The sequence below is a fragment of the Festucalex cinctus genome, chromosome 13 (assembly GCF_051991245.1).
Source record: "Festucalex cinctus isolate MCC-2025b chromosome 13, RoL_Fcin_1.0, whole genome shotgun sequence".
Classification (NCBI taxonomy): Eukaryota; Metazoa; Chordata; class Actinopteri; order Syngnathiformes; family Syngnathidae; genus Festucalex; species Festucalex cinctus.
In genome coordinates this window covers 12919870-13044008 of record NC_135423.1, presented here as the reverse complement: position 1 = coordinate 13044008, position 124139 = coordinate 12919870, and the positions used below count along the sequence as shown (strand labels likewise).

At 40.4% G+C, this 124139-nt stretch overlaps 8 protein-coding genes and 1 long non-coding RNA gene across 21 annotated transcripts; 2 read left to right on the top strand and 7 right to left on the bottom strand.

Moving 5' to 3' along the window:
• Positions 1-8571: 8571 nt before the first annotated feature.
• Positions 8572-22790, bottom strand: ercc2 (excision repair cross-complementation group 2). 2 transcript variants are annotated; one of them, XM_077541408.1, is made up of 23 exons: positions 22627-22790; positions 22356-22455; positions 21968-22045; positions 21834-21896; positions 21624-21737; positions 20887-21003; positions 20694-20813; positions 20389-20512; positions 20214-20310; positions 19957-20090; positions 19420-19588; positions 19232-19350; positions 18724-18793; positions 18461-18530; positions 18265-18366; positions 17798-17861; positions 11583-11704; positions 11382-11474; positions 11227-11299; positions 10466-10536; positions 10248-10391; positions 9345-9488; positions 8572-9186 (listed from the first exon to the last, which is right to left on the bottom strand). In XM_077541408.1, exons 1-23 carry the CDS (start codon positions 22629-22631, stop codon positions 9094-9096), a joined length of 2286 nt encoding a protein of 761 aa, XP_077397534.1. In that variant the 5' UTR covers positions 22632-22790; the 3' UTR covers positions 8572-9093. The 2 variants fall into 2 exon arrangements, with proteins under 2 accessions (XP_077397534.1, XP_077397535.1); XM_077541409.1 differs by having other exon boundaries at positions 20694-20810.
• A 697-nt stretch (positions 22791-23487) lies between these two features.
• On the bottom strand, positions 23488-28769 carry LOC144033706 (cdc42 effector protein 2). 2 transcript variants are annotated; one of them, XM_077541990.1, is made up of 2 exons: positions 28605-28769; positions 23488-25878 (listed from the first exon to the last, which is right to left on the bottom strand). In XM_077541990.1, the coding sequence occupies exon 2, from the start codon at positions 25714-25716 to the stop codon at positions 24937-24939; it is 780 nt and encodes a 259-aa protein (XP_077398116.1). In that variant the 5' UTR covers positions 25717-25878; positions 28605-28769; the 3' UTR covers positions 23488-24936. The 2 variants fall into 2 exon arrangements, with proteins under 2 accessions (XP_077398116.1, XP_077398117.1); XM_077541991.1 differs by having other exon boundaries at positions 28609-28769.
• Positions 28770-35933: 7164 nt separating this feature from the next.
• zc3h4 (zinc finger CCCH-type containing 4) lies at positions 35934-48912 on the bottom strand. 3 transcript variants are annotated; one of them, XM_077541980.1, is made up of 14 exons: positions 48561-48912; positions 46120-46423; positions 44470-44577; positions 44198-44396; positions 43107-43252; positions 42960-43038; positions 42738-42871; positions 42080-42193; positions 41878-41989; positions 41687-41796; positions 40918-41375; positions 40226-40440; positions 39095-39292; positions 35934-38415 (listed from the first exon to the last, which is right to left on the bottom strand). In XM_077541980.1, exons 1-14 carry the CDS (start codon positions 48638-48640, stop codon positions 36791-36793), a joined length of 3882 nt encoding a protein of 1293 aa, XP_077398106.1. In that variant the 5' UTR covers positions 48641-48912; the 3' UTR covers positions 35934-36790. The 3 variants fall into 3 exon arrangements, with proteins under 3 accessions (XP_077398106.1, XP_077398107.1, XP_077398108.1); XM_077541981.1 differs by having other exon boundaries at positions 40226-40437; positions 48561-48911; XM_077541982.1 differs by lacking the exon at positions 48561-48912 and adding an exon at positions 47418-48544.
• Positions 48068-53157, top strand: sae1 (SUMO1 activating enzyme subunit 1). Of its 6 annotated transcripts, none has more exons than XM_077541989.1 (11): positions 48068-48166; positions 49673-49745; positions 49882-49991; positions 50111-50222; positions 50874-51047; positions 51264-51409; positions 51516-51618; positions 52161-52266; positions 52391-52535; positions 52613-52682; positions 52931-53157. In XM_077541989.1, exons 3-11 carry the CDS (start codon positions 49891-49893, stop codon positions 53021-53023), a joined length of 1050 nt encoding a protein of 349 aa, XP_077398115.1. In that variant the 5' UTR covers positions 48068-48166; positions 49673-49745; positions 49882-49890; the 3' UTR covers positions 53024-53157. The 6 variants fall into 6 exon arrangements, with proteins under 6 accessions (XP_077398115.1, XP_077398109.1, XP_077398110.1 ...); XM_077541988.1 differs by lacking the exon at positions 48068-48166 and adding an exon at positions 48335-48443; XM_077541985.1 differs by lacking the exon at positions 48068-48166 and adding an exon at positions 48383-48481.
• A 2255-nt stretch (positions 53158-55412) lies between these two features.
• On the bottom strand, positions 55413-74498 carry LOC144033703 (bridge-like lipid transfer protein family member 2). 3 transcript variants are annotated; one of them, XM_077541976.1, is made up of 40 exons: positions 74388-74498; positions 73812-73924; positions 73600-73726; positions 73437-73486; positions 73016-73160; positions 72646-72764; positions 72513-72573; positions 72260-72449; positions 72029-72152; positions 71802-71926; positions 71665-71732; positions 71457-71593; positions 71190-71344; positions 70144-70337; positions 69779-70064; positions 69503-69708; positions 68236-69274; positions 67664-67855; positions 67193-67395; positions 66550-66668; positions 65780-66003; positions 65520-65710; positions 64847-64946; positions 64418-64617; positions 64049-64346; positions 63661-63818; positions 62668-62874; positions 61646-61745; positions 61227-61409; positions 61035-61156; positions 60788-60943; positions 60058-60179; positions 59775-59955; positions 59250-59336; positions 58004-58114; positions 57779-57914; positions 57284-57408; positions 57103-57204; positions 55834-55968; positions 55413-55657 (listed from the first exon to the last, which is right to left on the bottom strand). In XM_077541976.1, exons 2-40 carry the CDS (start codon positions 73880-73882, stop codon positions 55469-55471), a joined length of 6738 nt encoding a protein of 2245 aa, XP_077398102.1. In that variant the 5' UTR covers positions 73883-73924; positions 74388-74498; the 3' UTR covers positions 55413-55468. The 3 variants fall into 3 exon arrangements, with proteins under 3 accessions (XP_077398102.1, XP_077398105.1, XP_077398104.1); XM_077541979.1 differs by having other exon boundaries at positions 71190-71308; XM_077541978.1 differs by having other exon boundaries at positions 74216-74487.
• A 424-nt stretch (positions 74499-74922) lies between these two features.
• Positions 74923-78913, bottom strand: glod4 (glyoxalase domain containing 4). Its single transcript, XM_077541864.1, has 9 exons — positions 78706-78913; positions 78541-78590; positions 78362-78482; positions 78132-78276; positions 77921-78057; positions 77392-77478; positions 76615-76728; positions 75713-75799; positions 74923-75403 (listed from the first exon to the last, which is right to left on the bottom strand). The coding sequence occupies exons 1-9, from the start codon at positions 78787-78789 to the stop codon at positions 75338-75340; spliced, it is 891 nt and encodes a 296-aa protein (XP_077397990.1). The 5' UTR covers positions 78790-78913; the 3' UTR covers positions 74923-75337.
• Positions 78914-79115: 202 nt separating this feature from the next.
• Positions 79116-81359, top strand: mrm3a (mitochondrial rRNA methyltransferase 3a). Its single transcript, XM_077541863.1, has 4 exons — positions 79116-79694; positions 80077-80321; positions 80500-80661; positions 80728-81359. Exons 1-4 carry the CDS (start codon positions 79336-79338, stop codon positions 81303-81305), a joined length of 1344 nt encoding a protein of 447 aa, XP_077397989.1. The 5' UTR covers positions 79116-79335; the 3' UTR covers positions 81306-81359.
• Positions 81360-82081: 722 nt separating this feature from the next.
• On the bottom strand, positions 82082-122981 carry nxn (nucleoredoxin). Its single transcript, XM_077542145.1, has 8 exons — positions 122465-122981; positions 96267-96384; positions 89410-89543; positions 88239-88339; positions 88063-88169; positions 85621-85800; positions 83486-83610; positions 82082-82612 (listed from the first exon to the last, which is right to left on the bottom strand). Exons 1-8 carry the CDS (start codon positions 122771-122773, stop codon positions 82430-82432), a joined length of 1257 nt encoding a protein of 418 aa, XP_077398271.1. The 5' UTR covers positions 122774-122981; the 3' UTR covers positions 82082-82429.
• LOC144033813 (uncharacterized) lies at positions 97153-100911 on the bottom strand. Of its 2 annotated transcripts, XR_013288086.1 has the most exons (4): positions 99558-100911; positions 99274-99457; positions 98221-99173; positions 97153-98183 (listed from the first exon to the last, which is right to left on the bottom strand). It is a non-coding gene; the product is annotated as an uncharacterized LOC144033813 (long non-coding RNA). The 2 variants fall into 2 exon arrangements; XR_013288085.1 differs by having other exon boundaries at positions 97153-99173.
• Positions 122982-124139: the final 1158 nt, after the last annotated feature.

The window sequence follows — 124139 nt, the reverse complement described above, 5'->3', positions numbered from 1 at the left end:
ATTTTTTTAAGCAACCATGGCGTAAGGCGTTTTTTTTTTTTTTTTTAATGACCATGTATAGTAAGGCATTTTTTAACGACCATGTATAGTAAGGCATTTTTTTTAAACGACCATATATAATAAAATAAGGCATTTTTTTAAGCAACCATATATAATAAAATAAGGCATTTTTTTAAGCAACCATGGCGTAAAGCGTTTTTTTTTTAATGACCATGTATAGTAAGGCATTTTTTTTAAACGACCATATATAATAAAATAAGGCATTTTTTTAAGCAACCATGGCGTAAGGCCTTTTTTTTTTTTTTTTTTATGACCATGTATAGTAAGGCATTTTTTAACGACCATGTATAGTAAGGCATTTTTTTAAACGACCATATATAATAAAATAAGGCATTTTTTTAAGCAACCATGGCGTAAGGCCTTTTTTGTTTTTTTTTAATGACCATGTATAGTAAGGCATTTTTTAACGACCATGTATAGTAAGGCATTTTTTTTAAACGACCATATATAATAAAATAAGGCATTTTTTTAAGCAACCATATATAATAAAATAAGGCAATTTTTAAGCAACCATGGCGTAAGGCGTTTTTTTTTTTTTCTTTAATGACCATGTATAGTAAGGCATTTTTTAACGACCATGTATAGTAAGGCATTTTTTTAAACGGCCATATATAATAAAATAAGGCATTTTTTTAAGCAACCATATATAATAAAATAAGGCATTTTTTTAAGCAACCATGGCGTAAGGCGTTTTTTTTTTTTTCTTTAATGACCATGTATAGTAAGGCATTTTTTAACGACCATGTATAGTAAGGCATTTTTTTTAAACGACCATATATAATAAAATAAGGCATTTTTTTTAAGCAACCATGGCGAAAGGCGTTTTTTTTTTTTAATGACCATGTATAGTAAGGCATTTTTTTTAAACGACCATATATAATAAAATAAGGCATTTTTTTAAGCAACCATGGCGTAAGGCCTTTTTTGTTTTTTTTTAATGACCATGTATAGTAAGGCATTTTTTAACGACCATGTATAGTAAGGCATTTTTTTAAACGACCATATATAATAAAATAAGGCATTTTTTTAAGCAACCATATATAATAAAATAGGGCATTTTTTTAAGCAACCATGGCGTAAGGCGTTTTTTTTTTTTAATGACCATGTATAGTAAGGCATTTTTTAACGACCATGTATAGTAAGGCATTTTTTTAAACGACCATATATAATAAAATAAGGCATTTTTTTAAGCAACCATATATAATAAAATAGGGCATTTTTTTAAGCAACCATGGCGTAAGGCGTTTTTTTTTTTCTTTAATGACCATGTATAGTAAGGCATTTTTTAACGACCATATATAATAAAATAAGGCATTTTTTTAAGCAACCATGGCGTAAGGCGTTTTTTTTTTTTTAATGACCATGTATAGTAAGGCATTTTTTAACGACCATGTATAGTAAGGCATTTTTTTAAACGACCATATATAATAAAATAAGGCATTTTTTTAAGCAACCATGGCGTAAGGCGTTTTTTTTTTTTTTTTAATGACCATGTATAGTAAGGCATTTTTTAACGACCATGTATAGTAAGGCATTTTTTTTAAACGACCATATATAATAAAATAAGGCATTTTTTTAAGCAACCATATATATTATATATGGTTGCTTAAAAAAATGCCTTATTTTATTATATATTATATAATAAAATAAGGCATTTTTTTAAGCAACCATGGCGTAAAGCGTTTTTTTTTTAATGACCATGTATAGTAAGGCATTTTTTTTAAACGACCATATATAATAAAATAAGGCATTTTTTTAAGCAACCATGGCGTAAGGCCTTTTTTTTTTTTTTTTTATGACCATGTATAGTAAGGCATTTTTTAACGACCATGTATAGTAAGGCATTTTTTTAAACGACCATATATAATAAAATAAGGCATTTTTTTTTAAGCAACCATGGCGTAAGGCGTTTTTTTTTTTAAATGACCATGTATAGTAAGGCATTTTTTAACGACCATGTATAGTAAGGCATTTTTTTAAACGACCATATATAATAAAATAAGGCATTTTTTTAAGCAACCATGGCGTAAGGCGTTTTTTTTTTTTTTTTTTAATGACCATGTATAGTAAGGCATTTTTTAACGACCATGTATAGTAAGGCATTTTTTTAAAACGACCATATATAATAAAATAAGGCTTTTTTTTTTTTAAGCAACCATGGCGTAAGGCGTTTTTTTTTTTTTTTTTTAATGACCATGTATAGTAAGGCATTTTTTAACGACCATGTATAGTAAGGCATTTTTTTTAAACGACCATATATAATAAAATAAGGCATTTTTTTAAGCAACCATGGCGTAAGGCGTTTTTTTTTTTTTTTTTAATGACCATGTATAGTAAGGCATTTTTTAACGACCATGTATAGTAAGGCATTTTTTTAAACGACCATATATAATAAAATAAGGCATTTTTTTAAGCAACCATATATAATAAAATAAGGCATTTTTTTAAGCAACCATGGCGTAAGGCGTTTTTTTTTTTTTCTTTAATGACCATGTATAGTAAGGCATTTTTTAACGACCATGTATAGTAAGGCATTTTTTTTAAACGACCATATATAATAAAATAAGGCATTTTTTTTAAGCAACCATGGCGAAAGGCGTTTTTTTTTTTTAATGACCATGTATAGTAAGGCATTTTTTTTAAACGACCATATATAATAAAATAAGGCATTTTTTTAAGCAACCATGGCGTAAGGCGTTTTTTTTTTTTTAATGACCATGTATAGTAAGGCATTTTTTAACTACCATGTATAGTAAGGCATTTTTTTAAACGACCATATATAATAAAATAAGGCATTTTTTTAAGCAACCATATATAATAAAATAGGGCATTTTTTTAAGCAACCATGGCGTAAGGCGTTTTTTTTTTTTCTTTAATGACCATGTATAGTAAGGCATTTTTTAACGACCATGTATAGTAAGGCATTTTTTTTAAACGACCATATATAATAAAATAAGGCATTTTTTTAAGCAACCATGGCGTAAGGCGTTTTTTTTTTTTTTAATGACCATGTATAGTAAGGCATTTTTTAACGACCATGTATAGTAAGGCATTTTTTTAAACGACCATATATAATAAAATAAGGCATTTTTTTAAGCAACCATGGCGTAAGGCGTTTTTTTTTTTTTTTTTAATGACCATGTATAGTAAGGCATTTTTTAACGACCATGTATAGTAAGGCATTTTTTTTAAACGACCATATATAATAAAATAAGGCATTTTTTTAAGCAACCATATATAATAAAATAAGGCATTTTTTTAAGCAACCATGGCGTAAAGCGTTTTTTTTTTAATGACCATGTATAGTAAGGCATTTTTTTTAAACGACCATATATAATAAAATAAGGCATTTTTTTAAGCAACCATGGCGTAAGGCCTTTTTTTTTTTTTTTTTATGACCATGTATAGTAAGGCATTTTTTAACGACCATGTATAGTAAGGCATTTTTTTAAACGACCATATATAATAAAATAAGGCATTTTTTTTTAAGCAACCATGGCGTAAGGCGTTTTTTTTTTTAAATGACCATGTATAGTAAGGCATTTTTTAACGACCATGTATAGTAAGGCATTTTTTTAAACGACCATATATAATAAAATAAGGCATTTTTTTAAGCAACCATGGCGTAAGGCGTTTTTTTTTTTTTTTTTAATGACCATGTATAGTAAGGCATTTTTTAACGACCATGTATAGTAAGGCATTTTTTTAAAACGACCATATATAATAAAATAAGGCTTTTTTTTTTTTTTAAGCAACCATGGCGTAAGGCGTTTTTTTTTTTTTTTTTTTAATGACCATGTATAGTAAGGCATTTTTTAACGACCATGTATAGTAAGGCATTTTTTTTAAACGACCATATATAAAAAAATAAGGCATTTTTTAAGCAACCATATATAATAAAATAAGGCATTTTTTTAAGCAACCATGGCGTAAGGCGTTTTTTTTTTTAATGACCATGTATAGTAAGGCATTTTTTTTAAACGACCATATATAATAAAATAAGGCATTTTTTTAAGCAACCATGGCGTAAGGCGTTTTTTTTTTTTTAATGACCATGTATATAGTAAGGCATTTTTTAACGACCATGTATAGTAAGGCATTTTTTTAAACGACCATATATAATAAAATAAGGCATTTTTTTAAGTAACCATATATAATAAAATAAGGCATTTTTTTAAGCAACCATGGCGTAAGGCGTTTTTTTTTTTAATGACCATGTATAGTAAGGCATTTTTTTTAAACGACCATATATAATAAAATAAGGCATTTTTTTAAGCAACCATGGCGTAAGGCGTTTTTTTTTTTTTTTTTAATGACCATGTATAGTAAGGCATTTTTTAACGACCATGTATAGTAAGGCATTTTTTTAAACGACCATATATAATAAAATAAGGCATTTTTTTAAGCAACCATGGCGTAAGGCCTTTTTTGTTTTTTTTTAATGACCATGTATAGTAAGGCATTTTTTAACGACCATGTATATATAGTAAGGCATTTTTTTTAAACGACCATATATAATAAAATAAGGAATTTTTTTAAGCAACCATATATAATAAAATAGGGCATTTTTTTAAGCAACCATGGCGTAAGGCGTTTTTTTTTTTTAATGACCATGTATAGTAAGGCATTTTTTAACGACCATGTATAGTAAGGCATTTTTTTTAAACGACCATATATAATAAAATAAGGCATTTTTTTAAGCAACCATGGCGTAAGGCGTTTTTTTTTTTTTTTTTTAATGACCATGTATAGTAAGGCATTTTTTAACGACCATGTATAGTAAGGCATTTTTTTTAAACGACCATATATAATAAAATAAGGCATTTTTTTAAGCAACCATATATAATAAAATAAGGCATTTTTTTAAGCAACCATGGCGTAAAGCGTTTTTTTTTTAATGACCATGTATAGTAAGGCATTTTTTTAAACGACCATATATAATAAAATAAGGCATTTTTTTAAGCAACCATGGCGTAAGGCCTTTTTTTTTTTTTTTTTTATGACCATGTATAGTAAGGCATTTTTTAACGACCATGTATAGTAAGGCATTTTTTTAAACGACCATATATAATAAAATAAGGCATTTTTTTAAGCAACCATGGCGTAAGGCGTTTTTTTTTTTTTTTTTTAATGACCATGTATAGTAAGGCATTTTTTAACGACCATGTATAGTAAGGCATTTTTTTAAAACGACCATATATAATAAAATAAGGCTTTTTTTTTTTTTTTAAGCAACCATGGCGTAAGGCGTTTTTTTTTTTTTTTTTTAATGACCATGTATAGTAAGGCATTTTTTAACGACCATGTATAGTAAGGCATTTTTTTTAAACGACCATATATAATAAAATAAGGCATTTTTTTAACTAACCATATATAATAAAATAAGGCATTTTTTTAAGCAACCATGGCGTAAGGCGTTTTTTTTTTTAATGACCATGTATAGTAAGGCATTTTTTTTAAACGACCATATATAATAAAATAAGGCATTTTTTTAAGCAACCATGGCGTAAGGCGTTTTTTTTTTTTTTTTTTAATGACCATGTATAGTAAGGCATTTTTTAACGACCATGTATAGTAAGGCATTTTTTTAAACGACCATATATAATAAAATAAGGCATTTTTTTAAGCAACCATGGCGTAAGGCCTTTTTTGTTTTTTTTTAATGACCATGTATAGTAAGGCATTTTTTAACGACCATGTATATATAGTAAGGCATTTTTTTTAAACGACCATATATAATAAAATAAGGAATTTTTTTAAGCAACCATATATAATAAAATAGGGCATTTTTTTAAGCAACCATGGCGTAAGGCGTTTTTTGTTTTTAATGACCATGTATAGTAAGGCATTTTTTAACGACCATGTATAGTAAGGCATTTTTTTTAAACGACCATATATAATAAAATAAGGCATTTTTTTAAGCAACCATGGCGTAAGGCGTTTTTTTTTTTTTTTTTTAATGACCATGTATAGTAAGGCATTTTTTAACGACCATGTATAGTAAGGCATTTTTTTTAAACGACCATATATAATAAAATAAGGCATTTTTTTAAGCAACCATGGCGTAAGGCGTTTTTTTTTTTTAATGACCATGTATATAGTAAGGCATTTTTTAACGACCATGTATAGTAAGGCATTTTTTTAAACGACCATATATAATAAAATAAGGCTTTTTTTTTTTTAAGCAACCATGGCGTAAGGCGTTTTTTTTTTTTTTTTTTAATGACCATGTATAGTAAGGCATTTTTTAACGACCATGTATAGTAAGGCATTTTTTTAAACGACCATATATAATAAAATAAGGCATTTTTTTAAGCAACCATGGCGTAAGGCGTTTTTTTTTTTTTTTTTTATGACCATGTATAGTAAGGCATTTTTTAACGACCATGTATAGTAAGGCATTTTTTTAAACGACCATATATAATAAAATAAGGCATTTTTTTAAGCAACCATGGCGTAAGGCCTTTTTTGTTTTTTTTTAATGACCATGTATAGTAAGGCATTTTTTAACGACCATGTATATATAGTAAGGCATTTTTTTTAAACGACCATATATAATAAAATAAGGAATTTTTTTAAGCAACCATATATAATAAAATAGGGCATTTTTTTAAGCAACCATGGCGTAAGGCGTTTTTTTTTTTTAATGACCATGTATAGTAAGGCATTTTTTAACGACCATGTATAGTAAGGCATTTTTTTTAAACGACCATATATAATAAAATAAGGCATTTTTTTAAGCAACCATGGCGTAAGGCGTTTTTTTTTTTTTTTTTTAATGACCATGTATAGTAAGGCATTTTTTAACGACCATGTATAGTAAGGCATTTTTTTTAAACGACCATATATAATAAAATAAGGCATTTTTTTAAGCAACCATGGCGTAAGGCGTTTTTTTTTTTTAATGACCATGTATATAGTAAGGCATTTTTTAACGACCATGTATAGTAAGGCATTTTTTTAAACGACCATATATAATAAAATAAGGCTTTTTTTTTTTTAAGCAACCATGGCGTAAGGCGTTTTTTTTTTTTTTTTTTAATGACCATGTATAGTAAGGCATTTTTTAACGACCATGTATAGTAAGGCATTTTTTTTAAACAACCATATATAATAAAATAAGGCATTTTTTTAAGCAACCATGGTGTAAGGCGTTTTTTTTTTTTTTAATGACCATGTATAGTAAGGCATTTTTTAACGACCATGTATAGTATAATAAGGCATTTTTTTTAAACGACCATATATAATCAGGCATTTTTTAAAGCGTTATTTTGTAAACGACCATGTACAGTAAGGCATAAAAACCCCCCATCTTTTTTATGACCATGTATAAGGCATTTTTAAAAAGATGACTGACCATGTATCTCTCGTAAGGTGTCTTAAAAAAAATTAAATAAAAAATAAAAAATAAAGACCATGTATAGTATGGCTTTTTTTTTTTAAACGACCATGTATAGTAAGGCGTTTAAAAAAAACAACAAAAAATGACCACGTATACTATACTATACTTAAAAAAAAAAAAAAAAAAAAAAAAAAAAAAAAAAAAAAGCCTTACTATACATGGTCGTTAAAAAACAAAAAAAAACCCGCCTTACTATACATGGTCACTTTTTAAATAAAACACTCCTTACTATATATACATGGTCACTTAAAAAAACAACCATGTATAGTAAGCCATTTTTTTTTTTTTAACGACCATGTATAGTGAGCCATTTTTTTTTAAACAACCATGTATAGTAAGGCTTTTTTTTTTTTTTTAAACAACCATGTATAATAAGGCGTTTTTGTTTTTTTAAAAACAACCATGTATAGTAAGGCATTTAAAAAAAAAAAAAGACAATATATAGTAAGCCGTTTTTTTTGTTTTTTTTTAATGACCATGGCTCATTTTTTGTTGTAAATGAACACGCATAGTAAGGTGTTTGTTTTTTAATGTTTAGTAAGTTAAAACGGCCATTTCTAGTAAAGCTTTTAATTTTTTAAAACAACCATGTATAGTACGTTTTTCCTTTCTTTTTTTTTTTAATAGACCATGCGATTAGCAATTTTATTTTCCTGTTTTCTGACTCACTGAGAAGGACTCTTGCTAAAAACAAAACAAGTCACTTGAATGAAGCACAATTAATGGTGAATGTTTATTGAAGGAGGCACGGTGGATGGCTGGTTAGCATGTTAGGATAGGTTGAGCTCCAGCACCCCCGCAACCCTTGTGAGGAGTAAGCGGTTAAGAAAATGGATAGATGGATGTTTATTGAATATGCAGATGTGCAATTTTAAAATGATGTACTATGCATACTACGAATGGCCACCGGGGCCCCCAATACCTTCTTGCTTGGGGTCCCTGGGGAATGTTGCTACGCCACTCCGTATGAGTTTAACTGTTTGACTTGAACTCTTGAAATGTTTTCAACCATATCTAATGTATTGAGATGCACCTGTATTTTTTTTTAAAAGGGGAGGCAATTAATGAGCATATGGTGGGCCTTTCGTTCAGTAACATGATCCAGTAAGCAAGATGACTGAGAATTTTATTTTTATTTTTTTATCAATAGATGTTTTACAATGACAGCATGTTAAGCTTGCCAACATTCACCTTAACACATAATATAAAATTTACAAAACAGAAGCGTACCTGTAAATATTGATTTACTCCACAACAACCCACGGTTTCAGACTTCCTCCAAGAAAGACAAAACGCCGGTCGTGATTGCACTGAACATCAGGTGGCAGTTACCCAATAATGATAGGGTGGACAGCCGTTTCAGGAACACATGCAAAATGCTCAATATGACTATGAAAATAAGACTATACATGATCAAAATGACTTCTTTGATCAAATAACTGGTGGACAGTAAAACAATGCGGTGTGGGGGACAAGAAAAAAAAATTACATCATTGTACTGACAAGATATTCACAAAATGAATAGTTGGCGTACAAAAAATGTCTGCACAACAGACAGCCTGCAGCGTGACGTGTTGTCACTGTCTTACACTAACAACATGATGACTTATTGGAGTCAACTGGAAGCTCTTTTAGCTCTGATGAGCCATCTGAGCGATCTTCTTCAGCATGTCTTCCGACTGCAGCTGCTCCAGTGTGAGCAGAGACAGACCCAGCTGGTCCTCCTGCGCAACAGGGGGCGACACACAGTGTACAGAATATTTAGTGGCATCTTAAGTCTTGAGTAGGTTCAGTTTATTACATGTTGTTTATTTCTGTTAGCCTGTCTATAGCTAGAGCGTCTAAACGGGAGATCACTGTCGTGTATATGTTTGAGTTGGACCTGTCTGAAGGGCTGAGCCATCTGCCTGAGGAAATGCTTGGAGAGTTGAACCGTCTCGTCCACAGTGAGGTTGAGGCTGCCGTCGTTGATGTGCTCCTGGATCCAGCGAGGAAGCTTCCCGCGTTTGTCTGCTCGGGCGTAACGCTGCCGCACGAACACAAAGGCCATCACAAACGCAAAAACATAAAACAGACGTGCAGTAGTTACTTGTGTCGATTACATATTAGCAACTATTTTCTCCTGGTCACATGACATTTAAAAGGTTACTTGTTGCCAGGCATAATATGTGCCAAAATAGCCAATTGAAACAAATGCACAGTATACATATTCAAAAGAATTTAAATTTTAATTAACTCAATCACTCCGAGCCATTTTCACTGAAGCAACCATCTTCGATCCGGCTGTTTTACTGGATTTTGTCTGATTTTGCAAGGCCCTCAGCATAATGTGTTCTATTATTAAAAAAAAAAAAAGGAACCTACCAAAAGAAAGATTAGTCTCTTCTTTCATCAGGGAAAAAAAGCACATTTCTATCTGTTTCTGTTTTGCAGCAATTAGCAATTAGTGTTTTTTTCTCTGATGGGAGGTCACCTGTGGCTAAGAGAAAGGTGATGTTTCTTTGCGGCAGAACACTGCTCTGCCTTGCCCATCAGGGATAGATAGGCAGAGAAGCAACGTCAAATTCTTATTCATGTTGATGATGAACTACTCTTGTATATTTGTCACTGCATTGCCATCTGCTGAATGTGGTGCGGCACTGCTCAAATTGCCACGAATAAAATTGCCGGAGGGTGACCTCAAAGTCAAACCAATCAGTGCTGTTGATTTGAGGGTTCGAACAGTTATCCAATATTGACAAAAACGGCCCTGATGTCCCAGGACGCAAATAAAACCCCAAATCACCTTGTCCGCAAAAATCATCAATCCATAGTCCGTCTTTCCTCGGATGGCTCGGCCGACGCACTGCGCGGCGTGGCGCATGGCGTCAAAGGTGAGAAAGTCGTTCTCTCGTATCTGGAACTGATCCCGCAGGTACTCCAGACGAGCCTGCGGCACAGCAGACAGCCACGCCGTCAATATCAATCATGTGTCAAAACATATCATAGAAGGATAGGCGTTACCTTGAGGATGCGGCTCTGCGTGTAAACGTACGGAACGCCAAACATGATGACTGCTCGGCCAAAGTGGTGCACTGATCACAAATAAAACAGTTACTGAATCTTTTCCATTCAATCATCATCAATCATTTTGCAAAAATGTAAATAAATTGCCCCCAAATAATATATCTTTTTTTTCTTCACATTTATCATCACATATTTAAAAAAAAAAAAAAAAAGTGACTTCGCATAAGGATAATGTATTAAAAAAATATTTTTTTTCTAAAAGATAAAACAAAATTATAACATTACTTTAAAAAAAATTGAAGTACCGGTATATAACTTTCTGCCCCCCCCCCTCCAAAAAAAAACATTAAAAACATGAATGCTTACTTCAAAAACTCCTTCCCCCTAAGAAATTCCTAACTTATTATCAAAAAATATATATACATAACTTTTGTTACATAGAAAAATCCTTCACAATTTTCATTTTAAAAAAAACTAACAAAAGAGACTTTTTCCACTGCAAAATGTACTTTTTTTGGTCTAAAAAACATATTTCCTAAAAAAAAAAAAAAAAAAAAAAAAAAAAAAAAAAAAAATCTAAATAAATGTAACTATTCTCACAAGATTTTTTCCATCTGAAAAGTTGATGAAAACTTTAATATGACTTTTTCTTTTTTATTACAACTTTTCTCTAAAAAGTCACTTGATGCTCATTCATCAGGAAATTGTTATACTTTGAGCTGAGGCAACACGACGACTTCCCATTTTTTCACATTTACCAAAATCAATCCCTTCTGACACTTTCCCTCGCGCCACCGACAGCAGGATGGCTCCTCTGCCATTCTCGCACGCCTGTAAAACGAATGAGAGAAGAGTGGGGAGAAGTTGAGAGGTGAAACACATTTAACACCTAACCAGGATGTGGATATGTCACCTCTTGGTACTTCTCCAGCGCCATGCTGGTCTCTGCGGCATCCTGGGTCTCGATGAAGATGAGCTTGTTCTTCTGAATGTTTTCCAGAATTCCCTGAAAATACAAAAACAAAAAACAAAAACACACACACACAAACGTGGCCTGTTATTCGCTGCGTGAGTGCAATGCTAACGAGAGCTTGTGAGTGAACGAAGCGCTGACCTGCTCATACCAGGACGCCACGATGTTCTCCATGTAGACATAGCTGGTGAAAAATGCCACAATGCCGTCAGGAACCACAGCAGACATCTCAAGGAGCAGGTTGCCATAGTTACGAATCACAGCTAGAAAAAAACGAATCCATTTGAATTTGTGTTTTTCCTGCAAATGTAATTTGGAGGCAGCAGATGCCTCTTCCTTGTTTGAGGACATCTCTATGACTTAAAACGAAAGTTACAACTGTAACTACGGTTCTATGAGTCCCGGACGACCGCCAGAAGGCGGTGCTTTAAGCACTGAATGTTCCTTTCGCGCATGCGCAGTTCGAGTAATGCATACCAAATTAGTCACCTGTGACCCCTTGGTGACCCTAGAAGGGTATAAGTTCCGGTGTCACCCAAGGTTCGTTTCCTACGGAATCTTCTCGCGTGAACACGAGGATTCCGAGCGACAGGACGCCCTGGCGGTCGTCCGGGACTCATAGAACCGTAGTTACAGTTGTAACTTTCGTTCTATTTCGTCCCTCCCGACCGCCAGAAGGCGGTGCTTTAAGCACTGAATGACTAATACCGGCGTAGTCGCGAGGGATCTCAGACACAAACCTCACTGAGAAGCCCCAGCAGGACCCAAGATCACGCCAAGCGGATGGGGAGAGGCGACATCCACGCTATAAAACCTGGAGAAGGTGCAAGGCGTCGCCCATGAGGCAGCAGCACAGATATCCTCCAGGGAAACACCCCTCAGGGCGGCCCAAGACGTGGCAACGCTCCTGGTGGAGTGACAGCGCACCCCTGACGGCAGGGGGCGGCCAGACAGCAGGTAGGAATGGCGAATGGCATCCCCGACCCAGTGAGACAAGCGTTGCTTGGAGAGAGCGGAGCCCTTGGTAGGACCACCATAACAAACAAAAAGCTGGGCAGACGTACGAATGCCTGCCGTAGCGTCAATGTAACACTGCAAGGCTCTCACCGGACACAAGAGCTCCGGCCTGTCCCCGCCATCAGCAGGAGTGGGTACATAACGTTTAAGCCGTAGAGGTTGGTTAGAACGAGAGCCAGACAACACCTTGGGAATGAAGGCAGTGTTCGGCCACAGAGTGACGCCGGCGCCATCCGGGTGCCATCGCAGGCATTCAGGGCTAACCGATAAAGCGTGTAGGTCGCTGACGCGCTTGGCGGAGGCAACGGCGAGCAAGAGTGCAGTCTTGCGCGACACCCATAGAAGGTCCGCCCCCGCCAGGGGCTCGAAGGGAGGCCTGCACAGGCCGTCCAGCACCAACTGCAGATCCCACGCCGGAACCCGAGGAGCCGGGCGGGGACAAAGACGCAGAACCCCTCTGAGGAACAAGGACACCAGCTCATGGCGCCCCACGGAGCCGCCATCAGCACCAACATGCCGGGCAGAAATAGCTGCCACATACACCTTCAGAGTCGACTGAGACCTGCCCTTATCCAGGAGGGACTGCAAGAAATCCAGGATGGTGGGGATGGAACACGAAACAGGGTCCACCCCGCGTTCTCCGCACCACGTCACAAACAATTTCCACCTGTTGGCATACTGTTGCCGAGTGGACGGTGCCCTCGCATTAAGAATGGTCCGCGTGACAGACTCTGTACAGCCGGTCAGCAGCGGTTGGGGCCCCTCAGTGGCCAAACACATACGCGAAGGTGCCGTGGGTCGGGATGCCAACCCCGACCTCCCTGTTGAGACAACAGGTCCTCCCTGTCGGGGAGACGCCACGGCTCGCCGGAGCACAGTTGACGGAGCAGGGGGAACCACGTCCGGGCCGGCCAGAAGGGGGCCATCAGCAACAGCGTGTGCCCCTCCTGAAGAACTCTCTGAAGCCTCAGCCATATCAGAGGGAGCGGCGGAAAGGCGTAGAGAAGGCACTCCGGCCACGGCTGCGCCAGAGCATCCAGACCCAGAGGGCTGGTGGCCTCGCTCAGGGAAAACCAAAGTGGGCAGTGGGTTGAGTCCTCGGAGGCAAAGAGATCGACCTCCGCCGTGCCGAAGCTGCTCCAAATCATGCGCACCACCTCTGGGTGGAGGCGCCACTCTCCCGGAGGAGGACCCCGACGGGAGAGAGAGTCCGCGAGCTGGTTCCGAACCCCCGGCAGATAGGTGGCCCGTAGACTGGCCAGACGGGGAGCAGCCCACCTGAGAAGGAGCTGGGAGATCTCCAATAGACGGGCGGACCTGACGCCGCCCTGATGGTTTATGTGAAACACGGTCGTGGTGTTGTCCGACCGTATGAGAACATGCCGTCCGCTCAGGTATGGCAAGAAGTGTATGAGTGCCAAGTGCACCGCCCGAAGCTCCAGCACATTGATGTGATCGGCCCTGTCGCGCACAGACCAACTTCCCTGAGCCGTCCTGTGCTGCCAGACAGCACCCCAGCCCGTGAGGCTGGCATCCGTGGTGACTGTTTCGCGGCGGGCCGGGGCCACACCCAGCGGGACGCCGCTCAATAGAAGAGCCCTCTCCCTCCAAGGTGCCAGGGCAAGGAGGCACCGACGGGACACCCTGAGCCTCCGGTGGCGGTGCCACTTGGCGTCCAAGTGGAAGCCGTTCAGCCACCTCTGTAGTGGGCGCAGTGTCAGCAGGCCCAACGGGACCACAGCCGTCATGGACGTCAGCTTGCCCAAAAGCCGCAAGTAGGCGACGTAAGGCAACAGCCTGCCCCCTCGAAAGTGCGCGAGGAGGCGAAGAACATCGTCAACTCGGTGAGGAGACGGGTGGGCTCTCATAACCGTGGTGTCCAACGTCACACCAATGAAGTCCGTCCGCTGAGAGGGGACCAGAGAGGACTTGGGCAAGTTGACCCTGATACCCAACCGGGCCACATGAGACAGGAGATCGGAGGTGTCCCGGATCACCTGAGCCCGCGACGGCGCGCAGAGGAGCCAGTCGTCGAGGTACGGCAGCACCTTCATGCCCACAGACTGCAGGGGCGTCAGAGCAGCCCTCACAAACCGAGTGAAGACCCGCGGAGCGAGGGAGCACCGGTCTTCTTTGGGACAAGGAAGTATGTCGAGTAGAAGCCCCCGGGCTGCGCCAGGGGGTCCACGGCCTCGATCGCGTCCTTGGCCAGGAGGGCGGACAGCTCCTGGTCCAGAGCTGAGGCTTTTGCCGGGTCGGCGATGAGTCACCCTGACCCGACAGGAAGCAGTAGGCCGGCGTCGGAACTGCAGCTCGTACCCGTGGGTCAAGATGGAGACCACCCATGGGTCCGAGGCACGAGCAGGCCAGTAACTGAGCTGCTGGTGGGAAAAATGTCCGACGGCCGGCCCCAAGGCCACAGTCCCTGGCCCTCCGGCCCCTAGGGGCCCGAGAGGGACGGTGGGTGGGGCCTGCAGCCCGTGGTTGCCCTGAAGGCAAGCGGGCGGAGGAGCGAAAGTCCTCGGCGGGCCTCTGCGGGGGTCGCCGGGTGCCATAAGCCTCGGCAGGCCAGTGCTGAGGAAAGCGATGAAAACCAGAGCGTGCCCCAGGCCTACCCTGTTGGGGAGGCAGGGCCCTATTGAGGCTGGAAAGCTGCTTCCTGGTCTCATGAGCCTTAACCGTCCTTTCCAGTGCACCCACAGCGGCAGAACCAAAAAGCTCCCCCGGCTCCACAGGAACACCACGGAGGGCCCTCCTAGAGGCCTCCGACAAGGGGGACTGCGCTAGCCACACCTGGCGGCGCGCCTGCACTAGGAAGGACATGAGTCGGCCGTGTTCCCTAGTCATGAGGGCAAAAGCCTGGAGGGCTGCATCACTGAAGGACACAGCAGCCTCCACGCTGTCCGCTTGCAGAGATGTAGAGAGAGCAAGCATGAGGTGAGCCAAAGAGTTCCCAATGCGACCAGCACGTGCACCAGCTACATAGGCCCGTGTGAGAAGGTCGTCAGTCACACGACATTGGGGTCGAGGACATCGCACAGATGGCCGAAGGGTCCCCTCCGGGGACACAATGAGGGATGCGACAGCTGGCTCCACAGCAGGCATCCGGTCCAAGCCAACACTAGCAGCATCGTGCATCGATGCTAAATCACGGCCATCAGCCGAAGGGCGGGAGAGAGCCCCAGGATCCCTCCAGCAAACATGCAGTTCCCGCAGATAGTCCTCAGATGCGGGGACAGAAAAGGCCGAGGAAGGGCGCCTGCGCCGGAAGAAAGCGCTCTCAGACGCCGATTGAGCCTGTGGAGGCACCTCCAAATGCAGGAGGTCCAAGGCATTGCGCAGGACAGCCCGTATAGAACCATCCCCCGCCTCACTGGACGAACTCTGAGCGGACGCTGGAGAGTTTGGTCCCAAAACCACAGACCCCGGGTCACGGTCGTCGTCATGAAAAAAGGAAGCCGAAGCTGCCAAGGAAATGGCGTCCTCCTCAGGAGGAAGCACTGGCATGGGCGGGGTGGATGGTCGCGGCATGGGCAGGGCAGGTGGTCCCGGCCCCCCCGTAAGTGTGGGAGGGTGACGGTCCTGCAGAAGAGATCTCACCTCTGCCAGTTCAGCCTGAAGGTGCCCAACCTCCGAAGCGAGTCGTCGCTGCGCCACCCTTTTCCTGGGGGGGGGCATGTACAGCAGAGGACACACCGAGACGTTTCCGGCGCCTTGGTTGGGAGGACGACAGATGACCCAGTGGACTGGGGTCACTGACACCAGGACTGCAGGCCCGGCCATCACCGGCACGGTCAGAAACAAGACACCTCGGGCAGCGATCGTCCAGGACATCGGAGGCCTCAAAGAGGATACCACAGTCCACGCAGCAACGGGAGTCCTCCATTGTGAACACAAAGAGGCCCAAACAGCGATGAGCAGGAAGCTGAGGGAAGGGGGCGCAAGCGCCACCTGCACAGCAGACCCACACCGAGCAGCCGACGCGTGGGTCGGGGCAAACAGTAAGCCGGTAAAGCAGCGATAAGCCGAGGGAAGGGGGCGCGAACGCCACCTGCACAGCAGACGCACACCGAGCAGCCGACGGAGGGCGGGGGCAGACAGCCAGTTGTCAATAGTAGCGATAAGCTGAGGGAAGGCGCGCGAACGCCACCTGCGCAGCAGACGTACACCGAGAAGCCGACGGAGGGCCGGGGAAGACAGTTAGTCGTTAACAGTAGCGATAAGCTGAGGGAAGGCGCGCGAACGCCACCTGCGCAGTAGACGCACACGGAGCGGCCGACGGGCGGGAGGGGCAGACAGCAGTCGCGAAAGCGGCGACAAGCTGAGAGAAGGGGCGCGAACGCCACCTGTACAGCTGAAGCCAGGTGCGCACCGCAGGCGGGGCACGCACAAAAGTAAGTAAGACAAACAATCGAGCGAGAAGCGCGACGCCGTAAGCTGGGAGCGGGGACGCTGACGCTGCCCTCACCAGCAAAGGCACAAAAAGAAAAGCAACAACCAAACGGCAACACCGTCGGAGAAAGCGGCGCTAATAAACCGAGAGAAGCGCTAACGCTGCCAAAGCCAGCGGAGGAAAATAGGGTAAACCACGAGCCGTGGTAGCCAGGGCGCTAACGCGAGGCTAGCCACACAAAAAAACTCAAAACACCGCAGTAGACGCGGAAATTAGACGGCAAAGTAGACAAGTAGTCAATAACCTTACCCCACGGGAGGTTAGAATACGCGACCACGTCGGGTCACGAACGAAGGAAAGAAAAACACCGTCGCCGCAGCCTTTGGAGGGCGAACTACGCAGCTCCGACCGATCCGGTCACAAGGCTCCAAGCGGCGCGGTCAAGAGGATAAATACAAATCCCAATTCTTACACTCTTCGAAAATGTGTCGTATGCATACGCCACGCGAGAAGAAAAGAGGAAACGAACCTTGGGTGACACCGGAACTTATACCCTTCTAGGGTCACCAAGGGGTCACAGGTGACTAATTTGGTATGCATTACTCGAACTGCGCATGCGCGAAAGGAACATTCAGTGCTTAAAGCACCGCCTTCTGGCGGTCGGGAGGGACGAAATAGAACCTGTGATGTCATGAAAATCATTATTTAACAAGTCTAATCTGGCATTGGCATAATAATGAAGACATGTTTAGTAAAGTTTTGTTATACTTAATCTAATCAAAGTTGGTTTCTGCATTTTTATTTTGCATTTTAGTACAATATACAATTGAACAAAAAGAGTTTGAGCCTGTGGGATCCGAAAGGTTCTACAACTGCATTCATTTGACCTGAGAAAAACCTTGTATAATTGTTTCCAAAATGTTGGAAATTATTTTTTTCTACACACCGAAATCCTCTCTGGTCTCAAACTTGGAGCTCAGGGCCACCTGGTCATTTCCTCGCCCGACAATCTGGGATAACAGAAAGATGTGATACTTAAACGAGTCGGGATGACAAAAATGACATTGGGGGCCAAAAACGGAGGCCTCAATATAGCTATGATGTCTGCACAAAATCCTACGTTTTTGTCCACAAAACAGGTATATTGTTTACACAAATTACAAATAAATTATATTATTATTATTCCTGGACAGTTGGGACAATCAAGTGCACCTTCTCTAGAAACTGTAGGGTCGTTGACATCACAGATTGCAATATTTTTCAGTGAAGATTCGCAGTATTAGCTTGCTCAAATGTCCAAGTTGTTGATATGAATGATCTTAAACCGACAAATGAGTATTTTGTGCACACGTCACATATTGCACTTCATACTGTAGCTATTCATACTGAGGATTAGAGAGCGCACACACACACCAGCGGGCAGAGACAGGTTCGCGCCAGCGTCATGGTGAAAGACGCCATGGTGACAGGCCGGAAGTCCAGGATGCGAGGATAGATGTCCAGTGGGGACAGCGTCTGGCCGGGATAAACGTAAAGAAGGTAAAGAAGAGACGGTAAAGAAGGGATCCGGCTGGGGAAAACCACAAACGCGAGGTTGGAAAAGACCTACCCCTGACGTGATGATGACCGACTGGAACCTTTGAAAGACGGGTTTGATAGCAATAGACGGGTCCATGCAGCTGAGGAAGGAGCAGACAAGTGAGATCATGTAGTACATTTTAAGACATGACTTTTTTTTCCCAAACAAATATTTTGACACTTCTAGTAAATTTAATTTTGTCCAGTACGGAGAAAAAAAAACTTCCCTAAAATTTAAGACTTTTTTTGTCTAAAATTAAGCTTTTAACTACAAAAAAACAGACTAGAGCCTACCTGAAGTGCAACACGGGATTGGCGATGGTTGGTGTTCTGTCTTCAAAGGGCTCAATGATAATGGTGAAACCTTCGAGGAAAAACGTTTGAAAACTTTAGTAATAAGATGGAGGTGGTTCTGAATCAAAATGGAGGAACTTTGAACTCAAAATGGAGGATTTTTTTTTAACCACAATAAAGGAACTTCTAATACAAAATGCGGGCTGTGAGTTGACTCAAATTTGAGGCTCTTTTGAATAAAAATAACGGACCTTTTTTTTTTTTTTTTAAATCAATTTTCAATTTGTGGATCAAAATTTAAATTCCAAAAAGAGCCTTCATTCTGATTTGTCTATTTGGCCATAATTTGATCCAAATGTTGATCCACTTTTTTTCAAATGTTTGTTGGGTTTTGATTAAAAAATTCCATCCGCTTTGTTTCGTTCCAAACTTTTGTCCATTTTGACTCCAAAATGCCTCCCTGACAGCGAACGTTTAAATCCAAACAGAGGCCCGTGCCTGAGCGCACCCTGACTGTAAGTGCTGACCAACGTTGCAAAGTTGGAAATGAGCGTGATGGCGGAGAAGTCAGCGATGTCTGTGATCTCCAGCGTCCGTAACAGCGACTGCAGACGCTCGGCGCAAAACCTGCAAGATGTCCAATTGTGAGTGAGGTGGCATGTCACGTGAGGAACAAGTGACAACGGCGGCGGCGACCTGAGAGGCTTGCGGTCGATGCAGACTTTGTCAAAGATGTCTTTGAGGAACTGCGGGGCGCTCTCCTGGACTACATGCTGCACTCTCAGGCGGGATTTCAAGTACTCCATGAAGCGCCTCAGGAAGCCCACAAAGTGTTCGGCGGTGCGGATGGTGCCCGGGACGGCCTCTGTCACACACAACCAATCAGTCAATCGGAAAAGTATTCTGATCAGGGCCAAGGTTATTAGAGAGAAACTAACAAGCAAACAAAAATTTAAATTGAAAAAGTATTTTTGTTAATGAAAAACGAAAACTAACTGAAGCATTTGTCACTTAGCTCAGCATGAAATGCTGAATGTTTAATACTAAAAAGAATACAAACTAAATTATAACAAAGCCTTAAAAAAAAAAAAAAAATCTGATAAAAAAATAAACTCGCTCTGAAATCGAATTGAAACTAATTAAATTTAAAAGTCATTATTCAAAAGGAAGTAAAAATGAACTATCATGAAAATTAGGAAACTATTCTAATCCTGGTCAGGGTTGGTCCTTTACCGTTTAGGATCTCGTCGGGCAGCACGGGATTGGCAAGGTAGACGTCCGTCTCCCGCGCCACGTTGGCTTCCTTCAAACCCTCCACCAGGCGCCGATATTCCTCTTTCAGTTTGGCAGCGTCAGTCTCTTTGATCCTGTCAAAGGCAGCGAGCTGATTGCCTCAACTTGTGTCCTCACCTCAATTCCTAAACTGCCTTTCCACCCAGAGCAACTTATAGTTCCTCCTCAAACTGAAGACACATCAGACACGTTCTTACTTGTGTATTGTGTTCTGCAGCGTGTCCACGTTACCCTGGCAACGGTCCAGCGTCCGCCTGGTGATGTTGACGCTCATGGAGTCGATGCAGACGTTATCTGCCGAGGACGGGAAACGCTCCCCGAATCAGGTGAGGAATATCAGCTGTGCGCAGAATTGAGCCAGGTGACACTCACCGATGTTGTGCGCCTCGTCAAAGACCACCACAGACTGCTTGGCCAGCTCCTTGGACACCAGATCTGCTATCTTGGGGTCCAGCAGGTAGTGGTAGCTGTACACCACGATGTTGGCGTGCAGGATCTGACCATAGGAACACAAATATGGACGTTATTGGGATCTCCATCAAGGATTGTCCAGCATTGTTCCTGCCTTCACTGGGTTATGTGTAAAAATCGTCTGTTATAGGACTAATGTGGTTCTTTTCCAAGATCTCAATATAATAAAGCTAGCTCTGCATCATGTTTCCATTTCCTGTTTGTACCGAGTAGCGTGCCAGGTAGTAAGGACACCATCCTTTCCTCCGGCCAAAGTCCTTCAGGTCATCCAGGTTGTAGATGCCAGCAGGAAGCGGCACCTGCCGGCCCACCGCGTCAAACTCCTGCTGGGCATAGCAGAGAGCTTTGGTCAAATCTGGTCAACCAGGAAGTGGAAGTAGCGCGGGGCGGAGGGTTTACCTCGTAGAAGCGACAGGCGGGCTGGTTGGGGTTGCTGTGACGTTGCGCACGAATATATGACGCTGTCAGACTGTGACACTTGCTGTCCACCTCTTTGCCAAAGCGCAGGCTGCTCACCTGCAACAGGAATATAGAAATGATGTGAATCATCTTAAAAATGTATTAAATAGGTTCAAAAAATGATTCATATCATGATTGATCCTTATAAGTCATGACCAACTTGTCACTCACTAATAACATTTTAATTATTTAATGATATTATAATTATGTAGTGAAACTTGAAATTATTAATGGCTTATATTTAACAATTTTATTTACTTAATTTAATTTATAATTATTTAATGACATTTGTATATTTAATGATTTTTAATTATGAAATGTCATTTTGTTTCATGACACTACTGTTTTATTCTTTATTTCAAGCCTTCTAAAAAAATGTTACCTAATCAAGTTATTTATTGCCATTTTTATATATTTTGATTTTAACGACATTTAGATTATTCAACCATGTTTTAATTTATGTGATGACGTTTTAATTGTTGCATATAACTATTTTTTAAATTGCATTTATACATGTGACAATTTCATCTCGAAGGGAAATTCTAGGGCTGCATGTGCAACTAACGATTATTTTAATCTTGATTAATTTGTGAATTAATAATCATTAGTGTGCTTTTTCAAAGGAGTGCCTTCCTCCAGGCTTGAATTAGCTAGCTTTCAAGTGCTTGACAACTCACCTCCGGGTGGATGCAGAGGTTCTTGCGGGAGGAGAGCGCCAGAGCCAGGAAGTTATTTCTCTCGCCTGTCTCCTTGGAATAAAACTCCATCAGCTTCCTCAGCTCCTCCACTACCTAAACGCACACACCATCAAAAAAGTGAGCCAGAAAAGTTATATCTCCTACCGTGTGGGTCCAATTGTCCATGTTGATAGGTCTGACTGGAATCACCTTCTCAATCTCGGGAACTGTTCTGGAGCAGTAGATGAGCTTGGTGACTTCCAGAGGGAACGCCTGAGGAGAAAAAAAGATGAAGTCCACAGGCAAGGAACCAGACCAGAACATAAACGGTGGGCGAAACCCACCCTCTGGTATGCAACAATGAGCGACAACAGCGAGATGGTCTTGCCAGTTCCTGATGGCATCTCCAGGACGCCATGGCCCTGAAAGTACAAGAAGACTGACTGTTTACCTCGTGTATCAAATTAAAACACAACATGTCTGTGCAGGATTAATTTATGCTGTTTCACTAACGTTGTGAGTTACAGGTATCATATTGCATGATCATTTTTTTTTGCAAAAAAAATCCAGGTAATTAAGAAGAGTACACAAACTTTCACTTGCCACTGTGCATTCATTTTAATTACCCCCATTAGTAACTGTTGAGGGTCCGTTGAAAGGCACAAAGGTATACTGTATAAAGCCAAGATATTTTTAGTAAATACTTAGTATATGCTTATGCACTTCTCCCACCTTAGCATCCAGCGTCCTCTTGAGCTCCAACATGTACGAGTACTGTTCAGGATATATGTAATCGTAAGGGAAATACACCAAAAGGCCGTCGATGTTGAGCCTGAAATAATTTGAAAAAAAGCTATCTGTCAATAGTAATATATGTATTTATTCACGCTACCTTCGAGTTAGCAAGCGAAGCTAAAAAACGCGACTAGCTTTTAAGAGCCGGGGGCCGCGTCTACAGGCTTTAAGTAGAACAAGGGTAATGTTAAACACACGGAATACTCACTTCATTGTTTCTAAAAGTCTTCTCTTATCTGAAACTTTATCACTTCATTCATTGACAAGCTTTCAAAACAAGTTTGTTGTGAGGAGAAACCTGCACGCGCAGCTGCCTTCTACTTCTTCTTCCCTTTTTTAATGACGACGAAAATTTGTTCTACTGCCATCTAGTGTATCATGGAAGTACATACAACAACACAGCAGCAACAAAGACAAATCTAAAGTCACATTTAAGTTAATTATAAAATAGTATATTTAATAATAATTATTATTATTTATTGACTGTTAAACGATATTTAAGAATTCCACTTTCTTAAATTAATGTTTCTTGTTGATTTAATGACTTTTTTTTCCACTTCTGTCATGGTGTTAGAAATGTATATTTATCTAGTTTTGGCAGAAAATCATACCTATAACCTAACTTTTTATTATTATTATTATTTTAAGATAGTTATATAGAGTTATGTCTTAACAAAAAAAACATGTAATAATTTGTTTACTGACCAGTGGTGGTCATAGCCAAGACCTCTAAGATCCATAATTATTGGTGGCTCTTAATTATGAAGGGACACCTTGAATTACTTAATAGAATTGCTTACTTAATTGTATTTTTATTAGTTGAATTAAATATTTATTTATTTATTTATGTATGTATTTATTCAAAGCATTTATCTATTTAATGGAATTTCTTATTAATTCAATGCTTTGTAGCATTTTTAATAAGGGTTTCATTTGTTTACCGACCATAGTTACAACTATTATGGTACTGTATATAAAATCCTCACTTTTCAAATAATTTTAAAAAAACAAAAAAACAAAAACATGGTATAAGCCATACTGTGCCTAATACAAATTGAACATACTCTCGTTGATGTGATGAAACAGTCTCGTGTTTCACAATTGGAAGAGTTTTATTGATACGTTCAAAGAAATGTACACAACATGCATGACTTATGAAACAAGAGGCTACTGCAATTACAGTATGTGTCAGTCAACAGTTGGACAAGATGCACAGTTGGAAAAAACGATCTATATATGTAAATGAATTTCCCATTAGCTTCTGAAACACACATCAATATGAAAATACATATTGTTGATGTGAGTGGACAATTTGGAGAACATATACATATAATAAATACTGCAGCAAGTTTTCTTTTTGCAGAGATTTGATGCTATAGCAGGGGATACATTATGTAAAAGTTACTTTTGAATTCTTTGTACATAAATACTTGAGCGCCTGCCGATCCATCAAATGTGCAATTAGCAAACAAGTCAGCAGTAAGCTGACTATTTCTAAAAATATGTCTGTGAGCAATTGTGATGTTACAAGCAACAAAAGCCGCAGTAGAGGGGGTGGTATGAGTAGTGACTCCTTTGCATGAGGTAGGACACCACCTCAAAACAGGTTAATGAATGGTGTGTACACCATTGGGATAGCTTGACATATGTATGCCACAGAGATGTTCATAAAAAATCTGGAAACACGGTTTAAAAAAAAAAAAAAAGTCTCCTATAAAATAGAATGTGTTAGTTAGCTGTGTTTTTCTTTTTTAAATATTTTTACTAGGAGCGTTCACATGAGATAAAATGACACTAATGGGCATTGAAGATGGCTGCTATAAGGCTCTTGAGGACCAGCCTAAGCCTGTCGCCTCCCAGCAATAACACCGGCAAAGTATTCACAGCGTTTTAATGTTTCCATGCTTAGCCTTAATCCAAAACAGAAGAAATTCGTTTTTCCACTCAAAATTCTTCACATACCACTTAATGAAAAAAAGATGTGTGGAAATTTGGGTTAATTTATGAGGGGAAAAAAACGTTTTGGAATAAGGCTTAACATAAAATGTAGAAAATGTAAGTGAAGCATTGTGGATATTTTTCAAATGTGTTGTACAACTCATGTTTTCCAGCTTTGGTTATTTTTATTTTATTTTTAAATAAAAAAAATTGAAGCAAAGATTTCACATTGGGTACTGTGTGAAGAAAATTTGATTTAAAAAAAGATTTAATCCATTTTGTAATTGGACTATAACATAAGTGTAGAAAAAATGTTTTACAGAATTAATCACATTATTTACAGCACTTCACTTTTTCCACATTACTGTAGATCCTTATTTTTAACAAATTATTTTTTATTTCACCCTGTCATTTTAGAGTGTTGTGTGTAAAACTGAGCAATAGTAATAAATGTAATCCATTTTGAATAAGGCTATAACATAAAATGTAAAAACAGTGAAGCGCTGTAAATAGTCTGGAAGTGCTATATCCAAAAAATCCAACATTGACTCTGAAAAAGTCCTTATTGTCCACCTCCGCTTTACAGCTCACATCGGTGGTCCACGTCCTTGTAGCGGTCCATGATCCTCAGGACGTCGTCCAGGATGGAGGGCCCCAGATCCAGGTCCAGGTTCAGGCCCGCCACCGAGTCCGACCGCAGGAAGAGTCCGCACGGCGAATCGCTGCGCAGGTCCTCGTTGCTCAGACCAGCATCCGAGTCCAGACTGAGGCCTCGCCGCTCATCTGGGGGCCCGCAGCCGTCCGACACCGACTCCTCCGATGACCCCTCCGAGAAGGATCCGGACGAGGGGACCAGTCGGCGGAGTGAAGGCGATAGGGAGATGTCTCCACCGCCGTTCTCCAACGGACGCCGCCCCTGCTGCTGGTTGTGGATGACCGCGGGCTGTAGGTGGCGCAGTTTGGCATCATCCAAGTGCAGGCGCGGAGGTTTAGGCGGCGCTTGCTCGTGGGCGATGAAGACGGGCATTGAGACGGTGGTCTTCAACAAGCCAGAGGACGAGTGTTCGTAGTGGAACCCGTTGTACGAGTAGTCCGAGGTGGCGGCCTCGTCCCCGTGCCGTCCGTCCACGCTGTGCGAGCGGGCGTCACCGTTGCGCGCCGGTAACATGTCCATTTTCCCACTCAGGAAGCCCACGTCCCCGAACATGTCCCGCTCGCCATGCGGCCCCACGTGGGCGCTGTGGCGCACGTCGCCCAGCGGGGGGCTGATCATATCGCCAGACAGCACGTCACGCAGTTTGGGCTTCTTGCCTCGTTTGGGTGTGGTGGTCTTAAGGTATATGGGGGTCTTGGCGGGCATCCTGCGCGGCGACTCGCCGCCTCCGCCGAACACCTCAGAACACTCGGGTGTGCTCGGAAGTTGTCGAAGACACCACCACACTGGCGCACAAATGGTCCAGGAAGACGCTTCCACACCCAGGACGGCGCAGAGGGTTCTGGAAACCTCGTCTTCTTCTGGAATCTGAGTAGAGCGAAAATAATATTTTTGAATTAAACAAGTTTACTGAATGTTAGTTAAGGGTGTTTGTATTTAGTCAATAGTATTTGTATTATTTTATTGATTTGTGTAGATTTATATTCGTAGTAATTTTCCTTCAAAAGAAGTCCACCAACAGTTTTCCTCAGTTAGCTAATGTAATCGTGGTTTGGCCAAGTTACAATCAGTCAGTGAGTTTTCAAACAGTGTCGTCATGACGATGGTATGTGAAGCGGCCCTGTGAATGTTCACACTCACACACAGTTTTATCTGTTTTGCGTGTAACAGTCTTAAGAATTGTATTAACTGCATACACAGAACACCACACACACTGTAGAGTCACTGGCCACTTTATTAATTACATAATACGTAAATGCCATATATTGTAGACAATGCTCGTAGGTGTGTGAGCATCCAAGGATTAACTCATTGCATGTGCGAGTTAGGCTTTTTATTTGACTTATTCCAAAAGTAATCAACTAGAGAAAAAAAGAAAGGAAGTGACGTCACATTCAAAGCAGTTCCAGTTTTCTTTTGAGTGTTAAGAAAGTTACATAACACGTTCTTGCATGTGAATTGAACTTCAAGTTACACCAAATTCATCATTAAAGTTAAAACTATTTGTTAACCCGTCATCAATAGTGCTCAACTGCTTAACTTTCAAGAACATTTCAGCTGTTAAAAAAACGCTAAACGTGTCAAGCTTTCTTTCTGAATGTGTTCACAAACAAGCAAGCGTTCCTCCACCTGGTGATGTCATCATTGTGACATCTGGTTCTGCTCTAAGCATCCTTTTTGGCGCCAAGACCAAACATCTACTTCTCCGCAATCCATACACTTTTTTTTTTTTTTTCAGTTGTTGACTCACTTGTCATCCTCTACTTACTAAGATGTGCCCACGTGAAGACATGAAAGGGCCAATTACACAATTTCTGTGCAATTGAAGTCAATATTTTTGTTGCTTGATTTGAAACTGTCTTTACGAAAGCACTTAACCAATTTGTTTATTTTTTAAATTTGTTTGGAAACTTTTTTCTAAACATTATAGAGACATACAGATGTATTGTAGAAAAAAAAGAATGTAAAGAACATAAAATACAATGATTTGCTCAAGTAAAATTACTGTACGTTGCGACATGGCAAAAGTCACAACAACACGGTGTATGTGGTATACTCTTTGTGCTTAAAGAAGCTGTCTACATTCTTGGTAATTTACTGGTTACTTAGTTTCCACCGTTGTTCAAGTTGACTGCCATTAAAGCTTCTCAGTTCAACCTTTCTCCTTTTTGGATCGCTACTCTGTTTTTACAGACTCTCCACTAGCTTCAGAGCTGCTAGCAGCAAATAGCTCTCCAGGATAGTCGCAAAATTTCACCAAAATCAACCGTCCATGCTCGATTAAGGCCAAACAACCAAACTCGCAGTGAACCCAAAATCCATGAATACATCTGTTCAACAGCTTAACTCATCCAATACTGCTGGTTCAGAGGGGAGCACACCACATATGAATTGTACTCGCGCTGGATTGCAGTCACTAATGGGGTGTGCTCTGATAGCAGATAATAGACACTGTCAGCAGACACTAAAAGCACATGGGCACTAAAGTGCAGGTAGAACTACTGCAAAGTTGGTGTTTTTTTTTAACCTCACTCTGAAGCTTGGCCTTAACTTGCATTTTGGCTTGTAACACAAAGCAGGGAAAACAACTCTGACAATAGATCCTAATTTGAAATACTGGTAAGTTGTAAGTTGGGGCACTCATAAGTCAAGGTACAACTGTATATTTCTCCAGTGGCTTGTATGTCAAATTTATTTGACATGTTTAAATATTTCAACAACCAACAGTACACAAGTACAGTAATACATATACTAGGGTTGATCAATTAATTGAATTCAACCAACATCGCAATGTAGTATAAAACCATTTTCAAATCGCAAAGTCTTCAGTGTGAAAAGAAAAACCGGCTTTATTTTATTTATTTAGATACAGTATTCATATAGTGCCCAGATAAATTCAGTGCTGAAGAAATCCATATAACTTTTCATTCATGAAAAGTTGAAGCCACTAAATCGATAAATTTGTTTCCATTGTTGTAATATGATTTATGTTTCAGTCACATTTGTTTTAGTAGAATGCCGTTGTCAGTGACGTCACGAGAATAAATTTACTGCGCTTCTATTTTACGCAAGAGTGACGTCAGCAACAGTCTCTACACCCTCTCAAGTCTCTTGAGTGAGCCGCTCTGAACTGTCACGCGTCTACATTTGAAGCTCTTGTTGGTCTTTCTCTAGTAGCCCCCCCCCCACACACACACACCCCAACACACCCCTTTCTGACATCACCCAGAAGATTTTTATCCCCATCAACATAGAATGTTCAATGTTATAATATGTTAATATTTTTGTTTGGATATTGTATGTTACGCTTCCTTCCTGTTGATATTGTAATACGATACCATGAATGTCTGCATATAACATGTGATTATAATAATAATAATGATAAAAACATCTTCACGTGCGTCCAAATAATGCAACGCAGACATTTGATTTTAGTGGTTTAAAGGGAGATGGATGCGATTCGAACCACCTCAATTCTCGTAAAGGGCGTGTCACATTATGTCCACAGCCCATCTACATGTTTTTGTTAAGTTAATGTATTATATTGATCAGTCTAATTCACTTATTGACTTGTACGTGCGGCTGATATTTACCTACAAAGTGACGCGTGGTTCCAACACCATCCTCTTTTCTTTCATTATTTTCATCCTCTTTTGTTGAAGAAAACGGGCTTCTCGTGGTGGGGACGACGGTATTCACCTTCACGTAAACCTCTTGACGACAGACTGTCGCCTGCCACTCCTCCCGTGGACCAGACAACTAATGTGGACTGTGGCGCGACCAAGAAGTGCAAGGTTAACGCGATGGAGACAAACACATCCTATTAGCTACTTTCAAAATAAAATCGTTCTCTTTTCTTCCCATTGATTACAGCTCTGCTTGGTCAATACGTCTCAATTATATTGAATGACTAATAAACAATATACTGAAAGACTTGTAATAACTCTTAAGAACGTAATTGACCAGGCATTTTTAATTCTTATTCCTTTACTTTGGCGTTTAGTTTGAAGATAACTTGGCTTCCGGTATGACTTCCTCTAAATTGATGAACCATAAAATGCTAATCATTACAAAGCGCTGGCGTGTGGAATAAGAGGATTCGCGCAGGGTTATTTGAACAAATGGGTAAAGGTGCTAAGTGCCGTGGAGGGTTTTACATAACCGCTTTGATCACTATCAGATCTCTTTGTGTGTGAGTGTATGTTAATTGAGCATTTGTGCTTAATTTGATTAGCAACAGGGTATCAGAAAAATCAACACAAAAAGATCCAAATTGGTCCATATCTGAATTATCACTTTGCCATTTGTGATATTTTAATAAACATTTCATTTTTGGAGTTGGAACAACACCCTGAATGTGCACCTTCATCCCGATTTGCATCAAACCCTTAAAAGGTCGACTATACTTTGAATTGTTTTGCGGTTTGAATTGTTTTATATTATTATGGGTGTTCAGCACTTTGAGTTGCATTTTGAATGTATGAAAGGTGCTATATAAATAAAGTTTGATTGATGGATTGATTGATTGATATAGGTATAATAGCTTATATTAATTCTGATCAGTCGTAGCATGGTCATAGCCAGCACATACCTGTAGAAATAAGGCACTCATATTGACATATATCGCATACTATTTCACGCATCAGACTGTACAATGTTGTATTTAATTACTGTTACTTCTCGTTAAATACAATCTAGGTACAATCTGCATTTTGTTGCTTTTCTTTTGTAACGTGTCGATTCAAATCTTAAAAAGATTGCGTGTGCTAATAATATGTAAAAGAACAGTTTACAGTCCCGAAGGACACCTGCAGGGAAAATTAAACCCCTGCTACTTACAAAACACTTGTGTGCTTTGTGCTTGAGTAGCATCTTTTGTGATGAAGCAGCTTCGCAATAACCTCAATGCAGTATCGTGCCACATCACAGCCTCATTACTACTACTGTACCTTCACAAATGTGTAGCATGATAGCATCATAGTAGCATGTCAACAAACAACAGCAAAACATCAATAAACAGTTTTACAACATTGTATCATTAAACATCGCAGTATCCCAACTTCCTGTTGCGTAATCGTAGCACTGATGTAACGTTATGATGTTGAGCTGGTATCATTACACATCATAATAACGTCCCAACATTGTCCGAACACTAATTTTCTCTCCTGAGTGTTGGAAAAGGAACTGGAATGTGCAGGGAAGATAAGCACAAGGTCTCTGCAACATGTGCTTACATCACACAAGCACACACAGGAGCATGACATCACCTAAATAAATCAAGATGCAATCAGAGCGGCCCTCGTTTGGCTTCATGGCAAGGCTCCAGCCTCCCAGGAGTCACCCCATGCTGAGACCCCCACACCGAAACCCCCACCAGCCCAGCCAGGAGGTCCCATGTGAGGTTTACAACAGACAACAGTACTATCAAAAGCGTAACATGGGCAGAACACTTTCTGGAGCCGCTTTCACACTAGCAAATAAAGACAATTTGGTCGTTTGTCCTGTGTGAAAGGTACCGATATAGAATGAGTGACTGATGCTGACCTGTGAATCTGTAAGTTTAGTTCCGACATAGAAACAGTGGCACACTGTTTTAAAAAAATAAATACATAAAAATGGTACATTTTTTTTATTTTTTTTTAAATATTTTTGTCCCCCTTTATTATTATTTAATAACATATCCCTGCTAATTATTCTTCCATTTATGAGTTTATTATTTACAATTTTAATATTAAATTTTTGTTAAGGTGTGAATGTGTGAGTGAATGTGTTGTTTGGGTGGGGAATGGCACTTGCCTTTTGATGTACCTTTGTTTTCATTGACATATTTTTCATATCTCCTCCCTTTGTTTTACCCATCACAAAAATGCAAAATATATTTAAAAAAAATATTCAACAAATATATTTTGGCCTAAAACTGTATTGTAAACATTTTAAATATAAAATATTTACAAATGTAAACTTGTGAGGATAAGCGGTTTGGATGATGGATGGATAGATGGAAATTTAGGAAAGCAGAGCTTAAAATATTTAGTTGTATTAACATTTGATCAAAGTCTTGAACTTTTGAGTTGAAAGAATGCCACCTTTCACATTATCCATTACAGCCAACTTCTTTCCTGAGTCATTTGTCTTGTATGTGACAAAATGCTGCCTGTTGGTCCTTCCACACGGCCCATCAGATACCATTTCACACGCACACCACTTCAAGTATTATTTTGGCAACATTCAGGATGTGCAGGAAGCTAAGAGAACGCAAGGACGGCAAACAGGAAGTGGACCATGTACATGCACGCTCTGTGATGTTGGCGCTGTCAAGTACAACCCCCCCTCCATGCTATTATGTAACAGGTGGAACTTTCCTTGGAGTTCTGAGCGTCCTCCGTTGATTGGATCAGAATATAAACAGTCACAACCTGGACCAGGACCGACATGCAGCTGTGATGTGACATCATAATGAAGAATTCTGGGAATCTATGAGTAAGACGTCCATGTGGATTCACTTTACAGTGATTGGTGTCAGAAGGGGCCCCGAAATGAGACGTTCACTTTGTCAGATAGTCGATCACTAACTGTGACATTCCCAATCAGGAATGAGGAAGCACAAAATAAGAATGACGTCGCCTCAGTTTGGAAAAAGAGCGACATGAATCAGATTTGACACTTTGGAAAAAGCGTCCTTCCGAAGTAGCTCACAGAATGTCATACGTGTGACAGTACGCATGGAAAACATTTAAGTTACTATCCTGCTTGTGAGGTGACTAACATAAAAGCATGATATCACAAATTAAACACACAAGATGGGAAAATAATTCTTGCTCGCTCCCTCTCCGCCGCCCTTCAGGGTCTGATGGTCCCGCCCTTCATCCTTCATTCCCACAATCTGCCCACCCTCCCTCCTGTTCTCGAGGCTCCGGGGTAGTGTGGAGGGTCAGGGCCCTCCAGTGACAAACATTCCAAAATAGACGAGGGGGAGGAAGACACAAGGGTTGCTGGCGGCCAATCGGCTGGCTCTTTAAAGAAGATCAAGTTGTTAATAGTTAAAACGCAAAATTGTTTTAAAGTGTGTTTGGGTTTGGAAATCCTTTGTACAGTAATTGGCAAACAAAGAAATGTCACATGACTCTCTGGAAGTGTGCGTCTGAGACGACAATAACATGTTCCTCGGAAGAGCAGGAGGGGCTAGAATCCCGCGTCAGCGTTTGTCGGGAACATTCCGGGCCGAGGTGGTTTCAAGCTGGTGCTTCACAACAGGAAGCGGAGATGTTGTTCTTGGACTAAAACGCCCAACAGTTGTCTTCATAGTTTATTGCTTGCAAGAAAGAGGCGAGATTACAAGAAGCAAATGAACTAATGCAGTAAACAAGGCCTTGTGACTAGCACAAACACACGCAAACTAAATGGGAAGAGCTGTGAAAAATGAGGCAGTGTGAAAGGGACAACAGTCGGTGATCTTCCTCCAAAGTAAGAGGCAAAGCATGCACGTTTTATTAAGTCCATCCAGTTGTGTGTGAAAAGCAACTGGAAGTCAGTTGATTCTGATAAATTTGTGTATAAAATGGTCAAGTCAGTTTGAAATCACTCATTCTGATTCACTATGATGAAAAGGCAAGAGATCACTAGAAGTTGAAAGAGTATGCATTAAGGCACTTTAAGATGACATATGTTCTGTTTTATAGTTGGTGAACTAATTGCATGTAGCAGTCATTTTTTAAGACTTTAATGACAGTAAATTTTGTAGAGTAAATTTTACTCTAAAAAGACGATTTGGTCCCACTCTAAACCGAATAATAGGGCTGGGAGTCTTTGACTGTCTCACGATTCGATTCGATTACGATTTTTGGGTCTACGATTCGATTCAGAATCGATTTCAAAATTATTTGATTGACAAATGATTTCTGCTTCAATTTACAGATATGCAAATAATTGTCATGATCTACTCCAGTCTGCTTTGCATGACAAAATGACAAATAGAGACATTCAAGTGTCTTTTTTTTGTTTAAACATTTATTAATTTTGTATTGTAAGTGACTTTTTCCACAAAATCAGCATGTCGCCTACAACTGCCCTTCTTCATTTCTAATTTAAATAAAATAGATTTTTGGATATTAATATCGATTCGATTCGATTCATAAATGAGAATCTCGATTCTTTTATGAATCGATTTTTTGGCACACCCCTACCGAATAAAATTTACACTTGGAAGCGAGTAAATTTTACTCAAAGTATTTGTGTGTACGAGAGCATTTACCTATCCCATGAAAAAGAAGAAAAAAATGAAAGATTTGTCACTCAAATATTCTAAGTACATTTTGCAAGGAGAACTTTTGATTAAATTTGACTAGTTTATTTAAAATAAATAAACAAATAATGTTACTTAAGGGTTGAGGAGCAAACCCACACCTTCAGTTTGGGAGACACCCAATCTACTCCCTGAGCCATGCCACTCCTCAGAATCGTCGTACCTCCGAGACCAAAAAATGATATTTTTGGTCTCCTTTTGAATATTAGCAAACAGTAGCAGTGGCATAGCTCAGGTGGTAGCGTGGCAGTCTCCCAAGCTGAAGGTCAGGAGTTCACTCCTCAACCCTTGTGTAACTTTTTTTGTTTTTGTTTAAAATAAACTAGTAAAATGTACTAAAAAATAAATAAATAAAAATAAAATGTACTTAAAATATCTGAGTAATTTTTTTTTTTTTAACTACCAGTAGGTTTATTCTCGTACACTGTAAAAATATTTTGAGTAAAATTTAATCAATTTCAAGTGTAAATTTCACTTTGTTAAGAATGGGACCAAATAGGCTATGTTTAGAGTAATATGTACTCTACAAAATTACTGTGTCGAGGACTCCTGGTCCAAAAACGCTACTAAAACAATAAAAATAGTACAGAGAAGACTTGAAGAGTGACTGACTATCCAAAAAGTGGAATAAGTAAATATGGGCCGGATGCCGCCTGACCTAAAACCTTCCTCCGACTTTAACGGGAAAGCTACAAGCAAGAAGATTTAGCGGAATGACCCATTGAGGAGATGAAAGGGGGGTGGGAATCTATTGTGCAAGCACGGCGCGACAGCGGCGGCATGAGCAAGGACGGCTTGGAGTGATTCATTAGTTTGACTTTCTCAAGAAGTACAAATATGACAAAAGTAGATTTTTCTTTCTTTTGGTGAACAGGTCTGCTCCCTGTGCGGGAACTTTGCAGTGTCCTGATATTTACGACACACAAGGAGACATTAAGAGATTAAGGCCTCCCGCCAGAGAGTCACGTATCTGCTATTTGAAGCCATGGCAGGACGCGAGCCAACACCTAAGTGGCTACTTTTGTTCCCGTGGGTTAATCGAGATTAACTCTACCTTCTCTTTCTCTTTCTTAGTGTCTCATCAAGTTTTATGTAAGGCTAAAGTCACTGACTTGTATATATTGTGTCAAATTGGACATTTCCAAGGCAGTCAGACATTATATGAGGGTGTATTGCCAAAATAATGACATATCCAGAAAGCCTTCGTCAATGGCTTTAATTGATTCCAATGAATATTTTACCTAAGTCAAGGTTAAGTTCGATCATACAGTAAATGAGTAAGCTGAGCAGCTGCCTACTGGATGCGCGTCTGCCAAGATTGGAGATGATTGGGAACATCAACTTTTGCCTAAAATGTATGCTTTGGCTTAGTTCAAGCTGTGAAACCACAGATGCTACAAGGCTTGTGTATATTTACGGATGCGCTATTTTTAATACATTTGTATACATCCCAAAAAATCTTTTGAAAATAAATAAATAAAAATCATTTTGGAGTGCAGTAAGGCTGTCTAAGAAAATGTGAATCGCAGTGAATATTTTCTAGATGCACTGTGTATGTGATTTATTTATTTCTTAAATAATTGAGTATTTAAAAAAGGATTAAAAATATTTTTGCTTCATGTTGTCATTACTTGGTGTTATGTCTTGAATTTATTCCACTCATGAATAAGGAAAAATTTTTGGTAGGGAAAAAAAAAAAAAGTGAAGGCGATATGACTACCTGCCTTGTAAGCTGAATATCAAATGTAGTGCTGCTTTTTACATTTGAGAGCCAGACTCTTGCAAGCTCGCATGACACCATCCCTAAATGGACCGAAAATGGCCACTATTTATACCCCGTCACCTGACTCCCAAGCACAGCGCCCCCGCAAGATCACAGCCAGAGGCGCAGGCATCTTTTGCCGTCATCAAATCTCCAAATCCCAGCCAAAGGTTTAAGAGGATCGCATGTGCTAAAAATATATGTACACAATCACCGCAGGTAGCGGCAGCTAATAAGATTAGCCATCAAAGACAATTACACATCGACCTACAGTAGTGCACGTTCAAGTCCACAATCGGCAAAAATGAATATAGTTGAAAGTGAAACTAATATATATCAATCAGTACAAACTGCATCACATTCCCCTCACCAAGTCAGCAAAGGTTAATTGAGGACTCTAAATTGCCCAAAGGTGCGAATGTGAGTGTGAACGCTTCTTTGTCTAGATGTGCCCCCCTGCCATTGGCTGGCAGCCAGTCCAGGGTGTATCTCATTTCTCTTGCCAAAAGTCTGCTTAGGTTGATTGAATACTCTAAATTTAGCTAGCTACGGCCAGTGAGCGTATGCAGTTTTCCAGAAGGTGGTGTGGAGCAGTGAGAGGAAATCTCTGAGGTGCACTCACCAGTCCCACTGGAGCCGACCAGAATAGGATGGGGCGGGGTTACAGGAAGTGGCGGTGAGGGATCCGAGTGAGAACAGGAAGTGGGCCGCACGCCGTTGGCAAGAACACAGAACCCCCCCAAGGCGCCTGTCGAAAATGATTCCGAATTCAGAATGCAACAATGTACAAGCACACATTAAAAATACATCTCTCTCTATCTCTCTGATGGTCAGATATGAAATGGAGAGTCAGGGAGCTGCGCTGAATCTGGTTGGTGTCTTTATTCAAATACGATTGTGTACAGTTAGAAAAGTCCACCAATCCATTATAATGGACAAGAAACAGCTCAAATGGATCATTGATGTTATTGCAAAGAAACAAAAGCAGATTTACAAAGCCCAACAACAACAACAACAACAACAAAATCGTGTATTGAACAGAACCTAATAAAAAATACATTGTGTTAAATCAACAAACATTAAGTATGTGGAAGTATGTTTTAAGTATAAAAATAAATTAAAAGGAACATTTTGTTTTATTATTATTTTTTTTACAAAAAAGAATCTTGTCTGATGGAGTTGGTCTCAAAACTCATGTCTCTGAAGGTAACTTGAAACAATTGGCGATTAACGGTAAACCATTTGTGATTGTCACGTCGCCAACAAGAACGCCAGAGACGCAACATTCTCTTCCTCAGCAAAAAGGAGGAACAAGACTGGGGGAGAAAGGGAAGAAGGGTCTACCTTAATGAAACTGCAAAGGTGAGAGACATTTAAAACTGAGCCCTCCCTAGGAGGACAGTGCACAGGAAGTAGAAAAATAAATATTCAAAAAATGGAAAACAAAGCTAGTTATGGGACGATGGGCAGTGCTGCTGCTGAGATAATCACAACATAACACAAATCATGAAAATTGGGATGCCATCATTATTCAATGCGTTGGAGGTGAGACAAGTGAGGTAATGAGCGGATGCTAAAACTGTTCTGCCCACACTTCTTATACAACAATTGCTCTGTTTAAAATAGACAATTTACTCTCCCACATCCCAAAAAGTCTTGCGCACTCATGGCGTGTGTCCATGTTGGATCAACAACATGTCAGCAGTCGACTGGCATCACTGGCAGAAGGGCGAGGCGGTTGGATCGAAACCCTTGAAAACGTCCTTGAGTGACCCGTTGTCCTGCTCCGCAGTGGGCTGCTCCCCCTGGGCCGGGCTGCTCCCCCCAAACGGGCTGCTGGTCCCGCCGGGCTTGCCAGCCTGCTTGACCACACCAAAGAGGGTGGACACGGGCAGGTTGTGGACACCGGCAGGCGCCTGTTCCGCTGTTGCTCCAGTAGCGGCTGGACCCCCGGCGGGGGACCCTCCCTGTGCAGCAGAGTTGGGAGAGGGTGAAGGTTTGGGTCGGGGTCTGTTATAGCTGTTGTACCGGTCGGTGCCTTGCTCGGCGCTTTTCTCCGGCTCGGGTTGCTCCAGTGCAGATTTGCGGACAAACAAGGGCTCCTTCGGTTTGGGTTTGCTAGTGGAGGGCTCACTCTGTCGGGACTCGGAGTTAGGGGAGTTGTTCGGGCCGCTGGCTGAACCAGGGCTTCCTGGTTTGTTAGTCCGAGGGTCATACAGACTGATGCTGCTCAGAACATTGGCGCCCCCTGGTGCGCTGGGTGCGGCACTGCGTCCAGTCCCACCAGAGGAAAGTAGCCTTGGATCATAGGGAGCGATGGCGGGTGGCGAGGAGGAGCCCGACGTGGACCCGGCATCGGAAGAGGATTCAGGAGGGGTGGCCGGAGGTTCTGATGGCTGCTTGAGGGCCGACTTCTGCGGCTGGAGGCGGGGGTCCGTGGGACCTTTCCGTACAATGCGGGGGTCGACGGGCTTTTCTGAGGGGGCAGACGGAAGAAGGGGAGGTTGAGCCAACAGCGCGAGAGGGGGAGCAGAGGTGGGCGCCGGCGGAGGGGACGAGGACTGGGAAGGGCTCGAGCTGACTGTCTTTAGGATGCGCGACAGCAGCTCGAAGTCTGGGAGGGTGGAGGATGACGAGGGGGCTGGGGGTTCCGAAGAGGGTGGTGGTGCTGTGGGAGGAGACTGTGAGTGTGGGTGGACGATGCGGGACAGTCGCGGGTCGAGGGAGGGGACCGGAGGAATGCCTGGCGGGAGAGGAAGCAGATCTTGCTTGGGGAGTGGGAGTGGGAGGAGGTCCTCGGGGGACCAGGTGATGGTTTTAGAGAAAGCAGGCACGTTAAGAACGATGTCCTTTTTGATGTGGCTAAACTGCTGCAATTGCAAACGGGGGTCCCGCAGGGCCATTCCCATCAGGGGATCCAGAGGGATCGGGACCGGCTTGTCCCGCAGGACCCGCTCCGTCTCCTCCTCCTCCATTGCCGGCGCAGTGAGAGGGGGCGGTTTGTATATCAGAGGTTGCTCCGCTTTGAGGGCGGCGGGTTGGGGGGTGGCAGGCGTGGCCGAGACGGCAGCCAGTCGGGCTAGCCGCGGATCTGCCGGCGGGCCCGATGAGGGCGCAGGCGGCGCCAGGTCGGGTACAGCGGCTCGGGCCAGACGTGGGTCACGAGCCAGACGCGGGTCGGCAGGGCGAGTCGGAGGGTTGGCGGTCTTCTGGAGGCGAGGGTCACTCGGCGCGTCTGACTTTGGAGGAGCCTGCGTCTCCTGCCGAAGCGTCTTCAGGATGGAAGTCACACTGCCGCCACCCTCCTCATCCTCACTGGAGTACCAGTTGCCAGAATCGCCTGAAAACAAAAGAATCCATGAGACATCCGGAAAGTCGTGGTCTGCAAGGCAATCTGGTCTTACAGTAATATTTATTTCACAAAAATGTATTTTTCCATTTGAATGTATTTTCTTCCCCTTTCACTTATAGAAATCAGCAAATAAAAATGACAAGTGTTGTTCTCTGCGATTGGCTGGCAACCAGTCCAGGGTGTCCCCCGCCTACTTCCCCAGAGCCAGCTGATTTAGGCTCCAGCACCCCCTGCGAGCCTTTGTGAGGAATAAGTGGTCAAGAAAACGGATGGATGGAAGTTGTTTTTCTGTTTTTTTTCTTTCTGGGATTTGCTTATTTACTCCTGACACCAAATAAGCTTTTAAACATTCTTTTCCTCCTGGAAAAGTAATGTCTCTTGCCACAAAAATTTACATAAACAAAATCCTTCACACACTTTTAACTACCAAACCCTCTAAAAAAATCATCTTAAAAACTATACAGAGTCTGACAAATGAACTCAAATTAATTAACCACTAAGCCATGGATATATGTACTGATTTAGGAGGGTTCGCCTATGTCATCCCTCTAATTAACAGCCCTGCGTGTATACCTGAAATCATGGGGATGGACTATAGCTTCCATTTGAACCTGAACAAGATAAATGTTTTAGAACATGGATGGCAAATGTGTTATCAGCGGTTTACCTTCAGCGTCTCTGCTCTTCTCCGTTCCTCCATCAATGTGGCGAGCTCGTTCCTCCTCCTGTTGCTTCTGTTGGATCCTCATGAAGAGGACACGCTGTGCCGGAGGGAGGTCTGAAACGGATATTCCTCCCTGATTTGCTCCGGTGGTGGCGTCCTCCTGGCTGCTTAACTTTCCAGCACCTCCTTGGTAGTTGTCGCCTAGGTGGAGATGTGACATAAGACCTCAGAAAAGGAAGGCTCACTTTTAAGTAGCACTGAGCACTAGGGGTGTTAAAAAAAAATCGATTCGGCGATATATCGCGATACTACATCGCGCGATTCTCGAATCGATTCAATAATAGGCAAAATCGATTTTTTTTTTTTTTTTTTTTTTTAGGATTCACACCTTAAGCATGGAAGAATGTTATATGAACGGAACATTAAGCCTTAATATTTTATTTTAATGCTGTTTAAACATGAAACAGATTACAACCTCTATAAGACTGAAATTTCAGATAAATAAATAATACATTTTCATATAAATCTTACACTCTACAAGCTTACTGATTAGTATTTTCTAAATTTGAATGGAAAAAAATCGCAACAATCGACTTATAAATTCGTATCGGGATTAATCGGTATCGAATCGAATCGTGACCTGTGAATCGTGATACGAATCGAATCGTCAGGTACGAGGCAATTCACACCCCTACTGAGCACCATAGTGCAGTTTGATGAAAGTTAATAATCTAAGAATGGGATGTGATGGTTGGGACTTGTTAAAAAACAATTCAAACTAATAACTTGATTTTAATCACGTCAATGTCATTTGTTTTTTTCTATAAGGGGCAAAATAGATTAAAATGAGGGCTGTGTAAAAATAACAAAATTAGATAACTTGTCTAGTCTTCCACAAAAATGTATGCTTCAAAACACAACTATAATTAAATATATAATCTAAAACCAAATTTGCATCGGCCAAAAGCCAAAACACTGTTTGGGGTCACTTGCGCGGCACAAAGAGAGACGGCAATGGGAAAGGATTAATGATAGATCAATGAATAAATGGGAAAACTGATATGACAACTGATTCTAAAAAGATTTGTTAGTGACAAGCCTAATAAAAATCAGAACTGGTCTGAACATTCTCACCCTCTTCCACCACGCCTTCCATCTTCATTCCCTCTTGATTGAAGAATGTGTTGAAGTAGTTCCCTCCGGCCTGAGGAGGCTGCAAGGCGCCCCCGTGAGGAGGACAGTCGCCAGACGCAAACGTGCCCATGTTCTCCGCGGGGAAGCAGGTCGGGGCAGCCCCCGATGCGCCAGGTGCTGGGGTTGCTGCCTGGTTGTTGCCGGGCGCCTGGCTTCTAGGAAAAGTACTCAATTAGTGAATGAAAAACAATACACAAACTAATTAAGTGGATGTTTCATGTCAAATTGACTTTCTATTGTTTGTAAACAAATAACTGTCTCTCTCGAGTGCCCAATCATCAAAAGTTAAATAAAAGAATCCATTAAATCGTGCATATTTATGAAAACGTGTGTTTACAAACTGAGATGTCCCAATTTGTCTCATTTACATAGCAGCACTCACACCATTTTTCTCTACCCATGACTGGAAGCTATGCGGGCCAAGTTCCAGAGCCACTTTCAAGCAGTCAAAGTAGGTAGGCCAATGGTGGCGTAGTTAGGTCCGAAGGTGCTAACTTTCACCACTAATACTGTAGTTATTTGGACCTTTCCCTGTATCATCTTGAAGTTTACCATACAGCTTCCTCCATTGTGAACCTGCTTACCTACATCATACATCTACTTTGAAATGAAGTGAACTTGTGTGGACTCACTTAACAGCCAGTTTATGAGCCAGCTGTCCAGTTGGCTGCACTTTGATCTCAAACAAAGAGGGGATCTTCTTCCCGCCACCCCCTCCACCGGGCGCGGGGACCATCTGAGGGGGTTGGCCACCGGGGTTTAGGGTTGCTCCTTGGTATGGAGCCCCCTCTGGATTCTGTACAGGAGGACCACCAGCACAGGAATTCGGAGAGGGAACCATCCCGGGAACACCGGGAGGAGGCTTGGTGGCAACGGGCGCCTGGTTTGCGGTGGGGTTGCCCCCAAAGTCACCGGCTGCGGGGCTGAAATCACCCGTCCCGGCGTTGGCTTCGATGGGTGCCGGGCGAGGAGGAGTGGGCAGTAGACCCACTCCAGGTGGGGGTTTAGGTAGAGGGTTGATCCCCTGCTTCTTCAGTTCCTCCACTTCCTTCTCATCCTCCGCCCCGGCCTCTGCGTCCTCAGCCAGCATCTAAACAAACGCACAACAAAATGGAAAATATTAGTACAGTACTGTAGGTCACGATTCTTCTAGTTTTGCAGTAGACTAAATGCCGGAAACGCTTGTGTTCGTGGTTTTATACCAAGTGCCAGTGAACTAAGTTGAAGTGAGTTGAGGAGCTTCATATAACAAAAATAATGCTTTGCTGAGCTCTTGTGGCAACTCTAGGCAATTATATATATTTTTTAGAGAAAGCATCAATTACTCAGATTTCTAAATATTAGTAGGGATTCAATGTAATCTAAAAAGCCAAAATTATTTGGGCACATGAGTGGTCAGACCTTGTTGAGCAGCTCCTGGGTATCATCGTTGAGGTTTTCGTGGGAGAACATGCACTCGTCGCCATTGACACAATTGCCCGTGGTGTGGAACAGCTTGCAAGGGAATTCGCGTGACATCACCGTTAAGGCACTAATGCACAAAACTTAAGATCATGTGATTCTAAACATGTTTAAAAACAGTGAAAGGATATCATGCATGTAAGGGCAGTGGTTGGCTCGAGCACAGTAGCCAGTGATGTAAAACTTGCACAGCTCTTTGTTTTTGGGCAACTCGATGTCGTGGCTAAAGTTGCAGTATTCTTCCTAGGGATCAAAAGAGGAAGTATATAAATAAAACTACACAAATACAAGATTAATAAAAGCTTAGAGTTTAAAGAGCTATTATTGGCTCACCCAGGTGCATCTGTTTTCCATGTAATATTTGCAGATGGCTTTTCCTTTCTTATCCTGGTACTTCTCGTTTTGATTTCTCTTGCTCATTCCTGACACAGCATCACCTCCTCCGTCCTTAAAAAACACAACACAAACAAGAAAAGGACAACACATCAATAGATGTAAGTAAGAACAAGTACTTTAAACCACAAGTAGCAATGAAGGACCCTCACACCTCCATTTTAATGACATAACCTCAAAATGATCAGCAAATTTTAAAGCCACGCCAGAACAATTAAATGCTCTACCACTAGATGGCAGAAGGTACAAAATTATGTATATGCATGAAGTAATTGCCATTCATAGAACCGAAAAGTAATGGGTTTGTGTTCTATCTAAGGGGCCAGACTTCTCACCAAGGAAGCAAATTTGCAACTAAATTAAGGTAAGGTTAATTCAGTATATTAGTACAGCTATTTCAAGATACAGTATATAATTTTTGTGACAATTTTGGGAGTGGACCATGAGTTTTTTCTCAAAGAAAATTCGGTTATGTGCCTTGGCCAGACAAATGTTAGGAAACACCGAAAGACAATTATGCATTGTATTTGTAGAACACTATAGTGTGAAAACGAAGCTGTGGTACATTCATTTGGTACAAGGAGATGGGAAACCATACCCCGTTGTCCATGTCTCCATTGTTGTCGTCATCGTGGCCCATGTCACCTCGTCCTCGTCCCCGGCTCCTCATTTTGCCACCTCTCATCATACCACGCCCTCCTTTACCTCGACCCCTTCCGCGGCCGCCTCTGCCTGGAGTCCAAAACAGAGACATGGGTTCACGGAGGGAAATTATGATTTTTTTTAAAAAATTTTTTAAATACATGAGCAAAGGACATACCTCTTCCTCTGTCTTTGTGCCTTTTGTACTGATAGTCGTCATAGTCATCTTCCCCCATGTTGTCGTAGTTGTCGTCATACTGAAGAAAAAAAAATGAATGCCTTCCATTCATCCAGAGCAAAAGAAACACTGGTCAAAAGCAGTCACCTCCATGTCCTCCCCATAACCATCTCCATCATCATCTGCCATCTTTCCACCTCGTCCTCCTCTTCCTCGGCTGCCTCCGCGTCCTCCCCGCCGCCCGCCCCTCATTCCACCGCGTCCTCTCATGTTCCTCATGCGGCCACGGCCTCCTAGAGAAAGAGAATGAGATTCATTTTTACAGCAAGAATAATGTCTCAGCTCATCAAAATAAAACTGAATCTTCAGCCTTGTTCAACAGCAGATTTGATGCTGATGACATCAAAGAGCCTTCTTCAAAGAATGTCAAATGCTGAAAGTGTTGGGATGTAGATTTTGACTCCCATGCTAAAACATGTTCATTTATCAGCCAACTTGTGTTATGGTGGGTTCAAAAATTCATTGTAAAAATTATAATAAAAAGAACAAAAATGAAGCCAGCAGAAGTTGTATTATTTTAGAAAAATACAGATGCATCTCGATAAATTTTAACATTGTGGAAAACAATCCATTTCAGTAGTTCAATGCAAAAAGAAAAACTCATTAAAATATAATCATTGAACAGATGTTTTCTTATAAATTTGATGATTATAGCTTGTAGCTAACTAACAAATACTTAAAATTAACTATCATAAAAAATATGAATGTTATGTAATAATCTCAATAATGTGTTACGGGGTGGTGTGGATCAGTGGTATGGTGATTGTCTCCCAACCGAGGTTGTGGGTTCGATCCCATGCCATTGTGACCACGTCAAAGTATCCTTGAGCAAGATACTGAACCCCCAATTGCCCCTGATGCTGCACCATCAGTAGGTGAATGGGTAGTCAAAATGTAAAGTGCTTTGAGGGCCTTGTAAGGTGGAAATCAATCAATGAAGTGCAATTTGCCAGTGCCATTTACCGTTCCAAATCAGATAGGAATTGGTCTGCTGAAAAGTATTTTTTCCCATGAGTTTGATGAAGCTTTATGAGTTTTACTTTTTCAAATGAGTAACTCATATAAATCAACTTTTCGACCATATTCTAATTTACGATTGTTTCTAGCACCTAAAACTTATTCCTGTTGACAGTTTGTCATGCAACAAAACAGGAGGTGATGATTATCATCACACCCACCTCGACCTCCGCGTCCACCTTCCTTCGCCTTGCGGTACATGTTAAGCTCCTTGGTGAATTCATCATACTCCTCGCCGCCCATGTCCTGCTCCCCCTCCCCCTCGAAGTTGTCCTCCTCGTAGTCGTCGTAGCCACCGTAGCCCTGCTTGTCCATCTTCATGTAGCCGCCTTTCTTGGAGCCGCCGTAACCACCGTGAGACTGTGGGAGGGATGGGCCGACCATGTGTAGAGACTGGTTGAGGCATTGCATTGTGTGTTGCTCGTTGACTTACAACGGGGGGGTACTGGGGGCTGTACTCTCTGTACTTCCTCTTCTCACTGGGAGAGTAGTCTGAATCATCGCTTAAGTCTGAAAAGTCGTCGTCAGAAGAAGTGTGACGCTGCAGGAGAAAATATTACATAGTTAAAACTGATAATGTGGCTGCCATTTCTTAATTAAAGCCAGCCTAAATCCAATTATGATGTTTCTAAAAATGATCTTGAGCAAATATGCCAACCATATTGTATTTATGAGGCAGTAAGACTAGCTTCCATTATTTCTACTCCTAGTACTCTTCTTTGTATTTTTATTTATTTTTTTGTCAGTCTGGGTGACCTGTGTCCCTCACAGGTCAGCCTTGGTAGGACAGCAGATAGTGATTTGGTACCCAGCCTGCTTTCACGCACACTTGCTTACTATTTGTGGTGCTCATCTACAGCAGTTTATCAACCTTTATTACACTGACCAACATATTTTTTTAAATATAAAATCTTGCTCCACACCACTGAACAAAAAAGGTCACAAAAATTATGCATACTTAAATATTAGTCACATTTTAATTAAATATTCCCATTGTGAGACTAATATTGGTTATCTAAAAAAAGTGGAATAACACAGATTATTGGAAAATAAGATTATTTTGACTTAAAAAGAAAAGTTCAATACCAAGATGAACGAAATGTTATGGCCATATTTTGTGCAATTATAATAGCTAATTTTAATTCATTTATTTTTGTACATGAGATTGCCATGTTCATCCTTAGTTTTCTAATGGGAAAGGCACTTGGAATGTGTAAACGTGTTATGTTTAAAATAGTGCTGTCAAACAATTAATTTTTTTTATCTGATTAATCCCACTTTTTAATTTTGATTAATCACGATTAATCAGCTAAATTTCTTGCGTATTCGCGTAATATAAAATAAATACAAAATACCGTAATATTTTGACATTACCGCATTTTATTATCTGAATGTCATATGCAAACATTTAAATGCATGTACGCAATTGCATGCATGCGTGCATTGCTCAAAACATAACAGCATCATATCAATTGGGTGCAATTCAGCAAATATTAATTAATTAAACGCAAATTACTTTTGTTTTATCTAAAGTCCCGTCGGGGTGTTTTTTAAAGCGAAATTTACCACCGAGCACACCAACTGGAGTCGACCCACTCATTTTGGAACAACGGGTGTAGGAAATGCTGTGCATTCACCTAATCACTGACCTGCACAGCCTTCATTGTAACCATTCGCGGTTACGTTAAAGGCTCAAGTGCGCTCAAAAAAATAGTGCGATTAAGATGCGTTAATACGTGATTAAGGCGACATTTTTCTGTGATTAATTAATCTATTAACGATTTAACTTTGACAGCCCTAGTTTAAAAATATGATCTACATGTTTTCAAAGGTTGTTTTGGAACAATTTATTTTCTTAATTGTTCTTCACTTATGTAAAAGTTGGTCATGACTTGGCGAAAATAGGAAAGTGTGGTTCCAAGGGTGACAACCACTGATCTACAGTATACAACATAATGTAAGAGCAGTAAGAACCCATGACAAATTTTGTCTTGTCCTGTGGGCTCTCTAGCATTTTAACAATGAGTGAAGATGCTATAAAATCCATATATTATTTGTGTACCAGGTTGAGCGTTGTTCTTACTTTGTGCTTTGACTTGCGTTTCTTCTTTGTGCGCCTCTTCTCCCGCTCACGTTCCCTCTCCTTCTTCCTCTTCCTCTTCCGCCGATGCGAGCGCTCCTCGTCCGAATTGCTGCTGGCGTGGCGCTCCCGGCTTCGAGGGGGACGCTCGCCGCCACCACCGGCGTCCCCTGCCGTGCCGCCGTCACCATCGCCTGCTTCCTCGCCCACCTCTGCGCCTCCTCCTCCAGCAGACGCGTTGCCTCCCATCTCCACCTCACCCCCATCATCTTCAAGCTCGCCCTCCTCCAGTTCGCCATCCTCTGGCCTGTGTACACACAAACATAGAAACTTGTTAATTTAATATATTGACTTTTCACTCACTGTGTGTTGTAACACAAATATTCTGCATACAAAATGTCACAAAAAGTATCAATACAGAAATAATGATGATCTTGTCCCAAGTTATGGTACGCACAAAGGAGATACTTGCAAGAAGCCATGGCTTATTCTGTTGTATGAACGGCAAAAAGTGGATTCACATGTTTATTGTACCTTAAACCACTAAATGGGATAACATTTCATTGTTCTGCCTATCACTATACATCACCGGCATAGATAGACGAACAAAGATATATTTGTAATTATAATTTCACGACACTGCTGATGATCTGTCATTACACTAATGTACCACAACACCCGGGCTGGGAAATCACTTACTTGAAATACAGCATTCTATGACTCTAGCACAAGTTTTTCAAGACAAACAAACAAAAAACCCTAATTCAATAGTGGGGAGGGCCTTTTCTTATCAGTTTTGATAGAGACCTCCAAAGTGCAACACATAAACTAAATGTATCAGAAAATATGACAAAACAAATTTTGGATTATATATTATGAGCATTTGTGGGGTCTGGCCAGCAACAACAGCTAGACAGTCAACTTTTCACAGGGAATAAATTATCCCGAAGCTCAAGGATTTTGACTCCATAATGGCAAAAGGTTGACGTGACTCACTGTGGACACTTCCACCTCTCGTGCCCACACGCTAAAGTGCAAACACATCCCAACCAGGTTATTCTCCACCCTGCCAGAAGACTTAATTCAATATGCCAAACACAACTGGACAAAAAGGTTCTGATTGCATATCTGAGGATAAGCAATGACAAAAGAATGCCACATTTCTCTGTCTAATTACCAATCTCAAGTTCATAACTTTCAACAAAGCACAAGTATTTCTCTATGCAAAACACGCCATGCACAATGGTTAAAGAGGCATAATTAATTGGAGAAGGGCCATGATTAAAACGGGGGATACTTACTGTGACAGGCCTTCTTCATATTTTGCACACACAACCATTAAAAAGTCCTCCCGCTAACACTCTGGGGTCACTGGTGGGATTTGTGGGGGCTGGGAATTGTATTTACTAAAACATTCAACCAATTTGCCAACTCGGAACTGTGTGGTTACGTTACAAATTGATTTTTGTGTTTGACCTCTGGGATGCTTTGCAGACATTTTACACACAGCGTTGGTACATACAGTTTTTAAACATGTTAGACAAACAGCACAATCAGAGTGTGGGAAAGAAGAAAAATAGCTATATTTGACAGCCAATGTGTCCTTTCAATAAATGTTAAAGGTGACAACGTAGAAAGAATCCAATCCTGTAAAGAATGTTCGCCGGGTTAAAAGTAAACAATTAGTAGTACTAGTTTGGCAACTGGGACATTTGGTGAATTAAGTTGTTATAGTGTCTCGTTGATATATAATTTACAATAAAACGTTTGTGTCGTGTTAGATTAGTACTAGTAGTGTTAAAGAACTTTGACTATACGTGGGTAACGTTATAATCTCAGTTGTTATTTGACGTTAGGACCGACGAGAAACAACGTGAGGATGTTTATAAAACGAAAAAACAAAGGAAAAAAAAAAAAAAACGCTCTGAGGGTTAGCCGTTAGCTAACGTGGCTAGGCTAGCCGCCGGAATGGGCACACCTTAAATCCGAAAATTTTGTTTTCAACGCGCAAATAACAATGTTACCCACGGACACTTATTTTGAACAATTGGTTAGTTTACGACACTCAAGAAAACGCCTAAGCCACTTGACGTCGGGTTTGCGTTCGTCGAAATGGTCGACGTCCGTGCCAAAGAAAAGTGTTTGGGAGCGTCGGCCTTCTCTTTTTGCTCGTCATATCAGCCCGCGTTGAGCCACTTCACCGTTGAGGTGATATAACGTAATAAAATAAAGGGAAAACGTTATCTCCGACATTATTTTGGCCTCCCAGTTGGCGCCGTCGTGTCAACGCACAAGTCCGTTACCGCTTTACCCGTTTTCCAGAAAAGGCGAGTTTAATCCCTCTTTGACAAAAAGGAAAAAAAAGGTATCCCCGGGCTTTTTGTGTAAAAAAGCAGAGGACAAATAAATAGTTTCATTGAAATATGACTGTAGAATTACTCGACCTTTCGTCAGTCAGGAGACTGTTGTGTTCGTGGTTGGTAGTTGGGGAGTTTGGATGGACAGTCATGCTTTCCACAGCCATTTCCTCTCTCTCTAACCCTTAGCTAACATGGAGGTGCCCAAAAATTCAAACTCTCGACACTGGAAATCTACTGGCTTATGCGTCACTTCACAGGGATCTACTTGGTTTTGGATTTAGTTGAGTTTCAGTTCATAGGCAGTAGGCAATTCTCCATTACAGTTGTAAGAGAAATTTGATGAAATTGAATCCAGACGTTCTCTTTCCGTCCTACTGAAGCGCTGTGAAATGACGACTGATGCAACTAAAATGGCCGACCGTCTTCTTCAGACACAAACTGGGCGGACTTTCAACACCGTGACGTAACTGCCCAACGCTCTTGTCATGCGTCTCACGGACATTACCGAGGCTGTTTCCGCCATCAAAATAAGCCCTCCATTTTGCCTAGTAGACATTTGTTTGGATTGGGTTGCTTATACTAAATGTATTTTTATTTAGTCCTGATTTTTCCGTGGACCACTAGTGCTCCTTGAGAAACGGCACTAGTCTATCAAGGCATCATGTCAGACAGTCAGAGCATCATTGTAGGCAATGCTCCTATTTTGTCGTTACCCAATGCCCATAGGTGATTTTTTTTAAAACGCTTTGTTACAAAAATAAAACGAGTATTTAAGTAGCCGCTTATTATCATAGAGGTGTTTTTGACCCTCCACCAGTGGGTCTCTACCTCTTCCAGATCTTTTCCCCAGGTAGAACACAAGATAGGTATGACACAGGTATGACACAAGATTTCATAGTGGCACGTACCTGAAAATGTTTTTTGTTTTTTTTCCACATCAATGTAGCGCTTATTTTAGCTTCATAGCACTCGAAGACAAAACAAGTGCTGGAGGACTTTCCGCATCATCGCACTGACGAATACAATAATCTGCATTATTTGCACAGCTGTCACTTTCAAATTCATGGTCGTAAGTCAAACATCAGGGCAAAATGCACAATAACTCCTGGTAGTCGCTGAGTCGCCTCAACTTTTAAATGTACTGTACATGCACTGTACACATCTCTATATTTTTTTCTGTGGCGAATTACTTTCAGGGGGAGCCCAGTGTGGAAATAACTTCTTTTTTTTTTGAAGAAGAAGAAAACAAAGAAAAAGCAACGAAAAGATGTGTGTACTCCCCCCCCCCCCCACCCCGTGACGTCATCACCCTGCGGCCATTCAGCGACACCATCTCGGCTTTTGAAACAATTGGCGGTGTAGCTTCGAACGATCACTTAAAGCGTTTTCATTTTTTCCCCCTAAGAAGTCTGACATGATCGATATGATCGAAAAGGAAGATCCGGTCATCACTGAGGAAGAGGCGGCTCAGTACGACCGCCAGATCCGGCTTTGGGGGTTGGATGCCCAGAAGAGGTAGGTTAGCTTGTTATGCTAATGCTATTCGTCCATGAGGATTTCCGTCATTTGTCGCTTTTGCACATTTACATTAATTATTATTGGGTTAATGCAATTAATGTGAAATTTGGTTGCAGACTCCGTGGGTCCCGGGTTCTCCTGGCAGGTTTAGGTGGTCTGGGGGCAGAGGTGGCCAAAAACTTAATCTTAGCTGGAGTGAAAGGACTCACCTTGCTGGATGATGAGAAGGTAAACTACCAGACATAAAAAAAAATATGTCATGGTATTTTCAACACTGACAGTACTGTAATGCGTAAACACAGGACAAGGAAATAATGGTAACTTATGTCCACAGGATGGAGCCTGTTGCAAATTTATGTTGAATGTAGTAAATCTTGTCGTGCAGTCGTCAAAGTTGTAGGCCCAAGTTTTACTCAAAAATGAGGCAGATAAGCATATTTTGTAAGACTAAGTGTATTAGGTAAGTATATTTTGCTTTTTTTGTGATGGCTAAGACGAATGGTGTAATGATGACCATAGAACAGGAAATATACTGCATTATGATAACACAAAATTTAAAATATCAATTTAAATGGATAAATTAATTTCTAACTAGTAGATGGTCAGGAAAAATACACTTAATTGCAGTTCCTATAAAACACAACTAGTTTGAGTAGTTTTACTTTTATTTTTACATTGCTTAATTTATTCCTAGAATTTTATGACAGTTAAGAATGTTTGTCAAAATTTACTAAATAACTGTACAGGTAAAGGTAATACATACAAACTGTGGTGGCGCCGATGATTACTTTTACATACATATCATATGGGATTTTTTGTTTGTTTGTTTGTTTTTTTTGAAAGGAGAAGTGATGATGTTTGAAGTATTTGTCTTACCAGGTGACGGAGGAATCATGTCGCGCTCAGTTCCTGGTCCCGGTGACCGAGCAGGGCCAGAATCGGGCAGAAGCGTCCCTGGACCGCGCTCAGAAACTCAACCCCATGGTGGAGGTGATCACCGACACGGACAGAATCGAAGACAAACCCGACAGTTTCTTCCTGCAGTTCAATGCGGTGAGTGCACGTGAAGTAGTTAGTTGGGTTTACATTAAATACAGTAAGTTTATCGTGGAGGATATGTTCCAAACAACATGTGGTAAGTGAAAGATAGAGGCAATTTATTTATTTAGCTAATTAGGGACCTTGGCAATGTGTCATCATGACTAGAAGAATCGTCTGCATTGTGCTGTTGGAGTCTTAATATTTTTTATTTATTTTTTAAACCCTCAGGTTTGTCTGACATGCTGCCCCAAAGATGTGATGGTGCGTGTGGACCAGCTGTGCATGCAGCACAACATCCTGGTCTTCTGTGGCGATGTCCATGGTTACTACGGTTACATGTTCTGCAACCTTGGACCTGAGCACAACTATGTAGAGTGAGTTTGAATTAACAGTTAAAAACAAACAAACAAACAAACAAAAATAAAACACTCAGTGTCAAGTCACCTCCAGTCTTACTCTAGGCTCCGCTTTGTTGTTCAGGGAGAAACCCAAAGTGGTGAAAAAGTCCTCAGGAGACTCCAATGATGGTCCTGACGCAAAGAAGCTCAAACTGGACCCCAATGAGACCACTATGGTGAAAAAGGTTAGAGCAGATTACCTGTACTTTAAAATAATAATAATAATAAAAAAAAGACCCCTTCCATGTATTGTACAGCATTTTGTTACATAGTCACTAAAATTATTTAGATGACATTTTTGTTAAAAAAAAAATCACATGGTAATTAATCATAGTAAATCCAACAGTATTGATATTTCAAATAAATTTTTATTTTTCTGTAATGTTAATACAGCTGTATTTTGACACTGTAACCTAAATTGTATTTGTAATGACAATGTGACTTGTTTTCAACAGAAAAATATTCTTCCCCTCTAACATTTATTTTTGTCAAACACAAAAATATTCTGCTTATCTTTTCTAACTCTACAACCATCACATTACTTCTATGCTTGTATTTTGTTAAAGTAAAACTGAGAAATCAAATTTTTGTTAGTGAAACCAAAATTTTCGGCTAATCTTCAAAATATGTTTTTGTGTGTTAAACTGTAAAAAGATATTTTTATTTGAAAACGTATCAAATTTATATTAATTCACCAAGTGTGTGATAATGATGTCATTTCACCCAGACGTCCAAGTTCTGCAGGCTGAAGGAGGCTCTTGAGGTGGATTGGACCAGTGACAAGGCCAAAGCCGCCCTCAAGCGCACGCCTGTCGACTACTTCCTGCTTCATGGTATTCATCCTTCCGTGTATTAAGAAGTTACATGAGACATCCGATAACATTTTTTTGTTTCGAAAAGTATGGACCTTCGCTGTATGTTAGACATTTCATTTAAATGACAATCAATGGCTCTTAGTGCTGCTGAAGTTTCGCACGGACAAGGGCCGAGATCCCGACCCACAATGCTTTGCAGAGGACAGCCAGCTGCTGCGTCAGATCCGCCAGGACGTCCTGGAGAGCTTGGCGGTGGGCAGCGACCTACTCAACGACGATTTTATCAGGTACTGTACTCAGCGGTGAGGCAGAGGCCACGTCCTATGTGTTGGGACTTAACCGTGTCCTGGTGTGTCGTCCTCAGTTTCTGCTTCTCAGAGATGTCTCCAGTGTGCGCAGTTGTGGGAGGTGTGCTCGGACAAGAAATTGTTAAGGTAAGCATGTTCACGGACATGACAGTACACACAGGTCTGAGTCTTTAATGCTAAATTAAATAACTGTAACCCTAAATCTACCCTGCAAGCCAAACAAGCCAGTCTCAAACTAGGCCAAACCCTAAGTTTAACAAACCAGAAACTTGAACTAGCTCAAATCCTAAACTAACACTATACACTAAAATAACTCCAAACTAGTCCTAACACTAACCTAGTGAACTCTGTCAAGTGTGTTTCTTGTCGTCCAGGCCCTTTCCCAGAGAGACGCTCCACATCGCAACTTCTTTTTCTTCGACGGCCGCAAAGGAAACGGCATGGTGGACTATTTTGGACCAAACTGAGTGTGCACACAGCTGGCTCTACCATCTATCCATCTCACATCCAATAGCATTTGTTTATTTATGGCATCACCCACCACTATCCTGACTTTTGACATTTTCTTACTTTTGCTAATAAAGAATGCTTCAGAAAAGTATCCTGACATCTCCACATTTACATATTTGTAATTGTATGATTGAATAGGGTATATGACACGGAAGAGGCAAGACTGTTTTTTTTGCACATCAGTTTGTTTCCGGTTCGGTTTGCGACGTGTGGGCTGCATAAACAATAATTGCGTTTCCGACTTTGCCCCTCGGTTGCGTGTTTGCAACCCGGACCGGAAATAAACTGATGTGCAAAATCACGTCCCGCCTCCTCCGTGGCATATACCCCATACATTGCTTGATTGGTTAGTTAGCAGGACCACTGGAAAACTATTTAAACAATTGCCAAGGAGGGTTTAGTTACTTATTATTATTTTTTTTTTAAAACTACAGATACCTGGGGGGGGGGACAGGAACTGGAACTTGGTCTTTTGCTGTCACTCAGTTTCAATTTGTGGTGCGCCGAGCAATAGGCCCCACTGGTCATGATTGATTGATTTCTGTCAAAGTATATGATTGTTGGTTTAAGTCATTGCCGATCATAAAAACGATCACCCGCAGCTTGTAGAACTGGAGGCCAACCTGTGTGGTGTAACATCCCCGACCCCTTTCATTAACACTGCATGTTATAGACCAAACCAGTAACTGAATGGTCGTATGTGCATTTTCTGCACTGAGTTGGAAATAATGTCTGGTTTTTGTTTAATAAAGGGATATAACTTTTGATAGATGCCAATCCACGATCTCTCTCATGGATAATCAGTATCCCATTTGTCAGTATAAAACCCTGACTTGAACGCCCCTATTTCCAATAGTTTTGAAGCGGAGTGAATAAATATAAAGACAAACATCAGAAACCAAGACTTTATTGAATTCACTTTATTATATAAAAGTAAAAAAAAAAAAGTCTGCATCTCAATAAATTACAAAACAGTGAACCCCGCATATTCAATTCAAAAGGGAAACTCGTATACAGTACACATTCATGAAATAATTTCTGCCTCATTTTCTTATCCGTTTTCTACAGCGTTATTAGGGTCATTGGTGAGCTAGAGAGGCGGAGTACACATTAAACTGGTGGCCAGCCAATTCTGGCACAAAAAGAAAACTAACCATTCAAATGGACAATTGAGAGTCTTCAATGAACCTAACCTGCATGATTTTAAAATGTTGGAGGAAGCCAGACTACCTAATGAAAACCCCCACACAGAAAAACTGGAGCCTAGATTAAAAAAACAACCCTCAAAATTCAGAGACAGCTGTGGTAACCACTGTGCTTCCAGCTATAAATATGACAATTACATAAACTATGCGTGTAGTGAATCTGTCAATTATACAAGTTCCACTTTTTGAAATGAAGTAGGGAAATTAAGTTTTTCAGCATATTCTAAATCAGTGATTCCCAACTGCTATGCCACAGCACATCATTGTGGTTTGAATAATGAATTGTGTGCAGTAGGAAGTGATTTGTTCTTCTGCTATTGCCACACATTACCATTAATTTCAGTATACTGTAATCCACTGCTATGATGCAGATTTTTCAATTGAACATACAGTGGCGGCATATTGGTTTCTCTGTAGTGGACAATAGTTGGTGGCGGTAATGAGTCTGAAGGCCAATCGTGTTTTGCGCTTGCATTTGTTAGCCATTCCTAGCTATGTTTGCATAAAGTTAGTTGAATCAAAGGCAAAGTTGTGTAGTTTAAAATAATACACATGCAACTGTCTTTGACAATAAACTTTTAACTGGGAGTACAATTACACATCTTGTAACCAAAGTGGTGCTTGTTGTGAGGTTAGCTGAGTTTAGTTCGCTGCCACCAAACAGCACTTATGTCAAACACTTTGCTCTTAAGTCAATGCAAAAAAACAAAAACAAAAAAAAAGTCCAAATGACAACTTGTATCTCAAGGCACTACAGTATACTGTACATTTTTTTTGTTTGGGGCTGTGACAGATAGTTTTCTTACGTAAAGTGCCTCGGCTCAACGGTTGGGGAAACACTGCTAATTTATTGAGATGCATCCGTTTACATAAAAGAGTCACATATTTTTTTGTGTATCAATGGAATTCTTACAGCAGACGACATCATGTTGCGTGTTCCCGAACCAGCAGGAAACGCTCACAAAGAGTTAACAAGCAATTGTGCTCATTGGCTGAAATGCAGTGGCGATGCTTAGTTAGCGTTTGGTCATATTCATAATCAACAGGCACCCGAGGGCTTTGCTTTTTGCCCACTTCAATGTGAAGATCAGCAGGATCACGTGATACAACATCAAATAAAGAACCCCCCCCCCCCCCCCCTTTTTTTTTTTTAACACCACCTCCCCACCCATTGGCTTCAGCCTTCCTGACGGTGACTCACTTGCGTCGGCTAAAGATGCTCTTTTTGCCAGAGTTCTTGTCGGTGGCGCTGAGTCCAATGAGCAGCCGAGCCTTTTCGTCCTCCTCTTGCTGCTGCAGGCCCGAGTCCGCCTTCCCGTCCAACGTCTTCCCGCGCGGGTCGGAGCCACCGACGGCCGGCTTCAGGCGTAGCTTCTCCTTGATCATCTGAAATGAAGAAAGAAAATCAGAGCGTGTTGAAAAGCTTTTGGAAAACACTAGTAGCACTTGGTGATATGGACTGCAGCGTTTTTTATTTTCCTCAACAAAAGGACTTTGTATGGGCCTGGATCTAGACTGCTCATGATTGTATGCTCTTTTTATTAATTTTGCCGGTGCCGTACTTGTGCAACCAGAGCCTTGCGGCTGTCTCTCTTCACGGCCATGGCGAAGTCCAACCACGTCCAAGTGTTGTTGTGGTACTCCAAGCATGGCAGCACAAGGTTGAGGTCCTTCCAGTCCACGCTGCTTTTTTCTCCCTGAGGAAGATCATCAGTTACATTAACTCACTTAGGCTTTGTTTGGAAGGTTTTTTTTTTTTTTTTTTTATTATAAAGACAGGGAGCCTTAAAGAGACAGTAGCATAAACCATAAACTACTAAGGCTAAGAACCAGGAGTGGGCAATCTGTGAAATTTCCTCGGTTGATCAATTCTTTATTTTAGTAAATAAAGAAACAAACAAGCACACATACACACATCGTGATTTTCGGACTGTAAGTCACACTTTTTTCATGCTTTGGCTGGTCCTGCAACTTAAACTCTGGTGTGACTTATAGTTTGGACTCAAACCCCAAATCCCTGTTCCCTAATCGTGTTGACGACAGCTCAGAGTTCCGGTTAGATTTGAAACTTCCACATCTCGCTACAGGAAAGTTTTTCTTGTTTAAAATGGCTTACCTTAACTAGAATCATGCATCACATTCTGGCTAAAGGTAGAATAAAGGTTCGTTATTGTGTCTTTTAGTGCTGTAAATAGTCAATCTTTGTGGAGGAAGCCGCATGCTAAATAGCAATTTCTTATATTTCTTTTTCATCTTCTACTTTCTTTTGGCAGTTGGCGAATACTTTAAGTGCACTACTGCCACCTTCATAGCACGGACATCTACCACAACAAAGATTTGCTATTTATAGCACCAAAAGGTGCAATAACGACCAAGCTCCACTGGTATTTTTTTGTTTTTGTTTGTAAAATAACGGATTTGACTAATGACTAATTTCCCACCAACATGCGATTTATTTAAATATGATTTTTTGTCATTAAATTTGTATACAGTATATTTTTATTCACACACTATAGAGATAAAAAAACAACAATAGTAATTCTCTAGTTACCCATCTATCATCAATTCATGCACCTAAATAGCAATTTAAAAAAAAAGAATTAAAATACATTTTATTACATAAATATACTAACAAAAATATATAAATGAATGAATATAATAGTTCAACTTCCTAGTTCCTACAGCTGACATGTTCTTAAGTCACAAACTAGTCGACTGAATCCTCATCAGTGGCTCTGCTGGTTGAAACCAATATTGCATCCAATTCACATAAGTCACTTGATGCAATCAATTAATCAGCTTTAAACCTATCATTTCATCGAGCCAGTCACCTTATAGCTGACGCAGAGTGGCACTTGAGGAATCTTGATGTAAATGAAAGAGTTGTTCATGGCCGCTCGCTCCTTCATCTTGTCGATGTCATCAACAGGATGCTGGTGAGGGAAAGAAGACAGAGCACCATTACAATCTTTTGTGGTTAATCGGAAGTTGGTCAATTACAAGTATTAATACCTCAAGAGGTTTCCTGAATGACCTCCTGACGCCGGCGCTGCGGTTCATCCCCTGGGCGACGCCTTTACTGGGGCCCAAAGCGCCCATGGTGTCCTCGGAAGACTGACGAGTCTTAACGGGGATACCTGCCATGTGGAGGGTGGCGATAAAACAATGAATAAATACAAATTTAATATCAGGATTATCACAACCTTAAAACACAATTATCGTATTATCATGTTTTTACTAAAGGAAAACAAAATTTAGTAATTTTTGCTGTGTATTTTGTTTACATTTTAATTTTTTGAGCTCTGCTTGTTACCCGAGGACTGAAGTCAGACATACGTGCATTCTGGCTTGGCTAATTTTCTGTTTTACCATGGCTACAGGAAAGTGACTACAGACTACATTTGTGGGTTTTCTCAGTGGAATCTGCCTGTCTTTTTTTTTTTTTTTTTTTTAATTGTTATGCATGTGAAAATTCAAAATAGACAAGCCACAAATGGAAAAACATACCCGTGGTGACCAGTCGGAATTTGTCCTCTTCGTCTGTCACCTCCTCTTCCTCCACATTCCTCCCAGGGAAGAAGAATCCCATCATCCTCTTGAAGAAGTGGTACATGAGCTGGATGGTGAGAGGCACTACGTTTACCTGAAAAGACAGGAGCATTTTCATTGTTAGCGTGGGGGGTGGGGACATCCAGACAAAACGATGATGAAGTCATTTGTGACTTTCTTCACCTCAAAGTGCTCCTTGACAGAGATCCCGCCCACTGGGGGGCGGACCTTGCTGAAAATGCGCAAAGCGAACTGACGTCCTGATTGACAGGCACTCTGAGGACGAAGAACCACCTATTGGAAGACGCGCAATGAGAACAAAAAAAATACTAATACTCCATTATGTACTCCATCCTTGGGTCTAACCGTCTGTAGTTTTAGTCTTTAGGCTGTAGTTATTCATGATACCAGCTACTTTTCACAGTAGAAGCAATCAAAGACTAGAATCCACAAATTGCCTTGTGCGAGTATACTCTTAACACACATTCCAATGAGTCAGGCTTGATGATGATGCTTGTGCATGCAACACCAGTCGGCAAATGACGTGGACAAACAAGATGGCATCAACACACTAACAGCTGTGTGCATACATACCCTCACACGCTGTAAGAAGGAAACCACACAGAGAGAAGACAATATCAAACATGTTGGATTTACCAAGTATCAAGTACATTTCTCTGGTTATACAATACATAAGTTGTCAAACTTTTTGGTTCCAGGTATCACTTACTGTATATGGAATAAATGTTTTCACGCAAGGCCCTGCTTGTTAACTCATTCGCTGCCAGTCATTATAGAAAATTTTTACATTTCCAATACTCACGTGATATTACATTCAATAATTATATATAAACCGAATCTACCAAATAACAGAATAGACTCCTTACTTTTTGTCCCGTCCCGTTCTTTTATAATTGACAGCAGAAAAATGTAGGTTTGCCAAAATACAGCCATTTCTCCCATGGACTCTGAAACTGTGTTTATTTCCTATAAAATGGGGCAATGATGTCATCTACCGGTGGTTGGGCATCAGTAAAGTTGTTTCCAAGTTTGATATTTACAGTGGAGCATGCTCAGATTCGCCCCCATTTAGCACCGCTCTAAAAAATACAATTGACAAGTATACTTGTCAAAGGCAGTGAATGAGTTAATATTGAGGCTATGTTCTAACAAATGACTTGAAAAAAAAAAAAAATTACTCTCGAATATTACTCCTTTATTTTGTAAATAGGAAACTACTTGAAAAAAATGTGCCCTTTGTTTAAGGGGGGGAAAAAACCCAGGATTTTATGCATTATAATACATATAAATCACAACAGAATTCATTACAAATACCCAAGGCTACAGTTTGCAGACTCTGGGGGTCCGGGGACCCCAATTTGAGAACCATTGCTTATAATGTCCATTTAGTGGACTTGACAGATGTTACCTTGTAGGCTGCATTGGGCAGCAGGTTGTTCATGGTGAACCAGCCCAACTCCAACAGATGCTCTGCAGTGTCATCAGACTTGTTGAGCTGTGCGCGGAGAGAATGAGTCAATTTCAGAAGCCCAGATGAAAGACCAGTATTGTTTTCCTTCGGCCTGGCAATTATTTGGTTCGATAGATTAATTAGATTTTATTTGTCACAATGATTTTTTTTTATTTTTTTTTTACTTTTGCTCTGTAAGAGTTTTTTTTTGCACCTTTCCAACAACTGTAATGACATAAAAAGTGAGTGTAATTCCTGCTTTAAAAAAACTGACAACATAAGCATAATCATTATAATAGCATAGTTTTCCATGTTACCAAAAAGGAGGCTGGTAGAAGGCAATTACAAAGAGTTATCTCACAAATTGCTCAAGAAATCGGCAGGTTGGGAACTTTTGACCCGAGTTATGTGCTGGAAAAAAATTGGAAACTGGATTTGCGTGAAAAAATGCAGGATGTCATTTTACGTGATGTTGTCCTTCACCTTGCTGTACATAAACCTCTGCAACTCCAGCTCAGCAATGCCCAATTGGCCATCCTCTTCGGTCAAACACCAGCGCGCCTGAGCAAAGTAGATCTCCGTCCTCCTCACCACGCTTACGTCCTCTGGCGGTTTGCGCAGCTCCAGCTTGTTGGCCCGTTGCAGTTGGAAGTCCTTAAAGCACCTGTAAAGGAATGAGTTTAAGCAGGTGTGGCTCACGTGCCATAATTTGCCCGCCTCTGATTTAGGCTAACGAATGCTGAATCGATGCAGATGTGGTGAGGACCTGATGAGGATGTTGAGCTCCTCGCTCTTCATCTGCATGTCATTTTTCTCCTGGTTGAGTTGGTTCTGCAGCTGCGTGTTTATTTCGTTCAGCTCTTCAATACTCAGCTCCTCAGTTTGTGTCTAAGAGTCGGTAACAAACAAAGAAAGGATAGGAAAGGGATGAGGTTAGAGAGATACATACCCTTAGAATTCATGTTTGACTCCATTTTGTGACTTTTATTTTATTTTATTTACAACAAAACATAAAAAAATGCTATTTGTTACTAGTGATAAAAATTGTAATTTTGCCAAACATCCCTAATTTCAACCAAAGCTATTTAACATATTTGGACAACTTAATATTAGTTTTTTTTCCCACCATAAATTCAATACATGAAGCAACATTTCTCACCTTTTACTGTTTTCTGTGAGGTTACCTTGCTACTGAACATTTAAATGTCTGTCAATGTGTGTATAAAAATAAAGTGGCTGCATTTGTGTTAGTTAATTAATCTTTGATATTTTTTATTAATATTATCATGCGACATAAATTCAATAAAGGGGTAACAATAGTGCATAGTCATATGACTAATGCGTATATTTCAGGCTGATGCAGTTTTAAAAACTGAAGTGAAAAAGTGGACTTCGTAAGGTTTTTAAACTAAAATTGGGTGACATAATTGTAGCTATAATTATAAAAAAAAACACATTAGCACCCTTGCAAAGCGCAAGGTCAATTCACAACTCACCCTGATGTTTGAGTAAATCTGCTTTTCCAGGCGTCTAATTTGGGCCAGATGTTGCCTAACTGCTTCCTGGAGATGCAGGATGCTGCTGCGCTGCTCCTCAGGGTTACTAGAGATCTCCAGCTGGAAGCGCACACGCTGCTTCTTCTCGCTATGCTCCTGCATGTGGAACATCGACAGAAGGCAAAAAGATACTATCAGCAAAAAAAAAAAAAAGTAGATAGAAGCAGCTTCTTGCGTATTTCCCCACCTTGCGTCTGGGCTCCACGTGGAGCAAGAGGTTGTTGACAATGTCCAGGATCATGGCATACTGAACTGGATTGGTGGATATTTCCAGGTCGTGGTGAATCAGGGTGAATGTATCCACAGCCCCTGGGAAAGGAATACCATCATGAGCAAATTGTTGCTAAAAATGCAGACTCTAGATGGGAACCACACATACCGGCCTGTTTCTTCAGCAGGTCTTCCTTCTCGTGGTGGTTTCTCAGCTCAGGTGGTTTAATCTGTGTGGCGAGCTCCGGGTCGATGTCGTGACTGTAACTGATGTAGTGCATTCGGCAGCTGCAGCGTGAGATGATGCGCTGGACCTGTTGGGCCTCGTTCACCTGCGCCGGCTGGTTCCAGTCTGTGAACATACACAAAAGTCTCACATCTTGTTGTTTGACTACTCACAAACAGCTCAGGATATTTAGCTTTTAGATAAAATTTCAAGATTAACCTATAACATTTATAGGTGAACTTAATGTTCCAGTAGTTTTTGCAAACTTGCTTTTCTCTAACAGGGAGCTTTGTGTGAAAATTGTGTGTGTGTGTGTGTGTGTGTGCGTGTGTGTGGGGGGGGGGGGTTGCCATCAGTCTTACCTCTGGTAGTGCTAACCATTCCACCCACGGCCTGGCCACTCTCCATCAGCTCCAGCACAGAGTCAAGATTCCGCTGTCGATGCTCCTCAATGTTTTTCACCTGAACGGAAAGTCACAATTACCAGGTTTAACATGTAGCATTGCATTACAATTAGAATGAAACCGAATGACCGAGTGGAATGAAAACGCTCCATATATACACCTCAATCAGAATAAAAAAAAGGCAGACTCTGAATGGAATTTCATTCGGACTCAGGAAATGACAGATCAATAGACGTACGTAAATACCGTATTTGACCAGAGAGCGTCAATCGGAATGATTGAAATTGAAATGCCAAAAAGTCTTCATGTAAACCCAGCTAATGTGTAGTCGCAAAACTTAGCCACACAAACAATTTTATCATTTTTCCATAGAGTTGGATGTGCATATTCATGTTTTAAGAATGGGACTGTCATCATATGCAGGATATTTGGTTAGGCTCTAACTTTTCAGCTTGTGTTTACGGTAATAGGGAGTCATCAAATGTAGATGCCTTTATTTAATGTTGTCCATCTGTCAAGTGTACTGTTTTTTTTTTTTTTATTAATGGCATAAAATCTGCATGACTACTCTGTCTTTGAGTCACCACTGGAAATGGATAAACTGACCTTAAAATTGTCTGCTTCAAACCAAAATGGCTGAAATTTTGTCTCTTATTCAGGCATTGCTTCTTGAGACGTTTTTGTCTATTCATGATGTCTATCAAATTTTGCTGTTCAGTGAAACTGGCTTCTATGACTGAATTTTCAAAAAAGTCCAGGAAGTGCTTGCAAGAATCATTAAATTTAGCTGCCAGGTGCTGCATACATGTAATGATAAAAATCTAATCAGGTGTTTAAATTTGGCAGGAATCTGACAAAACCCCAAGGAATCGTCGGTCTTTGAAGCACCTAAGGAAATGCGCAAAGCAACACAAAAAAAAAAGAACACTTCTAGCCAAAATGGCTGACTTCCTATGTCTCCCAGCAAAGGTTTAGCTCACCTCTAGCCACAGCTGTCTGTCCTCCTGCTCCGAGGGGTTTGGCTCCATGGTGGCAAAGTACTGCATGCCATCCAGCAGGCAGGTCCAGGTGGTCTTCTGCTTCAGGGTGTCATTGTACCAGGCTGGATGGTGCTCACACTGCAGCAGTTGGGCCTTGGCCGCAGACACCAGCACACAGCCGACCGTCTCTGTACCACGCAGCATCATCTGCATGTGGAATGAGAATGTTAAGCCACTAAAACAAATTGTGGCTAATTTATTTCGGGCCTGATTTCCTAAAGGTTTGCAGATGCTAAAATGGGCGCAAACATATAAATACATAAATATATATATATTTAAATATAAATACATATATACACATATATAAATACATAATAAATACACAAGTCAGTCTCTGCCACCTTGACACCTATTGCAAACAGTGCGTACTATTTGTTAAGGTGAGTGAACAGTGAACATGCAATTTAGCACCCGCTATTTGGGAATTTAGCAAAAACATAACACACCCATCCACAGTGCTTAACTCATTCACTCCCAGTGACAAGTATACGTGTCAATTATAATTTTTCAGAGTGGGGATAGATGGGAAGAATCTGATTATGCTCCACTGTAAATGTCAAACTTGGAAACAACTTTACTGATGGCTAACCACCGGTAGATGACACCATTGCCCCATTTTATACGAAATAAACACAGTTTCAGTGCATGGGAGAAATGGCGGTATTTTGGCAAACCTACATTTTTCTACCGTCAATTATGAAAGAACGGGACGGGGCAAAAAATATTCTATTCTATTCTATTCTATTCTGTCATTTGGTAGATTCGGCTTATATATAATTATTGAACGTAATATCGTGTAGTTATTGAAAATTTTCTAAAATGGCTGGTAGTGAAAAAGTTTTAATAATCTGTTTGAAGGAGCACGACATTTAGCTCTCACTATTTGGAATCTTAGTGAACCCGGTCCTCAGCGTGGTTATGAAGGTAGTTTACCTGGCAGTTGACCAACTCAATAAACCAGTTTCGGTTGTAGGCGTCATCGGTCTGACAGGCTGCGATGCCGCATAGCTGGTCACTGACGCCTGAGTCCTCTTCGGAAAACACCACAAATTTGTCTGTTTCCTCGATCAGCTTCTGGAGCATTGATGTTCCTGCACAGAGAGGAAGAATAAGTGCAACTTTCCCTTACGTTGTGGATTATTTACAGCCATTCTGCTTATTTCTATGTACAGCGATGGTTGTAAAAGGATAAACTACAGACTCGAGTGTTTACATTAATTATATGATGCAATTTCATGTTTAATGTAAGGAATAGAGCGATCACAAAGATATAACACATACACTGTGTGGTGCACATGTAGTGCAAAAGCGCAGTACTCACCCTCATGTGGACTTTTCTCGCCTCGACTTAGTGTGGGTACGACAGGTGTTGTGGGGGCGGTGGTGGGAGAGTAGTTGGAAGGCGAACGCTTGAGCTTCTTGGCCTGTAGCTGCGTGTCAATGCGCAGGCCCTTCAGTGCTTCCGTGGAGAGATTTCTCTTCAGGACTGAGGCCTTTTTGTAACCGTCATACAGCCCGAATGCTATGTTCCTGTTGGTAGTGGTCCAGGAGGCACGCAGGTCCACCAGGCGCAGCTTGTGAGTGTACGTAGCGTTGGTCTCGTCCTTTGGGTTCACTTCCTGTCGAGAACAACACAACACATTACACAAAACATCATAGCAGATGGATGTTTGTAGATGTACAGCATCACCTCTTCCACACGGTTGCTCTGTCGCTGGTAGCTCAGTGAGGACAGGCTGAGCAGGTGGGTCTTGTTCACCTGAGCGTTGATTTGATGGTCAGCTGTCTCGTCCCACGTGGAGGCCATCAGGTGCACGGTCACCTGCGATAGCTCACTCACCATCTGAGTCACGTTCCATTCTGAGATCAGCCTCCTCATCACAGTGCCAGCTGTTTGAGCAAACATGCATGCTTATATAAAAGGGGGGGGGGGGGGTCTTCTTGCATGATTGCACATGTGTAATCTGGTTCTCTCTGCAGTGTGCATCACAACTATACAGCAGAAAGTTGAATTTTTCTTTGAGGGATTCCAACCAGTAAAATACATTTTTTGGTATTAAATAAAAAAATAAATAAGACTTTTACATTCAATTAAAAGTTAAATAAAAAAAAATAATACCCTGTGGAATTAGTCTCTGAGCCCCTCGAGTGAAGACGTGGCCTTTGTTACACTCTACTTGGATACCCCTTTGCTGGGCAAAGGATGCCCAATAGTGGACCTGAAGTACACAAAATTGCAGAAAAGGGATTCAGTTGACAAGGGCGGCAATAGTAAATACTGGTTTCTTTAAAGGAAACATTATTTTCTGGAGTCTGAATAAAATGTTATATAACAATACAGTACACCCCAAGGAGCAAACAATTAGAACACACTTGACACCCACCCTCAGTCAGTGGGTAGAGAGTGGGTCGGCAGGATTATGTAAATTATCCCCACTGTTATGTCTCAATTTAGCAAAACTCTGAACTGCTCAATCATGGACACATAATTGGAAATACAGGTGTGCCTTGAAATACAAGATTCATTTATTCCGTGACCACGCTCTCAACTCAAAACACCCCTATCACTTTTTCCCCATTGAATGATAATGTCATTATTTGCTCCAAGCTGGTTTGTGGGCGTGTTTGCGCCGGTATATGATTAGAGCAATATCCTTAGTGAATAGGTGGGTAACTGGGCGCAGACTGTGGGTGCAGTTGTGGTGCAATATTTCGCGCTATTACCGGACACAGCGCATTCTTAGTGAATATACCCCTGTGTGTATAATGCAATGAAGACAGGCTTCACGTACTTGTAGTTGTGGGAAGGCAGCCGTGTAGGACATCTGCTTGTAATGCTGACCCAGCTTCTTACGCACGGGCCTTAGGCTGTGAAAAAGATTCCCTCTGCATATGGGCCGAGACACATTGGTCCATGTGGCCCAGAAGTTCTGCATCCAGCGCAGAGTGCTACTGTACAGCAAGATTCTTGGCTGGGAGGATTCTGGAAACGAGGAGCAAACAGCAAAATGTTTTTGGTTTGTTTTCATGTGGCACTCAGACACACTCTCACCATGGCCACAATGCTGGTTAAGGTCCATGGTGATAGACAGGTTGAGATTCTCCGAGCGAAACGCTCTGTAGGAGTCGTGAGGCTGTCCCGAGGTTACACTCGCAACATTCTCGGCAGAGCAGAGTGTGACGGCATGGTGATCGTGAGGGTTGCCATGGCAGAGCCACTGCAGGTCGAGGGTCATACACAAATTAGGAAGGTGCAGAAAGCAGATGTCGTCGTACCTAAGATGGAGACATGAAAGTTAAATGAAGTACAGTGAACCCAAGTGTAGAGTTCACATTCACGCTCTCTCCTATCATGTATCATGTCAAAGCCAAAAGCTAAACAGAGCTTCAGTGTTGTTGGCTGCAGCGTTAGCTTCGTATAACCAGCACGCACTACCATGTTCGGCTAAGTTGTTGGCAAGATGGTGATGGTGGAGATATGCCTGCTACATGAGCCACATACATGGATCTGCTACACAAAAAAAGTGGAAAACGTAGCTTAATATGGCATCAAATACACCAATTATAGCATCAACATTGCTAAATATAGCGTCAACGTGGTTACGTTGGAAACGCTGAATAGCCCTCCCTTCGTTGCAATGCGCTGTGCTGGGAGCAAAAACCCAGTGATTTGAACCAGTGTGACCATATTTCTTTAGCTTTTGTGTATTTTGAGGAACAAGTGAGAGAGCTTTCAATTAGACACTGGGGAACTTTTAAGTTAAGGAAAAAAATGCTTGACACTACTTTAAGTTGAGATTGACTCAAACTAAACATACTCACTTTGATGCCGTCCTGACGTTAACATTCAAATCTCCTTTAAAAACAAATTGGCCAGGGTTCCAGTCAAAGTTGAGCTTGCTCCATTCCCAGTGCAAGTTCTCTGTAGTGTTGTAAGGGTCCTGTACCAACGCAAAAGTTATGATATTAGATCAGGTGGAAGGACAGTAGGGCATGAAGTTTCTCCTATTGTTTTTCTCAGTAACAACAATGTTGTTGCTGCGTTAATCTGACCCATTATTCGTAAGTGTCAGAAACATAATTATCATCATTATTTAACAACAATTTAAATCTAAAAAATTTAGGGCAATTGTGTTCTTTATTTCACAATGATCATGCTTCAATGAGGATAATTTACTCATTTTTCATAAACAATGCAGGAGAAACTTATATAAATCTGAGACACATTGTCTGTTCTGCTTGAACAGCTCCCTTTCCCCATCATACAAAAGAAACATTCATTCACTCTCCAAATTACCTCAGTTCATAGATGTGACTGTTCAAACACTGACATTTCAACGTTAACGGCTAAGCTCATTTGAACTCATTTTCTAATCAAAACAGCAGCACTGACCACCCTATAGAAACCTAAAAATCTTTTAAAATTTGGTTATTCAACCGTGATTCTCATATTGTTTAGTTTTACCTCAGTGGCAAGCTGATGCAGATTGGCCTGGTCAATGTCCATAACCCAGCGTCCATGTAGCAAGAGGCGACTTTTGTCCCACCAGGTGAGCAGAGGCGAGGGGTCAGCCGTCACTTTGGTGAGCAGGTCAACCGATTGACCTATCAGGGTCCAAGCCGGGTCCCAACATGGCCCCCAGACGATGGTGTAGAGGCAAATGTTGGCTGCAGAGAGACAGTAGCAAGTAAACAGCACACCATGCAATAGTCGATAACACACCTCACACCCCACAATAATGACTCTAAACACCCAACTACACAAGACAATCTCTTCTTAGCATTATATTTCAGAGACCTCTAATAGCATGGACTTTTTGACTAAGCACAGGGGAGAAAAAAAAAATTGCAGAAATTTGGCCCAAGTGCTGGCATGTGTACACTTCTACCAATCTACCCCCCATATGAGAGACATTGTAAATCCACATGACCTTACATTTGAAGTCGTAGTAGAACTTGAGGGGCGGCATATTCCTGTGTACAGTCACATCTCCCCACGGCAGGCCAAGTGGAACCGTTTCTTTCCGATGAGCCCTGGCCTGCCCATCTTGCTCTGTTCCAATCAGGCGTCCTGACAGCGACCAATCGCGTATCTCAAATAGGTAGCGTGGGTAGTCTCGAATTCTCACTAGATTGACAGAAACGAGGTTAACTAGGCAAACAATCAGTGGTCAGTCATTGAGATTTTTTGAAAATGTCAATGGTGGGTACTAAAATAATTTTTTTACTCTTTATTTGAGTATATTACTGAAAACTATTTTTACCCTGTGCATTTGAAAGCAGATCTCAACTGACACAATGTAGTAAAAAACAAAACAAAACAAAACAAAGCAAAACAAAACAGGGATAGAGCGGTAAAGTCAACAAGTGATTTCATAGCTTGTACTTTAACTGTTACTTGGGTACAAAAAGCTAACTAGGTACTGGTACTTCTACGTCGTTTTATGACAAGTGGCTGTAATTATAAAATATGAAGTGTGAGTATTTTTTCCACCTCTGGAAACAAACCTAAAAATGAGGCCAGTTTGAACTTGACAGCACGGCACCACTGGACAACCAAGTGGAGTCCTTCTCTGGGGAATGGGCTGATCCTGTCGATGTCTCTCAGCTGCTCTCTCACCTGCTCCGGACCGTGGAGTGACTGGTCAGCCAGGACAACCAGCTCCAGGTCGGACACTGTCCACGTTAGCAGCGATTTTCTCATGGGCGTGTTGGCGTAGAGGCGCCGTGAGCGCTGGATGTAGATCTCAATGTGTTTCTTCTCCAGCGAGCTGTACAGTTCCTCAATCTTCCTGGCGGGCAAAAGCTCGCCGTGCTGCTTGCGCAAGTCGGCCACCTTCTTGTCCAGCAGCTGCAGACGCTTGGCGCTCTCTTTACTCTCGTCCTTCATCAGCTCGTAGTTGTCACGCAGCTTGATTTCAAAGATGTCGTCAAGGAAGATGAAGGAAAATTGGCTGATTTTAAAGACTAGATCTGGCGGCGGGCACAGCTGAATGGAAGCGGGTGTGTTGGACGGGCGGTGCAAGGTCTTTAACCACTTCTGCATGCTGATAGCTCTGTCAAACGTGTCGGAGAAGTTGTACTGGTAGGGGAACTCCACAGAAAGGAACGGGCAGGTGAAAACCCAGACACGGTTGTGAGACATGGTGAAGGACGGGAAGCCGTTCCTGTGCAGCTGCATCTCCGGCAGCTCGCCGTGCGTCTCTATATCCAATCCTTTGAAGGAGAGGATATCATGGCCGTCGAAATTAAACGCCAGGGCGGACGAACGCACATGCATTGAGCCAGCATGCTTTGAGAGGGACAGTGCTTCGGTGTGAAGGAGGACGTGGTTGTGCTCGCCCACATGTGCTATTACACGAGCGGCACCCATTTCTAGCAGCACGCTCAGACTTCTTTGATCGTCTTCGTCTGGTCTGATCGGGCACACATCTTCTCGTTCGCCGTAGAGCATATGTGAGCAATCCAGCGCTTCCATAATGTGCTGATACAAGAACATGTGGTCTGGGGGCGTCCATACCACAGCCAGATTATCCTCACACTGAACCTGATGAGAGAAACACTTTTTAAAACCTAAAGCCATTGGTATCGCATCTCATACAGCTCATTTAAATAGTACTAGGGTTATTATTAGTCATGTGCAATGTTGCTCTTTTTAAAAATAGTATTTGACTATAAATGTGTGCTTTTACAATTTATTATTGAAGTGTTTATTATGTACATTGTCTCCTATAACAAATAAAGAGGAAACAAAGAAAGAAAGCTATGTGTCTACCTGCAGTGTGTGGGTGCTGACGTGGTAGCAGAGCGCCATAGCGGTAAGACTGACAATGGGCTTGGCAATCTGAGAGTAGGGACAGCATGTCTCCGTGTTCTCCGTTAGCGTCTTGATGGTGGACAAGCCAACACCCTGCAGAGACACTTGCGAGCTCTCGCCCGAGCTCATCACTCCAACGGCATCCATCCGCAAAGACAGAGCTCCTAAATGGACAGTGAACAGGCTTTAATTCATAAGACAATACAGGTTTAAGCCTGTTTAAATCAAACCTGCCTGCTAGATTTGAGACTGTGAAAATGTTAACATCCTCCAAATGGAAGTCCAGTTTGAATAGCAGAGGTGAGGAAGAGGAGGGTTGTCCCATGTTGGCAGTAGGGGGAGACTGCGATGGCTCATCTGACAACCTCACTCCAACAGGTGTGTAGATGACGGACAGCAGACGAGACAAACACAGCACACAGGTCTCCGACAGCTCTGCTTGGAGTCCTTTCAGTCTGGACTCGGCACTCAACACCGGAGTACTGCCATTCAACTCATTGCTGGCTCGATTCCAGCTCCCCTTGATTGACAGAACAGTTATGCTTAATTCAACACTCAAATGAAGCATGAAGGCTTTATTTTCTTGATTTTTTTCTTACCTGAAGCTCAAGGGAGTCAAGAATAAGCGCTTCACCCCACACGTGTTTGCCGGGAGGATGTGGAGCTTGCTGGATATGAGAGCCCTGGCCTACTCGCCACCAGAAACTGTCCAGGTTTAATGAGGCCCGCTGGTGCACGTTCCGGGACTCTGGGCCATCTTGGTCTACCTTTAAGTCCAGAAGATGCTGTACTTCTGCACATGAAAAATGCAGAAAAAGCAAGTTCAATGTGAGGATGCCAGAATGTTGGTCAAAAATGGTGTTTGCAATATATATAAAATAAATTAGTTATTTTTTAATTTTTAAAAATAAACCAATAATATAAACAAATTTACAAAATAAATTGAAATACATAAAGAATTATTTTACCTGAACAGTGCATTTTATCAGCAATAAACAGTAAATAGACATTATGTATTGAATTTTTTTTAAATTAATACACTGTCATACATTGTTCAGATATTGGTCAATTACGGTAAACAAAGACAATACACAACTAAAAAAAAAACTAATAATTCTAATAAAATATTTAAAGACAAGATAAAAAAAAAATCCATACTTTGATAAAGAAATAATAAAAATAAAATATCTATTACACTTAATGAGAACATTAAATAAATGTTTAATGTACCAGAAAATGATGATAAATGTTTCACTTTTATTTTATGCAATTTTGGTAAAAATACACAATTTTATGTTTCAAAGAGAATTTTAAGAACATACAATACAAAAATTTAAACTGCAATACTACATTAAATATATATATATATATATATATATATATATATATATATATATATATATATATATATATATAAAATAAACTGTTGAAAGTACAGATAATAAAGATACAATGTAAAAAAAAAAAAATCAGCCACTGGAAAAAAGTACAGTGGAACCCTGCATATTTGCAGTTCACCTATATTCGCTGATGTATTTTTGAACGCATCCTCTTAACATATTCACCGTTTTTCGTGGGGACCACGCTTATTTGCTTTTTTATTTTCCAATTATATTGAGCATCAAGTTTTAAGATTGCATGTTACCTGCGCTTGCAGAGAGAAAGCCGAGGGTAAAAGGCGTGGTGTCTCCCAGCTGCACAGACACGTTGAGGTTAGACACAGAGGAGGAGATCATCACGGGGGCGTCCAGATGGGGCAGGCGCCTGAGGAAGAGGAGGGTGGGCAAAAAATCTAATGGACTACGCACGATAGACATAATGATGCAGACGTGGATAAGACAAAAAAAAAAAAAAAAAAAGGATTATCATCACTTGCAGAAAAGAATTTTCCCCACCCCCCATTGCCACTTGCCTTTTTCGACGTGACGCCTTCCTGTGCATCAGCTGTCCCCATGGCAGAAGATTGAGCCAGTGGGAGAACTCCTGGTGACGATAATGGACGATGCAAGTGTTGACAGAAAAGGAGCCAGAAATGTCCATGGATGTGACCTACAACCAAAAGAAAACAAGTTTGAAATTTTTTGAGGCTTTCCTTACACAACAAAGAAAATCTTCCTTGCCTGCAGGGAAGTCTTTAGTGTGTTTACACAGACAATTCTTTGCCTGCTTTGTGACAGAAGAAGTCCATCTGCCCAAAAAAAGTAATGTTATTTGTAGCTTTCTATGCACTTCATGTGAAACCCAACTGTGCACTGACCCTCCAGAAGGAGCTCCAGGCTGCTCTGGGGAAAGCTCAGCTCCGGGGTGAAGCTCTTAAGAGGAAGCTGTTCACTGTCACGAGTGTAACAAAGCTTTAACGACTTCAAGGTCCAGTTCAGGTGTCTGTGCAAGTGGGGAAGTAGGGGTGGTGTCAGAGTCAAGAATACCAGATTTTGGAATGGAATAAAAAAATTAAAAAAAAAAAAAATCAAAATCATGACTCACCTTTTCTGACTGTGCATGGACAAGGTGACATTTGTGTTGTCAAATTCTACGTTGGCCTTGTGTGGGACGATGCTGTGGAATTGTTCAACAGCTTCCGTTTGGATGAATTCAGTGTCCAAATAGTCTAAACAATTACATAAAAAAAAAGAACATTAAAATATACATGATTGCGCATCTCACCAGTTATTCAGAAGTAACCTAGTTTGTTCAGTGGAATAACTAATGACTTACCTTGCATTTGCTCACCAGACAAGTCTTGAATTGTCTTGGGTGGCACCAGCAACGGGCTGAGGAAGAGGCCCTCGTGCAGCTCAGCCAGCAGCGCCCTGACACGTAGCGACAGCGAACCAGGCCTCATCTCGGGGAGACTTACATTGCCGGACAGCAGCAGGCTGAACGCCACCTCTGCCAGACAAATGTCCTGCAAAATGGACACCCCTTTAGCCACGCTGACTTAGAATTCAGTCCATAGTGGGAAGCTCACCAGCTGGCTGCTTTTGAGAACTTTGCTGCTTAATTGTCCAACTGAGAAGTCCCACGCTAGCCTATAAAAAGCGACGTGTATGTTCACAAAAGGTAATTAAGCATATTTGTGGAACCAGGAAGTGGTTAGTCACCTCTTACTGTGGTGGTCCAACAGCAATGTGATGCACGTGATGGTCATGTGCCACAGCGACTCGGAAAGCGCCATGTTCAGGACCATCACGTTGACCGAGCTGATGTGGAATGACAGCAGCTGCAGACAAAGGTGTGGAAAGTGAGTTGCTTTTTTTAAGCCACTTGTATCATATATGACTAATTAAAAGTTATAGATATTCAACTTTCGGGTGAAATTTCAAAAGAACTCAAAATGCATTATAAGGTGTATATTGGTGTGAATGCTTGTTTAAATATGGGTGCCATGCAATTGACTGGCAACCAGTCAGGGCATACCCTGACTGTCACTCAAATATGGATGGATGGGATCTATTGTATTCTGATACATACTTGTGATAGGAAGCGAAGTGTTGTGGCACTGATGGAAACCTTTCCCATTTTCTTCCCATGACTCGTCGTTTTCGTCAGTGGCCCGAGAGGCACTTGTAAATCAAAGCGAACTCTCGTCTCGCCCACACACAACGCCAGGTATCTCCTTAAAAAAATAATAAAAATAAATGAAGGAGAGAACACACACAAAATATATTAACTGTGTTAAATTAGGAATGGGTTCTTGCAAAATATTATTTTTTGTTCTATTCTGTTATCATGCTGACAAGAGCAATCACATTAACATCAAGACACATACATTGTGGATGGTGAAGTGGACAAGCATGAACTCACAATGAACAATCTGCCAAGTGTGAGTACGCCCTAAACAACCACAACATATTAAATGTGTTCAGTCAGAATGCAGAATATGTTCACTCACGGTAAATCCTTGTTCAGAAGTTTGCTTGATATCCATATTCGGTCAATTTCCTATCATGAGGGAATAAGTGTTAGGGCCACATTGTGCAGGTGTACCCTGTACTTATCTTGAGGGACATGGGAGTGGCAGCGGTTATGTCCCACGTGGACAGTGTGTCACTTACCACAATGTGCTGCGGGTGAAACTGGATACTGACTCCTCGGACTGAGAACAGTCCCACTGATTTAATCTTCAAGTCTGCGTTCAGCGCTGTCTGGAAGAGTCGCACTGCCAGAGTGTTGATCAGCCATCTTAGAAGGGAAGTGGAAATAATACACAATCACAATCATGACAGTCAGCCAGTAGTTGGATGCTTCTAAACTGAAGAACACTTACCGGAATATGATGCATGACAACACAATGGCAAGAAACAGGATTGTGAGGAAGGAAATGAGCAGGACAGACATAATGTCTCAAATTGTGTAGACATGGAGCTATTTAATCCGCTTCTGTCATGGAAAGAGAGACATAACGGTTCTTTAACTTGACACCCCACACTCTCAATGTATCAGGAAAGGTATGAAAAATACCCCTAAATGACGGATTAAACTGTCAACGGAAACATTTCCTTTCTAACCCTGCTAATTTGTAGCTTCTGACAGTAGCAAATTATAGTGTGTACATAAAAAACAACATGGTAGCATCACGCTAACACTTCGCGAAAACTTATTTCTTAACGTGCATGTGAAAAATGACAGTACACATTTGTCAGTCAGACAATAACTTAAGTGTTTAGTTACCCCAAAACTCGGGCGCCGCGTCAACAAAGTGAGGCGAAAAGCCATCAGCAGTAAATCTGTGCTAGGAGGCTAATGCTAAGGCTAATATCGTTAGCATCCACCAGACGAGAGGACAACTTTCTTCCCGAGAAGAGTGTCTTTGTTTTATCCGTCCAAAGGTTTATAAACTCACCTAGCCTAGCATTTTTTACGGCGTGTACGGGCTCCGTGGCACCGCAATAAACAAAAGCGGTGACAGCTGACAGTTTAGCCCACACAGTAAGCATCAACACTCCGCCCCGCCCCTCGGCTCTCTTACTTGCTTGCTCTCGAACTTAAAATTTAATTTCCTTTCATTGAAACAACAAATAACGGGCTAGACACTAAAATACAGCTTTCTAGAAGTTAGAGGTTAATTGTGGGTAATAAATATTGGAAGTTAAAAAAATATAATTAAATTCATTTGCATTACACATTTGACATTTAATAAATGTTGTCTCTCTAAGTGACACAGATGGAAGTCGCACATGCGCAAGTCCCAATTAAGTCTCAAATCTTCAAGCATAAAGTCGTCTTGTTTTATTTTAGTCAATTAGTCAGTCTTCAAAACTGTGACTTGAGTCCAAGCAAGGGCATGGGTCCCCATCTCTGTTGCAACTATTCCACCATTATCATGAGCTTTCACTGCTGTTAAAAATATGAAATAATAAAAAAAGAATACACATAAATCGTACATAATAACATTTAATAAAAATATTTGTTTTTGTAATAATTGCTATAATTCTAACATGAAAAACACAATTGGTATATTATTTACAATTTTCTGTAGCCTACTGCTTATAATAAGAATAATTAGGTTCTCTAATTTTTAGCCTGTTTGGTGAGTCGAACAGTTCCAAAAGTAGTTGTAACATATGCATAGTTAATACAAATCAAACGCAATGATGTGAATCGCATCACATCACATTATGTGCTTTATTATTGGATTTGTACAAGCACAGTATGACAAACTCTGTCCAATGTATGTATTCTTTCAGAACGGCATCTTTCACTTTTGCAGAAAATAGTTGTCCATCTACTTTTATGGAATAACATGAACAAAATGAAACGCTATTGTCTTTAAGCGCCAGTGCGTCGTTCAAGTCACGCTGCAGCTTTCTGTCTGTTATGCTTGGCAAACCACTCGTTGCTTTTGTCATCAGCCATTCCCTGAAAAATAAGTAAAACAACATTGTAAGCAAAGCATTAAGTGTATTTTCCTTAGGGCACTTCATATTGAGCAAAAATAGCTGTTGTAATAGAGGTCATAACACTGTGATAAAGTATCACTCAATTACAAGATAGCAACTAGCCTCACAAGTTTCACTAGTCTTTTTCAGCAGTTTACTAACGCAAATTTGCCTTGTACTGTACTGGTTAGAGGCGTTAGTCCATGTCTGTGCTCCCTGCAACATGTTTCACATCACTGCAATACCATTTGTCTTGTGCTTACTAATAACATGCAGCAGAACCACTGACCTTATCAAGTAGTTCATTTCCTTTGGGATCAACCATGGAAAGCTGTCGAAATGCTTCATCGCCCACAAAGCAAATTTCGTGACCATCCTAAATGGAAAAAAAAAAGAAAAAAAAGAACAATACATGAAATACAGCAATACTTTGACTTACCAATGTGACATACTCATAACTCAAACCACTACTCAAATCAACGTTCCCCATTGAAATGAATAGATATACCATTAAACTGTTCAAGGCTTTCCCAAAACACCAATATTTTTTGTGACACATTTTAAAACGAGAAAATAGCACTGTTCAGTCTTGTTCCGTATGAAAACATAAAATTAATAAAATGACAGAATGCAACTTTTTTTTTTAATTGCATTTACAAAAATGAATTAATCATCTGCTTTTTGCCTTTTCACCACACACTCAGCACCGTTTCCATCTTGTGTAGGTTAAAAATATTTAATGCTCTTGGCTGACGTTATTGTCTTTATTGATTGCTTTTAAGTCATTATACAGTAGTACATATCGTAGAACGAAGTACTACATTTTCTTCGCCAGGGAGACTAGACACACAACATGTTTTTCTATGATTTAAAACTTTAATTCAGTAGACATCAACCACTTATCAGCACTGACTTTCATAAGACATGTTCAGGAAAAAAAACAAAAACAAAAAAAAACAAAAAACATTTTGAGACACAGCAAAAATATGCACAAAAAAAAGAAAGTTATCAGCACAAAACACAACACACTACATACATACATATATACATATATATATATATATATATATATATATATATACATATATATATATATATATATATATATATATATATATATATATATATATATATATATATATATATATACACACTGATAATTCATTATGTGGATTTTTCTGATGTACTTACTGGGTCGGCAAGAATCACCACCTCCACAGTGGCTTTTCCTGGGGTATCCAAGCTCACTAACGGCGTGAGAATGTTCTGATTCTCCTTTTTCATCAAGGCTTCCAGGTCTGGAAGCTGTGGAAATTGGCAACAAATTAATATTGAACAATATTATTATTAGCTACAGTAATATGAATGTTGATGAACTGACAACAGTGAACAGTTACTCAAAAGCTGTTTTTTTTTTTTTTTATATGCCTAAATCTTCAAGACAAGGTTGTAATGTGCTATACATCAGTCACTATGGTGGACGGACGCTAGTGTTCCATCCCATACAATGCCACCCATTGGTCAGCCATTGGAAATACATAAAAAACAACAACCTCATAACCAAGATAGCAACATGAACTGTAGGTCAAATAAAACTATACAATACAATACCTTGACTTTCGAGTGACCCAAACTTACAAGTTGTTTGCATGAGCTGTTGCTTGACTAATGCTGTGCTTTGTGTTGCCGGCCAAATAGTGTGGTACAGGTGAGCTTTAGTTATATTGCTGCTCACGTGAAATGAAAGTCGCCAGTCAGTGTCAGTGACAAGGAACACAAGAGACACTAACGTCCACTGTAATGACCGATGCAAAACTTTGACAGCAAGACTCATGCATAAAGATGAAAAAGGTTTTGAGTATTTAACTACTGTGGTGACCACGGTGCATCGAAGAGGTTTTAATTAATAAGTAACTTTTAATCAAGAAGAAACTCATACATTAAATAATTCCAATAAAAAATTGTTACTTGATCCCGAGGGCACGAAAAGGCAATCCTCCCAAATGCTGTTCCATGGTTTACAGTCCCATTGATGTCGAGAAGCTCCAGTTTACACTGTAAACACAACATATATGTATGAACATTAAACTTTTGAGATTAAAGTCAAATTTTAAAGACAAATGTCTTAAAAATCGATTTGCTTCACTTTACCTTGCAAAAGTAAGTCTTTATTTTAGTTATATTAAAGTGTTTAAATTACAGTATGGTCCTTTTCGCAATATTCTGGAAGAATAATTACTTTATTTTTTTATTATTTTTTTCCCTTTTTTTCATTTTTTCTTCTCTTTTTTTCTTTTTTTTCCTGAAAAAACAAACAAAAAAAACAACTTTATTTATTTTAATATGCCACTTTCCTCTAAAAAGTAATGTTATTTTTTCCTTGACTTTATTGCCTTAATATTACACATATTTCCCTGAAGAAGGAATATGACTTTATTCTTGAAGGAAATACAACTTAAGTTAATTCAGGATCTAGTCAAATATATCTGTGATTCACCTGTGTGTCTCCGAATCCCAGCAGCACTGTTTTCTTCTCCTCGTTCTTTTCCATCACGGTCATTCCCAACAGTTTTGACCAGTAATGAGTGGACTTCGTGAGGTCCGATACTCCGAGGCAAACTTTCTGCACGGGATCTGGGGTGAAGAAATCATCATAGCAGCAATGTGAAAAATACGACTCCCTTACACAAGAAGCCCATGACACTCACCCGTGGAGGGCTTTTCTTTGTCCACTAGGTAGAAGCAATACCCTCCCGGAGCCTGGGTCAGGTACAGGCTATCCCCCACCTGAGTGAGGGGCCAGCCCAAACGTTTGGCACTGCTGACGGCCTGGCTTGACTGAAGAGTGAGCCCCTGAAAAAATAATGATAAGAAGAACAAATCACAGCTCTATAGTCACGTTTGCAAACGTTTACGCCCCACATGTCAACAAACCTACCAAAAAATCATTTCCAAGTTGATACTCAGCTACTCCATAATTATAGGTCAACTCAGCAACAAAATGGTCGTCCTCTGACCCAAATCCAACCATAGTCTTGCTCCATTTGCCATCATAGGGACTGCGTGGAGAGTAGATTTAAACATTTTATAAGTACGAAGCTAAAGTGTGTAACTTACCCGTTGCATGTTGCTTTGCAGCCTTCGACAAACTCTTCATGACGCAAAACCTACAATTCACATGCCAGAGTGGACATTTGTGAGGAAATGACTAAGTTGTGAAACACGTCCATTGTCCACATGTGACATTAATTGTGCAATAAGATGGGAAAAGGGATAGCCCACCTTCATGCCCAAAACATCTCGGTAAAATGTGGCCGTTTTGGCTCGGTCGCCAACTTTGAAAACAAAATGTAGCGCTCGTTTCATGTTCGTTATAGAAAGATGTTGCCGTTTTCTCTCTATTATGATTATCTGGGTCACGTGACGCCACTAAACTTCCGCGTTGATCGATTTCTCTGCTGTCGATTAGCTGCGAGTAAAGCACCAACACGACGGCGAAACGTGCATCAAAATTGTGATTATTATGTAATAAAATTAAAAACTATCATTAATACCCTTGTACGTAATTTATTTTAAAATCTAAATAATTAAACATGTCATAGTTTATCGTATCTGATGTCGCGATACTTCACTAGGTGGCGTTCATCCAGCTAGAGATGACGACGGGTGTAATGAATTATTAATATCCACGCGAAAACAGGCAGCAGGCGCTATAAGGTAGAGAGAAGAAATGTGTCATTTATTTTTTCCACTACATACTTTTGAGAAATGTTAATAATTTGGTGATGATTATATTGAATCATACTCACAGTCGTTTCGAGTAGTACAAAAAAACTCTCCCTAGACTTCTGGTGGCGCTGTAGGTTAGTGCAATAATATTTGGATAAGAAAAGAAGAAGAAAACAAGGCAACATGGCAACCTACATGAGGAGTATTAGTTGTTTCTTCTCATTGGAACGAGCTGTTTTCTTGACACGGGGAAACGTCTTCAGCGTGGAAACGAAACGATACGTGCGCGGACTTAGAAGGAGGCCAGTCAGGGTGATATTTCCCGAAAATGAGACAAAAAAAGAAGACGTAGAGCTTCCAATTTCAGGGAAAAATGAGGTAAAAGTGCCGTTTAAAACAGAGCAGTATCCTGGAGAAATAAGTGATTTGAAGACCAGGGATGGCGAGATATCGTCTACAAAAAGGGCTTATGTGGATGTTAAAAGTGATCAAATTGATGGAGTTCGCTTCGAGAGGGCTTCATCTGGGGATAAGAGATTGGCGTGAGTGTTGTTCGCACACCCACACTCACTTGCTTGTCATTTTTCTAACAAAAAAATACTAATAACATCCAAAATAGTTCTGGATTAATTTAAACCTCAGACATATGTTTCAATTTTAATTACAGAAGAGTCCATTCATGTAATTTTAGTTTCCATTGTCGTCTTAAAAAAACGACTAATGAACAATTGATACATTTGGAATATATGTTAAAAGTCTATGTATGAAACAACCACAAAGATCTAGTTAAAAAAAATCAACATTAAATATCTAAGATTAATTACTATTTTGTAAAATCTGTAATTGAGACCATCTGAATTTAATATAAACAATTAATTCCTTATAAGCTATTAAGACTGCTGTGGTGTGTCGCTTGCCTTGCAGGAGGCTGGTCAGTGTTGCCCGTTCCAGAACGTTTCGGGAGCAGCAAGGCAAGATCCTGCTGGAGGGCCGTCGTCTTATCTGCGACGCTTTGAACGCGGGAGCCGTCCCTCAGACTATCTTCTTCAGCACCCTGGAGCGCTTACGGGAGCTTCCTTTGGACAAGCTGAAGAGGGCCGCTCTAGTCAAAGTCAAGTTTGGAGACATAAAGCTGTGGTCCGACCTGGTGGCCCCACAAGGGGTTATAGGTGAGAGTGGCTTTTGTGGTAAATGTTACCAAAAAAACCCCCAAAAACATACAACTTTCATTAAGTTGTCTGATAAGAATTAATTTTTACCTTTTAATCAGATTTTTTTCCCAGTGTGGCCTTAATACTACTTTGCATCTCTGCATTATTTTTAATTTCATATTGTTTGTGTATGCAGGTATATTTTCTCGTCCGGATGCTTCTCGACTGAGCTTTACTGCCAGCAAAGACTCTGTGCCTCTGTCACTCATATGCGACAACATCAGAGACCCTGGCAACTTAGGCACGATGCTGAGATGCGCCGCTGCTGCCGGTTGTTACCAAGTGCTGCTAACTAAAGGTGATTCTATAGGTATTCATATTTTAATTGTTTTATGGAATAATAAACGTTTCCTGTCATCTCCAGGCTGCGTCGACATCTGGGAGCCCAAAGTTCTGAGAGCGGCAATGGGCGCCCACTTCCACCTTCCCATTCATCCTAGTTTGAAGTGGGAGGAAGTGGAGAATCACCTCCCAGAGCATGTCGGCGTCCATGTGGCAGACAGCCAACAAAACCAGGAAGTTAACTCTTCCCACAAACCCAGCGATTTCGGCTGGATCAGCACGACGCGCGCTCACCATGTCAACATCGAGGACTCAGACTCTGAGGACTCAGACTCTGAGGACTCAGACTCTGAGGACTCAGACGACGAGGAGTTGTCCCTGCCCCGAGTGGAAACCGTAGCGTACTACGATGACTGGGCGCGGAGTCCAGTTGCCTTGGTGGTTGGCGGAGAGACGCACGGGCTGAGCGTCGAGGCGCTTCAGCTGGCAGGAAAGACAGTGGGACGCAGGCTGTTTGTTCCCATGGTTTCCCACGTGGACAGCTTGAACTCTGCCATGGCGGCCAGCATCCTGTTGTTTGAGGGCAGGAAGCAACTGTTGACAGCTATGCAAAATTCTGGAAGGAAGTGGACGACCAACACCGGGCGACATGTTTCATAATGTTGGACATTCGCCTCTGTACAGCGCTTCAAAATTAAATGTCTCCTATCTCAAGCACTTTTCTCTGGTTATTATTTTACTTTAAAACACCAAAATCCATCCACAACACATACAGTATCAGCAGAGCACAGAATGTGCCTAGTGTCTGCGTGCGCTTTGATCAAAACTCCTAAAATCACATAATAGCAGAACTTAGATCTGCTTTTAAAATGTCTTAAGGTCTAGTCTACTTTCTCACCAAAGGTTCAGGTGCTCCAGTGGCATGTAAAAGAAAAATCCCTCAGTCACCCAGAACGCCCACCACAGCGCAGCACCATCTGCCAAATATGGTAAACTAGACTTGCCCCGGCACAAAAATCAAGATGTGGGAATTTTGACGCCGAAACACATGCACCTGTCTACGAAAAGAGAACCCCTAAAGTCCAGTACTCTTGACGAGTCCAATTACTCTGATGTGTACTCAAGATCCGTTCACTTAGATGCTGGGAAGAGGTGGACAACTTCCCCGTGCGATCTGTCAACGCAGACATGCCATATAATTAATGCTGAATGTTTGTTTCTTGCCAGCAATTCATAATGACCACATAATCATAATCCACGGCACTGTTACTACAGTTAAAAAAAAAAAAAAAAAAAAAAGACCACAGCATTAATTTTGATCACTCATGTTTTTCAGTGTAACTAGTCTATGACCAAATGTAACCCGTGTAAAAAAAAAATTAAAATCATGGAGGCAAATACACAATGCATCAATAACTACCACTTTGCACAAAAGAAACAAACAATGCTGCAATTACTTTATTCTTTTTTTGTTTTTTTGTTTTTTGTTTTTCAAAGTTCCATGGTCCAGGCGTGAAAAAAATATGAGTGACAAGTAGGTCCACTGGGCTTCGCTAGAATCCAGAAATGCTATGTATTAATGCCATAATGTGGAAAAACAAAGGAATCTTTGTATATATTAACTGTAGGGGCTATAGAGTCAATGCAAGGCACCACAGGAGATGTAGAGTTAAAAAAAAAAAAAAAAAAAAAGTTAAAATAGTAAAAAGTGAAGGATGGCGCTGAAGGAGTGCATTGATAATTGTGAAGAGTCCCGTTCTTGTCCAGATTTGGTCTTCTCTGTCTCAGATGGGCTCGGGTTTGAGCTTGTCTGCCAGGAAGTCGCCCACGAACTGCTCCACCACGTCCGGCGTGATCTCCTCCACGTCGCGCACGTACTTTGCCCTCGCCGACATGTCCAGGATGGTGAGCAGCGGCGCCGCCTCGGGAAGATTGGTGTAATCGCGTAGTGAGTCGCTCATGTCGTCCTAGGGAGATAATTAACACATTAGAGCCCATCACATCCTGTAGGTGGCAGCACTATGAGAAATACAGTGTCATGGTGTTGCTTATAATGAATATTTTAACAAATAGTTACGCAACAAGTAGCCAGATAATACCACAACAAACAGGCATATATTCTTTATCCTCTGCAGGGAATGATTAAGCTTACTGGGCCTACTGAGGAGCTGTGTATTAAAATATGTCTGTATTATACTTCCTCCAGGTGGCCGATGTGCACACAGCAGGAGTAGCACAATGTCCACTGAATTGAAGCCAAAAAAAAAAAAAGTCAAAACGGTCAAACGGTTTCATTTATTTACATTCTGTTTAATTGTCATTAATGTGCTTAATTGGAAGCCTATAATATTTTACATGATAATTTTTTTCTTTTTTTGTTTAAAATATGTGCGATCTAGAGCACGTGGTACTGAAAGCACACAGGCTGTCATTCACCCTTCTGAACGTACGGAGACAGGAAGTGAGATATGAGTATGATCAAGATGTGAAATGAAACTCGCTGATTTCGCAGTCGGCCGAGGTAAAGACAGGAAATTAAATGGAAGGTTTTGTGGATGTAAAATATCTGATTTGGTTTATGATTATTTTAATCAGGGATCCGTTTTTGAGCCCTACGACTGAAACCTGAGGGTGGAGGTGGGGAGTTAGATTAAAACTGCAGAAGTTTTTTTTTTTTTTTTTTTTTTAAATTTACAGGAACTTTAGCCTAACTTTGCGCCCCCTTTCAGTTTGTAGAGTGAAATACCACCACCATATTTACTTCATCCCATCTTGATCTTAGCACATGTGCGCCAAATGCCATTCCCCCCATTACGGAAGTGACGTTTTAGTTTCCTCACCTCTCCGGCCACAAAGAAGAGCAGCGGCGTCTCCTCCTCCTTGGCTTTGTACTTAGTCATCAGCTTCTCAGCGATGGGCCGGATCAGCTCCTTGGCCGGCTCCAGCTCGCCTTCCTCTTCGGCATCTGAAGAGAACAACAGATGGTCCGCGTCTTGTTTTACTATATGGCTTGACCTCGACACACATCAGGGGGTGTTGAATTTAGTCGGTCCTTGCAAAATACTCTGCATTCTTCAAAAATCTGGTAGACATGTCGATCATGAGTGCAAAAAGGTCTCAAGAAGCTACATGTCTGAATAGACAGAGGAAGTCAACCATTTTGGCTTGAAGTGGCCAATTTAGGCTCATTTCACATTTTTTTGTAGGGGTCCTTCAATAATGAACGTGGCCTAGATTTTGTCTGGTTGCTACCAAATTTGAACCACTACACTAGACCACGGGTCTGCAATGTGTGACTTTGAGCCACGTATTGTACCGCTTTCATACTTCTGCAGTCTCTCTCTGTGACTTTGGAAATAAATAAGTAGTTGAAAATTGAAATTTAAATAAAATACTCATTTTGTTTTTGAAATGTCATTCTAAATTTTAAGATTATGGTGCTCTTGTAACATTAAAATAATACATTTTTATTTTATTTTGGTTGCTCAAAATATATGATAACATAGAAAAACATGGAATGAGCACTTCAAAAAGCCTCTACAATACTCCATAGCGAAATTCAGAAAAGAAATTAAAGTACTACACTAAAGTACAAGTATTCTACTACTATTCTCACAAATATTGTGCCATTTCAAGTTGAGTTTTTTGGGCAAATGACGCCATTTGAAATGTCATGGTAATTTTGATGCATCGATTTAGAGAACTCCTTGGAATTTGGGCCTGTATGAGCTTATTGGTAGATATTAGGGATGTTCAATACTACTTCTGTCCAGACCGATAATAGTACTTAACACTTGAGTAGTCACCGATATTAATACCAAGTGTGATGCCACTAGTACCTCGGACACAGAAAAAAAAATATCCAAAAAACAATGATAGAAAATTTTAAACAAAGACCAAATATCCCGATATAGCATTTTTCATAAAAATTGCATGAAATTAACGGCCACAAGAAGTCGCAAGTACCGATACTTTGAAATAAGGCTGAGTATTGTTGCTAATAAAAAACAAAAACAACAAAAACATAAAACTAACGCACTCTCTATTTGAATTTCAGTTCCCCAAATTAGTCTGACTTAGTAACATGAAATTTGGTTTATCTTTTATGGAGCAGACTATGAGTGTGACGATATATCGACATTGTGATAAATCGTAATACTTTGTCTCTGGATAGATTATCGATATGCCTACGCAAGTATCGCAATATTTGTAGTTAATATAGAGCCACTATTACAGCACCATTGTTCATGACTTATTCAGCAATTACTTGGCTGACTCAGTTTTGCATACATTTTTTAAAATGAAAAATTTGTATTATATCCTCAATTTTAACGTTTCAAAAATATTTTTATATTTCGACTTTTTGACGCACACAATTAAATATTAATATTGTTTTAATATTTAAGTAATTTTATTTATTCATTTACTTTTGCAATGTTATACAAAAAAATGTCAGTTTATAAAGTGAAACAATTGACTATGTTACTGAATGACAATAGTGTTTAAGAAAGACACAAATTTGTTCACAGAAAGTGGTTGGTCTCTGTTAAGAAGACATTTTTATTTGTTAAAAAAAATACACTAAAATTCACTGTGAAGAAGACACCAGTTTTAATATTGTGTTTCAGTGATGGTACAAAAAACTATTTTCTTATTGAAAAAAACATCAGTTCATGTCATGAGTAATTTTATCGTAGATTATCGTGGATTTATTACAAATATATCGATAATCGCGGTATCGTCATATCGTGAGAATCATTATCGTGTGCCTTGTAACACATATCATATCGTATGGTACCCAGAGGTTCCCACCCCTAGAGTAAGACCCTAAAAAGTCTCAAAATGCCAAACCTGAAAATTTGCCATTTTAGGTATTTTCAGGAGCCCATCCAAAGGTTCAACCAAAATTGGAAATATGCATACTAGGCAAGCGGGCAGCGCTACATCGCGAGACATTTCATGGCCGCCGACTCACCCACAAAGAGGACGAGGCAGGGTCCCTCGTGGAGCTGTGCGGCGTTGGCCTCGCTGAGCTCCAGCACGGGGCGAGGATGCCACGGGAACAGCCTGCACTCGGGGTCGTTCAGCACCTCCACGCGGCCCTGTCGCGTGATCACGTGACCCTCGGTGTCCAATAGGATCAGGGTGGGGATACCTGGGGAGTGATAAAAGGGGTTCAAAGATAACGGGACAGGAAGCAGCTCATTTCCTTGACGGCAATTTTTTTTCTTTTCATTTTTACCTCTTTATACTGGCGCTTTCTTTCAAAGTTCAAGTGTATTTTGGATCCTTCCATTTTGTCAGCATCAAAAATGTAACACTCAGTCATGTGCGCAACAGACATTTCCTACAACAGCTGTAACGCAATCGCTCCAACTTTTGCGCAACAGAAATAAACAAATGAGCCACAGAGTTAAAGCAAGTCGACCGCCTGCGCGCATTGTTCCCCGTAGGGCTGATCGCGATTCCTGTGATCACAATCTGTCATTCTTATCAGAAACAGCCGCGATGATGCAGGAGCACAGCCAGAGCGAGCGTCACTGTTCATCTTGTCTGCTCATGTGGACTCAAGGCAGGCCAAGGGTGGGTAGAGCGGGTGGGGGGTGCAGTGTTGACATCTCTGTGCATTCCTCACATGCTTTGCACGAAAACCTCACAACCCGCCCCTCCCCTCACTTTATTTCAGACGAAGCATGAGGAGTGTAGAAGCGCAAACACCGCGACAGATCAAATCCAGGAGCTCATAAAAATTCCGAGCTGCAATGAGAGATACAATTCTGACAACTGTGGATGTCAGCCCTGAAAATATGAGTGGATGCTACAGTAGATAAGCTTTTCATGGAAAAAAAAAAATAATCACAACCCAGAAAAGAACTGACTCTGGATTGTTCCTAAACATTCTGTTTATATCTATTGTGCAAGTTGCCATTACATTACAGTAATTACACGACAGGTCTACATAGGGATGTAACAATAAGCGTGATATCGTGATATTGCGATATTAAAACTGTCGCAATATATCGTCGTCGTCATGTCATGATATTAAAAGCAGCACTTCTGTTTAAGAAAAAAAGAAGTCAGATTGATTTCCACTTGTGCAGTTCTGGCACCCTCTGGTGGCTAGTTTTTTTTTGTTTGTTTTTTTGTGCAGTTTAATTTTCACAAGGCATGTTTTGGCCCTTCTATGTTTCAAATCCACGCTAATGGTTAGATGAAGGGGAACGTAATATGCTTGTGACCAGAGTCAATATGTGGAGGGACTCAATTTATTGTATGTATTAATTTCTTATAGAATTTAATTAATTAACGTATTGCCTTTATTAATAATAAAATTTAATCAATTTATTGTAATGCTTTTAGCAGTGCCTCTCTCTCTCTCTCTATATATATATATATATATATATATATATATATATATATATATATATATATATATATATATATATATATATATATGGAATATTTTTTTCTATTTTTCATTGCTGCAATGTACAAAAAGCACAATATTGTGTTTTATTTATTTTTTCTTTTTTTAAGTATGAGCTCATTTTTTATTTTTTATTTTTTTTTTACAATATTGTTTGTTTGTTTTGTATCGCCAACCCCCCACAATTTTCGTGATAATTATCGTATCGTGACCTTCATATCGTGATAATATCGTATCGTGATGTTTGGATATCGTTACATCCCTACATCTACATTGTATGCATCCATGTCCTTGCTTAACAGTGCACTCTGGACTTTTATTGACTGTGGATTATTTTTAGTTGTACTATTTATTTTCGTTGCCTAAGATGGCTTGTTATAATTAATAACTGGCAAGCAAGCAGTGATCTCATTGATTATATAATGTACATTTGTAACGTGCCCCTGCATGACTGAGTATCCCATTAACTTCTTTGACTGTGGATTATTTTTTAGCTGCAAATAAACTGCAGTCATATTAGTAGTTTATTTATTTACTACAATTTTTTTTTGTTGCTTTTTTTTATTTTTTTATTTGTTTTTATACAAGTTTTCCTAGCCAGCCAATGATATTTCACAATAAGTGTTGGCATTAAGCTAAGTGACTTTTGCAAGAAAGATTTATGTGGTTTGGTTCTATACACAGCGTGTAATCCTTTGGTTTATGTTTATTTTAACAGTAAACTTCAACTAGGAATAGCAATAAACAGCTTCAGGCAAACACTTGGCCTCTTTTTTCAAGAACTCTTCTAAATTGCACGGGGAGGGCAGAATAGACATGGTTTGAGAAAAGCTTATTCATAGGTCGAATTTGCACATGCAGAAAAAAAAGAATACCGGGAGACCGATCATTACTCAAGAAAATTTTAGGGTGGGGCACTAGTAAGCAAAAGTTCCACTGTGTTTCTACACAGTGCTTCTGTATGGCGCTGTCAGAGGCGCACATCATTACCTTGAATCCCATACAGCCTGTTGAGTCGCGAGCGTCGAGCCTCGTCTGAATACGGAACCGCCAACCACGGCATCTCGCTGAAGTACTGCTGGAAAGACTCCTCAGACCTACGGAAAAAACAACTTATATATACGTGCATGTGTATCTCAATAAATCTACAGTTTACTGTATCGTACCTGTCAGCACTGACAAACACAATCTCAAACTTTTGACCCGACTCTTTGACGGTACGATACGACTCCACCAGCACTCGTGTCAAACTGCGGCACGGTGGGCACTAAAAGATAACAAACAGATAAAAGACAGACTATTATCCCCGTGACAAACTCATTTCAATGAGAATAATTAACATTTTCCACAAAAAAATAAAAATAAATACATTATACCATGAGGATGAAGCATTTCTACCCCCTGGTAATAGTAGGGCTGTTCCATTATGAAGAAATAATTGAAATCACGATTAGGACAGTCTTTTTTTTTTTTTTGGTACAAAACAAGGAAATGATTAAACATGTAAAAATATTAAGACAAATACATTTCTTTGAAACACTATAATTATGCAAGTTACCAAACAAGATTGATTAAATTAGTCATTTTAAAATAAAAAAGCTGCAAATATATACATTTAAACAACTCAAAATTAGTAGTAATAATCTTTGATTTTTGTTTATGATTATGCTGATTTTGTAATTGTGGCGTGTAATATTTGAAATTGTAACTGAATTTCGATTAATTACACAACCCTACTTTGTAACCTTCACTTGCAATGACATTTTTCACCACTTGGAGGCGCTTTACAGCATACGACAGACCTTTTTATTTATTTTTTATTTATTTATTTTTTTATTTTTTTATTTATGCCTTTGCACTTATGACTTGAGTGTTTGGCGGTATTGTGGTGCAAAACAATCTTCTTTCTGGTCCATCTCGGTGTCTTGTGTGATGTGTGATTGTGGTTTGGTCGAGCCAACCCCTCAATAGTAGGTTTGTGGTTCAGGCAGCTTCAGAGCCAACTTGGCCCAGCATATGTGCCAGTGTGCAAGTACAAACACTGCATTACTGTACTTGAGTAGGTTTTTCAGTTATCTTTACTTGAGTATTTGTTTTGCTGCCAACTTTTTAAGTTTTAATCCCAACATTTGGACATGAATATCTGCACTTTCTACACCTTTGCCAATTTTCTTTGTCGATCCATAATAAAAGAAGAAAAATGTTTCCTCTACTTTTACTAGAAGTCTTTTTACACAAGTATCTGTCTGCACTAGGTTGGAATATCTTCTCATAGCCTCCCACAACCCTCACACTCCGCCTCAGAGACAATAACGTGACGTCATAAAAGATGCTCACCCAGTGCGCCGAGAAGTAGACCCCCACGTAGTGCCCCCCCAGGGAAGCGCTGTCGGTTGACTGCCTGTTGCTCCTGAGCAGGGGCCCGGCCACCACCTCTGCAAATGGCTTGGGCCCCCAGGGGAACTCCAGGCCTGTGAAAAGAGAGAGAGGGGACAATATAAGGTAGGGGCTGTCCAAAGTCCGGCCTAAGGGGGCCGCTTGCTGATCACTGCTATAGTTTGAAAAGACTGAAGACTTTTTGTAGTCAACTATAATGTGAAGAAAGTCGATTAATCAATGATGTCATTTTTTTCTTACTTTGACGGACCGGCTTAGAAAGAATTGGCACAATGCTGCACATTTATTTGCCTGCCACATAAATAATACAATTAAATGGGGCCAGCATCAGAAGGTTGTGAGACTGTATTACCTTTATTTTGGACTGGAAAGAAATCACAATATTACAGGCTCAAATTTTTTTATCTGTACAACAAAGATTGAAGCAAATCTGTCACACAATTTGATATTTAAAATTGATAAAAAAAAAAAAAATCAATTTCACAAGACAAACTTATTTTTGAATGTTACGATATATCACAGTTTTGTTTTTTATTTATTTACATTTTTCAAAAGTAAAATAGTTTAATGAAAATTTGTCACTTGACTTTCTATTATTTAAATATGTACATATATTTGAATATCACAAATTAAATTATGTGATGTACAAATTTGTTTCAATTTAGTTTTCGCATTAATATCTTGCTTTGTTGCTGAGAACACCATCAGCAACCTGTGATTTAGATAGCATATGTTGATCAACAGCAGGGGTCTCTAACTTGTGGCCCAGGGGCCATTTGTCGCCCACCAGATATTTGCGGCCCCGTACTTGACTCCCTTTTTGCTGTGCCATTGTCCTGGCCATTTTTATCGTATTATTTTTATTTTTTAAATCACTTATGAGCTACCATAGCTTAGGCTCATGACAGCTTTTGCCGAATTGTAATTCTGAAGTGACACCAAGTGGAAGGAAGGGATATGTCACCCAATCTTAGTCACGCCCTTATCAAAAACTGATGTCAAGAAAAAGTTTGCCGACGAGAACAGCTAATTTCAAGAGAAACAGGAGACAGAATGTTTTTCTCTTAAGTACAGGGTCTCCCCGACATGTTTTGAATGCAGACAGACAGTTGTGATGCTCATTTAGACTAATTAGACAAGAGTATGCAAAGTACCAGGGAGATGAGAGAGAGGACCAGATCACCAAACTTGTTCAGATTCTTAAGAACCACTAATGTTATTAGTCGAGAGTGAGAAAATTGAATTATCTTGTACATTTTTGGAATACTTAAACTCCTTTTTTTGTGGAATACTTGATAGGGCCCAGAGACACCCAGATTCCATCTCCAGCAGCCAGTTTGTGACCCCTAATATAAAGCATATTGAATTGATTTTAGTACAAGGTATTTATTTTTCTGAATGTAGCTCACAGAGGGGGAAGATATGTTTTGACATCCTTATCCATCCATCCCTTATCTGAACCGGTTATCCTCACAAGGGTCACAGTCTTGCTGGAGCCTTAACGTAAGGGAAAAGGGATGAAGGTCATCAACAGGCCGCTCACAATACTTGCATAGTAAAATTTTACTATGACACACAAAGCCCTCAAAATTTGGGTGCTGAAGTTTCGCGAATGTGTTTGAATACAACAAGGCCAAGCTCGATTAAAGGGATACTTGGCTCACTGAGCAATTTTCAGAAGTAAAAAGTTAATATTTTGTCTCTAATTAATATGTTAACTTCAGTATTTTCATGTACAATTAACACATTTAAAAAGTAATTTTTCTACTTGCCGTCGAGTGATGATGACCTCACCTGTGATTGGGAAGTAGGTAACGACAAATCATGGCTCAATTTACTGACCAAACCTAGAAGACAGGTGAGACATGATTGGTCGTTACCTACTTCCTCAGCACAGGTGATGTCATCTTCAGTCGACAGCAAGTAGAAAAAAAATTGTTTTTAAAGATACTACTAATTGTTTATGAAAAATAATTAAGTTATCAAATCCATTCTGGACAAAATATTAACTTTTTACTGCCGAAAATTGTTCAATGAGTCAAGTATCCTTATCTTGCTCATGATCACAAGCGAATGCAGCTGCTAGTTTGCTCTTTGCCAGCATAAAAACAGCATTTGTTTGACAACGTTTACTGGACCGACCAATACTTAGAACAATAGGGAAATTCCAACGAACTTGGTGAAGTTCTAAGAAGGACAATTGCATATTTAGATGCCAAGTTGGGCGAAAGGCCTTTGGGGCCTTTTCTAAAGAAGTGCCAATTTCAAGAGTGTCAATAAAAAATAACTGTAGGCTACATAAATACCGCAGATCGACCAATGCTCAGAAATATGGTAAAGTCCAAGGAACTAAGGAGAAATGTAGATTTACACACATTTGGAAACATCTTTGTAAGACATTTCAAAACAAGCGAAGATTCCAAGATTATCAGATCAAACAGTTGTATGTTAGTGGATTTGACCAATATTCAGACAATGGGGTAAGTCCAAGGAACTCTCTGGAAAATCTTAAGAAAGAGAATTGTAAATTTCCACACAGAGGGAAAATCTTTTGGAGCCATTCAACTGATGTGTCAGCACTTCACCAAGGTCTGGAAGAAGACTAAACATGTGAAGCTATTTCCTTGGACAAAAAAGACTAAACATAAAAGACTACTCAGAGTCTTTGATGATTAATTTAACTTGCATGTTTCCCTAACCACAAAGAACAAATTTCGGTCTTTGAAGCGACCACACATTGTTGAAATCCGTTTTCAATGAACATAGTCAATGGGCGTTGTCTATCCAAATGTTGAGAAAACTTTTTGTATCTATCAAGGAGCATTTCCAGTTTTTGATGAAGAAAACAAACACATTTTTCAAAGCGCATCTTCAAAAGACTTGTTTGACTAATAATGAGAAAACTCCAAAGAACTCTGAAGATCTAAACAGAGTTATTACATCTAGACATTTCTCCCAGTCTGTCTTTGAAGGATAGAGCTTGAGAAATGGCCAAAATAACCATAAAATGGTAATTTCACACCAAAAATGGCAGACTTCCTGAGCAGTTTTTACTAGATGGGCATTTTATGATTAGTCCTAAAACAATGCCACCCACATGACACAATGACAAAAACTCAGTTATCACAATTTAATTTCCATCTGACTTGTAAATGCTGCTCAAATGCGGTAACCATTAAATAAAATCTGTAGTAGGAGTTCATCTTAGAAGGAGCACTGAAAAAAAGACCAAATGGTCATGACCCAACCATAACCCTTGCATGACCCTAGTCATGACAAAATGGGTGCTTCAAACCAACGCAAATTGAGCCTAAAATCGACTTTGAGCCAGAACTGGTGATTTACCGTCTGTATTGGGCAGTTTTTTTTTTTTTTTAAACAAAATATCAATGAGGAATTTGTCTTTGAAGGAACCCTGCCAATATTAGCTAAAAATGTCTGCTTCGAACCAAAATGGGGGACCTCCTCTGTCTTTTCTGATATGACTTTTTGAGATTTTTTTTGTGGGTCTACTCATGACAAACACTCCTACCAAATTTGATGTCGCAAAGACTAACTTGTTTTGGGAACTGAAGAATAATAATTAAAAAACAATCATGAACAGGTTTACAATTCTGTGTAAGGTTTGACCTGCCATAATGATAAACTAAATCTACATTACTCTAATATACGCGCTTCAAATGGTAACAATAAAAAAAAAAAAAAAAAACATACAACAAAGTTAGTCTCCAAAGTGTGCTTGGAAACTGCTAAATTGAGCCTAAAATTACCCATTTCAGTCAAAATGGCTGACTTACAGTGTCTTTTCATGTATGATTCATTTTCTGTGGCTCTACTGATGACACACAAGCCCACCAAATTTAATGTGGCCATCAATTTTAAATTGTCTTACAGATTGCTGTCGACTCCATGCAAACAGAGATGTGAAGCTTCTCCTTCCTTCCAGCTCTGGTTGACGCTTTCACTTCCTTTTCATGGTGTCTTCATTGTTAGCCCCCGGCCACCAGAAAGTGGAGTTATACAGAGAGGGCGGGCAGTAGAGGTAATCCTAAATAAAAGCCTGTATGGCCACTCCATAATGGCGCCTTTATGCACGGGGCTTCATTAGGCAGGAATGACACGTCTGCAGCGCCAACAGCCGCTCATTGTGGTCCTGAGGCTAAAAAGGCCACTCGCACACTCTCCATCTTTCACACTGGCTGCAGGCACTCCAGTCAGCCTTTTCATCCTTACCGGGATCATTCCTACACCCACGTTGGCTAACATGGCAGCTGCTGTCGCACTTATAAAAAACATGAAGCCACCACATGATGACAAAAATATAATTGTGTACGGGGAAACACCAAGACTTGACTTTTGAGTTTTTTTCCTCCCAATGAAGAGGAGAAATAGTACAGAGCAAACATTCAGGAACAACATATACAGTACAAGGACTTCTGATGAACACGTCAGACTTTTATTTTTGGCAGTGCACATCTGTGCACTAATCATGGTGTCTAATCAGCATCTTGATATGGCACACCTACGAGGTGGGATGGATTATCTCGGCAAAGGAGAAGTGCTCGCTATCACAGGTTTACACTGGTGGAAACAGTTTTAGATCTGAATTCATCTAATTAAAAATGGCAGCAAAAACAAAACTGTTGCATTTATATTTTTTTCCGAGTAGGTTTATTTATTTTTGTACAACATGCAACATTTAGTTCTTTATTTTGCATTTTTATTATTACTTTGTATTTCTTTGCTGTTGGTAGAGTATGATTATTTTACTATGCTTTTTTCTTTATTTATCACTATAAATGCATTTATTTTATTTTAATTATTTGTGAATCATATTTATTTTGTATCTTCTTTTTTTTTTTTTTTTGTTATGAATTAAGAAAGCTAAATTTGATACATATGCAAAAAAAAATCCAGTTCAGCAAATAAAAACAAAACAATAAGGAAAAGAATCCTAATAAAATAAAATAAAATAAAAATACCTACATGCATAACAATATTATGCTAATGAATTGTATGTACTGGTACTGCAGATAGAGATTTATGTCCTCTCCACCAACAGCTCGTTTGCAAGCGCAGTTAATGAATCATGCAAATAGCACCGCAGGCTTGTTCTGGCTTTCATTAGCTAGACAGTAAAAGCTGTCAAAAAGAAAAGAAATCCACTCTGGTGCTCCGCTGTGTTGCCTTTAGCATGCAATTCTCTCACATGACTAATCACTTTTTAGTACACCGCTAGAACTGCAAAGGCATGGAAAAGAATGTAAATGTGATGTTAATCTTAATACCCTATGAGTGTGATGGCAGCGTGCTATACAGAAGACTGAAAAAGAGGCGCACGGTGAGGACAGTGACAAAATGTAACACCTGTATTACACAAAAGCCCCAAAAAGAACAGGAGTACATATTATACAGATGCAGAGCGAGCAGAGAAGCCGTGATAGATAAAATCTGAAAATTCAGCGTAGAGTAAGTAAAGAGAACAATATAACAGCAGAATTGTGAACAGATAGGCAGCTAGCCTTGGTGACCAGACGTCCTGGATTAACAAGGACAGTCCCGGGTTTTGAACCTTTCCTCCCGTTTTTTTTTTTTTTTGCTAAGGAATCTGCATGTTTTTGTCATACTGAAACTACTTCCTGCTTTTGTGTCTAAGAATCACAGGAAATGTAGTCCTACTAGCCTAATGCTGTGGCCGCTAGTCAAACAACGCAAGGTGAGCTTTTCTGGCGGTATATTTAGAATATTACAATGAGGGACTGGCGCAAAGTAAATGGCACAGCCAGATTCCAATAACTGGGTCTGAGCAAAAAAGGTTGGATAATGGTGCATTGCCTTGTTTAGCGCTGCTGAACTGTCAACCAAGATAGCATTTTGCATTAATTTAAGCAATTACACAGCAACTGGTCATCAGATTGACTAGTTATAATGCTGAGTTCACAAAAAAAACGAAAAGGCGAACTGTAATGCTTCCTTTGCGAGCGTTTCACCGCATAGAATGTTTTTGGAACAATTGCCGCTCATTCGTGCTTTCGTGCGCACCGAGCAGAGGAGGCGTGTCCCTTGGTGGACAAGGACCATGGAACACTTTAGCGAGTCAACAAAAAGTGAGCACCGCGGACTACTTCCACTTCTTTCCTGGGACTATACAGCCGTGGCACTATTTTCTCCTTTTTTGAGGTACGTGATAGCACTTTCGCTTTTCTAATGGCAATCTGGCGGCCGGCAGTTGAGCTAAAAATAACTTTGGCATGGATGATAAACACTGCTGATATCTCGGTACAGTTCAATAGGAAGTAAATAGACGTGTATGTAAACACTTGTATGCTACTTTGCTTACCCTTCTGTCCCGGCTGGCCGTGTTGTTGCGCTCGGGGTGACAATAGAGAGGACGCTGTGTGTGACGTAGGCCGTACTTGAAGCCGATTGGCCACCGTGAGGAAAATGCGAAAAAAATGCAATTTTTTTTTTTAACTTTGGCGAATATGCGAGTGTGCGGATTTTCGCTGCTGCGCGCCAAACACTTTCGTTCCGATATGCGCGAAGTCCATTGACAACAATGCAAACACGCCGTCGAATTGCCTCCCCTGGCTTTTGGTGTGACTGCAGCATTAATAGTTAGTTCTTGGTGAGAATTTATTATATACAGTATTTGATTTTTTGTGAAATTGTAGTGTCCTAGTTTTTATTTTTATTTTTTGGTCACACCAAGTTAGCTAATTGGCTTTAAGTCTCTTTTCTTCATTGTCACACCTTGTATCAATAAGTAGTGTGTGTACGCCACCACGCAGGCTCACCTTTGGGATCGTCCCTGACCACCAGCAGACCGTTCCGACACACCACCTTCCCCGTGGCGGCGTCCACGAACACGAGCGACGGGATGCTGGTCACCTTGTACTTGTTCCACAGCTTCATCTGCAAACACACCAAAGGAAAAAAGCAATGGATTTAAACAGACAGATCAGCGTTTTCCGCGCCTGCCTCAAACTACTCGGACATGAGATAGAGAGCGCAGACAATAGCTCTCACAGTGAGAGTCCCTGGAGGAGATAATAAGCGGCAACAATCACGTGCCGTATTGATCCACTCCAGTCCTACCACCCCCCAAACATCATTTCATTGAATGCTATTAGGCTACGGCCAAAGCAATAAATGCAGCATCATGTCTCCAAAGAAAACAAGACATAAATCCTAAGGAAAACTGGATGAAATGTACTTTTATCGTCTACAAAATGTCACTTCACTTGTAAAAATGTCTGCTGCAGTAAAGGCCATAAAATTGTGATAAACATTTGAGTGTTTACCATAACTGACAGTAAGTATTTTTTCATCCGCAGTCATCTGCTTTGAAAAAAATAAAAACTAGCCTTGCTCGTACCAGAATGTAGATGCCAATGTTAACACTGGTGCTGCTTCGACATGTTTTCATGAAGGTGATAGTAGCTCAAGGTTGTAGACTTAAGCGCAGGGGGAGCTCTGTCTGCTAGTCCAGGGCAAAATTCAAGGATACTTGGACGTCAGATTTGTTCGCCTTTCAGACAGATCTCATTGAAATGTGTGTTTACATAGCTGATGTGGCTCCATGTATTGAGGTAATTGGATTCCTTTGTGATAAAAAATTGCTTTTAACACAAAATGGGCCAATTTTAACTCTGAAGCCAACAAATTTTAAAGCCCCAGTGTGTAGCTCACTACCGCCATCTATCGGTCAAACAAGATAATGCAATGATTTTAAGCACATGAACTACGGCGTCTCAGAGAGACCCTACTTCAACAGCCTACCACCAATTTCACCGGAACAGAACGCAAACAACTTCTGGTATCCCTCGAGTGATGACGTAAGTGAATTGCATTTGTTAGACATACTGTACAGACCCCTAATATTTGTGATTTAGTCATTTAATTTCAGAATTAATATTTTTGTCGGCATTGTTAGGAAATACTGTACGTCAGCTAATGATAATGGCTATCTATGTTCATATTTGTTAGTGCAACTAAACTATGCAACAGAGAACACACAGTTATGTTATATGTTTTATAGACATGTGGACCATCTCAAAGAGGGCGAGGGAGACGAGGAAGAGAACGCGGAAGTGAACGCGGTGTCTCGTAACGTACAATTATGTCATCATGGAAAAATAATTCCATTCGAGCATGCATGTGAATGGCTCAAAACATACCTTTGCTTGGAATATGTGGTATTTAGATTACATCGTTTGCTGATATGTTTAGTATATCGTACAAAAATAATGGTGTTAACTGAACTACACAGATGCAACTCAGACTCGTAAACCCCCCCGTGTCTTGTTGCTACTAACCACTCAGAAAAGTGCTGCTTACAAAAACATTTGAAACCCTTTACTCAGATATCGATTTGTCACCATGTTGAACAATTTTACCTAATAAATATCACTAAGCAACTTAATTAGTTTTGATTGAAGATACAACAGCTTCCTTGTACTTCGATGTGCAGGAATTTACATGGCTTTCACAAATAGTCTTGCTCATATAATAATGTACTTCATTGGCTCAGTGACTTTCAGTTCATTGTTTGGTACCTCATCTGACATACAATTGTTACCTTCTTGCAGAGACTCGTACAGGAAATGACCATGGAGGAACATGAAGATATCCAAGTCCAGCTGATAGACTGACACCAAGAAATACTTTTTGACACATTGCTGACACATCAGCACCACCATGATTTCCTGTACCTGGATCCCACATCAGCACCACCATGATTTCCTGTACCTGGATCCCAGACTGCAGCACCTTGGTGACTTGTGGCAAATAAGTGACACTTTCCCAGATCCTCGAGGACAATACAAAGGTTTTTTACCTGGCATATAATTAGTCCATGTCTGACACTTGTTGTAGTTTGTATAACTTGTATATTGTTGTTGTGTGTTAATTTGTACATTTTGAATAACTAAAAAATACTATTTCCTTTGGCGTCAACATGCAGTGTTCATTCGACACCTAACCTAACACTATTTTACATGACTAGAAATGTAAAACATCAAAAGCCTGGAGAATTATTATAAATGCTTGCAATGACAAGCAATTCTTCATTGGCCAATGAATGTAAGGTACAGTACATGAAAATGAATAAATAAAATAAAGTAAAATAAAAGTCTACATGAAATGAACATATTAACTAAAAAAAAAAAAAATGCTGTTATAATATAATGAGCGACATGAATTGCAGTTGATCCAGAAATTTACCAATACGCTGTGCATTTCAAAATATGGAAAATAGACATACAGGTTTGGGCCAAAGGTAGTGTTACAGAGCAGGTATGTGTTGTACACAGCTAAAATATCTGATTAACTCAATACCATGATGGTTTTTTTTTTTTGTGTGTGTGTGTGTGTGCTGACATTGTCCCCCATTAACATTGCAACATTCCTCAAACTCTCCCGAACACATAGTATGATCTGTAACACTACTTTTCGCCTACTCTATGATGTTATTGGGGCAAAATCAAGGAAGGCTTGTCCATTGATTGTGTGAACAGACTGCAGTAAAAATGAAGTCACTTCAATGTTTGCTGGTTTTATTAAGTTTGACATGCTCCTTGACTGCACAAGTACATGTTATGGAGTGAGGGCACCACCAACGATGATATCATATTCTTCAAAGGCTTGCTGAGGAAAGTGAGGGAGGAGTCACTCCATGGCTTCAGACACCTGGTCAGCAGGTCCTGTGTAAAACAAGTGGTGCTTGTACATGTGACCATTCCGTATTGCTTCACACAAAAAGTTCATGTAGTGTGCAATGCCGTCCATATGTAAATGACATACCAAGACGTCGGCTGACTTCAGTTTGTTGCAGCTCAGATATGGTAGGTAGAGATACTGGTGGTACAACACCGAAGCCTTCTGAGGTCCTGCTTTCAAGTGTCCTCATTTGGGACATTCCAATTTGGCTACTGAGGAAAGTGAGGGAGGAGTCACTCCATGGCTTCAGACACCTGGTCAGCAGGTCCTGTGTAAAACAAGTGGTGCTTGTACATGTGACCATTCCGTATTGCTTCACACAAAAAGTTCATGTAGTGTGCAATGCCGTCCATATGTAAATGACATACCAAGACGTCGGCTGACTTCAGTTTGTTGCAGCTCAGATATGGTAGGTGGAGATACTGGTGGTACAACACCGAAGCCTTCTGGGGTCCTCCATTCAAGTGTCCTCATTCGGGGCATTCCAATTTGGCTGCTGACTCTCCCCTTGATATTTTTTTTTCTTGCAGGTCGGTGATGTATTTAAACGGTGCATGAATGCTTGTATACATCAGAATATGGTTCTGGAACCCCTCAAGTTTGGCTGTTGATCTAGTGTGACACAAACAAAAACACAATTATAAAATAAAATAGAATAATTGATGATACTACTATATGTCACCAACTTTCCAACAAAGCCCCCAAAATAGAGGTAAGATCTTTAGTTTTTGGGCCCAAAACATTGTATTAGCTAGATAAAAGTAACTTGACTGCATACTGCATAGAATATGCAAAGGCTGCTTGCTTGTCGAATTTCCGTGGAAAACGTGGCAGCCTGTAAATTCTTGTGCACCCAATTACACAATGGACCAGTACACACTTGAGTGAGAGAGTTCAGACTCTAGCAGTGCTTACGGTACAGCCAGCATTTAAGTCCAGAAAGTTATTCCCTGCCGAAAATTAATTTCGAGAACACTATTTTCACCAACCACAACGAAAATAATTTTCAACTCCTCCACTAATACAGTATGCTTTAGATTCTCCATTGAAGTTATGGGCAAATATACCTCCGAAATCACAGTTACATTACATTACACAATAACTTGCGCATTTACTCTAAATATAACGTGCCAGCGGGAATCTTTTTTTTTTTTTCAAAGCAAGTAGCTACATAACGAAATCGTTCGAGTGGTGCGGAGTTGCTAATCAACAGCTACAGTGATCGTAAAACAAAGGTACGAACATCGTATTAATTAGTACAGTGTATACTTTTTCTCTCGCTCTCAAAACGTAAACACAAATGTACTCTTACTTACCGGTCAAGTAGAAAGCAGTCGAAGGCACCGGCACGTCCCAAACCTAGTCTGTTCCTCATTTCTCTCCATCTGGCAAATGCGGCTACAATATAAACTCTTGTTTTGTCGCGCTGAAATAAAATAAATTCCCAAAGTAAGTGTGATGCTTGATAATGCTCTCTTCGGGGACCGGAAACTCTTCTTCTTCGTAGAAATGCGGTCGCCATACAAACCGGAAGTGCGTTCCAAAAACGCGTTAAGAAATGGAGCGCTGAAATTTGTGTTTGACGGCACCCGTAGCAGAAAGATGGCGGCGAAACATGGCGGACACTAGAAGCCGCGGCTCGGACATGTAAGATAATTTGCGATTTCTAGACTAACCGTTATATTTAAAAAAAAGTACGTTTATGCGATACAACATATCTTTTTACATACTACTAACACAAACAATTGTTTTTTTTTCCCGAATGATTTATTGTTTCACCACTAGATGCCACTGTATAATACTGAGTGTACCTTTAAGGTCTATCCTGCATCAGTACTTTACACAAAGGACGTAAGTTGATGACAGGCAGCTAAAATCTGTTACTACAAAAAAAGTATATAAAATACATTGAATGTAAAAAGTTTGTAATCATTTTACACTTACGGAAGATAAATTACAATGTGTATCACAACACTCTAACAAGGTAACATATCAATGTTAGCTAATTTAAGATACTGTAGCATTCCATCGCTAGTTAGAATGTATTGTAAGGATAGACACAGCTGCCGGAGCACATTTCATCTCTTTACTGAACAAACAGTAAGAAAACACACGCGTAGTAAACACATTCATACTGTGCATGAGCCGCAGATTGCCACAACGAACGCCGAGTCACTGAACATGTAGGCCAGGGGTGTCAAACATAAGGCCCGGGGGCCGGATCAGGCCCGCAATGGGGTTTAATCCGGCCCGCGAGATGGTTTTGTAAAGTAAAAAAAAAAAAGACTGTCGGCCCAATTAATCAGCTGGCCACAATCAAAGCTTATAAATTCATAATTACACAAGTAAGTCTCAGTTGAGCAATGCATCTTGTACATGGAATTGCTCTGAATGTCGTTATTTTAAACACAATTTAAAGTTAGTTTGTTTAAAAAATAAAAACATGAATCAAACACAAACATGCTGAATAAGACACATTCAACTACACATATGACAAGGATTAACGTCCTTATAACTTCATTAACGGCACCCGGCACACAATCAGTGAACAATATACAGGTTTATGCAAAAAAAATTTAGGACAATATTTGTACAGATGCGCCCCACAATTTAGGGCTGGCCCACAAATAGCGAAAATCTGCATGTAATTGACGGCAATGTTTTAAAAATTATTTTACAATTTTACCGATCCGGCCCAATTGCGAATATATTTTCCTCCATGTGGCCCCTGAGCTAATATGAGTTTGACACCCCTGATGTAGGCTATTTAACACGTTAGCCAGTTAACATCCAGCCAACTCTACACTCTTATTTGCTGACTCCCATGTAACTCACCAGGTCATGCCCCACCTCCTAAAGTTATTCACATTGAAAGTCACAGATACAACAGTAGCCTACGATGTGAGGATGTTGGCACCTCACAAGCTCATTACTGTGTTTAATAATGCAAAAGTAACTGTTCACCTGTTTTCTAAAATTTAATTCTACTACATTGCAAGGTTGTTTAATTCACACTCTTCCTCACCCCTTGAAGGGGCCAGAAACAAAAATGGCTCATCATGGCTACAAAAGGGAGGCTGCTAGCTTATGCTACCACTTCAGATCCCTCCCGCTGGCCTCCCCAGAGAGAACTGCAATGTCGAAGGCCCTAACCTCTCTTAATAACTCCACCTTGTCACGTTCTTCACTTGTCGTCATCTTCTTGAAGCGCACCCTTGATCTAAGCACTATCACGAGGGGGCCTTCCTCCTATCTCCATGTCTTTTATTAATCCCGTCATTTTACTCGCTGGGTGAGCGGTGGGATAAAAATCGGTGATGATGATGACTCCCCTTTTTTCCCCCCGTCTCACCACCTTTACCACCGCTCCTGTTGCCACGGCAACCCCCTCCACCCCTCAGTGCCAAAAGAGCGCCAGACGTATTGTGCGCTTCCCCCACTTAATAATTCAGTGATAAATTAATGGTTTTGTGACGGGAAACAGGTGCTAGAATGTCAGCGTGCTTGGGGGAAACGGAGGTGGAGGACAGGACAGGGGTGGGGTGGGGGGTGTTGGGGGAAGGGGGGGACCCCCCCCCCCCTCACACACTACCTCCGTGCAGCCTTGTGTGGGCACAAAAGCGACCTGCTTGGATAGAGGCCCTAAACTTTGCCTCTGTATAGTGACCACTTTTAATGGAGTTAAAAAAAAAAAAAAAAAAAAAAAAAAAAAGGGGGGAATAGAGAGGGGGAGGCATAAAATAGTACAAAAGCTTTTGGTAGCTATGTGCTGCATTATGACTCTACAGGCACCCTACAGTCCCAAAGGCAGCGGGTGCATTCTTCACTCTCTTATCTGCTCTTTCTTCATCAGTTTGATCACAAAGTGCATGAAAAGGGTTACACGCACAGTAATGTGGAAACTATTTAAAACGGACCATCGGGCATGCCGGGAGGGTGGAGGTGCGCTAGACCGAGGATTCTATGTGAGCAGTACGATCGGACCCCTTTGGAGTTATTGTGTTATGTGTTGCACGGAGAATCAAAGGCTCTGCTCACATCCTTTTGTTTCATGCCTGGGTTGGGGTTCAAATCGAGTTAAGGCTTCAAATTTGTGCTTCAAACTAAGGGTGTCCCAATCCAATATAAATATTGGATATTGGTCCGATATCAGCTGAAAACACAGTATTGGTCTACATCCCAAATATCTGATATTAGCACTCATACAAGCGGTCCTACATGACCCAAAAATTTGGAATAAATGGGTCATATTTTCCTCATACCTACTGCTGCTGACTATTCTTTGAATACTATTACTTCACTTGACCAAATCGTTTAACATTTCATACTAAGAAATAAATTAAAGCATGCATAATTCCAGCTGATATCGCATCGGATTGATATCAGTATCAAACAGTACACTTGATTTCAATATCTGTTCCCTATCGGAAGTGAAAAAGATGTATCGGGACACCCATACTTTTTTGAGGGTTAGAGTGTTACAAGACAAGGTTGGAATTTCAAAATTCAATTTTGGCTTTGGGTTTCAAGGTAGTGAATTGAACAAGCGTTTCAAGCCAGTATTTGTGTTTAACACTACAGACAGACTGTTTTTTTCAGGGTTGAGCCTCATTGAACATAAAATGCATTTCACCTCTCAGGGCTTCATCAGGTTGTTAGTAGGGGTGTGCTAAAAAAAAATCGTTACGGCAATACATCGCTGCGGGCCTCATTACAATACATGTATCGATATGCAGGCGTCAGAATCGATATTGCTAATTAATTTTAAATAGGGAGTTAAAGCCAGGTTGCTCGCTTGGTGGTAAACCAGAAGAGCTGCTAACAAAAACAGTTTTGCCATCCAGCATAAGAGAACGAATCACTTCAAGAAGTGACCCGTTCACTCACGTTCACTGAAAAGATTCGGTCTAAAGAACGAATCGGTCGTGACCGACACAACACTAGTGAGCAGCATTTTGCATTTTCCCATCTACCATCCTCCCACTCGCCCTTTTTGGGGGTGCGGGCTAGATTGTAAAAATAAGATACAATATTCTCATTTTAAAAAAAAACAAAAAAAAACAGAAATCAAAAGCAGCATTTGATTGATTACATCAAAATACAGGCTGCTCTACCAGCTAGAGAGAAGTGAACCTGGCTCTAGTCTGGACCAGCTGGAACCGACCCAGGATTTGACTTTTGTCTGGACCAGCTGGACTGGCTCCATGGCTTACCTCAGGCTCGAGTCTGGTGGGCCGACTCACGGCTTGGAAAGCCAGGTGCATTCTTTGTGCCTGCCAGCAGTAACACGAGCAGATAAGACTGAAAAGAAAAGCGGTTGGTGTAAAAGCCTAATGTGGCCTCGTTTATGCCTTCATGACATATTAATAATCACACAAAACACATTAATGAGCTCCGTTTGCACGCTTTGCCGCTCAATTAGCCGCAGTCAGAATTCGGTCCACACACACACACACGTACACACGAAAGACTCCACAGGGCTGCAGTAAGTGGTACCCCACTTTCTGCGACAAGAAGAGGTTGGGGGTGGGTTGGAAAGCTTCCCTGCTGTGACCTCCGTTTGACCCTGAATCTAAAGTCCCACAGCTCCTCCTGCTCCTCCTCCTCCTCCTCCTCTTCGCGTGCTCTCCGCATCACAACACATGAATATTGATGCTACTTTTAAAGGGGAACATTTCACACGCATTAGCAGTCTTTTGCGCCTCATTGTGACAGAATCATCTGGAAAAAATATTCTTGTACACATTTTACACTAATTGTTGGGCTTCAAATGTAGGAACGATTGATGGGAACATTCAAATAAGCTAGATTAGGATTTCAGAGTCAAATTTTAAGACCGTGTTGGCTTTGAAATTGGAGTTTCAAATTAGGGTTTGAACCAAGGTTAGGGTTTCAAACCCAGGTTACGGGTTTATTTTAGGTTCATTAATTTAGGCTACCCCATGAGTCTAGTTGACATAGGCACTGCAAGTTAATTAAAACAAAACATAACCCTCTTCTCACATATTTATATCGGCTCATCTTCGGACAACAGGTGAGCCGTGAGTTCGTTACCTGAGCCCTGAACAAGTGTGATGAATATTTTCAATTGACAGCAAGTGGTAAAATGGCCGCCCGCTGATAAAAACGGGTAGAATTTGCTATTTAAATCACATCCCACAAACATAATATTAATAAGAATCCTGTGTTTAGAATAGTGGGGGCACATACAGCATATTATTGCCAAGAAAATGTTTGCGATGATTTCCCCTTTTATCAAACAACGATACAGGTTTCAAGTGAGGGTTAAGTTTGGTTTAAAATTCGATTTTCGAGCTAGTGTTTGGGTTAGGGGTGTGAATTGCCTAGTACCTGACGATTCGATTCGTATCACGATTCACAGGTCACGATTCGATTCGATACCGATTAATCCCGATACGAATTTATAAGTCGATTGTTGCAATTTTTTTTCATTCAAATTTAGAAAATACTAATCAGTAAGCTTGTAGAGTGTAAGATTTATATGAAAATGTATTATTTATTTATCTGAAATTTCAGTCTTATAGAGGTTGTAATCTGTTTCATGTTTGAACAGCATTAAAATAAAATATTAAGGCTTAATGTTCCGTTCATATAACATTCTTCCATGCTCAAGGTGTGAATCCTAAAGAAAAAAATAAAAATAAAAAATAAAAAAATAAAAATCGATTCTGCCGATTATTGAATCGATTCGAGAATCGCGCGATGTAGTATCGCGATATATCGCCGAATCGATTTTTTTTTTTTAACACCCCTAGTTTGGGTTTCAAAGATGGATTAAGATTCCAAGCAAGTAATTCAGGGTTTCAAGCTAAGCAATAAACAAAGCCCATTTTCCACAAACAGCCATCACATTGTAGGATGGATGTCATATTTGTGACCCACTTTTGCTGTCTTCCCATAGTGGACTGGTCGCCTCGTAAATCATAGTGAAACAGTTTTCTGCATGTCATAAAATAAGATCACACAGAGAGCCCCAAGGCCTGGTATGTCAACGTTTATTCAGACCTTCTTTATTTATAGTCATGTCCCTACATGTCACAGCTCTTTGCTTTTCCATGCACAATACAAGCGGGCTTTCCATTTCCTGAGGGCCAGGATGTCAGCCGTGTGTGCATTACCCTAGCCGAGTGACATTACGGCATCAAGTGACACGTTATACCCACTCGTTAAACCCTTTCCTTCCCTCATTAAACCCTCACATCTGTTTGCCTCCTGCATGCTGGTCCAGGTTCAGCCAACCTCAAGCATCGTCTTCCACAGACTCAGAATAATTGATTCTAAAAAAAAAAATTGATAGTGACAGCCCTAATTTAATATTTGTGATGCAGCAACTATTAAACTACTAATCAATTATCAAATTAATTATTTTGACAAATCGATTAACAACTAATCCAGTGGAGTCCAAATACGTTCCTTGAGGGCCACTATCCTGAATGTTTTAGATGTTTCCCTCCTCCAACACACCTGATTCAAATGAACAGCTCATCAGCAAGCTCTGCGGAAGCCTGATAACGATCTTGATCATTTTAATTAGGTGTGTTGGAGGAGGGTGACAACTAACACATGCAGGAGCGTGGCCCTTGAGGACCAGATTTGGACACCCCAGATTATTATCACAGTACTATGAGAATCAATTAATTGTTTTAAGACCTTGTTGAATTTAAATGGTCCAAATCTTTGAAATTTCAGCCTCTGATGTCCAGTTTTTGACAAAAGGGATGGAAACTAAATCATTTTTTTATTTTATTTCGATGAATCAATTAATTGACCAAATAATCAACAGATCAATTATCAAAATTGTTAGTTGTGGCCCTATTTTTCACAAATCGTTATTATTGGTCAGTCTCATGTGTGCGTTATTTTTGCAAAATAGTGATATTTAAAGCATTCAAAATAGCTTTCTCTCTTTGACGATACAATATTCACTACAAACGTGTTTGTTTTTTGATTCCTGAAAAGTGATGCTTTTGGAGATCCAAAGATTCCAGCCAACGCCAGCAAATATATTTTACATGATATATGTACTATTAACAAGCTAAGCATCCTACCTTTTTTTGGGACAAAATGTAAATGACCCTAGTGTGTAACCGGTGCAACTGTACCTCAACTTACTTTGAAAAAATGATTCATATTTTCCAGGAGAGGGGGTCAGTTGGGGGGGAAAAAAAAAAGAGGGAGCACTCAAAAGTCTCTCCAAAGTAGGCAACTGCATTAAAGTGAGGAATGCTCTGCTTAAAAGGAAGTTAAGAAGGCTGACTGACCCAACATGACTCATCATGGAAGACCACAAATGAGTCGTAAAATAATTGACAACAGAAAATTATGTGAAAGGCACTGGTAAGAAATAATAACTCCATGAACAATGACAATCTGCATTATTTTTCTGTTTTTGTCTTTTCTGAGCATGTCCGCAAACGTGCATGGCGGAGAGGTCTGCGCGTGCCTGGAATGTTCTGAGGCTTTATAAATAACTAGTCAAGAGACAGACACGCACACAAAAGAAAGCCTTGGACTCGCTGCATCGGTTCACAAAGGACTTGTGCCACCAAGCTAGCCATTAGCCTAACAGCTAGACCTTTATTAATCCCCAATTAGCATCATTTATGCCAATGAAAATTTTCCATGCTTTACTAGGTACGTATTGTTTTTCAAACCACTTCACAATTGTGTCTTTTTAACATTGTAAGCAACATTTGGAACAATTTTAGCAGATTAGCCACAGTTACATTTAGCACAATAACAGGAAACCAGCGCAGAAAGACAAGACAACAAAACAGAAATTACACTGAATGTCCACTATAAATTGATTTATTTCTTAAGCACGACTTAAATGTAGTACCTCAATATATACAATATACAATGCATAATTACCAGCAAGCAGAAGAAACAGAAGGCCGCAAATTAATCCTTTGGAATTGTTAAGCTAACACAGAGGACATTTTCATTGTTTTAAGTGATACTCTTAGCCATTTTAAAATGTTATCCACAGAAAATGAGCACAGCACAGCAAGAGGCTATTACATGCAATGTAATGGTCTATTTGACACTCTCAAATCACTTATAACAAAATCTTAAGTACTCATTTCACCGATTTAAGAACATTGGCCACATTTAAAGCTTTTAAGTTACTGTATGTATTATTAGTCACTCAACGCCAGCTGTTTTTTTAGACATGATTTTTAGGCGTTTTTCTTCAACTTTTGTCCATTAGTCATTAGTCGCTAAAAGCAGGCTGCTAAGAATAACAAGTGAACAGCTACTCTGCATGTGTTTTATTGCGTTCATAACATTCGTATATCTGCTTTATGGACACATTAATGGCGCTGCTCCATATTTCCATGTCAATTCAAAATGCAGAGGGATTGGGTTTTTTTTTGGAAATAGTGACACAACACTGCGGCGAGGATGCGGTGCTGGCCCGGAGGACATTGTGAGGGTAATCAATCTGCCACATTGCAAGCCTTCATCCCTCAAGGCCGAGATAGACATCAGCCTGCTTTTTCTCCATCAGGCCCAACCACCAAGGAATGTGTGGTGCTGAACAATAGCCAGTCACACTCACACCGCCTCTGAATAATTCCCGTCGTAGAAATGGAAAGCGAACGCAAGTGGCGTTAAGTCCTGGTTGTCCCAATGTGGAAAATTGGATTGTGCTTGCAAAACGTGACCCACTTTTTCTCGCTCCACAAAAAGAAGGATGTACAACACTAAGATTGGCTCAATTTACCAAGGCATGACCTAAAGGAGACTGGAAAAACATACTACACACTCGTCAATTAGAGACTAGTATTAATTATGCATCGTGTTTAACATTATTCATTATTATTTCTAACCAACCATTTCTATGTTCTGTACACGTAAAAAGGTTGTTCTTGCACCCCTTAAACAAGTCCAGTGTGTACCGTAGTGGCTATCACCAGAACCTATGGTAATGCAGTAGTGAAATCATACAATAATTATCGTGTATACAAACACTTGGATGAATGAACAACCGTGGGTTTGGCAGGTGACTCATCTTTAGAAAAAGTGTGACAGCATCTTCAATGTTGGTGAGAAGAAACCTTGTGTACAGTGTATTCCATGTTTTTGCTCTATGGGAAGCAGCATGTGGCACATTAGCCCAGGTTATTTATTTATTTATTTATGCAGCTCCAGGTTTGGTCTAAGTATTGCAGCCGCTGCAATGCTATCAGAGGACTGTGTTCTGCATTCCATATATGTTTGCTCTGTGTAATTGTTCCCCTTTCTTGTGGACGAAACTAGAAAGACAACTCTTGGTGTTCAGTAAAAAACTGCATTTTTGTGATCACGACAAGGTGGCTTGATGTTTATTGTAATGTAGGTATGACATCATTGGTAAAAGAGCTAGTATACTGCATTCCATGTGTAGCCTATGCAATTTCTCCTCAAACGGCAAGTGGCTCATTAGCCAAGGTTAATTTTTGTACTCCCTGTTCCAATTAAGTGTAAACAATTTCATGTTTGTGATCATGAGGTGGCTCTGTACATGTATTAGCCAGACAACCTTGTGTACCGCATTCCATATCTTCCTTTTCTTGTGAAAAATAAAATAGATAGAAACCTCTTGATGTTTCCCAGTAATAAATGTAAGCTTTTATCTAATGATTCCAATACCGAACATACGTGCTAGCATGACATACTTTAACCGACATGTAGCCTATGAGTTCTCTAATAAGACATTCCATTGCCATGGCGATATGACACCGTCAACAAAGTTGTTCTTTTACACTCTAGGCGTCCATTGTCCTCACTGCTGCCCACTCACAGTCATGGCGTTCCAGTGACGTTCTACAGATGTAGCGGCCGGATGTGGAGCGGATCTAATTGGTTGATGTTCCACACTAACAGGATTGAACGCTGCTGGCAGGCTGCTGAGTGGCACTCGGTGTAATGCGTACGAGCAGGAACAAGGTCTTTTTTTTTCCAGAATACACAATGTCCTGCCGGGCAGAAAAGACCCAAACAAGACAACCCTGTGTTGGGTTTGGTCGGACATCATGACCACAAAGAGCTAGTAATTGCACGTTTAGCTTCACTCTTTATCCAAACTTTGCAATGGCCACTTTAACATTCTTCACTTTTAATCTGTTTAACATGATAAAAATCAATCCATATATTTATTTATAAAAATATTTACATTTGTTTCTATTTACATTACTGTTATACAAATCTGGCACAGGGCCGAAGTCACAATTTGGTAAATTTAATATTTTACTATCATTATTGATACTATTGGTCAGTCTGGATGTTGTTTTTTCCAAATTATTGACCAATTTAACATGTTGAACGAAAATGGCTTGCACTCTTTGATGATGCAAATTGTTTATGGTTGAACAAACTGTTTTTTTTTGGGTTCTCTTGAAAGCAAAAAGCCTGTACAAATCTAATCTCGACACAGAACAGAGTGGAGCAAACAATTCTGAGGTATGGTCTGTTTAATTATGTGTGATTGGTGGAAAACATACAAATGACAAATGAAAACTGTTTCTTCTATATTTGGCCAAGTCAATTGTTATTTTCAGTATATGACACGGGTCACGAAAAAAATACAGACGGTGGGCCACAAATAACCCCCGGGCTCTGGTTTGGACACCCCTAGCTTACTCCAATTGCTCTTTGGCATTTCATGTAGCTTCTGGGTTCATTGGGGTGTTTTGCCCCGTAAGCAGTAGGGGTGTTAAAAAAAATCGATTCGGCGATATATCGCGATACCACATCGCGCGATTCTCGAATCGATTCAATAATCGGCAGAAGCGTTTTTTTTTTATTTATTTTTTTAGGATTCACACCTTGAGCATGGAAGAATGTTATATGAACGGAACATTAAGCCTTAATATTTTATTTTAATGATGTTCAAACATGAAACATTACAACCTCTATAAGACTGAAATTTCAGATAAATAAATAATACATTTTCATATAAATCTTACACTCTACAAGCTTACTGATTAGTATTTTCTAAATTTGAATGAAAAAAAATCGCAACAATCGACTTATAAATTCATATCGGGATTAATCGGTATCGAATCGAATCGTGACCTGTGAATCGTGATACGAATCTAATCGTCAGGTACTAGGCAATTCACACCCCTAGTAAGCAGGAAGCTGTGGTGTGTCCAACACACACAGTAGCACTGCTGTGTACATGTTGCCCCAGTGGTTTCAACACTTTACTTAAGCTATGTTCACATAGTTTAATGCAGAATTTCCCAACCTTTATTGAGCTGAAGGCTCAAACCAAACCACCAACATTTCTAATGACACTAGTCTGAAGGGATTTTATGGGCTGGCGTGTGCATGTCAAAGCAACAGGAAGCGCTGTATAACACCTAAAAGTGAAATCCATTTTTGCAAAATAAAAAAACAAACAAACAAAACTCCAGACACAAAGTTACATTCAACACAAACAATAATAACCTCCTCTGTGGAGGTTAGAAAAATGACAAAGATTTGTGAGTGCTGACCTAAGCGCAGCCCGAGCATGCCTCTGCACTCAAGACACTCAATCTCAAGTTATCCACTAGTTTTCACAAGACGCAAAAACAAGTTGGTTAAAATAATATTTAGAATATCTGACATAACTACTAGCACCAGTGGAATTTGGATTTCCGCCACTGCTAAGCCATACGTCAAGGGAATTATCCTCGTTCTCCAGAAGGAGCCCGCCATGAAAGCTACCTGAAATGACCACAGCTGAGACCCCTTTAGTGCTGTAAATTATGCAGTATACATAAACCCAACACAAAGTCCGCTTGGCTTGAAATCTAAAATATGATACCTAATTTTAACAATTGCATCACCACGAGGAGGGATGTGTAAGTTTGAACACAATCCGTTGATTTATTGGGAATTTACCATCATTGCCCATAGGAAATGCGATTATTATGACTCACTATAACAAAACAGACCCTTCTAATAATAATTGCCTTTTCTCCACGTTATGTTCCACAAAAATCTAAGAATGCTAATAATTGTGAAGACAACTTTAGGACTCAATATCTTTCACACTGCGTCAGTGTTTTGTGATGTTGCCATAGCGGCACAATGTGTCCTTATGAACCCCCAAAATGCATCCACAGCACAGAGCCTGTGATTGAACTGGCAGTACTGTTCTACCATTTGCATTGCGTGTACGTACACAACATGACAGCTGCTGTCACACTTGTACCAAACATCAAGCTGCCTCATGATAAACATGCAAGCGTTTAGTGTGAAACACCCAAAGCTGGAGTTCCAATTTATTCCTGGCAAGAAAGCGGCAAATTCGTACAGAGTACATGCATGTAAAGACAAATATATAATTGTAAAGGGAACGGCAAGATATTGTTTCTAGTTTATTCTTGTGAGAAAGATGAAAGCTTGTACGGAGCTTTTCAGACAGTGGCTGTTACACTTGAAAGTACCTTGTGATCACATACACAACGGTTTTCTAGGAACCACCAAGAATTGTCAGTCTACAAAGTGATATTATTAGGTAATAAGAGAGAGTTTATACGGAGCAGTCTTCTGAATAACACGGCAGCTGCTGTCACACTTCTACTAAACGTCAAGCCATCTCATGATTAAAAACATAAAATTGTTTAACGTGGAACAGGGCCAACAGAAATAACTTGAGGGAATGAGCCTTGAGCTTGAACCATGTTACGATCCTACGTAGCAGCCTGCTCTGGTAAATTTCCATGCCGAAGTCAATCTCTGCATTGATGCTCAATAAAGAGCCCGTCACCTCTGCCCTGGGGGTCTTTCTTTCACCCTAAGCACTAATGACTTGTTTCAAGTAGATCTTTACACCATGTTCTGCTCAGAATGCAGCAGGGAAGACGTGCTGAGGGCTTGCCACAGGGGGGGTTGCCACAGTCAACCATTTTGAGTTTGGGAGAGCCCCCCCATCACATGATCCATAATGACCCATTCTGGCCCACAGGCAGTTTCACTTTTGGTCATTATATGATGTAATGATGACTCTTCATATGGCGCATCCTGGATTTTTATTTTATTTATTAAAAAAAAAAAAAAAAAAAAAAGTCTGCCTCCAAAGCCAGTTTGAAGTAAACCACTTGTGTTTGGCCATTCTCTGGTATCCTAGGTATTTTGTCTGATTGCTACAAAATTTGTATTGTAGACCAATTGATGATGCTAAATTGGAACTAACTTGACATTGCGTCATTGTGCATGGGTGGAACATGGCGGAGAAGTGTGACGACTCTACATTAAAATACAAAATTCTAACAAGTCAGCTCCACAGGGTCAAAGCTTGACCAAATGTTGAGGCCATTGAATGAATTTGCGCCAGTTCTCACGGGTCAATGATGACAACATAGTGGAGCAACGGGGGTAAAGAGATGGAAGTAAAAGAGTGGCATAAAGAGGATTATGAGGCTCCAGCAATTGGGGGCGGCTTTTGTCGGACCAGGAGAAAGAGTTCAGGAGTGCTACTCACTCTAAATAGAAACATGCAAACTAACCAAAATACTACGAAAGGTAAGACTTTTAAAATCTTAAGGCAACGGACGCACACTTTCAAACTGTTGCTGACAGTCAAAAATGAAGAAGACATTGGAATGAGAGAGGGCTAACTCCACTTCGATCATTTTTCATGTCTGTCATTTTAAAGTTTTCTCAACTCATGACCTACTTCCTGCATCTGTTTTCTTGCTCCCACCCCTTAGCCAACACCAATTAAAGCAGAGAAGAGAAAATGTTCTTTAATAAAATCGTTTATCTCATAAAAGCAAATTAAGAGGAAAACTTCACTCAGTAACTGATTTAAAAACAAAAAACAAAAACATCTTCAAGTCAACACTTTGAAATTCTTTGCACAGACAAAAGAGACAGCTGCAGCCCAACGCCATCGACTAAACTGGCATGCGGCAGCAATTATATCCAGCGTCCGCTTACAGCTGCTTGCCACGCACAAAAGGCCAGGATGCTGTCTCCCAGTTGTCAGTGCGACCGCGTGCCAACGACGTTAAACTATGCAGGCTATCATCCGAAACACTCCACCAACGCCAAGGATGTGTGAAGATACCATCTTAGATATCAAATGTTCATTGGTTCCTGTCATTTATGCTTATAAATGTGGAACGTACATGAAAGTGGTATAAAAGATCTCTGAGGGTTTCATTATTTCATCAAATTCCCTTGCCGGTAATTATTTGACACGCGTTTAACATCATCTCAGTCATGCGGAATCTACTAAGCAACCTGATTTGATTAAACTTTTGTTATGTTTACGCTACAAAATAGGCATGGCTCCCGATTCTGAATCCTGCAGCCCAGTTATGTAACGGCTACATATAAAAAAAAATAAAAATAAAAACTTGATTGATTGATTTAATTTATAAAAGGATCCGAATCCAGATTAAAAGTGAATCAATTTGTTATTTGTTCACACTGACGCTATGAACCAAATTTAAGACAAATCTGTATGAATAGAACTTTGGGCTACGAAAATGATTTAGACCAGTGTTTCTCAACCTGTTTAGAGCCACAGGACTTTTGTCATTGAAAAAATCTCGAGGCACACCACCCATAAAATTTTTTAAAAAAATAAATAAATAAATAAAATGGCTAATAGCGTTTCATTTTTTCCCGTTTATATTATATCTATTGTATGCCCCTGAAAAGCGAAAATAATTTATTAAAATCAAAAGTGCAAAATAGTCTTACTGGTGCATTTTACACAATATAATCAAACCATATAAAAGAAATTGCCAATGCTAAGAAATATGCAGTGCTTAATTCTATCATGGCATAACAAGAAGTAGGTAAGTGAATGAATGAATGAATGAATGAATGAATGAATAATTAAATAAATAAGTACATAAATAAACATCAAATTCATAAGACACAATATAGCAGAAAGCATCAAAGCATCAAAACAAGTGTCATGGTGCACCAAAAAAAAAAATCCAAAGAATACAGATGTGTTTTAAGACGGGTTTTAAAAGTAGATCAAGAGGGAGATTGCGTAATATTTTGTGGACGGTTGTTCCAAAGGGAGGGGCCGGCAACTGCAAAGGCTCGATCCCCTCTAAGCCTCCGCTTTGTCCTCGGCACCTCCAATTGTGTCTGGTCTGCTGACCTGAGGCACCGGGCAGGTGAGTAGGGGTGCAAGAGTTCAGCGAGGTAAGGTGGGGCAAGACCATTTAGAGATTTCAAAACAAATAAAATAATCTTAAAATGGACTCTAAATTTCACGGGCAGCCAGTGAAAAGAGGCCAGGATTGGTGTTATGTCCTTATACATACAGGGTAAATTTTGGCTCAAAATCTGTACTGTTGAAAAAATTTAATTCAAATTTGAGTTTTGACCTTTGAGTTGTGTCCCAAACAATTAAAAGAATGCAGATTAAGGCTATAAATACTTAACAAAAGTTAATCTTAATCCATGTTAAATCCATTCACAAATCAGAAGTTAATCAAGTCGTACTTTGTTCAAACCAAATCTTATCCAAACAGATTCTTAACTTTTTGTCTGATGCTGGCCCCAATCAAACACAAATGTAAATGAAAACGTGATAGACATATTTACATGGTGTTCAAACATCTTGAACATCAGAGAGTCAAGGATAGAAGACACTTCCATCTTATTCAGCCGTGCGCTTCAGAAAACAACTGCAAAAAGGTTAACGAGTACACCTTGCGATTAATCTTGCTTTCAGTTTCGCCTGATTAAAAATATTATGTTCGGTTTTCAAAGTCAAAAGCAACTCAAAACTCCCAGAATGGAGAAAAAAATATGGGACGGAGTGTCTTGAAGATCAAATGACCAAATAAATGTGTTTCGCAGACTTTTGTGTTCAAGCCAGAGAGTTAACACAGGCTAATATTCCAAGAAAGCACACAGTTTGCCGCTGTCTAATCTCCTATCTGGGCACACACATTCAGTGAAAGCCAACTCGTTTTTGCTGGAATAACATCCTGATCTTAAAAGGCCCCCGCCGAACTGCAGTGTTTAGCTTGGCTCGAAAAATAATGGCTAATGTGTAGCGCTTTTGTTGAAAAACACAAAATGCGCTACATGGGCCAATCTCTTAGCGAAGGGAAATGACAGGAAACTTCATGAACATACGCCATCTCGTCACACCACAGGAAGAACATCTTTATGATGATAATCATGTCGTCTTTCCTCTACCGCACACCTGAAGCAACAACGGAAGCGATGAAAGCACTTTTGATGAAAATGATCCCACATGCAGGGACTTGAAATTCAACCGAAAAACCCCTTCTGCATCGCCTGTACGCCAAATTCCCGCAAACCAATAGGGCTGGACTCCATGTGCCTATGTCTTTAGGACAGGACTCACTGATTTTGTAGTCTCCTAGCAGTATTTAAGCATTTAAAACTCATTCACTGCCTTTGATGGCTATAGAAGTCCAAGAAGATCCATTTTAACTAGGCTGGCAGTGAATGAGTTTCAATCAATGCCAACTTATGGCCTAACGGTACTATTTTCCTCACTAGTAAGACAAGACAATGCCACACACACAAGTGGAATAACTAGGGTGCACAAGTAAAACAACTAGCGTATATAAAAAGTCAGCACACCCCTCATGGTGCTCACATTAAGCCTTTTCGGGTGGTGGCCCGAACCAGAACAGGTACTATAAAAAAAATAAAATTAAAAAAAATAAAAAAAAATAAAAAAAAATACCAAAATCAATCTAGAACATCTGAACTTTATTACCATTTTAACGTGCCTTAAAATGGTGGCAGGTGTGTGCTAACTCCCATTTAACATTAGCTTCAAATTTGTGATAGGTTCACACAGCCGCACCTACACAGTGATAAGAGGGGGTGCTCATTTGTGCAACTACATTATTATTATCAAATGATATTTCTCCATCTAAAAAACATTTTCTAAAAAACATTTTTTTTCCATTTGCGCTGTACTGGTTAAAAGTCACAATGGTGCAAAATGCTTTTGTAAATTATTATTTTTATCTTTTTTTTTTTTTTTTTTAAATCACAGAAACCCAATATTTCACCAGGGGTGTGTAGACTTTTTATATCCACTGTACAGGTTACAAATGGGGCAAATAGTGAAAATATAAAATTGTACTAGCTAACATCTAGCGCTTCTCGTGTAGTACAAGGACAAAAGGTGGCTTAGATGGCCGGTGTGCAAGGGTTTACTGCCTGTAAAATCAAGCATTTGCCTGACTTCACATAACAGAGGGAATAGGGAAGAAGGCCAACATTCCGCACATGAAACATTTTCATGCTTTTTCCCTGTTAATCCTCTTTATTCCTGCAGGAGGCCATGTGCACTAGAGCGTTTGGCTGTGATTAAATACAAGCATGCTGGATGATCGTCGCACTGTGGTCGCCACAGAAGTTATCGTTATCATCAGAGCAGAAGAGTACACCTGCTGCGACCAACACAGCTCAGCTATCAACATGAGCAGGTGGCGAGTGACATCCAGGTGTGCGACTAAGCTGCAAAAGTATCCCATGGACTTGGCCTTTGTGGTCTTTATTTCTAGTGTGCAAGGTGTCGATTATAATGAAATTAATAAGTGCGATGATCAAAAGTCCATTCATCCATTGATCATACTGATATACTGCATCGTGGAATTCAGCAGAGTAAAAACTGCGTATGTGGTAGTAATCTCTCTTTGTTGGAGCTGCTGTCTCTAATTGGCCGGACGGTTGTGCGTGTCTGTGTGTGAGTCCTCAGAGGATGAGACCTCTGGGTGCTCCTTACAACAGGCTTAAGCTGATGAAAGCCTTTCATGCAACATGGCCGCCCCGTCACCACGGCATGTGAACAGATTGGGCGAGAAAAGACCAATCGAAGCAACGATTAGCCCCCCGACGAGGCGGCGGAGTAGCCTCAACAGGGGGTCCGCTCCCGGGACTTGCCAGCTATTTACTCTTTACTTTAATGGTACTTTAAAATGTTTAATTGCAACACAATTTCCTATATGCATGTGAGTGAGTGAACTTAATATTGTTTGCACTTTGTTTATTTTCTACAGTGCATAGCGGCAGTTATCATGTATAATTAAGAAAAGCTATGACATCACTTAACACATATATAGCACTCACCCTTATGCCCATGCATGACTAATTTTTTTTTATTCACTGGATTATTTCCAGTCATTCTGTTTATTTTAACTGTGCAAATGACAGTTAATGAATGACTAGCTAGAGGAGCGATCACATTACTTTTGACACGAAACATACAGTACATTGCACTCCAGTGTGGCATGGATTTTTTTTTCATCTGGATTATTCCCATGTCATTCTGTTGATTTCTATTGTACACAGTGGCAATTATCTCGAAAAACTGGCAAGAGGAACCATCACATTCATTGAATGACACGTTAGCCAGCCATCTGAAAAACAAACTGGACTTCTTGTTAGCGCTGTGTTTACCGCATTAGCTTGCGCATGGCCAACCCAGAGAATGGATTCGGAGTCATCCCGACACACTATGTGAAAGATGCCCACTGGGAAAATTTGCAAGGATCCATTTTGTCACTGCAAAGGTGTCAGTTTATCAGCTGATGCAGCTGCTGTAGTTTGACAAATACTACTAATAATAGAAAGAAACATATTAAATAATGCATATTGAAATGTGTTTAAAATCTCCTGAGAGTTAGAGACACACACACACAGAGAGAGAGAGAGAGAGAGAGAAAGAGAGAGAGAGATTTTGATTAAAAAAATAATAATAACGGAGCCAAAGGCCATAATGAGATTATCTTTGGCTGAATTATCCGCTGCTTTTTGATAACAAGCAAACTACAGCTGCTTCTACTGGGGCACCGTGGCTATGCTGCAGTGCACTTGGCCCTCTTTGACCTCAATGGCAGCACCATGATGGTACCATGCGGGCATCTGCTTGTGCCCCCACAATGGACGTCCGGTGGGCCGGGCTCGAACAAGAGTTCCTTTCTTTTGCCGAATGCCCAGATGAAAGCGCCAACTGCGGCAGCCGCTCCGTTGGCCGCGCAGCTTCTAATTGATTCACGCGTGATACTCCAGCAAAATGAAGCCATCATGACAAGAAGACAGCTGGCCATCAATGACATCCTAGTTTAGCATTTCGCCAAACTTTTCTGCTATGTCCAATGACATGAATTCAAAATCTTTGCAATTTTGTCACCCATCTGTCTAACATATGTGGGTCAAATTTGGTCACAAAGGTGGACCTTCCTGTGTGTTTTGGGGCATATCTTTTTGAATTTTTTTTGTGTATCTACACAAAGCTTTAGGCGCTGAATTTTTTTTTCAGCTCACGATTTAGTTTCACCGCGTCCAAGTCATCAAACTCAACTGGCATGCACTACCCACATTTGACAAAAATCCCTCATATTTTAGCGCCACCTACCTTCCTAGTAGGGGTGTGAATTGCCTAGTACCTGACGATTCGATTCGTATCACGATTCACAGGTCACGATTCGATTCGATACCGATTAATCCCGATACGAATTTACAAGTCGATTGTTGCGATTTTTTTCATTCAAATTTAGAAAATACTAATCAGTAAGCTTGTAGAGTGTAAGATTTATATGAAAATGTATTATTTATCTGAAATTTCAGTCTTATAGAGGTTGTAATCTGTTTCATGTTTGAACAGCATTAAAATAAAATATTAAGGCTTAATGTTCCGTTCATATAACATTCTTCCATGCTCAAGGTGTGAATCCTAAAAAAAAAAAAAAAAAAAAAAAATCGATTCTGCCGATTATTGAATCGATTCGAGAATCGCGCGATGTAGTATCGCGATATATCGCCGAATCGATTTTTTTTTAACACCCCTACTTCCTAGTATACTATGCATGCTTTACATTTGATAGCAAATGGACAAAATCTCTTACACGAGACTTCTGGAAAAAGTCCAAAATGTTGGCAACTTCAAACAAAAATGACTGACTTGTGTTTTTGACACATGGCCTCTTGAGACTTTTTTTTTTTTTTTTTGTGGATCTACCCATGACAGACATGCTTTTACGAAATTTCATGTTGCAAAATCCCCGCTGAAATGCATTTTAAACCTGGTTTCAATTGATTTCATGCACTAGTATGTTTTTTTTCTAAACACACAGAATGATATGAGTGTTTCCTGCAGTGGGAAGGCTGAGATGGATAACCCCAGATAACCTTCCGGAATAGTGAGGGCAGGGCCCAGAGCAGGAAGAGGAGGCACAGTGTGAGATTCCAAAAGGGGGGTGATGGGCGGTGGTGTAAACAATAGAAGATAAATTGCTGTGCTGGAGCTGAGCTGAAGAAAATGGAGAGTCTGGCCGTAGGCCTGAGGTAGTCACATGACCATTGGGTCAACAACAGCAACCACCAACTGGTTCTGTTAATAGCACACACTTTATTACACTAACGCGTAGGAGAGAAGGTCGCTGAAATAAAGATTTTGAATGTAACACGACTGACCAAATGTGGTCATCCAGTATACTACTTTCTTAAAGTAACCAATATAAATAAATAAATAACATTAAAATGTCGGTTTAATGAAAAAAATAATAATAATCAAATAACAGAAAGATATTCTTTAAGTCATTTTGTAAAAATATAATGTTATAAAAAGTAAAAAATAAAATATAATAAATACAAATAAAATCTTGCAAAAAAATATTTTCTTAAAATCATGAATACAAGTTATTAAAACAAGAAACAATTATGACAACTCAAATGAACTATTATTACACTAAAATAATAATAAATGAAAAATGCTGTACTGAAATGAGTAAAGTTTATAAAAAAAAAAAACATAAATATACAGTCCTGCTGTCAGTTTAATGACAATTAATTACATTTCGTTATCTAACAAAAACAAAAACAAAAAACATTTTAATACAAACTATTTAAAAATGTCTATATTTTACAAATATCTAAATTTTGACAGAAAATTTATTTTTAAAAATCTCCATATAACAACAGTCAAGTTGGGATGATTAAAAACTATAAATATTTATTTAAAAATTATATAAAAATGTATTTATTTATTTATTTAGTATATCAAAAGGTGGCGGGCTGGAATGCTGCAGCGAGAACTAAAAATCGCACAAATGAAGCCAAAGTGCAGGGCATTACAATAAAAATGCATTCTAAATGTTGCTGTGCATAATGTATGCTGATGAGGGAATGGAAATGGATGCATCACATGCTGTGGACATGTCACATTTGAAATATGGCTGACCTTTGCATTTGACTACAACAAAAGGCAACTTTAAATCAAAAAGAAAAAAATACAACCAGCAACGCAGGCCTGTGTAAGAAAGAATCGGACATTGCTGGAGTCCAGCAGGAAACGGACTACATCCTTCCACAATGGCTCCTCTGTCGATAACACAGATATTTGCCACAAATTCAATGGCAAGCCGGCACAATGGCGATGGAGGTGCTGCTGCTTCCAAGCCAAACAACAACACAACAATGATTTAACAGCTTTGCACAGAGTTCTTGTTTACACCTGATATACATATAAAAAAAGGATGGTGGAAGTATTTATTTGATATTAATGTGTCTCAGCTATACTAGCATTTATATATAATAAAGTATATGATGTACTGAATTATCTTTTCCTCAATTAGAAATTGCTTAAAGGTAAATAGCGTTTTTTTTGTTTTTTGTTTTTTTTGTATGGGCCTCATTGCTTTTGAGCATGATGGCCTCCTTTTTGTCCCCTTGTTGCTGTTGCAGTTTAGTTTGGCATACATATATTTTTTTCTCTTTAATTAGAAAATAAGAAATTTCAATTGTGTTGCGTTTCTTGTAAGGGATCAAATGAGTAACCGTCATTTTAATAATTATATTATTCTATTCTATGTTGGTCAAAAAAGTACTAGCTGACAGTGCATATAGGGCAGCCTACTGATAAATAATTTACATTATATATCAATACATAAAGAGGAAACATTACAAGTAATAGCCAATTAGAACCTGTAAAACACAATAAATATTTGTTTAAAATTATATTTTATCTTTTGTCGTTTTATATGATAGGCTATAGCTATATGAATTTGGTACGTGAACTATCTTATGTATTGCAGAAGTGAAGGAATCATAATGCTGGATTAAATATATTGCTGAATTAATGTGTAGGCCTACACAATTTTATTTAAAATGTATTGTTAGTAGTTAGACAAATCTCAAGTGTTTCAAATTTAATTGTACACGTTTTCTATTCGATTAGATGGAGTGAAAATACATTTTCCGCAAATGGGACATCCAAATTTAAGCAGCATACAAATCGTCCACTTCTTACCTTTTTGTGTCTGTCTTTGAAGGGCAAGGCGGGCCAGGGCATCTCCTGCAGAAAGTCCTGCCACTGCTTCTGCTCCTGGTCCGAGGAGACGAACACCACCTCCAGCTGGTCTCGGTGTTCCGAAGTCTTCTTGAAGCGACCGTAGAAGTCGCACAGGCTGCCGTTAAACTGCCTGCACGGCGCGTTCAGACCGCTGCCGAAGAACAAGCCGAGCAGCGACACCCGCTCGCCCAGCGCCTGCACGTCCACCTCCGCTTTCTCGCGGTTGACGAGCCGCTCCCCGAGCACGCTCAGCAGAAGCTCCGACATCTCCGCTCCCGAAGCCCCCAAACCGAGGACAAGTCGCCGACGATTTCCCCCGCCTAGCTCCGGGTGGGCCGATGTAATTTTCGGTTTTGGGGCGAGCTCCTCCGGGCCCCCTACGAGCGAGGCGTCGCGGTGTGTCTCCCCAGCCTGTGAGTCTTCTTCCGCGGGCTCCGTGCACAGGAATGCGCCGTACTTAAATGCCTCTCGCTTGTAGTGTGGCGAGGATCGATACTTCGGTGTCGATATCGCGATATTTATGGACAAATCAAACCCGATGGCAAAAGTCCAAAATTATTTAACTTGTACGGAGTTAGTGACTTTTGCACCACATTTAACTCCATAGATTATTTCATTTAAAAAAAAATTAAAATCAAAACTGTGGTAAAAATATCAACATTTTTCTCTATTAGCTATTATTTATTTATAAATTTTGTGAACTTGAGTGGTCTGTGATATTACCGCCATTAACCTGATACAGGGTGGCATGGGGTTGTTGTGGTCAGCAGGTCACCTGCCCTTACAGCAAGACTGGAATGGCACAAAAAAATTGCCACTGGCATGTTAACTTATGCCCACCGGCCTTACTTCTGACCATACCTGTCTAACACGTTGTTCTAAAACTGATAATGACTGATGTTGGCTCAGTTTGCTGTCTATATCCAAAACTGATTAATGGGCTAGTCCCTCTAAATTGTGGGGCAGTCTCTTGAGGTAAAATAGAGGAAAGCACGGCCCCAAAAGTCGCCGGCCCACCGGGCATCTGCCCTGTGTGCTAGATGGCCAGCCCAGCCCTGCCTTTCAGAGGTCCAGGGTTCAAATGTTTCAGACTCTGTATGGTACTCAATCTTGCCCCACCTTCCAAAAACATGCATCTTCAGTTTATGGGAGACTACTCTCCATAGGTGCAGTGATACTGTTTTGAGTGATAATATCAAGCTTTATTGGTGATGTTAATAATCCTTTTAAAAACTTTAACAAATGTCTATATCAGTATTGTTTATAAAGCATGAATACAATATTGGTGGATAGATTCATGCAAATATCAACAGTGACACTAAGATTAGTGTAGTTCAGAATTATAAAACTTTATCTTTCCTGTATGCACTTCAAATTTGATCAAACATGTAAAATATTATGACTTAATTTACTTTAGACTTGAATTATTTAATTGTATGCACACACTTTTGATTTTAAATGAGCAGTTTCATGAGGTGTCTGTTGGTATTGGCATCAGTATCGACGAGACTGGCAGTATCGCACACTACTTGGTTGCACAGCTGCGCCTGCGCGGTTCTTCTACACGCTCAAGGACTTCCTGTCACGTGACGCCCCGTTACAAAAGCACCTCACACGTAATGCACACCATGAA

Excerpts from the sequence above, each read along its gene's own strand:
- LOC144033706 (XM_077541990.1), bottom strand. The coding sequence starts at position 25,716 with ATGCCCGCCAAGACCCCCATATACCTTAAGACCACCACACCCAAACGA.
- nxn (XM_077542145.1), bottom strand. The coding sequence starts at position 122,773 with ATGTCGGAGCTTCTGCTGAGCGTGCTCGGGGAGCGGCTCGTCAACCGC. Across the intron at positions 89,544-96,266 it reads GGTCAGGGACGATCCCAAAG|GCCTGGAGTTCCCCTGGGGG; the intron begins GTGAGCCTGCGT and ends CTCTTTTCACAG. Across the intron at positions 85,801-88,062 it reads CAGGCTGTATGGGATTCAAG|GTATCCCCACCCTGATCCTA; the intron begins GTAATGATGTGC and ends ATCACTCCCCAG.
- glod4 (XM_077541864.1), bottom strand. The coding sequence starts at position 78,789 with ATGAAACGAGCGCTACATTTTGTTTTCAAAGTTGGCGACCGAGCCAAA. Across the intron at positions 75,800-76,614 it reads TGGTGATTCTTGCCGACCCA|GATGGTCACGAAATTTGCTT; the intron begins GTAAGTACATCA and ends TTTTCCATTTAG. Across the intron at positions 75,404-75,712 it reads GAAATGAACTACTTGATAAG|GGAATGGCTGATGACAAAAG; the intron begins GTCAGTGGTTCT and ends CTTATTTTTCAG.
- ercc2 (XM_077541408.1), bottom strand. Across the intron at positions 18,794-19,231 it reads GGTCAGCACTTACAGTCAGG|GTTTCACCATTATCATTGAG; the intron begins GTGCGCTCAGGC and ends TTTTCCTCGAAG. Across the intron at positions 9,489-10,247 it reads TGATGATTTTTGCGGACAAG|CGTTACGCCCGAGCAGACAA; the intron begins GTGATTTGGGGT and ends TTCGTGCGGCAG.
- zc3h4 (XM_077541980.1), bottom strand. The coding sequence starts at position 48,640 with ATGGCTGTGGAAAGCATGACTGTCCATCCAAACTCCCCAACTACCAAC. Across the intron at positions 44,578-46,119 it reads AACGCAAGTCAAAGCACAAA|CGTCACACTTCTTCTGACGA; the intron begins GTAAGAACAACG and ends TTTCTCCTGCAG. Across the intron at positions 43,039-43,106 it reads GTTATGGGGAGGACATGGAG|TATGACGACAACTACGACAA; the intron begins GTGACTGCTTTT and ends TTTTTTCTTCAG.
- mrm3a (XM_077541863.1), top strand. The coding sequence starts at position 79,336 with ATGGCAACCTACATGAGGAGTATTAGTTGTTTCTTCTCATTGGAACGA. Across the intron at positions 80,322-80,499 it reads GGCCCCACAAGGGGTTATAG|GTATATTTTCTCGTCCGGAT; the intron begins GTGAGAGTGGCT and ends TTGTGTATGCAG. Across the intron at positions 80,662-80,727 it reads CCAAGTGCTGCTAACTAAAG|GCTGCGTCGACATCTGGGAG; the intron begins GTGATTCTATAG and ends TGTCATCTCCAG.
- LOC144033703 (XM_077541976.1), bottom strand. The coding sequence starts at position 73,882 with ATGTCTGTCCTGCTCATTTCCTTCCTCACAATCCTGTTTCTTGCCATT. Across the intron at positions 72,153-72,259 it reads GTCTGGTGAGCAAATGCAAG|ACTATTTGGACACTGAATTC; the intron begins GTAAGTCATTAG and ends GTAATTGTTTAG. Across the intron at positions 57,205-57,283 it reads CATTCAGGAAACCTCTTGAG|CATCCTGTTGATGACATCGA; the intron begins GTATTAATACTT and ends TTCCCTCACCAG.
- sae1 (XM_077541983.1), top strand. The coding sequence starts at position 48,229 with ATGGTCGACGTCCGTGCCAAAGAAAAGTGTTTGGGAGCGTCGGCCTTC. Across the intron at positions 49,992-50,110 it reads GGGTTGGATGCCCAGAAGAG|ACTCCGTGGGTCCCGGGTTC; the intron begins GTAGGTTAGCTT and ends ATTTGGTTGCAG. Across the intron at positions 51,619-52,160 it reads AGACCACTATGGTGAAAAAG|ACGTCCAAGTTCTGCAGGCT; the intron begins GTTAGAGCAGAT and ends CATTTCACCCAG.